General features: G+C 39.5%; 2 protein-coding genes, 1 long non-coding RNA gene and 1 pseudogene across 4 annotated transcripts in view; 1 reads left to right on the top strand and 3 right to left on the bottom strand.

The window, feature by feature from the left end:
- Positions 1–11,786: 11,786 nt before the first annotated feature.
- Positions 11,787–24,714, bottom strand: LOC116549103 (annotated as a pseudogene).
- A 1,931-nt stretch (positions 24,715–26,645) lies between these two features.
- LOC116549562 lies at positions 26,646–69,921 on the bottom strand. The gene is made up of 2 exons (XR_004267937.1): positions 69,752–69,921; positions 26,646–26,975 (listed from the first exon to the last, which is right to left on the bottom strand). It is a non-coding gene; the product is annotated as an uncharacterized LOC116549562 (long non-coding RNA).
- Positions 69,922–83,063: 13,142 nt separating this feature from the next.
- On the top strand, positions 83,064–87,462 carry POU3F2 (POU class 3 homeobox 2). Its single transcript, XM_032275213.1, has one exon. The coding sequence runs from the start codon at positions 83,366–83,368 to the stop codon at positions 84,695–84,697; it is 1,332 nt and encodes a 443-aa protein (XP_032131104.1). The 5' UTR covers positions 83,064–83,365; the 3' UTR covers positions 84,698–87,462.
- A 34,325-nt stretch (positions 87,463–121,787) lies between these two features.
- The window catches only part of FBXL4 (F-box and leucine rich repeat protein 4), a 66,625-nt gene continuing 55,054 nt past the window's right edge, over positions 121,788–133,358 (bottom strand). Inside the window, exons 8-10 of one of the 2 annotated variants that reach the window (XM_032275211.1) lie at positions 128,888–128,959; positions 123,901–124,213; positions 121,788–122,939 (exon numbers count right to left, since the gene is read on the bottom strand). In XM_032275211.1, coding sequence (XP_032131102.1) covers positions 122,776–122,939; positions 123,901–124,213; positions 128,888–128,959 — 549 coding nt within the window. In that variant the 3' untranslated portion in view covers positions 121,788–122,775. The remainder of the gene's footprint in view (positions 122,940–123,900; positions 124,214–128,887; positions 128,960–133,358) is intronic. The other variant, XM_032275212.1, reaches the window with a different exon arrangement.

The following is a 133,358-nucleotide window of genomic DNA, read 5'->3' as shown; positions in this document are numbered from 1 at the left end:
AAGTTCTGGGGTACATGTGCAGATCTTGCATGATTGTTACATAGGTATACACAGGTCATGGTGGTTTGCTGCCTCCATTCCCCCATCACCTACATTAGGTATTTCTCCCAATGTTATCCCTTCTCAGTCTCCCCACCCTCTGCTGTCCCTCCCCTAACCCTTCACCCACCAATAGAGCCCAGTGTGTGATGCTCCCCTCCCTGTGTCCATGTGTTCTCATTGTTCAAAACCCACCTATGGGTGAGAACATGTGGTGTTTGGTTTTCTGTTCTTGTGTCAGTTTGCTGAGAATTATGGTTTCCAGATTCAACATTGTCCCTGCAAAGGACATGAACTCATCCTGGTTTATGGCTGCATAATATTCCATGGTATATATATGCCACATTTTCTTTATCCAGTCTATCATTGATGGGCATTTGGGTTGGTTCCAAGTCTGTGCTATTGTAAACAGTGCCTCAATGAACATTCCTGTGCATATGTCTTTATAATTGAATGATTTATAATCCTTAGGGTATATACCCAGTAGTGGGATTGCTGGGTCAAATGATATTTCTATTTCTAGATCCTTGAGGAATTGCCACACTGTCTTCCACAATGGTTGAACTAATTTACACTCCCACCAACAGTGTAAAAGTGTTCCTATTTCTCCACATGCTTTCCAGCAACTGTTGTCTCCAGATTTTTTAATGATCGCCATTCTAATTGGAGTGAGATGGTATCTCAATGTGGTTTTGATTTGCATTTCTCTAATGACCAGTGATGATGAGCATTTTTTCATATGTTTCTTGGCCACATAAATGTCTTTTGAAAAGTATCTGTTCATGTCCTTTGCCCACTTTTTGATGGGTTTGTTTGTTGTAAATTTGTTTTAGTTCTTTGTAGATTCTGGATATCAACGCTTTGTCAGATAGGTAGCTTGCAAACATTTTTTCCCATTCTATTGGTTGCCAGTTCACTCTAATGATTGGTTCTTTTGTTGTGCAGAAGTTCTTAAGTTTAATTACATCCCACTTGTCTATTTTGGCTTTTCTTGCCATTGCTTTTGGTGTTTTAGTCATGAAGTCCTTGCCTATGCCTATTTCCCAAATGGTATTGCCTAGGTTTTCTTCTAGGGTTTTTATGGTGTTAAGTCTTATGTTTAAATCTTTAATCCCTCTGGAGTTAATTTTTGTATAAGGTATAAGGAAGGGGTCCAGTTTCAGCTTTCTGCACATGTCTAGCCAGTTTTCCCAACACCATTTATTAAACAGGGAATCTTTTCCCCTTTTGTTTGTTTTTGTCAGGTTTGTCAAAGATCAGATGGTTGTAGATGTGTGGCATTGCCCCCAAGGCCTCTGTTCTGTTCCATTGGTCTATATCTCTGTTTTGGCACCAGTACCATGCTGTTTTGATTACTGTAGACTTGTAGTATACTTTGAAGTCAGGTAGCATGATGCCTCCAGCTTTGTTCTTTTTGCTTAGGATTGTCTTGGCTATGCGGGCTCTCTTTTGGTTCCATATGAAGTTTAAGGTAGTTTTTTCCAGTTCTGTGAAGGTCAACGGCAGCTTGATGGGGATAGCATTCAATCTATAAATTACTTTAGGCAGTATGGCCATTTTCACAATATTGATTCTTCCTAACCATGAGCATGGAATGTTTTTCCATCTGTTTGTGTCCTCTCTTATTTCCTTGAGCAGTGGTTTGTAGTTTTCCTTGAAGAGGTCCTTCACATCCTTTGTTAGTTGTATTCCTAGGTATTTTATTCTCTTTGTGGCCATTGTGAATGGGAGTTCGCTCATGATTTGACTCTCTGTTTGTCTGTTATTGTTGTATAGGTATGCTTGTGATTTTTGCACATTGATTTTGTATCCTGAGATTTTGCTGAAGTTGCTTATCAGCTTAAGGAGATTTGGGGCTGAGACGATTTGGTCTTCTAAATATACAATCATGCCATCTGCAAATAGAGACAATTAGACTTTCTCTTTTCCTAATTGAATACTCTTTATTTCTTTTTCTTGCCTGATTGCTCTGGCTAAATCTTCCAATTCTATGTTCAATAGGAATGGCGAGAAAGGGTACTCTTTCTGATGCCAGTTTTTAAAGGGAATGCTTCCAGTTTTTGCCCATTCAATATGATATTGGCTGTGGGTTTGTCATAAAAGCTTTCATTATTTTGAGATATGTTCCATCGATACCTGGTTTATTGAGAGTTTTTAGCATAAACCGCTGTTGAATTTTGTCGAAGGCCTTTTCTGCATCTGTTGAGATAACCATTTGATTTTTGTCTTTGGTTCTGTTTATGTAATGGATTACATTTATAGATTTGCATATGTTGAACCAGCCTTGCATCCCCGGGATGAAGCCCACTTGATCATGATGGATAAGCTTTTTGATGTGCTGTTGCATTTGGTTTGCCAGAATTTTATTGAAGATTTTTGCATCAATATTTATCATGGATATTGGCCTGAAATGTCTTTTTAAGTAGTAACCCTACCAGGTTTTTGTATCAGAATGATGTTGGTCTCGTAAAATTAGTTAGGGAGGATTCCCTCTTTTTGTATTGTTTGGAATAGTTTCAAAATGATTGGTACCAGCTTCTCTTTGTACATCTGGTAGAATTCAGCTGACAGCCCATCTGGACCTAGACTATTTTTGGTTGGTAGCAATTAATCAATTTCTCCCTCAACTTCATATCTTGTTATTGGTTTATTCAGGGGTTCAACTTCTTCCTGGTTTAGTCTTGGGAGGGTGTAAGTGTCCAGGAGTTTATCCATTTCTTCCAGATTTACTGTTTCATGTGCATAGAGTTGCTTGTAGTAATCCCTGACAGTAGTTTGTATTTCTGTGGAATCAGTGGTGATATTCCCTTTATCATTTTTTTGTTGCATCTATTTGATTCTTCTCTCTTTTCTCTTTTATTAGTATGGCTAGCAATCTATCTATTTTGCTGATCTTTTCCAAAAACCAGCTCCTGGATTTATTCATTTTTTTAAGGATTTTTTGTGTGTCTTTATCTCCTTCGGTTCTGCTCTGATCTTAGTTATTTCTTGTCTTCTGCTAGCTTTTGAGTTTTTTGAGCTTGCTCCTCTAGTTTTTAATTGTGACAATAGGGTGTCGATTTTTAGATCTTATCACACTTCTGATGTGGGTATTTAGTGCTATAAATTTCCCTCTAGTCACTACTTTAAATGTGTCCCAGAGATTCTGGTACATTGCGTCTTTATTCTCATTGGTTTCAAAGAGCATCTTTATATCTGCCTTCATTTCATTATTTATCCAGTAGTCATTCAGGAGCAGGTTGTTCAGTTTCCATGTAGTTGTGCAGTTTTGACTGAGTTTCTTAATCCTGAGTTCTAATTTGATTGCACTGTGGTCTGAAAGACTGGTTGTTATGATTTCTGTTCTTTTGCATTTGCTGAGGAGTGATTTACCTTCAATTATGTGGTTAATTTTAGAGTAAGTGTGATGTGGTGCAGAGAAGAATGTAAATCCTGTGGATTTGGGGTGGAGAGTTCTCTAGATGTCTATTAGGTATGCTTGGTCCAGATCTGCGTCCAAGTCCTGGATATCCTTTTTAATTTTCTGTCTTTTTAATCTGTCCAATATTGACAGTAGAGTGTTACAGTCTCCCACTATCATTGTATGGGAGTCTAAGTCTCTTTGTAGGTTGTTAAGAACTTTATGTATCTGAGTGCTCCCATATTGGGTGCATGTATATTTAGGATGGTTAGCTCTTCTTGTTGCATTGTTCCTTTTACCATATGTAATGCCCTTCTTTGTCTCTTTTGATCTTTGTTGGTTTAAAGTCCATTTTGTCAGAGACTACAATTGCAACTCCTGCTTTTTTTTTTCTCTCCATTTGCTTTGTAAATCTTCTCCATCCCTTTATTTTGAGACTTTGTGTGTCCTTGCATGTCAGATGGGTCTCCTGAATACAGCACACCAATGGGTATTGACTCTTTATCCAGTTTGCCAGTCTGTGTCTTTTGATTGGGGCATTTAGCTCATTTACATTTAAGATTAATATTGTTATGTGTGAATTTGATTCTGCCATTTTGATACTAGCTGGTTGTTCTGCCTGTTAGTTGACACAGTTTCTTCATTGTGTCAATGGTCTTTACATTTGTTACGTTTTTGCAATATCTGGTACCGGTTGTTCCTTTCCATGTTTAGTGCTTCCTTCAGGAGCTCAAGGCAGGCCTGGTGGTGACGAAATCTCTCAGCAATTGCTTGTCCATAAAGGATTTTATTTCTCCTTCATCTGTGAAGCTTAGTTTGGCTGTATATGAAATTCTGGGTTGAAAATTCTTTTATTTAAGGGTGTTGAATATTGGCCCCCACTCTCTTCTGGCTTGTAGGATTTCTGCTAAGAGATCTGCTGTGAGTCTGGTGGGCTTCCCTTTGTGGGTAACCCGACCTTTCTCTCTGGCTGCCTTTAGTATTTTTTCCTTCATTTCAACCCTGGTGAATCTGATGATTATGTGCCTTGGGGTTGCTCTTCTTGAGGAATATCTTTGTGGTGTTCTCTGTATTTCCTGGACTTGATTGGTTGCCTGGCTTGCTAAGTTGAGGAAGTTCTCCTGGATAATATCCTGAAGAGTGTTTTCCAGCTTGGATTCATTCTCTCCATTACATTCAGGTACACTTATCAAACACAGATTGGGTCTTTTCACATAATCCTATATTTCTTGGAGGCTTTGTTCATTTCTTTTCACTTTTTTCTCTAAACTTGCCTTCTCATTTTATTTCATTGAGTTGACCTTCAATCTCTGATATCCTTTCTTCTTCTTGGTTAATTTGGCTATTGATACTTGTGTATGTTTCACCAAGTTCTCATGCTGTGTTTTTCAGCTCCATCAAGTCGTTTATATTCCTCTCTGTTTATTCTAGTTAGCATTTCATCTAACCTTTTTTCAAGGTTCTAAATTTCTTTGCATTGGGTTAGCACATGTTCTTTTACCTCAGAGAAGTTTGTTATTACTCACCTTTTGAAGTTTGCTTCTGCCAATTTATCAGATTCAGTCTCCATCCAGCTTTGTTTCCTAGCTGGTGAGGAGTTGTGATGCCTTGGAGGAACAGAGGAGTTCTGGTTTTGGGTGTTTTCATCCTTTTTGCACTGGTTTCTTCCCATCTTTGTGGCTTTAACTACCTGCGCGGTCTTTGTAGTTGGTGACTTTCAGATGGGGTCTCTGAGTGGACATCCTTTTTGTTGATGTTGAAGCTATTTCTTTCTGTTTCTTAGTTTTCCTTCTAACAGTCAGGCCCCTTTGCTGCAGGACTGCTGGAGACTTGTCTAGACCCTGCTTGCTTGGGGATCACCCACGGGGGCTGCAGAACAGTAAGGGTTTCTGCCAGTTTCTTCTTCTATTATCTTTGTCCCAGAAGTGTACCCGCCAGATGTCAGCTAGAGCTCTCCTGTATAAGGTGTCTTTTTGGATACAGGGGGATCAGGGAGCCACTTGAGGCAGTCTGTCCCTTATCAGAGCTCAAGTGCTGTGTTGGGAGCTCCGTTGCTCCCTTTAGGGCTGCTACCCAGGAATGTTTAAGTCTGCTGCAGCAGAACTCACAACCACCTCTTTTCCCAGGTGCTCTGTCCCAGGAAGGTGGGGTTTTATTTATAAGTCCTTGATGTGCTACTGCCTTTTTTCAGAGATGTCCTGCCCAGCAAGGAGGGAGTCTAGACACTGTCTGCCTGCAGAGGCACTGCTGAGATGTGGCAGGCTCCATTCAGCGGCTTGTAAACTTCCTCGCACAGGTAAGTTTGGAACTGCCTAGGCAATGGCAGACACCCTTCCCCCCACCGAGCTCAACCATCCCAGGTGGAGCTCAAACTGCTGTGCTGGCTGCAAAATTCTCAAGCTAGAGAGTTTCAGTTTGCTGGGCTTTGTGGGGGTAGAACCCACCAAGCCAGATCACTTGGCTCCCTACCTTCAGCTCCTCTTATTTCAGGGGAATGGGAGGCTCCCTCCTGTAGGCGTTCCAGGCGCCAGCCAAAACAGCCACCCAGATTTGTGCTGAAAACCTACAGCGCCGGCTCAAATGGCCACTCAGATCTGTGTTGGAAACCTGTGCACTTGCTGGTCTGGCAGAAATCTCCTGGTCTGTGGGTTGTAAAGACTGTGGGAGAAGCACATGATCTGAACCAGAGTGCTGAAGTGTCTGGAAAAGTCCCCAATGGCCTTGTTAGGTAGTAGGCGAGTCCTCTGGCCAGTCGCACTTTCCAGGTGAGGCAGCACCCCACCCTGCCTCGGTTTGCCCTCCTTGGACTACACCCACTGTCCAGCCAGTCCTATTGAGATAAACCTGGTACCTCCGTTTTAAATGCAGAGATCACTCATCTTCTGCAGCGCTTTCGCTGGGAACTGCGCTCCGGAGCTCTTCTTATTTGGCCATCTTGACGGACTCACCAATTGACTCCAATTTGGGAAAAATTATATTGTGGGCAAATGCTATCAAACAGCATTCCATGCTAAAGAGAAATCTTTCCTGAAAAGAAGAGTTCAACAATGCAGCCAACTTTATTGTTGTCATACTTTAAGAAATTGCCACCGCCACCTCAACCTTCAGGAAACACCACCTTGGTCAGTCAGCAGCCATCAACATCAATGCAAGACCCTCCACCAGCAAAAAGATTATGATTCACTGAACACTCAGATAACCATTAGCATTTTTAGCAATAAAGTGTTCTTTAAATTTTTTTAGGAGCAAGGTCTTGTTCTTTCACTCAGGCTGGAGTGCCATTGTGTGATCATCGCTCACTGCAGCCTTGAACTCTTGGGCTCAGGGGATCTTTCCTTCTTAACCTACTGAGTAGCTGAAACTACAGGTCCACGCTATTATAACTAGTTGTAATAAAACATTTTTAAATTAAGGTACATACATTTTCTTTTAGACACAATGCTATTGCACACCTAATACACTACAGTACAGTGTAAAAATAACTCTGTTTTTTGAGACAGGGTTTCACTCTGCCACCCAGGCTGGAGTGCAGTGGTGCAATTTTGGCCCACTGGACCCTTCACCTCCCAGGCTCAAGCAATCCCCCCACCTTAGCTTCTTGAATAGCTAAAACGACAGGCACATGCCACCAGACATAGCTAATTTTTTGTTATTTTTGGTAGGGATGGGGTCTTACTATGTGAGAACCCAAATTCTAGGTTCCAGCAATCCCCTCCAACCCCATACTTCATCTCAGCATTCCAAAGTGCTGGTATTACAGGCATGAGCCACCACACCTAGCCACATAAACATAACTTTTATATGTACCAGGAAACCAAAAACTTTTCATGATTCACTTTATTGTGATATTTACCTTATTGCAGTGGTCTGGAACTGAACCTGCAATATCTACTGGTTATGCCTATATTTTATTTTTTTATGTTTATTTTATTTTTTATTTTTATTTTACTTAAAGTTCTGGGATATATATGCAGAATATGCAGGTTTGTTACATAGGTATATATGTGCCATGGTGGTTTGCTATACCTATTGACCCGTCCTAAGTTCCTTCCCCTCACCCCTCACCTCCCGACAGGCCCTGGAATATATTGTTCCCCTCCTTGTATCTATGTGTTCTCATTGTGCAACTCTCACTATGAGTGAGAACATGTGGTGTTTGGCTTTCTAGTCCTGTGTTAGTTTTCTGAGGATGATGGCTTCCAACTTCATCCATGTCCCTGCAAAGGGTATGATCACATTCCTTGTTATAGCTGCATAGTATTCCATGGTCTATATGTACCACATTTGCTTTATCCAATCTATCATTGATGCACATTTGGGTTGGTTCCATGACTTTGCTATTGTAAATAGTGCAGCATAAGCATACATGTGTACGTGTCTTTATAGTAGAATGACTTATATTCCTTTGGGTATATACCCAGGAATGGAATTGCTGGGTCAAATCATATTTCTGGTTCTAGATCCTTGAGGAATTGCCATACTGTCTTCCACAATGGCTAAACTAATTTACATTCCCATCAACAGTATAAAAGCATTCCTATTTCTCCACAGCCTTGCCAGCATCTATTATTTCTTGACTTTTTAATAATCACCATTCTGATTGCCACCCTAACATCACAATTAAATGACCTAGAGAAGTAAGAGCAAGCTAATCCAAAAGCTAGCAAAAGGCAAGAAATAACCTAAGATCAGAGAAAAACTAAAGGAGATAGAGACACGAAACACCCTCCAAAAAAAATCAATGAATCCAGGAGCTTGTTTTTTTGAAAAAAAAAATTAACAAAGTAGTTCACTAACAAGACTAATAAAGAAGAAAAGAGAGAAGAATCAAATAGATACAATAAAAAATGATAAAGGGGATATCGCCACTGATCCCACAGAAACACAAACTACAACCAGAGAATACTATAAACATCTCTACGCAAATAAACTAGAAAATCTAGAAGAAATGAATGCATTCCTGGAAACGTACACCCTCCCAAGACTAAACTAGGAAGAAGTCAAATCCCCGAATAGACCAATAACAAGTTCTGATATTGGGGCAGTAATTAATAGCCTACTATTAATTACTAATAGTAATTAGTAGTAGACCAAAAAAAAACCCAGGACCAGACTGATTCACAGCCAAATTCTACCAGCGGTACAAAGAGGAGTTAGTATCATTCCTTCTGAAACTAGTTCAAACCATATTAAAGAGGGACTCCTCCCTAACTCATTTTATGACACCAGCATCATCCTGATACCAAAACCTGGCAGAAACACACACAAAAAACTTCAGGCCAAAACTTCAGGCCAATATCCCTGATGAACACTGATGTGAAAATCCTCAATAAAATACTGGCAAACCAAATCCATCAGCACATGAAAAACATATGCACTATGCCTGTATTTTAAAGGCATCACTCATCAGATTGATTCCAAATGAGATATGCCTATAGATGCTCTGTCTTTATCATCCAAAAATTTCCACTCTCTCCTTCCCCATCTCTCCCTTTCTCTTTCTCTCTCTCTTTTTGTCTCACTCATCAATTTCCTTGGGTCTAATCTCAGCATCTTTGGCATTTTGCTTGCTTCCCCTCTCTTTGGGAAAAAGAGATCACAGTTTTCAAAATTCAACCTTTATCTACTCTTGCAATCTCTATGGGAAAGAACTAACTAAGATTCTCAGTGACATGCCCTGTCACTAATGCCTTCTAATATCTGGGGGAAAATCCAGGAGACTTTTTAAATGCACTTTGTTTTGTTCTCCTTTTGCTTTCTCCATTAGCAGACTTTGCTGAAAATTTTCTTACATCTTTTAATCTTATTGTCTTATTTAATCTTATTTTTATAATGCATATAAGATTAATACACTATTTTTATGCCCTTTATCTTATTACAACTATAATTCTTAAATTACTAGTCACTTACATATTGTCATGACTTTTAGAGAAATTGTATTGAGTGTCTTATTTTTCCTCCATCAGGTCCTACCCTATTCCAAACAATTTCTGAATTCTATTAAAACCTTTCAAAGTTTACTTCTTTCTTCTCTATCTTGTTTCACTTTCATTTTCATCCTGATCCCAAGCACAATGAGATTGAGATCGCTATTTCCAAGATTCCTCTGAACCATTCTTTCTGCAATCAAACCCCATGCATTACACACAATACGCAGGCTGGTATTGTTTCTCCTCCTTATTGGCCATCGGATGCAGTGAATAAGAAAGCAATCCTGTATCAGAGCTACAAGCATGTAGCCTGCCTTATCTGGTTTGCCTCATAAAACACAGGCTATTCATAAGAAACTCAATTCTGTTGGCCACTACTGGCCCCTTGAATGTTTGCACACTTCTTTTTTTCCAATAAGGCAGTCATTTCTTTACTTGAGGGCTTTATCTAATTTTGTGATTTATAAAAAATTATAGTAAGCATTTTACAAAACTTTTCCAATGAAATTCTACAGTTTCAGGGTCAAAGAAAAATACTTCCTCTGTCAAATGAAATATCACATTAATCATTTTGCATTATTCATCTATCAATTGATAATATTAAAGACATTTTCAACAAATATCAGAAATATAAAATAGTTCATCTAGTCTTCTACCAGAAACAACATTTTTGAAGTCTCTAGGTTGCTGAAAAGAACCTTAAAATATTAATTTAGAAGAGAGAAGCAAAATGAATGCAGAGTATGGTTGAAAAGTTACCTTTAGTTCATGGATGTTGTCACTAACAGAATGAGTTAGGTATATCCGAATCAATTTGCAAAATATTTATAAGGTGTTTTTAGATGGGAAAAATAAGACATAACCAAAAATGTATTTGATCCTACTTTTTGTAAAACAATGGCAAAAATTATGTATATACATGTACATGTATTATATACATATACACATACATGAAATCTTATACATACATCTTGTTATACCTGTATCATGTATATATACAAATATGCATTTACATATTATATGTATAATTTTATACATGTACATGTATATATTTTATAAAATAAGCAATGACACATATATTACAACATTGCATACATATTTTTTTTCTTTTTTTCTTTTTTTTTGAGACGGAGTCTCCGCTCTGCAGCCCAGGCCAGAGTGCAGTGGTGCGATCTCGGCTTACTGCAACCTCCGCCTCCCAGGTTTAAGCGATTCTCTGCCTCAGCCTCCCGAGTAGCTGGGATTACAGGCACGTGCCATCACGCCCGGCTAATTTTTGTATTTTTAGTAGAGACAGGGGTTTCACCATCTTGACTAGGCCAGTCTTGAACTCCTGACCTCGTGATCTACCCACCTCGGCTTCCCAAAGTGTTATTTACAGGCGTGAGCCACCACGCCCGGCCATTTTTTTTTTTTTAACTCTTACCTGAGGTTGTATCATAAACTCACATGCTGGTTGTGAACACTTCCAACAATGCAGAAATGAGCAAGGGGAAAGTAGAACTTGGTGTAGACACGGCCACAGGATCACACTTTTGTTCCTGTGGGATGCTTGGGTCAGTTTCCTACTGGCTGAACCCGACTGTCTGGGCGCCCCACGCTGCCTGCTTCCTGGGCACTGGGGCGACATTGACGGATGCACGCTTGTCTAAGGTTCGGTGCGTGCAGTCAGGATTCTGCACCAGGAATGGTCCATCAACGAGGGAGAGTCCTCCCTGGGAGAGGCTTCGGACTGCAGGAAGTGCTGTCCTTGAGTCATTCTGTTTTGTCCCAAGGCTGCTGCAAGGAGGAGGACAGGTGATCCCATGTTGGAGGGTAGAGATATGCGGGACGGCGTCAGTCCAGGCACAGCCACAGGCCCCAGCTGTCCCGCTTTCCCTGGCCCAAGAAGAGCAGCCCCCAGCATGCTGGGGGCTCAGGCGCGGCCTACAGCGCACTGCAGGGCCCCAACACCCTGCTTTAATTTTCACCTTTGTTCTGTCCTGCCTTCCAGCTTTGGAGTCCTCCTTAAGAGGGACTCAAACCAAGGCTATAAACACAACACCTGCATTCCCTTCCAGTCATTCATGATTTTCTTTTTTACACACAAAGCTTACCATTTTTACTTTTTCCAACACTTTTTAAAAAACAAATTATCCTTTTATCATATGCTGAAGCCCTATCAATAACAAGTCCACTTCTGCGATTGACTCTGTTCAACGGACCTTCATTTACCTCCTAAAAAGACCCTTTTGGTAACTTTTAGTGAAGAGGTGGCTTTAATAAATATATTCTCCAGAAATCTCCAGAACCTTTGCGTGGGTCAGGGTGAGAGGTGCCACCACGACGTAAACAGAACAGCTGAGCCCTCCTGGTGGGTGCCAGGTGCAATCTGCACAGACCGCAGGTGTGGGAGGCATGGAGTCAGAGACGCCTCCTCAAAATGCATCACCTGTCTCCCGCAGAGCACACAGGCCTCAGGGCCCTGTGGACAGGGCTGGTCCCAGCTTATGCAGGCCACTTGCTGGGCTTGCGGGGTGATAGCCAAAGGCTGCCCGTAGCAAGAGGCCGGGCCTCTTGTTCCACTTGGCAGAGACCCCAGAAGAAGCCAGGGGGCAGCATCAGAGCCTGGGGCCTGGCCCAATAGCACAGCTGCTGCAGGCCATAAGAAAGGCCCGAAGACGATGAGTGGAAAGCCGGGGCGCGTGGAGAGACCCCGAGAAGGGGCTGTTCACCTGGGAGTCCTGCATTTGCTGTTTGCCTCATCCGGCGATTCTGAAACCAGGTTTTTATCTGGACCTCTGAGAGCTTCTTCTCCCTAGCCAGCCTCTTCCGCTACAGGCACTGGTGATGCCGGAAGACGCCCTCCAAGGCGCAGACCTGCTCCGTGGCGAAGGCTGTGTGGACACTGGGGGCCCGCCAGGGCTTGGCTCCTTAACCCAGCCCTCCAAGGCGCAGACCTGCTCCGTGGCGAAGGCTGTGTGGACACTGGGGGCCCGCCAGGGTTTGGCTCCTTAACCCAGCCAGGGTCCTCTCCGATGCAGGCAGATTTGAGGACCTAGCCTACTTGATGCTGACTGCCTGAGGGGGCTCCCAGGTGCCGGATATCTGGCCCGAGCCAGGGAGGCTTTCCCAGGAGACGTCGGCCCCGAGCAGCTGCTCTAGGAGAGCCAGCCCACGAGCCAAAGCTGGAGGCTGCTGTCGGCCACAAGGTGGGGAGGAGGAGAGACGCCTGGCGGCCAGGTGGGCCAGAGGGAAGGCCGGGCGGGGCTGGCCAGGCGCAGGATCCACAACATTGCATATATTTTAGATCATTACTGAATAAAGCACAGAAAAATATAACAGATTATTAATCGGGATTGCTACGGGTAAAAGCGGATGTTTCATAATGGGAGAGAAATATAAGAGGAGGAGCAAGAAGTAAAAAAATTAAAAATTATTTGTCCTATATTAAAAGACACCATGTGTAATATAATTCCGCTTGTATAAAATGATGTGTTTGTATGCATAAAGAGATGCATGAAAAGATGTTCACCGAAATATTAATGCTGCAAATTCAGAGAGGTGGGATTTAAGATTTATTTTCTTGCTTATGGTTTTCTGTTAATGTTTGAATTTTTTTCAGTGAGCATGTTTTCAGGTATATTATTGATGGGGACAGCACAATAAAGGTATTTACATTACAGATGAAAAAAAAAAAAAAGAAACAGGCCAGGCATGGTGGCTCTCGCCTGTAATCCCAGCACTTTTGGGAAGCCAGGATGGGCGGGATCATTTAAGCCCAGGAGTTGGAGACCAGCCTGGCCAACATGGTAAAACCCCGTCTTTACTAAAAATACAACAATTAGCTGGGCATGGTGGTGTGTGTCTGTGGTCCCACTACTTGGGGGACTGAGATGGAAGGATCGCTTTAGCCCAGGAGGCGGAAAGTTGCAGTGGGCCAAGATTGCACCACTGTACAGCAGCCTGTGCAACAGAGTGAAACCCTTTCTAAAAAAAAAAAGAAGAAAACAGCTGAAAATTAAAAAAAAAGAAAGGAAGAAAGAAAAGAAAAAGAAGAAACATATGGAGGAGTGTTCACCCTTCATGCCCTCGTGGAGATTCTGTTCTGGCTCCAATACACTCTTGTGCCTCTGCATTGAGAAACCCCAGAGAAGATGTACCCAGCCTGCAGAGGAACAGACTGAAGTGGAAGATTTTATTTCATGAGATTTTGAGTGAGGCTCTCATTGACGTTTGGCAGCCAAAGAGTTGCAAGAAATTTTGGCACAACCAGTCAATACTATCACATCCTCCAAAGGGAACACAGTAATGAAAAGAAACCGAATCAATCTTTCTCAAGTGCCGCAAAGGGAATTGTTTCCAACATGGCCAGCCACTGACTGCGGGGCCTGTACAAGCTAGTGTTGGGCTCCAGGGTCAGTTGCCTGGAATCAGACCCTGTTCCCACCTCTTAGGTTTTCAGTTCCTCCATACATAAAAATGGCATAATAATATAAACTAGTGGAGAGGGTAGTTATGAGAATTAAACATCAATGTGCTCTACTTAAAACCATTCCTGCCTCATTGTAGATGGTCAGTGTGTTAACACCTATGCATGTGTGCCTGTCATTTCAGAAAGAAAAATAAAAATATTAGGTTGAAACATTTCCTTTAGTTATTATTTATTTAATTAGTGATTTATATTCAGTTATTCATGGCTTACAAATCCACGTTTGAGGAGTATGCTACCTTGATGTCACATTAAATATTTAAATTTTGAGACAAAACTCCAGAATATATCATTTATGCAACAAATACTCAACCCAACAATGTCTGGGTGCTGCTACCTGTAGTATCGGGTTATCTAGATATGATAAAACTTGGTCTTTATTTGCATCTGCAACAAATGAGTTTCAGTTTCCAATCTACACTTAAAGCATATGCATTAGTTTACAATGTTAAAAGCATATTCTCCCCCTATCTCAAAGTACCATAGATTACCGAGAATAAATACCAAATGAAAAAATTAGTGTGAAAAAATGTTCCCCAAGTTGGTGCAAAGGTAGTTATTGATCACTATCCCCTGAGGTCTCTAGAGAAGGCTTTTGCATCATAGGTAACAGAATAATATGAAAGGAAAATTGCAATGCATTTGAGGGTATCTAAGTCATTCCTAGTCAAGAGGTAATTTTCAAGCAGAAAAGCTGTTTTCCTGGTCTACCATCTTGTGTGTACGATTTAAAAAAAAAAAAAAAAAAAAAACTTCTGTCGCCCAGGCTGGAATGCAGTAACGACATCGCAGCTCACTGCAGCCTTCGCCTCCCGGATTCAAGCAATTCTCCTGCCTCAGCCTCCTGAGTAGCTGGAATTACAGGCACCAGCCATCATGCCTGGCTAATTTTTTGTATTTTTGTAGAGACAGGGTTTTGCTATGTTGACCAAGCTGGTCTTGAACTCCTGACCTCAGGTGATCCACCCGCCTAGGCCTCCCAAAGTGCTGGGATTACAGGCGTGAGCCACCATGTCCAGATGTGCATGGTCCTTCTTAAACTTCTCTTTAACCTACACAAGTCTTCTATCCTGTAATACAATTCCCTGTCTCAAAATCCAGTTTGAGGTTCTTAGCTGCTACCTATTCCCCCATCCACAGAAAGGGCAAAGAACTTGTCACTACATTTGAAATTGAAAGAGTTTTTACCCTACTTTCCAGTGGCATCATTATTCACAAACAATGGAGCAATCATCTTAAGCATCTGGTACCTCAGTGTCATTAGGGTTACTCACAGAGTGGCATTGGGGTGGGTATCACTTCTGTGATGGAAAATACTCTAAACTAACACCTTCTGGCTTCACTTCTCTCCACATTTATTCCACATCAGGGAAGGATGCAAAACATCTGATTGGTTATTTAAGAAGTGTTCCTCAAACTTTTCACTCTCACTCTCGGAATTCCTGCACTCTGAAAATTCATTAATGACTACTAAAAGCTTTTAGTTGTAAGGGTTAACATTTATGGATGTTTTCTGTGTTAAAAATTAACACTGAGAACTACATTTAAGATATCAATAATAAGTATATGTTAATATACATAACATTTTGTGAAAGAATAACTATATTTTTTCAACAAAATATAGTAGGAAAAAATGGCATTGCTTTACACTTTTGCAAATCTCTTTAATGCCTGACTTAAGAAAAAGAAGATGAATTTAAGTATCAACTTCTATATTCAATCTTTTTGCAATATGACCTGCAATGCAGTTTCTGAAAAAGTCTATCATACAGTCTTGAGAGAGAGTAAAAATGCAAAAAGGTTTTACTATTATTATAAAAATCATCATGAACTCAGGGAACCTGGGACGATACATTGAGAACCACCAACTTAGGAGAAAGATGTAGGCATGGGTCATGGGTCTCTTGGCCACTTGGTCCCCTCCCTTGGGAGCCTACCTACTCCTAGAGAACACTATTTTCAGCTTCACTTCATCCTGCTTGCAGTTCTCCCATGCTGCCTGGGATAGGTAATTCTGTCCCATTCTGGGCTTGGCTTTTGAAAGTCCTTCATTGCCTATACCCCCTCGACTGTGTTATCCAACATCTCCATCCAACATCTATATTCCATCAAGAATAAAATTAGAGTTTTAGTCTTCATCTGCCTGACTCCTTTGTCTTTCTCTCAGTTACTGTTATAAACAGCACTGGTTTTCATTTTAAAGGTAGAGCGTGGCTTAACTTTGTTTTACCTGTCTGACCGGAACTAATGTTCTCATTCCTAGACTGTACCAATTACTTGATTACCTGGTATTCACACTTGTCAGATGTAAACCCAATGATCTTTCATGCTCTTAGATTCCAAAAGGTGGCTTCTTGAGGAAACTTGTACCAGGACCTGTATCTCCACAACCCCCACCTGGGGGAGCTCCAAGGACAAGGAGCTGAATATACATATATGTGCTCTGAAGAAAGGTATGTTTGCATGCATTGCTGGGCAGCATAATAGAAAAATCAATTTGATTCATCTTTTCCATTTCTGTTTTAAGCAGCAATCTTGGTCCAACTGTTAAGTACATCATGCTACCCCAAACATGTATGTACGTTGGGATAGTATTTACTATGTGCAGATGTTACTGGAAGCATTTTACTAATAACAGCTCATTTATTCCTCATAATAATCTAACGAGATAGGTACAGATATGATTCCCATTTTACAGACAACGAAACTAAGGAACAGAGATGCTAAATAACTGCCCAGTTGCTGTGCTGGGACTCAAATTCAGGCATCTGGCTCAGACTCTACATGCTTTGGGATCCAGCCCTACCCTTACCCTGGAGGTTCTTGCTCTGGAATATTTTGTATAAATCTCCTGAGTAACCACAATTGCACTGACTCTGTCCACCCTAGCCTTTTCTTTTGTAAACTAAACATTGCTCCCCATCATCATATATGTGGCTCTAAGTACCTCTTCCAGAACATCTGCTTATTCCCCCTTCAATGAATCCCTTCAGCTAAGATAAACACCAAAGGGCCGCCAGCATACAGGCCTTCCAAACCACCCAAGAACTGGTTATTTTGACATCTAAGCCTTCTACACATTTTTCGTTGGGTGATGTCAATTAAACTATTGTAATATTCAAAAGGACATCTATATACTGTGCAACTTGCATTTTCAATTTCAACGTCCTATTGAAGCACTTGATAGCCCTCCATGCAACAGAACCATAGATAATAAAACAGTGGCTACTATAATACTTCAAATGTTTATTTTCAGGCATAGTGAGTATCCTTTCCCTGGTCTGAAGTTTCTGATTCACCCTACTGGGGCCGAGCATTACTTTAGGATCCTAGACAATTCTTTTATCTGTCTTTTACGTTAGATCCTCAATCCAAGTGAACTTTGAAAATACATCAACAGCTGTTAAAAGAAACACCCACCTCCCCAGCTAGGTGCAGTGGCTCACGCCTATAATCCCAGCACTTTGGGAGGCTGAGACAGGAGGATCATTTGAGCCCAGGAGTTCAAGACCAGGCTGGGCAACATAAGGAGACCTTGTCTCTACAAAAAAAAATAAACTGGCTGGGTGTGGTGGCATGTGCCTATAGTTCCAGCTACTCAAGTGGCTGAAGGGGAGGATCACTTGAGCCCAGAAGGTTGAGGCTGCACTGAGCTGTGACCATACCACTGCACTCCACCCTGGGTGACAGAGCAAGACTCTGTCTCAGACAAAAAAAAATGAAAGAAAGAAAAATCCCCTATTATAAACAGATACTCGCATCCATATGTAGAAACACAATTCTGATCTCTTGAGAGAGACCAAGCCAGTTTGGGTTGACAATTTGCAAAGTGACCCATTGAGCCATTCTGCTCCAAGGACCAGCTCACCTTTCCACCCCTTCTGAAGCCTCCCAAGAGACACACTGCACATACTCCCACCACCCCACCACATGGGAAATCTGATTTAACAATCAAAGAATTTTGGAGACATCCTTATTAGTTATGCTAATTCAGGTTGGGGGAAAAAATAAATGTATTACAAGAAAGATTATTTAAAACCCAAATATATGTGGTTTAATTGGCCATTTATGATTCATCAATAGTTTGGTATTTCTGTAACATATGAGAGTTGCATGCATTTGGGGTGAGAAGTGTTAACAAGCTAACAAGCTCCTGAATGAGATTCTGATGAAATTTATACTTCTATAACTGAACCAAACCCTTTATTTAAAAAAAAAATAACCAATTTAGCTGTCAACATAAAATATTCATTTTGTCATTCATGTAAGTAATGATCCCCAGCAAATGAGATAGTTTAATTTTCAATGTGAATTTCATTAGTTACTTTTTCTTCCTCCCTAGTTCCAGGCAGGATTGTGACAGCTGTCCAGGGGCCCCAATTAAACATCGAAACTGGTTCATATTATGCCCACCAAAGCACTTTTAAATCATCACCTAAAAACAGCCTTCGCCAAACAGCTCATCAAAGCCTGCAGCTCCTGAACACATGCTGCAAAACCCATTTACGTGGGCCACCAAGTTAGGAACCTTTCACACTCGCAGGTGGGGAATAAAAGGCAAGCAGATCAAAGATATTTGGGCCACCCACTTCTTTAGTAAAGAAACAGCAGCTACAACTTTCAGATAAGCAAGCTCTCTGAGAAGACATTTCTTCTTGGGCCCAGCCTTTCTGTTGACTGGGCACAAGGGTGGTTCTCAAGAATCAGGCATGAGTCTTTCTCAGACCTCCCAACCTGCCCTCATCTGCCAATCAGGAAACAGCAGCAATTCGTCAGACTGTCAGACACACTTGAGAAATTCAGAGACATTGAGCAGTGAGTCTATTTGGGAGCTGACAGTGTCTTGCACATTCAATCTCTTCAGGATGGTACTTTGGCTGGCTATGGTGGTGCCAGCTTCTACATTTTGATAAACTTTTCCCAAAGTCGTAAGTTCATTCTACCTATAGAATTTTTAATACAAAAACTATCCAGGCATGGGGCCCATGCCTGTAATCCCAGCTACTGAGGAGGCTGAGGCAGGAGAATCGCTTGAACCCAGAAGGAGGAGATTGCAATGAGCTGAGATCACGCCACCGCACTCCAGCCTGGGTAACAGAGTAAGACAACATATCAAAAAAAAAAAAAAAAGTTACCTGCCAAATAGCAAAGGCCATTCCATCTCAAAACAAAATAATCCAACAAGGAGTATAAAATTTTATCGTTTTCCTTGTTACTTCCTGTAACCAAAACTGAGTCAATGGGACCTGATGCAGGAACTTTGTTGCAAAGAAAACTCAAAAAGAAAACATCAAAAAACAAGTTATTAGAAGCCAGACAAGGTATACATCCTATTACAATCACAATTAGGACCATTCTTCAAAATCTCATCACTCTTTTTCTGCAAAACAGGGGGAAAATTATTTCAATCTGTCCATATAAAACTGCCTCCATTTTCTGTAATGACAATATTGACTTGGGATGCCAGACAGATTTTGTTTAGTGAGTTGGCTGGGGTTTTCTCTTTGTAAAAAGCTTTTAGTACTCTAAGACCTTCTGTTTTGTGAGTTTTGGTAGGCATACTTTGCAGGAATGAGTTAGGGTTGCTCAATATTCTATGGGACTTGAGGCAAGATTTGTAAAGAGATATTGGTGGGTGAGGTAGGCAGGGTTGGTGAATGATTGTGTCCTTATAGGAGGTTGATTAGATTCTGGTGGGATATTGATCTGGATTATACTTGTTGAATGGGTTGTGATAAATGGATTATGCAAATTATGTCTTTGACAGTCCTCTAACCTTAGAGACTATTCCCAAATTTTAGCAAAATACCCTGCTTTCTACAGCTTCCTTCCTCCGCCCTCTCTCTCACCCTCTCCCTTTCTCTCTCTCTAATGCCCTTTCACTAAGTGATATCCAGAAAGTACATGGATATTTATGAGCCCTTTCTTAAGACAATTTTGCATTTATTTCAAAAATTTTACATACAAGGAAAGATGTTGATTTATTTAAATTAGTAAAAGAAAATTCTGCAGAGTATCCACTTCAACTACAATTCCAATTACTTTTTTCCTTCTGTCATCACAATCATCTGAAAATTATAGAAGTCTCAGCACCAAAGTTTGCAAACTCAAGAAATGGAGTATTTTCACTAATACATACTTTAAAAATAGAAACAAACATTACTTTAAGCCACCTCATTTTAAAGGTAATACAGATGGTCCAAATATATTATTCAGAATTACTATTTTATAATAATAAACATATTGTGCCACAGTGCTATTCCTAATAAGTCACTTTCTGATAATTAGATTTTTCAACATATGTTTCATTAGAGTTGGTTCTGCTGTACCTTTCAGTGGACACAAATTCTTCCCCTCAGACCTGAGTTTTTCAATATAATAACCACTAGCCATATGTGATTATTTTAATTTAATATAAATTAAATTAAGCATTTAATTTCTCAGTTGCACTAATCACATTTCAGAGGCTCAAAGGCTACATGTAGTTAGTGGCTACCTTATTGGATGGCACAGATTATCAAACATTTCCTTTATTGCAGAAACTTCTGCTAGACAATAGGATGCCTTAGCTAAAGTCATGAGTTCTTTCACATCAGAAATCATGGCTAGTTTTCAGTAGGAATACAGCAATTTTATAAGACTATAACATTTAGTCCTAAAGCATTCAAAGTCCAATTTTCTCATTCCATTTTACAGTTACAAATTTCTCTAGTTTTGATTTAAAAATTACCTGACCATATTTGCTATCTCCCCAACTAAGCTGGAATCCTTTTAAGTATGGGGCCACATATAAAAACCCATTGCCTCCCAGATTAGTAAGTACAAAACATTTTTTTAATGTCTTGAGTTGAATTAAAGTGTAACATAGCCTACCTACTTACTCCAATGCTATGCATTGTGGGTGCTCAATTTATTACAGCAACCCTTATTGAAAGGGCACTGATTGCTTAGTGAGGCAAAGGAGAGACAGTAGGTGCCATGTCTGTGTTCCAGGAATGTAAACTCCCCTTTGCTCCTCCTGGGAGCCAAGTCACAGGGAAGAAGCTCTGAAATTCCAATCTTATCTCACTATTCAAAAGCTGGGCACTTGTTTAATTTTCCAGCCCCCCCCCCAAAAAAAAAGTTCTCAGCTTCACCCAATAACCGCTTCTTTGACACTGAAATGTATTCATTCTAAAAATGGGTATTAAAAACTTCTTTTACGCCAATAATTGTGCTTGACAATGGAGACAGGAAGGAATAAGGGAGGAAGATAACAAACAAGCAGCATTTCACTTAAACCTGTGAAATGCTACAATAGAACAGAACTCAGTGGTCTGATAAAGGATTATAAGAGTGAGGGGGCAAACCTTAGATTCAGATAGCAGGATATGCATCTTAAAAAGTCGACATATAAATTGAGGCCAGTGGATGAGAAGAGCTAGCTACACGGAGCCAGGCGGAAGAAAAGACAAACACAAAGGCACTGCATTTTGGAAGATGGTTTGATCAAGGAATTAAGAGGTAACCAGTGTGGCTCAAGATAGTGCAGAGAAAAGTGAAGGAGGTGAGGAAGGCAGTGACCATATCATGCCATTTCATGGCCATACTGCACGTGGCCTTATTGACCATGACAATCAAGATTTTAAGTGCTTTGAAAAGCCCCTGAAATGTCTAGATCACTGTAATAATATAAAGACTGCATGAGTGAGTGGGTGTGTGAATGAATGAACGAACCTACTTAGTCCTGAGAAGCAAGAGTATTAAAAATGAAAAAAAAATCATATTCTACTGTGAGGCATTTGCTTTCCTTAAATAAATACTGCATTTCCTCTTTATTCAACTCTGCTTTTTCTTTTGGATTAGAGGGAAGATACATTTGATTGGGACTTTGGAAGTGACTTAAAGATATATCTACATTCACTTTTTAAAGAAAGCAACATTAACTGGAAGGCTTCCCTGACCCCTTCAGGCAGAATCAGGTCTTCCCTCCTCTGTGCTTCCTCTCTGCCTAGCACATTCCTCTACAGAACAGTTATCACTTTGAATTATAAGGAAGTATTTTAACAGGCTGTGAGCACAACGAGCACACCTCTGCCACCACACCTCCTAACTCAGCACCCAACACACAGTTGGTCCTCAATAGATGTTTTCAAAAGGAATAAAAATAAGAGAAGTAGATGGAGGTCTTCTTAAGTAAATGCAGACTCGAAACCCAGTTTCTATGCTAATTAGTACTAAAAGAAGATTAATTTACTGTCTCGGTAATCAGCTTCTCTGACCTGATTATATATTGAAGTCCTGAGCATCTCTGCTAATATTACTATTTATGCAGCATGTAAATTAAGACAACTCTTAGAAAACTGAGAGGTTTGAATTCCTGTTCTGTAATACAGGGCTTCTTAATTAATTCAAAGTACCCTTTTATAAATAATAACCTAAGAAGAACCAGTAGTTTTGTTGAGTAGTTCCTGTTCTGTGTCCAAAATGCAGTATTTGATCCTCCTGTCCACGGAAAGTAGTGAGGAAAAGCATTCTTATCCCTACCTCATAAATGAAAATATCACCCACCCAAAAGAAAATTTATTTAAAGTTACCCAGCTTGTATGTGGAGGAGCCAATGGTACAAGAACCCGTTTCCTAAGACTCTCTTCTTTCTTTACGCCACAATGACTGGATCAATAGTTTTCAAGGTATATCCTAGATCAGCAGCAGCCTCACCTGGGAAATTGTTAGCAATGCAAATTCTAGGCCCCAATTCCAAACTTAACTGAATTGAAAACTGTGGGTGGGGGCTGGAGGAGGAGGGAACGGAGAACCAGCAATGTCTAACAAGCCCTCCAGGTGATTCTAAAGCACACTGAAACTTGAGAAGCACTGCTCTAGATAATGTTTTTAAAAAGATTAATATTAAAAAAAGATTCAAGCTATATATGTAATTCGTTTCATTGTAATACAAAATTGCTTAAACCGAAGTTAAAATCCTGCCTGAAATTTTAGATATATTCATTATCAATTCATAATTTATTATTTTGCTAGATTGTCAAGTTAAACTGTTTGTGCAAGGACATAAAATTTTTGCCTTATGTAATACTATTAAGCATTTTGTCACAATTTTCCAATTATAGTTAAGGTTGAATAAAGTAATTGTGATAAATTCAAAATTGCACTTAAACTTAATCTGATCCCATCAACATTAATATCAACTTTAGTGCCTATAATTTGACCATCACACTTAAAAGGGAAAGAATATAGCAAAAATTATACCACAGGGTTCATTTGAGGAAGAGATGTTTATTGGTTAAATAGTGAAATAAATGGAAAAGATAATGCAATTTTCCATATGTATGCCAAATGAAATCTTTGCTTAAGAAATTCATCCAAAAATGAAACTTGGCAGTTTTCCCCTCGAGAAGTCAGCTCAATTTTTTGACGGTGACAGAGTCCCTGAATGATCCCTGACTTACTGCCTTCAAGCAACTGAGAGCTAATCAAAGGTCTACGAAAGGGTCTTAGAAAGATTCTACTTGCAGAGATAGAAGCAGCGTGTGCTATTAACATATAGAGCAGAACGAGCCATTGAAACTGTATAGGAAAAGGAGCAAATAGTCTTCCAGTAGATTTCAATTATGAAATATTCTTAATTTAGGGGAAAATTGCTTAAAGGTGGTATGCTAATAATCCTAATGCACTCCAGCATTGTTACACAGCAGTATTTGTGGTCTAAGTTGAGAATTTTAGGTCTTCATTTTGAACCTTTACTACATTTTTTAAAGAAATTCAGATGTGCTACTAAATGAGGAAAAGAGATCAGTGTCAAACCTTGAGCCGACTCACAATATTTTGGAGCTGATGATCCAGGCTAAACATTATGGGCTTTTTACATTTATGCCTTTAAACACTTTAGCAATGAAATGGCCTCCTTCTTCTGCTTGCCTCTTCTTTCCCCCACCTTTAAATATCAGGAATTTCAACAAGCTGTTAATACTCCTTGATTAACTTTGGCAGATTCTAGTCTGTAAATCATTTTCATGGTGGCACATTGCATTCTAGGACAGGTTATCAATATTGTGTCCCAATGACAGTCTTGTCCTTTTCCACATACATCCTTTTCTCTCTGCCCAAGGAGAATTGATCCTAACCATAAAGTGGAAAGCTATTTGAGGAAAGTGGCTAAAAGGTTTGGGTGCTGACAAGCACAAAAACCTGAGCTCAAATAAATACCTGTGATTACGAATAGACTCAGCTACAATACAATGTCTAGTATGAAGTTAGCCCTCAATTAAAATTGGAATAGGTGAAAAATAGTAGTAGTTATGTCTTTTATTGATGTTGTACTTCTGTGTACCATGCCCATTTCTAAGCAGTTGACCAACACTGTTTTATTTAACCTTCACAACACCACTTCATAGATAGGTGGCATCATTTCCATACTATAGCTGGAAATTGCGCACTAACAACAAAAGCAGGACCTTTGGGAAAAACTTCAAACCCAGGTGTTCCTGACTTCAGAGTCTATGCTCTTTTTACTATACCACAATGAATGAAGGAATCCAGTGATAGTTGACAGAACTCATTTCTAGAGCTCCTTTACTCATAACAGACTGATTTGGAGGAGGCTTATCATTAATAAAATGTCTCCTTCACTGCCCTGGTTAAGGTTATGACGTTGCCAGCACTGGAGTAAACTCCCGCTATGAGTCAAAGCCTCTTTTCTCCCAGATGCTACAGTGCAGACTGTTTACCTGAGATGGGACCAGAAGAGCCCAGTTACATCTTCGATTGAGTGCAGTAATCACTAAACTTCCATAAACAAGAGTGGGTGAGGAAAGGCATGGAGCAAGAAGTCCTGAGGAGGATGGCCAGCAGTTTGGGCTGGGGAAAGCAAAGGCCATTATGAATGCAGGGGATCCCAGAAGAAGCAGAGGTGGTGGAGTAGGGGCTCTTTACCTACTTGGACAGTTTGCTCTTGTTCAGCAGTACTAATGATATTTGCAAGGCCAGACTCAAAACTTCCCAGAATACCTAACTTTTTTTTCAAGTCACAAAATTATTAAATCTCCCTTTGTCCTCTTAAAGAAAAAAAAACTTTCATGGTACTGAGACTTAAGTCCAAGAAAAGAGAGTGCCTCGATTATTCCTTTAACAAATGTTTATTGAACATTTCTCATATGATAGGCACTGAAAGAAATTTAAAAATGAATAAGACCATCCACTTTGACAATCTATTTGAAGACACACCTACATGAACAACTGCAATATAATTCAACAGAGGTTGTACTAAAGCTTGTGCAAGGCCCTACTGGAACAAGAAGGGAGTTGCATACTTAGCCAATCTTGGAAAAATTTCACCAGAGAAAGGACGTTTAAGCTGATATCTACATGCAAATTTCCAGAGGTGAGACAATATGTGGCTTGTTTGGAGAATAGTGTGAAAGTCCATATGCACATAGAAAGAGTTTTTAATTTATTTAAAATTGTCTAACATTTACTCTTCAAAGCCCTTTACAAGCATTGGCTTACTTAATCTTCAAAATGTCCAAACCAAATTTTACAGATAAGAAAACTAAGGTTTAGATAAGCTAAATAACATGTTCAAGATCTCACTCGAACAAAACTAACACACAAACCCAGATAGCCAGGCTCTATTGCATAAGTTCTAACCACTACCTAGCACTGCCCATACTGCTAACACATGAGGATGGAAATGTAAGTTGTGAAAGACTTTATATATCCTGCAACAGAGTCTGAGCTTGATAGTGTGTGACCACCAAAGGTTTTGAGGCAGACAAATAACACAATCATATCGTGATTACAGAAATGTTACTCTGGGGTCAGCATAAAGAATGGATTGGAGACCAAGAAAACTGAAAGCTAGAAAACCTGTTAATATTTTGTTTCAAAAGCATAGGCAAGACAGGCTGAGGGTTTTAATCATGATGATGGGTCTGCATAAAAAGAAAGAGAATAAAAAGATATTCAGTGGTAGTACTAACAGGGTTTGGTAACCCTGGGAACACTAGGTGGAGGGTGAGGTGAAGATCAGAGTCCAGGTTGACACAATTTCTAGCCTGAGTAACCGGAGACATGATGAGAATCCCTTGGTCAAGCATTAACCAAGGCGGAAATGTGAGAAAGGGGAAAATTGGTTAAGGCAATTAGTAAGTTCACATTGGAGTACCTTGAGTTTGAGGTAATCCTAGAAATCCAGTACTTTAAGGAACGGTGATGCCTAGAGATATGAATGTGCTTGTCATTGTCTTGGATTTAGCTGAAGTCATGGAGGCAGGTGAACTTAGTGGTGATGATAAATTTCAAGCAAAGGTGGAAGAAGAGATCCCTTACAAGGTAATCTTTGGGCATGAGAGCTGAGGAGAGGAAAAGACTCAAAAACAAAGAAGGAAGAGAGGAAGGAAGGAAATGAGTAAGGGAGGAGGGAGAAAGGGAAGGAGAGAGAGAAGAAGGAAAAGAAGTGAGAGGGAAGGAGGAAAGCACAAAGGGAGGAAGGAAAGAAGAAAAAATTGGGGAATAAAGGAGAAAATTTTAAGCAAACTAAAGAATCTGATCATCTTAAATTTCTGAAATATATTCTCATTCCAGGTAGAGATTTGTCTTGTAATTTCCCCATATTTCATTTTCTCTTCCATTAATTTGAGTGGTACTTTAAAATATCATTATTTTAATAGCTAAATAATTTAAATTGTCTAGCATTTGCTATATTATTTTCAAGTAAGCAACAAAGACATCTTCTAATGTGCACATTCTCAGCCAAAGTCAATAATTCCAAAAGAGAATCTTTTTTAATGTTCTTTTTGTTGTCTTGTTGTTGTCGTCAGCTATTTAATTAGGTTTTTCTTAAGACATTTAGAACACAAATTTGTGAGGATAAATTCCATTCATCAGGGCAAACACGGATCACAAGTTGCCCTGGAGCTGAGGAATAGCTTTGATTTTTGGTAAAATTTGTGAGTCCACAGCTTTCTGTTCAATCTTGCGCTGCTCTGTAATCTGGTGTTTCTCTTTTTCTGTATCAAAGATCTCACCTTCCTGATGTCTGGGCTTCCTCAGCTTCTTCTTCTTGAAGTAAACACCAGTAAGATGTTTTGGGATTTTCATATCGCATATACCGAGGTTTGCCACAGACTTCAGGGAAAACCTGAAAGCATTACAAAAAAACAAAACAAAACAGGAAACACTTCCATGTTGAATGTGCTTAGGCATTTTCTACCTTTGTTTTTCAAAGAGAGCAAGTTCAGATCATTTAACAAATGGTATTGGTATGTATTTTTCAACAAAGTGAAAATTGCACCAATTAAGCGAGCACTGACACTTAACAATTCTCAGCTTGAGACTTGTCTCCACTAATTAAAAGAGATGAATATTTGTATTACTGATAAATCACTATCATTAAAAGTCATATTTTTCAAACACAAAAATGCTAGATTTTATTAGAAATACTTTTTCAACGATATAAACATGAATCTGTGTGTATGAGAAAAGTATACATACTTTAACACTATGGCAAGATAAACAAAACTTACACTTAGTATCCAAGTCTTTTCTTGTAGTGTACATGAGTCCAGAAGCAACCAGAGCAGGAATCATCTATGAGTGTCATAGCAAGCACCAGCTAATTTGGCCCCAAATGCATAGCAGTGGTTTAAAAGGCGGAACCACAGAAATGAGTGACAACTCCCTTGGTTATCTTCTTTCTTTGGCTATTTGCCATTCCACTAGTTGGATTTCAGTGAATAACAAAACTATTGGTAATACAAGTACTACAAGGAATATTATTTTGCACTTAAATTTTCAAATATTTTAAAATAAAATTTTAAATATTTGACATAGAGCACAGGTACAGACGTATTGGCAATGTCATCAACTTAAGTGGTCAGTAGCTTTGGCGGCTATAGCAGGTTGTAATCACTCATATAATATGATCTGATTTATGTGTTTAAAGGACCACAAGCTTCTGTGTGGAGAATGAAGTGAAGGCAAGTCAGAGAATCCAGTAGGAGGCTCTTCTTGTACTGGTACAGAAAAGATGATGGCCTAAACTAAGAGTGGAAGGTGGAAATAAAAAAAGGTAGACAGATAAAATAAAAAAGGTTTTTGTTTTGTTTTTTATTTGTTTGTTTGTTATTTGAGACAGAGTCTCACTCTGTTGCCTAGGCTGGAGTGCAGTGGCACGATCTCAGCTCACTGCAGCCTCTGCCTCCCAGGTTCAAACAATTCTCCTGCCTCAGCCTCCAAAGTAGCTGGAATTACAGGCATGCACCACCACGCCTGGCTAATTTTTGTATTTTTAGTAGAGACAGGGTTTTGCTAGGCTGGTCTTGAACACCTGACCTCAAGTAATCTGCCCGCCTTGCTCTCCCCAGCCCAAAGTGCTGGGATTACAGGTGTGAGCCGCTGCACCTGGCCCAGATTGGTGGTATTTTTTATAGTCAACTGTGCATATGTGTTAATTGACTGGATGTAAGAAAGCAAAGCACTGAATAGGGAATAGCTGGATAAATGGGATGCTGCTTTCTGAGATGATAAGAGTTGTATGAGCAGGTATGGGGAAAAACTTGTGTAAAGTTTGAGATGCTTACTAAACATTCAGGTGGATGTCAATTCTCTCCTACATTAGGTATTTATGATAATGTGTAATTTGGAAAATTGTTGTGGAGCATAGAAATAATGTATTTAACTCACCTAGCAGACGGGCTAGGTTATAACAGATGCTTAAAAGCAGTGACTGTGTTTGTTATCATTGGAAATGCACAGAAAGTGGGAAATGTTATTGGGACTAGTAGTTGAGAACAATCAGCAATATTGATTTAGATTTTTTTTAATCACCTGCATAGCATAAGTTCAAGTCAATAAAACTTTTGAACACCTACCATACCCCAGGTATTGTACTAAGTCTTAGGAATGACAAAGACAGAATCTCTCCTTTCACAAAACTTGGGGCAAATTACAGAAGAGAATGGAATGCTCAAAGGGTAGAAATTAGAGAAAAAAAAGAAAAGGCTGCAACTTGGTGGATACTTTGTCAAATATGCAAGAAGAAAGAAGAGCCAACAGAGGAAGCAAATACAAACAAGGAAAGAGACAACCAGTATCACAAAACCTAGACAAGCTTGGAGATGTTGCCGCAAGAGGAGGGGTGTGTTTTAACAATGGGGAGTTGATCAACAAAGTTACCTAGAAAGAAAGTGAAAGATGAATCAAAGCTAAGAAAATGTCAGAAGATTACAGGCAACTGTCACCATTTGTATGTACAGTGAAGAGATCAGAAACTAGATTGCCTAGGACAAATGACAAAGCAGTAAGTAGTGTCCTCTGGGACAAAGAATGTATCATAGCAAAAGTTTGGCAGGATAAGGAGAAAAAGAAATAAGTACAGCTCTCATATAGCAAAATCTAATACTTAAGACTCAAGAATATCAAGGACACAGATGAAAGATTTTCATCCTAACTCTGTACCTGAGAGAATCTAAAAATTGAGCCAAGATCGCTTTATTTATATAGGTGATATAATTTATCTATCTATACATACATATACACAATTAAGGACCTCTTTTAATCAATTTTCTTTACCTTATAGGGAAATTGGACCAGTGTAGCATAAATTCATGATTGTAATTTCAAAAAGAATATCAAATGTTATATTCTCCTACTTAGGCTTTTCCTTCCTAGTAATACATCAGAGTAATGTTTTATTGCAAATTTAAAAGAGCCATAGAATGCTGATTCTTTATTCCTGGTTTCAATATTAACTGATGCATGTCTCTGGACAAACAACAGAACCTTTACAAGCTTCTATTTTCTTACTTATAAAAGACGGTTGGAAATCTCCTTCATATTTAAGAAAAAAAAGGAGGGGTGAAACTGTCTCATCATGAGTTTACAGTATGTAGAAGAACCATTCCAAGCATTTAAAAATTAAGGAAAGTCCTAATTTGAAAATCAGTAAGCCTGATAATCCCAGGTTTTAGATGCTGGCATAAAGGTAGACACGGTCAGGTTGGTAGCCTGATTCACTGCTGGGTGAGGTCACTGTCAGAATAGACAGAAAAAATGGCACAACTCAATGTGCAGGAAAGTACATAGCCATGGTCTCCAAATCACCAACGGGAAAAATCTAGGTTGATGTTTTCACTATTAATTGAGTTATTAGTTTATATAACTAATTGGGTCACAGACTCGACTTAACATGCACAAATGGTTCATAAAGATATATAAAGATATGCTCATTTTCAGCTAAAGATAGACAGGCAGATTACTATTATTTTTAATGATTATATTAAATATTTTAACAAATAATATTAGCCAATTGGGTGTTTACTCTGTACCAGGCACTTCTAAACACTTTGCATGTGTTAATTCAATGCTCACAGCCATATGACGTAAGTCCTTTCATAAGCCCCATCTTTTGTTTTTCTTTTTTATGGAGACAGTCTTACTCGGCCGCTGAGGCTAGAGTGCAGTGGCGCTATCTCACTGCAACCTCCGCCTCCCAGGTTCAAGCAATTCTCCTGCCTCAGCCTTCTGAGCATATGGGACTGCAGATGGACATCACCACACTCAGCTAATTTTTTGTATTTTTAGTAAAGACGAGGTTTCACCATGTCTGCCAGATTGGTCTCGGACTCCTCACCTCAGGTAATCCACCCACCTCGGCCTCCCAAAGTGCTGGGATTACAGGCCTGAGCCACCATGCCTGGCTCACTCATCTTATAGGTAAGTAAGTTAGACATAGAGAAAGTTAAGTAATTTACTCAAGTTTATCCAGAAAGTGATTGGCAGTCCTAGAATTTGAACCCAGGTGGTTTGGCTCATGATATTTTACCTTAACCATCACTCCATACTCTCTGCTATAAATATGTATCTGCCCCCTACTATATTATTAGCATTGTACTGGGCACTGCGGCACAATAGTGAACAAGGTAGACTGGGTCCCTGCCTTCATGGACCTTCTAAAATAATAGAAGATATAGACAAATAAGCAGATGAAACATAGTATGCTAAATGTTGTAATAAAAGAGAGAGAGTGTCCCTTGGGAGCACTTAGCAAGATCACAAGTTAGATATTTTTGGTGGGAGAGGCTATATCAGGGAAGAGTTCTTTGATGCAATAAACAATGGAAAGATGAGTAAGTGGTCACCAGGAGAAAGGAAGTTGGAGATGAAAGGATGAAGAGGGGGAGTGAAAGAGTAAGAATGTCCAAGGAAAAGAGAGAGCATGGAGCCTGAATTCAAAAAGCTATTCATACTTATATATTTGGAGAAAAAAGAGAAGAGGTGGGAGGTGAAATTAGAGATATGGGCAGAAGCCATGTCTCATATGGATTTATACTATGTTTAAAAGTTTGGTTTCTGTCCTAAATCCAAAAACAATGACACCAAATGATGTTAGAAGAGCAAATGAAATGATGTACAAAGATCATTATGGCTGTTGTGTGGAGCCTGGATAGCAAGAGGACAAGAATAAAGGCAGCAGGGCCAGTTAGCAAGTGAGTACCACTGGGGAAGTAAAGGGTACTAATAGCGGCCTGATCTACAAGAGTGGCAATGTGGGAACATGAGAAGGACAAATTTAAGAGGTATTGAGGTAGGAAGCACAGGACCTAGGGACAGTTGTAAGGAGGAGACGTAGAGAAAGGACTGTCAGGATTCACTACATTAACAAATGTTAGGTGGTCTTTTGTTTTGTTTTGTTTTGTTTTGTTTTCTAGCAGGGCACAGCTTTCTGGTGTAGAAGTGGAGGATCCAAACAGCTGAATTTAAGCAGGGTTGGGATTCTGCAGGGGTGTGAAACGCTGAAGCACGTTGGGGGAAGTTGCTGGAAAGAGAACAATTAAAAGAATAGAGTATAAAATCTAATTTAAGTAGGGAAAAAGATAAGTTAAAAGGTAAGGGGTTCAAGGAATTGGAGGTCCATATTAGGCTGCAGAAGAGATGACAGTGAGTGAGAAAAGAAAAATATATGGATTGTGGTCAGCCAATTGAGATGTTGAAACATCAGAGTTGGAGCAGTTCAATAGTACACAAGATCTAAAGTGAGGCCGAAGTGATGACATGACCTATGATAACACCAGGGGTCTAAATAGTGAATAGTAACTAATGGAGAATGGAGAAAAACATCAAACACAGAAAGAGTATCACCATAAAGCCTGTGGGATGTCGGATCAGAGAAGAGGTATCCAGGTGAATGGGGAAGCGTATTGGAAAAAAAGATGTATATGTCTGCTCTTCCCTCCCTTCCTTTGCCCTCCTTTTCCCTCCAGTGGATGAAGTTTGGTGATTTGATTGCTCTCAGCAATAGCACAAAAAAATATTTTTACCTAGTGTCCAGGCACTGAGAATCAAAAAGCCCAAAACCCAGTGTTCATAGCCTGTTCTCATGAAACCTGAAGAACCCTCACCCGGGCTACCACTTAAGGCTGCAGACCTGTGAAACACTGTGGTTTCTGCATAAAGCATACAGTTGCATAAATGACAAAGGTCTTTATGCAATCGTTCATTCAAAAATTATTTATTGAGTGCCAACTATGTGCCAAGCATACAGTACAGAGCAGGAGAGATGTCATCCTATCTAGTAAGAAACTCAGACCTTGTCTCCAAGGATTTTTAAAACAACCATTCCAACCTGCAGGGTAAAGAATCATGCCTGTGTTAGTCGAAGAAAAGACACCACACTGGCAATGAAACTGGTGAATTAATAAATAAATCTAATCTGTGAGGATTTTTTGGGTAGAAATAAATTACCCACTTCTCACTATTCTTTTCTTGCACTAATACCTTGAAAAATATAAATTGGACAGTATAAACATGCAAAATTGTTGGCAGTAGGAGAGAATTTTTCTATTTTTCTTTTTTTTAATTTAATTTTTTTTTATTTTACTTTAGGTTCTGGGGTACATGTGCAGGTCACGCAGGGCTGTTGCATAGGTGCATACACAACAACATGGTTTGCTTCCTCTATTTCCCCTTCATCTATATCCAGCATTTCTCCCCATGTTATTCCTCCCCACACTCCCCCAGCCCTGCTGTCCCACCCCTAGCTCCCACCCCACCCCACTACCCCCAGTGTGTGATGCTCCTCTGCCTGAGTCCATGTGTTCTCGTTGTTCAGCACCTGCCTATGAGTGAGAACATGTGGTGTTTGGTTTTCTGCTCTTGTGTCAGTTTGCTGAGAATGGTGGTTTCCAGATTCATCCAAGTCCCTACAAAGGACACGAACTCATCATTTTTTTGTGGCTGCATAGTATTCCATGGTGTATATGCACCACATTTTCTTTGTCCAGCCTATCATTGTTGGGCATTTGGATTGGTTCCAGGTCTTTGCTGTTGTAAACAGTGCTGCAATGAACATATGTGTGCATGTGTCTTTATAATAGAACGATTTATAGTCCTTTGGCTATATACCCAGTAATGGGATTGCTGGGTCAAATTGAATTTCTATTTCTAGATCCTTGAGAAGTCGCCACACTGTCTTCCACAATGGTTGAACTAATTTACACTCCCAGCAACAGTGTAAGAGTGTTCCTATTTCCCCACATCCTCTCCAGCATCTGTTGTCTCCTGATTTTTTAATGATCACCAGTCCAACTGGTGTGAGATGGTATCTCAATGTGGTTTTGATTTCCATTTCTTTAATGACCAATGATGATGAACATTTTTTCATATGTTTGTTGGCTTCATATATGTCTTCTTTTGAAAAGTGCCTGTTCATATCCTTTGCCCACTTTTGAATGAGTTTGTTTGTTTTTTTCTTGTATATCTGTTTTAATTCTTTGTAGATTCTGGATATTAGCCCTTTGTCAGATGGGTAGATTGCAAAAATTTTTTCCCATTCTGTTGGTTGTCGGTTTGCTCTAATGATTGTTTCTTTTGCTGTAAAGAAGCTCTGGAGTTTAATTAGACCCCACTTGTCTACCTTGGCTTTTGTTGTCACTGCTTTTGGTGATTTAGTCATGAAGTCCTTGCCTATGCCTATGTCCTGGATGGTTTTACCTACATTTTCTTCTAGAGTTTTTGTGGTGTTAGGTTTTATGTTTAAATCTTTAATCCATCTGGGGTTAATTTTAGTGTATGGTGACAGGAAGGGGCCCAGTTTCTGCTTTCTGCACATTGCTAGCCAGTTTTCCTTTCCTAAAAACAAATATATTAAGCACAGGAGAAGAATCATAATACTGTATATGTAACCCAAATAAGTCAAAATTTTAAGTAAATAACTGGTCATATATATAATATAAAAACCCTAACAATTTAGCTATGAGACTATGTTTGTTTTAGCTCCTTCCCCAATAACAAGCAGAAGATATCCAACCCACAACAGTCATGGAAAAAGCTAGTCCTTTTTTTCATTTTCCAAAAAAATCACCCTGAAAATTGTTTACTAGTGTGTAGAATGATTCAAATTCCTCTTCTTCATTGATAGTGGATTTTATTTTAGCAAATTTATAAATATACAGCTTATTAAAATGTTTAGTCTCAGTAAAGCCTACAGAACATCAAAATAATTTTAATGCCAAATAGATCACAAAAGAAAGTAAAATGATTTTTAGTTATACCAACATAGCTACCATACTCAGCTTAAAGCTATAGGAAAAGATGTAATATGTTCTCTATTTGCCTGCTTATCATCTTATTTGCCAAAATCCAACTTGAACACATTATTTTACATCAGGCTAACATCATTTTAGCAGACTAAGACTTGGCCTACATGTTACTGAATAAAGTATATGGCATCTGTGGTCTTCATAGAAATAATAATGAGGAAGAATCTCACATATGTGTGTGTGCATTTAGGATTTACATATATACAGACTTATCACACACCCCAAATAGAACATAGATTTCTTTCAGCAACAGCAAGAACTCAATGACCTGCCCACTAGCATGGCTAAAATATTAAACCACTGGGTAGTTTTATGTGAACTTGAGCTTGATTGTTTCTTAGTTATGCTTCAGAACCTCATCATCATGTGCATGCAATTTCTACAGAAGCGGAAACGTGGATGCTGTGGGTCAGTGAGCATTCCTTTCCAGGGTGCTTCTGAGATGAAGCCCCACTATTAACACAGGGCCCTTAATGATGGGCGGGGTACCAAGCATTCCAAGATTGGCCTGGATTCCTGCCAGAAGGGAGAGAAAGGGGTCTTTGTATGTGGACATCTGAAGGGCGGGCATAAACATGTTAGTTGATACTTAACACCCAAAATCAGTGCCAAAACCGTTAGCTCCCCTCAATAGCCTACTCTGGTTTCAACTGTCTGTGACAATGGAGCAGCCACCTCAATATACAAAACTTGCTCTTTAAACATCCTCTGAGGAATTCCCAAAATAGCAGCTGTTAGAAGCAAATAGACTCTAATTCATTGACATATGCAGACCATTTAATGTTTTTCTGGTGACGTTTCCATTTTTTTTTGTACGTACGCCATCTATGCATTTTTAATAATTACCTTGTAGATTACGTATGCAGTCCTTCCAGGCATTTGAAGAAGGAGCCCCGGGATTCATTGTCAGATGAAATTGTTAGTTTTTACGGCAAGAGGCCCAGCTAATTTATGCGAGGAATTTTTCATACGTTTTTCCTCTGCTCTCCCTTCCCTGCTGTCCTCGCGCCTTTCTTCCTCAGTGCATTAAGAGATTCTGATGTGCCTGCAGCAACATCCACCGGTGGTGGCTGACGGTAGAGATGCCAGTCAGACTTCCCCGCAGAGGAGCCAGGCCATGTGGGCCACCTCAGCAGAGCGTGCTCCTTCGGAATCCCCTCTGGGATCCCCCTTCCACCAGAGCTGAATCTAATCTCATACCTTCAATAACTTTTGTGGGCTCAGTTTAGTTTCTGGCAGACAGTTATCTGTGTTACATAAATTCCGATGAAAAGTAAGCAACCTTCTATCTCTAGAGAACCATTGGCCAGGCAAGTTACTGCTGCAGAGGCAGCTCCGGAAACTTCGGCTTATAAGTGGCCATGTGCAGCCAGATAAGAGAATAAAATGGTGTATTTGGGGTGCAAAGGGCTTTGATTCCCCTCTCCCCAGGTTTATTCATGCAAAATATTAATAGTAACTCTACATTAAGAGGCCATTGGGAGATATATATATGTGTGGGTGTGTATATATATATATATATATATCAGATATATATATATATATATATCAGATATATATATATATATGACAATCTGATAGATGACAGATGGTTAATACATTTTTTAGTGAACCAGGATATAACTCTGAAATGTCAGTTTTCAACGAGCAGCTTGAATGTGTCTGGTATAGGACATTAGCATCAATGTGAATGCTTATTTAGGAAGGCAAAATCCTTGCAAGCATCAGCAGCTCTAAATAGATAATTATTCCTAATGAGGAAATCATTTGATGGGTACAACTACAAAACAATATTAAACGTGAAACTGTTTTATCTATTTATAAAACTAAGTCTCTCCAAGAATACATATAATAGTGTTCAAATTTCAATATGATAATACATAACTTGGATATTACTAAGATGCAAAACTTTATTACTCTTAACTACCTTTAATAATTTTTTAATCATCAAACACCATAATTGTTTTATGGAGTGATATTGTTTGGGAGAATTTTTGTTTAATAAGCTCCTTTCTTTATTTGTAGTAGAATAATAGTGATACAGTGAGGAATGACAAACTTTTGGTATAACTTAGAATCTGGTAAAGGTGAAAGCAGACATTACAAACTTAACAAGTCTTTTGTGTGACCTAATTGCATTAGAATATATTAGCAAGGTTGCATAGTGTAGGTTTTATGTTCCATTAGAAAGGTCATCACCGATTTGGGTTGAATCATTAAAGATAGGAGACCACATTAGCAGAGTGCTTTTCCAGGGGCTGAAGGATGAATATACTTTGCTTCATTAGAATTATCTCATTGTAATGCAATATTCTAATTTTACAGTAGGAAGAGACAATAGGAAAGCTCTGAAGCCCCAGATTCCATATTTCTCTTATGATAAACCTATGGGTAATTGCACCATGCCATTGTTTCTCTATAACGTAAACCTAATATGGTAAAAGAAGCCAACCTATCTGTTTTTCTGATTATAATCAAAGATATCAGCTCCATGACATACTAAATCATAGACCTTATCCTATTTTTTTTAGCATTTTAATTGCTGTGTTAAAAGGTCTTATGCTATTTTAAAACAGCACAATTTTAAATTCCAGAGTTATTGAATCAAATACATTAAAAGATGTCTATGTATAAATCTTAAATGTTTTTATGGATTTTACAAAAACATAGGTCTTAATACTCTTCAATTGGTGTTACTTATAATTACTCCAGAAAGAAATTTTAGTTGCTATATTTCTATCACTAATGGCAAAGAGACATAAATGTACCTGGTGATTCATCCAAGTAAGAATTTTGTTAGTATCCTTAATATCTACAAAAAGAATAACAAACTATCCTGTCATTTAACCTTCAGATTACATGGGCAGACCCTTGTGTTTGACTCTTTTCTGTTACAAAGAAGAAAAATATGCAGATTATCTTATATAATGAGCTTCACTGTAAGGTTGCCAAGAGAGTAAGGAAGCACAGAAAACTTGTAAAGAAGCTGAACATCACTTATGATGCCACTACAGTGTCGAAAGCTCCACAGCATCTCCAAGGATCTGCCATTTGTATGCCTCAGTTCCCTTCTCCTCTGTTTCATGACTTCTACTTACCTGCTTTCAGGGCATCTCCACACTTCAGAGCAACTCTTTTGGTCTCCACCTCTTTTTGCATATTTTCAAGTCAACCACCCTAAGAGCAAAGATGGCCTTTGGCGTAATTAATCCTCATCCAGGTTAGAACAACCACAAAAGAAGGTATTCTTCTCAGGCTTTCTCAAATACTGACCTAGAATATGGCCTTTAACTCAGTTACTGACCCCAGGCCCAACTCTGGCTGTGGCCATAGTAGCAAGGTCACATGACAAAGCAGTAAATGTTTATACAAGGAACTACCTGCTTATAAAGGGACTATGGATGTGAGGTGAAGCATAGCGAGCATTTGTAACCTCAATACACAACACAAAATACCTCACCAGAGAATACGGCCTCAAATTGCCTACCATCCACAGGAGAAGAACTGAAAGGACTTGCTAGCTGTCCATTCCTCTAGATCAGTAGTCCCCAACCTTTTTGGCAAGGAGGGAGCAAAGGGAAGAGGGGGTCCTAGCGGATGTTTTTGGGATGAAATTGTTCCACCTCAGATCATCAAGGCATTAGATTCTCAAAAAGAGCATGCACCTAGATCCCTCCATGTGCAGTTTACAATAAGGTCCCTACTCCTATGGGAATCTAATGCCACCGATGCTCTGCCAGGAGATAATGCTCAGGTAGTAATGCTGGCTCGCCCACTGCTCATCTCCGTCTGTGCACCAGGTTTCAAATGGGCCATGAACTGGTACTGATCGGCAACTAGGGGGTTGGGGATCCCTGCTCTAGAGGGACCTAGGTGCATATCAAAAACTCGCGTTAGTGCCATATTGTCTTTATGGAATTGCTTATACTGGACTACTTTTTTTGTAGTCTACCCTTAGCTTTCATATTAACTGAGAGAAAAAAAAAAAAAAGCCTTGTTTTTGGAAATCTTTTATTTCACTGGCTATGAGAATATTATTGAGAGTACCATTCAAGCCCTTCTTATATGAAGCTGTATGAAAGAAATTTCTTTTAGGGCTATGCACTATGAATAGTTTTATGTGCCCTAGAGAAAGTATTTGTTTGCTCATCTTGATTACCCAATTACCCAATTCTGCCTTTTCACTTAGGCCACTAGGAAGCTTTAAACCTTAATATATAGAGCACAACTATAATTGTGCCCTATCTTGTTTTTGATCTTGACTCTTTTTCTAATTCCTATTTTCCTTAAGCCTATTTTTAATATTTTGTATTTTACCATTCTTCATGTAAATCAAATCCCTTGAGAAAATAAAGCATAATAAATAATATTTTTGAAAGACACATATGGCAAATATAACCTAAAACATAATAAAACAACATGATATTTTATCCTATCATACTAAATTTCTGAGACAGTGGCAAAGATCCCATGATATCTGTCTGAACTAAGAATTTAGTTTAAAACCACTGCAGAGGAAGATCTGATTATAAATAGCCATTGTAAATATCAGAAGCAATTTTATATACACAAAAAAATGTCACAAGTATTCAAACTCTGTATACTTTGAAAGATCAATTTAAATAATCATAATTAGTACCTAATCCTATAAAATGTATAGTCAACACCATTTCTAATGGCAATCTTGCTGAGGAAAATATTTTACAGAAATAAAAAAAAACAGATTAAAACTGACCACATAGTATTGATATAAATAGGAAGATATACATTGCCCATCTTTTGCTAATAAAAGGGAAGGGGAAATAATCAGCATTACTAGGAGCCTTTCCTGTTTAAAAAAGGAAAGAAAGCTTAAAATGCTTCAAAATCCTACTTCTAGTGTTGTTTCTATAGATTAAAGCTAGAGTGAATAAATACTTTTTATTTTTAATATAAGAAGGATATGCTGTAGGAAAATATGTTTATTATAGTCTCTGCATCTCCAGTGTCCTGAATAATGGTTTGCCTGCTACTACCTAATGTTCCATTTTTTTAATTTAATTTAATTTAATTATTCTTTATTCACTGTCACCCAGGCTGGAGTGCAGTGGAGCCATCTCAGCTCACTGCAACATCCAGCCCCCGGGTCTAAGCAATTCCCCTGCCTCAGCCTCCCAAGTAGCTGGGATTACAGGCACCTGCCACCATGTCCAACTAATTTTTTAGTAGAGACAGGGTTTCACCAACATGGCCAGGCTGTTCTTGAACTCCTGACCTTAGGTGATCCACCCACCTTGGCCTCCCAAAGTTAATGTTCTATTTAACCCAAACCACCGTTGATCTCCACAAAGAGGTCCCAGTCAAATGTGTCCAGAATTATACCAGCTGCAGGTCTAACAACAAAAACTTTCTCAAATTGAACTAAACAGTCATTTTTGTGTTACCTTTTCAAACATGGTCTGTTTATATCTTACACACACACACACACACACACACACACACACTCACTCTCCCTGGTGTTCTTCTTCCAGACAAACTAAGATAATGTGCTACATCCGTAGATCCAGGTGACATGCTGCCTCACAACATCGAACAAGAATAATAAAAGTAAAAAGAGATTTCCATTCAAGGCAGAAGAATTTTTAAAGTGATAAAAGAGACTCCCAAGTTTTATATATCTCTCTAGTGAAGATGAAAATCATGTTAAACACCAAATACACTTCTCTAATTACATCAGAAAATACTGTTCTGTATTTGCTAATGAAATGTGATGCTACAGTATTCACTGAGAGCCAAAACAAAGTGAAGATATAACATTCTAATTACAAAAAGGCACTTGGTAAGATGGTTGTATGCTTTGAACTGTAGTAAAAATTAATAAAATTATGTAAATACAAACAGTTACTGAAAATGTGGCACTCTAATTTTAGAAAAGCCACAGAACATAATGACTTAAGAAACTTCAAACCGTTTATAACCTCATTCGGTTCACAGAGAAGACTAATGAGAAAATGTTTGTCTAAAAGGCTAATATTTGTTTTAATATATTTACTTCATTGCTCTAAGTATGAAAGCCACCCCATATTCTTTCGGCAGTAAGGGTAAAATCCTAAATAAATGAATATGTAAGCACAAATTTCCCATCCCCAAGCATTTTGCAATCTTCCAGCTAAGTTACCACTGGTGCATTCATAAATGTCTTAATGGCCTTCCTATGTAGAATTCTGTTATAATGCAGGAGCCAGAGGACACACACAACTCTCTTACTGTATGTTTTCCAAGTTAGAGGAAAAGAAATGCACCACACATCACTATGTACACAGAGAACATGATTTGACCTCCATGATCAAATCCATGCTATAACCAGCTGCCTTGTAATAGGTTATTATCATAGCTGGTACTTACTGATTCTCCACAGTAGGCTTTGTTCTGTACTAATTTTTCATCCTGAAATCTCTATATAGCATTCATGTTGCCTCAAGAAATGCAGTGTCTTTAAAATTAACCTTAGGAATATATGTTCTATTACATTTTTCTATAATTTAAACATGAAACTCATTATTAAAATTCATATAACCTATCTCTACATTTTAATTCTTTAAAATTAATATTTTCATTAACTGTGACAAAGACCAGTGAAGTGATAAGCTTTCTAACTTTTATCACTTAACAGTATCTTGTTTAAGAAGTGAATATGGCTCTAAACCAAATAAGCAATTTTAAAACTCTTCAAATGTTGTGTCTCTCAACCGTCTGAATAAATACCATATTCTTTACTAACAATCTTCCATGATAAATGTACTTATTCACAATACACTTATTCAAGGAGTTATAAAGGGAGCAGAGATAATTTAAAAGGTCCCTACTTGCTTTAGTATGCAGGAAAAAAAATACTACTTCAAGTCTGAAAATATATAATGGAGAGTATATCTTCCATTTGGTTCTGATTACTTTTTGTAATGTACTGGGAGTTAATATAAGAGCACATATCATCTGTACTTCTATAGAAGAAGTCTCCCCAAAGGTAGGTATAAGAATTATATCATCTGCAGAGGATGCGAATTTACTCTGGTAAAATTGCTACAAATATACAGCCAAAATTATCAGTATAATTTTGTGAATGAAAATTAGAAAGATTTTATTTTCAGTCACTTTTAGGATGTGAGTATGTCAACAATGAAGGACCTATTTAATCCATGAAAATATATCATTTATTTTGCTTTTAACATGGATCTTTAAAAAGAACACTTCAAATAGTTAATATACTGTAACAAAATGGGAATAGTATTTAAAACAGCAAGATTAAACATCTAAATAATAAATATTGCATGGCACTGCACATCTGTTCTTTGTAGTGTTTTCTAGTAATGTAGCATAGTGCAGCATTTCAGCAAACCAATTCAAACATGAGGATTGCTACAGAGCAAAAGCTCTTGTCACTGTTTGTGATTGTCTAATGGTATATGGTCCAATCATAAAGGGCAGCTGACAGGCTGGTATAAAAAATGAATTTTCTTCTTCCTCCTGACACATCAGGGTAAGGCCCCCTGCTGCAATGCAGAAAATCTTTTATGCAAAAAGAATACACCATCTTTCAACACATGATTACTATTCAGAAGATTCTGACTAGGTTTGTTTTTTTTTTTTTTTTTGGTGCATTTTTAAAAATACTCGTACAAAATTGCACAAAGAGCAAACTGGATCTGGGCTTATGCCTTATCTCCCCTACTTAGTCATTCTGTGACCTGGTGCAAATTACCTTTTTTCTCAATACCTTCATTTCCCCATCTTTGAAATGGGGATGATGATAATAATAAAATATGGTGCCTTTCCTAGAATAAAATGAGAATTTATTAGTATTTTAGTGTTGTGCAAACAACGTTATCTTTTCAAACACTTAAAGAAATAACAATTGTACCAAAAGTCCTAATCTAAAATAAATTGAACATATTGCACAATATAACATTTTAAATATTTTATATATATTGCCTCTAATGTAAATATTTTCACTCTCCTTGTCACAAAGAGCTCAAAAAACAAGCCTAGTGGATAAGTCCATGGAAGAACACAGTGCCTGTAAATGAAAACTAATATTTATCATCTGTAAACTATGTGTTAAGCACTTTGGTAAATACTTTACATTTATTTTCTCATTTAATCCTCACAACTTCTCTATGAAGTAAGCACTACTATTAATTTCATTTTCTAAATGAGAAAACTGAAGCCTAGAGAATTTTTAAAAATTGTCTCCTAATTAAAATATAGTCATGGACAGGAATGTCTTGAACTTTTTAAGAATTCCAGTAGTCAAGCCAGAGCCCACCCCAGACTGCACTGTCAACCACTGTGCTATGTGATATTTATTCACTTGATGAGATAGACAATATTTATGAGAAAGATGAGAGGGTGAAAAAAATGAGGAGATTTTTGAGCTGGAGAAGAGGTAAGAGATTGATGCTCACCCAGGACAGACAACCCCATCCTCTCAATAAAGCACAATTGGAGAGTGACTCCAAGAGGAGAGAGACATTTAGGTGTGCGGAGGGGCAGATGGGGAGGGTTTGTCAGAGCAGGCAGCAGCCTTCGTGGGCCTCAACTAAATTGGTCTGAGGCTCATGGAGAAATGGGGAAAGGGATTGGGCAGGTGGGGTTACCCTGGGAGAGTCAAGTACGATTATGCCAATAATAGAGGCAAGGCAGAGGTTGGGAGGCAGGCTGGAGGCACGCTAGTCACCTGGGAAAGGAACCTCTGAAGGAAAGAGGTACTAATGAATGTGATTTATGTGAGTTCATGTTCATAAGGCTGTATAAATGCAAGTTGTTATTGCTTGAGGAGTCTTAAATTCACCAGAAGGAAAGTGTTACAGAAGAGAGACATAGGAATAAGATATTCTGTGCAAATTAACTGAGGCTGCCACTCTGTGGCTAAGAGCATCCTACCTCCAGCTGAGTATCCCATTACCTAGTCTGAGATGGTTGGGGAATAGATTAGTGGTACTTTCAAGAGGTGGGGAGAGAAATCTCCAAAGCACACTCTGTCAGAGACAGAGGTGCTGCTGGAGTTTTTAAGAAACAAGAAATAGCCCTCTCCTTTGAGAAAGGAGTGGGCTAACTAACAGAAATACTTGAAAGGAGTCTAAGAGTGAAGGGGACATCCCAGGAGTGCTCCCTGGATGGAGGGAGCATCCACTGAAGATGCTCACAGCACAGGCTTAAATGTGAGTTTGAGGACCTCTAACTTGACTAAAATGTCAACTTTTATCCTCATATCCCAGTGTTTCTTAGAAATTGAGGTCTGTGGGAATATTCTGAAAAAAAAAAACTGAGTTTTTAAGTTCAAAAAATGCTGTCAAGTGTACACTACTTGGGTGACAGATGCACTAAAATCCCAGAAATCACTACTAAAGAACTTATCCACGTAACCAAAATCCACCTGTACCCCCCAAAACTATTGATATATTTTTTTAAAAAACACCAAAATCCTTCTGAGATTACCTATTTTTTTGTGCATCTGGGAGCCTTTTATGAAATAGAATAAAATGCTATGAACAAAAATTATATACCAAAGTGAGTATGTAAGGAGCTTTGAAGGTTAAGTGCAGCCTTTGGTCAGGTGGCGACCGAAAGCAGAGCAGGCAGTGTCAGGCCTGATCCACTCCACCTTGTGGAGAGTTGGTATGAGAAATCGTTGAATGGTGAAAGGTTCTGGTGTCTTTGGTGAATAGCAATAAGGAGAACTTTGGATATCAGCCTGGAAAGAATACCATAATACCATAACATGGAAGCCCTGAAGAAACCCTGGTATTAGTTAAAAACCAAAGATTTTTCTAATTGTCCCTGGAAACTCGAAAAAGCATCAAGGGACACTGCAGCAGGAATTATATTCACGAAAAATAATCTGCCTAGAAAGGCAGTAATGATTTTCCAATTCAACTTTGCTACTTCCTTATTGAGTGATTTTGTCCTTTTATCTCTCACTGTCAATAATCAAAAGTCAATAAATATATCTTTGAATCACAATGTATTAATAACTACCAGTAGATTGTTCTCTATTTTGAACACAATACTTTCTCATAAATAAATGCTTAATTTATTACACCTTACATTTGATCTAGCAATCACACTACTGGGTGTCTACCTAGAGGAAAAGAGGTCCTTATTCAAAAAAGATACTTGCACATGCATGTTTATAACAACACAATTCACAATAGCAAAATCGTGGAAACCCAAATGTCCATCAATCAACAAGTGGATAAAGAAGCTGTGGTACATATATATAATAGAATACTACTCAACCATAAAAAGGAATGAATTGACAGTATTTGCAGTGACCTGGATGAGATTAGAGACTATAATTCTAAGTGAAGTAACTCAGGAATAGAAAAGCAAACATCATGTGTTCTCAATGATGTGTGGGAGCAAAGCTATGAGGACGCAAAGACATGAGAATGATATAATAGACTTTGGGGACTTGGGGGGAAGAGTGGGAGGGGGAAGAGGGATAAAAGACAGCAAATATGGTGCAGTGTATACTGCTCAGGTGATGGGCGTACCAGGATCTCACAAATCTCCACTAAAGAACTTACGTAACCAAATACCACCTGTACCCCAATAACTTAAGGAAAAATTAGATTTAGAAAACATAAATTAATTAATTAATGAGATTAATTCACCATATTGAAAACTGTTAGGATTCTGACTGAATTCCAAGTAACTTCACTAAAACTGGAATGATATCCCTTAGGAAGAACTCATTATTGAGTTAGTTTAATGACTAGTTTGTTTGAGGTGATTTTTTTTAATATGTTCAGAGGAAAGACATGTTGAATCTTTTAGGAACTCTCATAAAAGCTACTGCAAAGGATTCTGAAGACAAATGCTATAAAGTGTAAATTAAACTCAAAAGAAAAGATGTTATAATAGAAAAGAAACTAGGGACAAATCCCAGTTTCATGGAACCTTGGACATTTACAAGTTGAGATCCTCTTTAAGGAAAAATTATTAAATTATGAATAAAATATATATACAAAAGCAAATATTTTCAAATGAAGCTGGTAAGGCCCTGGCAAATAAGAGGTCTTGAAGGTTAAGCATCATTAGCTTCACAGTAAATTCACCTCCTGGAAGGAGCTAGAAATTATCATACTCCTTCATCTTCTGAGTCACACAACACAGGACCTGAGATCCTTTCACTAGAATAAATTAAAGGTTGTATTTCCTCATAATTAGGGCAGAAATAAAGAGAGGTTAGTTGACATTAAAATTAACATGTCAAAATGATTCCTATAAGCAGCCAGGAATCAGGAATGCAGCAATGAGGCAGGCCTTAGGGGTAACTCTTGAGTAATTCTATAATTTAAAAAAATGTAATCAAATCATTTATTAGAAAATAACATAAAGTTAAACATTCAGTTGTTCTTTTCCCATGTGTGTGTGTACTATACAATTCTACTCCTAAGTATGTATATGTGTATGAATATTGGAACAACTTTGCACTTGTCTACCAGGAGACATGTACAAGAACATTTAGAGTAATGTTGTATGTAATAGCACATAATGATAATTTTTAAAACCTACATAACCACTACCAGAGTAGAAAAAAATGATTTTTTTCACTTGGAGGAATATTAGACAGCATTGAAGAGAGATTGTTTATGGGTACAAATGTACAATTTGATAGAAAAAATAAGACCTACTGTTTGATATATCAATAGGGTGACTATAGTTTACAATAATCGATTGTGTATTTCAAATACCTGGATGAGAATAACTCAAATGTTTCTAGCATAAGGAAAAAACAAATATTTAAGATGATGACTATCTCAATCACACTGATTTTGTCTTTACAAATTATATGAATGTATTATCATATGTACTCTGAAATTATGTACATCTATCATGTATCAACAAAAAACACCATTTTAAAAAAGAAAATGTGCAATCATAGAGATCAATCTTAGACACCACAATACTGAAGAAGAAAAAAGGGTAATTCACAGAGGACTGCATAAAATACTATATGTTCTCACTGCTCAGTGGAAGCTAAACATTAAGTACATAAGGACACAAAGAAGGGAACAACAAACACTGGAGCCTACGAAGGGTGGAGGGTGGGAGAGGATGAGGATAGGAAAACTACCTATTGGATATTATGCTTATTGTCTGACTGACAAAATAATTTGTATACCAAACCCCTAAAGCACAAAATTTACCTATATAGTAAGCCTGTACGTGTACACCAGAACATAAAATAAAAGTTTAAAAAGACTACATGAAGTATGTCATCTTAATAAAGTTTAAATACAAGAAATATAAAACAATATATTCTTTAGAGACACATATGTGGTAAAACCAATTTTGTAAGCAAGAAAAAGATTAATCCAAAATTCAGTTCAATAGTGAGCTTTCAGAAAAGTAGATTTGGGCATTAAATATACAGATAGACACAAGAATATGGATAATGTTCTACATTACAGTAAGATGGTTGATTCAAGACTGTCTTCTTCATTAGTAAGCTCGACACCTTAGTTCAATTACACATATGGTTTGTACTTATCCAATAGTATATGTAAGCATTTTAACCAATGAAAGTAAGGTTTAAACAGAGTATTTGAAGTGTGTCTCATTATATTTTTGGTCGCCTACCCTACTTCATCTATAAAACCTTGTTTGGGGGAAAATAAAACCAACATTCTGTTCAAACTATAATGCAATGGCTTTCTAATGATTTGACCACCAATCAAGAGGTGTGACATTATGCAATATATAGTACATTTTGGCATATTTCAATTATTTAAAATTGTCTTTAATGTCCACCTGTAGCAAAGGTTCTTCACATCATCACCAACATAATTCTTGTAACACAAAAAAACAGATGTCAACATAATTCAGTTTAAACCTGTGCCAGGGCTCTTCACTGTCATGAAACAGATTCCCACCTTGAACACTGCACAGAGAGTCATCCGTGACCAGGTCCTTCCTGTCTATCCCATCCCTTTTCTGATGTTTAGTTTAACCTAGACAGAGGTCCTTGTAGCTGAGGCACTCTCTGGCTCTAGCTAATGAGATATGTCTTTTTTTCTCCTTTTTGGCAAAGAACAAAGAAAGTATGTATGAGTGTGTGTGTGTGTGAGAGTGTGTGTGTGTGTGTGTGTGTGTGTGTGTGTGTGTGTATTCTCCAGTTACCCTAGCCTTTAAGGACTAGCTTAATTCTCACTAATCTTTTCCAGGCACTTCAAGTCGTTTGTTCTTTTTCATCCTTCAAGTATCAACTTAAATAGACCTTCCCAGACTAACTGGACCAAATTAAATGGTCCTCATTTATTCTTCATCAGAGCACCCTATTTATTGCCTTTGTTGCATTCTGTAATTATTTTTCTTTCTGTGTGTATGTGATGGTTGCTTGTTTCAGGTATGGGTGTGTAAATTCCATATTGGCAGGGGCCTTGTCTACCTTCTCCAATGATATAAATTAGCATGCAGCATCTACATGGGACATGGTAAGTTTTTAATAAATATTGTATGAATCCCTGGATGTGCCCCCTTTCTTTCCCCTTCCCATACTCTAATCTTGAGTCATTCTGAATCATTTGGCAAAACCCCCCAAACACCTGGCTTTTGTTTCAAGCCTTGATGCTGGCTCTACCTTCTGCCTGGTGAACGCCTTAATAAATGTTTTGATATCTTTCAAGGTTCATTTCCAGCACCACCCCTGTTGTGAGGTAAGAATTACTGATTCTCCCCAAGGTAGGACCTGAGAGTCTCCTCCAGGGCCCTCATGATTACCATCATACATTTCAATCAGCTGACCTGCCTATTAACAGCTTATTTCAATTTCAGTTTTTGTTTAAGTGCTATGCCCTTTATTTAGATTTTTTTCTCTACCCTTCTCAACTCTTCTCTGTGATGATGCAGCTGGGACTGAGGCAACTACATTTCCCAGATTCCTTTGTCACTGCCACCCTGTTAGATTCTGTCAATAAAGGGACTAGGAGACACGAAGGCAGGGGAGAGAGATGCCACTTGATATTTTGCATTCTCGCTGTTCCTTCTTAGAGCAGCAGCTGATTCCATCTTGGTGGACTGCAGCGTCTTTGTGACCTTCATAGGTATGAACATCAGTTTTACAGGGCTCTTCTTTGAACTTCTGGGGTCTGGTAACCCTAATCTCCCCCCTTGCGTTCACTCACCTTATAGGTGATAGGTGTTTTCTACAGTTATTAATACTTTCTCTCTGGGATACCTCAGTCTCTCCTCTGTGCTTTTCCAGCCCTCTAACACCTTTGCAGCCAGTTCCTGATATCAGATTCTCTTTAAGATGACCAGAGTAACCAGCCCAAAACCTCTACCAGAAAAGAAAAAAAAAAGAAAAAGATATCCAGTATAATATCTGATTTCCTACTGGACCTCAACTGATAGATATATCTACTTCCTCTTCATAAGGATAAGAGTGCTCCTTGAAGATAAAATATGTTTCTGATTTATTTTTGTGTCTTCAAGTCCTGGGGACAGAACGTAGACCAAAGTAAATATTCTATAAGTGTTGAATAAATGAGTTAAAGATTGATCCAGGTAGTAGACTCTGAGGAATTCTGCCAGAGCAATGACAATGAAGATTGGAGGGAAATTATGTCTATAAAGTTAATGAGAAGCCAATTATCACTTCAAATCAAAAACACAGAGTGGGAAATTGGGACTGGTCTGGTTTTTATTCCAAAAAAATGCTACTTTCTCATTACTATTTTCAAATAACGTGGCAGTGAAAATCTGTCACAAAATGTTCATTCTCCAAGCTTCAACAATGATGTAATACAACTAAATTTCAGTAAAAAGACTCTGACTGTGTCCTGGAGTTTGTGGGGATAAAATTTGAACTATAACAGTGGAAAGAAAAGAAAACAATCTCTAGAGAAAGGAACCAATAGAAAATTGGTAAATTTTGCTTCGACATTTATTCCGATAGAGGAAAAGACATGCAAAAAATACAAATTATTAAAGGTTGCAAAATCATTTTCACAATTCATTGAACTACTGATTCACAGTTGATTATCAAAAGTTTTTTGGGAAGGCTTAGCATCTATCCCTCATCTTTTAGTTACTCTAGCCAAAGAGCTCCCTATGAAATTCTGTCAGCAGACCTCACAGCTTATTGCTCTGTTTCTCAGGCCACAGACTGAATCTATTTTCTATCTGGGGATTAGTTGGTAGTGACATTCTACACTCCTGTTCTTGTCACCCCCATTTCTGTCCCTGTTAATTCTCTGTGTTGAATGTGGCAAGTAAAAGTAAGTGTGTCTCCTCCAGATAAATTGTCATGAGGTCTGAGGAAACAATGGAAAATAAAAGACAGCATAACAACATATTTTTACAAGTTTGTAAAGCATCTAGTGTATTTCCTGTTACACAGCAGATGATTAACAAATGGCAGTTGATGTGGTTGGTGCTGCTACTGTGTTTGATGCTGCTACAGCCTCGGTCATTTTCAAGTAACACTCTTGTAATGGGAGACTGAAAGAAATAGAGCATATGGCTCCAGTCCTCAAGGAGCTCAAAGGATAATACAGCCACCATGTCAAACAGGGAGAGGCAATTACAATAAACAGGAAGACAATACAATTATAACTCTTGGTTACTTCAAACATAGCACTTTACACAAATTACAAGGTAAATGCATAGTAAAGTCAAACTGCAAATGTCAACCAGAGCTAAGGAAAGTATTGGAAAAACTCTCTCCTTTAAACAAAACTCAAAGCCTAAAAGAGCATGGTCATCTCCTACCATGGCTGACTTTCATCTCAGGTTTACTTGTCCTGCCATCCTATTCTACAACTGTCCTGATGGAGAGTATGATAGTGGGAGTGATAGATCTTTTCATGCCAGGGTGCGTGTGTGTGCACATATGTGTATGTGTCCAGTGAAACCACTGTCAGGTACATAAGAGCTTCAGCAGCTTATTTTCTTGTTCAAAATCTCTCTTCATGTGAACGATACCATTTTTAAACTCACTACAAAGGAATTACCAGTTACATACCTTCAGACTTTCTGCTAAAGGCTAAGAGTGATTCTCAAGAACTCAAAAACCCAGAGAAACTTTTTGTTTTAAGAGATATAATCCCTTCCCTCATGACTGACAATTGATTATAACTAGGCAGATAAAACTTCATCCCCTTAGACCAAACAAGCTAGTAATGTATTAGTCACTTAACTGAGCTGCACAAGAATTACACTCAAATAGAAACAATAGAAGCCTTCTACCACAGACAAATTACAAAAATAAAACAGTTTCAGATATAGCCAAAACCTTCGGTCACTCTCTCATCTGCCAAAGTGCCATTTTTAGATATTTGCCAACCAATCATATAAATTAAGATTTCTGTGGCACTGTGGTAGACAGTTTGATAGAAAAGATGCAATGTGCTGAGTTTTTTCTGACAATGTCCTTTATTCTTTCCTGAGAATGGCCATTCAATCGTTAATAAATATTGAGCTTACTCTGCACTAGGCACTGTTCTAGGGCCTTGGGCAACATAGCAAGACTCTGTCTCTAAAATGTTTTCTTAAATAAATGGAAGACATGACATATAATCTTTCCATATCTTTTAGGGTGATGCCATTTAAAGAAAATTTTAATGCAAAAGTGACAGAAAACTTTACACAATGGCGAATAACAAGAATTCTAGAACCCAGCTAAATATACTGGCACATTTTTGATGCAGTGATTTAAAGTTTGCTTGACTATTGAACTATTTTCTCATAAATAAACATTTTTCTTTAACTAGGAAGTTACAGTTTTTCCAAAATCTTCTAAATTTATTCCCGGTAAAACAAAAAGTGATCTATACCCAGACTAAAACTAGGAATATAAGGTAGTATGAATCTGTTAACTTCATGAAAAATATCAGCAAATAATCATATTTCTTAATGAATAATAAAACAATACTATATACTCTTATTGAGAAGAAGAATCCTAGCTATTAAATGTCTTTTAAATCCTTTTTCCCAAGAAATGTGAGCTTTAATAAAAGTGCTTTCAGATGTGGCCAAAAACAAATGATTCTGATTGAGAAGTACAAAACTAAATTTATGAAATAACCTTGACAGCAAATAATGTTTCCTCAGCAGAGATTCATCCTACATCTCTGTTATACAAAAAGGACATCAACTTCATCTCACAAAGTCTATCAATCAGCTTTGAAATGCAAATTTTGAGAGATAGCAGAGAGACCACATCACCTGTGGAAAATATCTGATCAATGCTATAAAATTTTTAATAAAAGGAGTTTTTAATCTATAAACATTCTTAAAGAATATATCTTTAATTAATATATATACACATATATTAAATTCAAAGAAAGCAGAATTGCTAGGGATAATGGAGGACGCGATCCAATAATCTTACTAACCATTGTATTTCAAAATTCTTGTTAGTAAATTTTAGTCTCTTTCCTTAAGATACTTTCTGCATAGCAAATGTGGAAGGGGCATAAAGGATGTTCATTGATGTAAAATTAAGCTAAAAGATACTTTGGCCTCAATTATCTAGATATTTTGAGCAAATGCCAGATGGTTTCCTCATTTTTCACTTCCTTTGCAAGAAACAAACAGCCTATGTCTTCTTTCGGGAAAAACTTTGCTCCCATTATATCACTGACAAATTTCAAAAGTATAAAATGACTTAGAGATGAATCATCTCTAAGAGACCAGAGATTTGAATAGTTTCCCTTAAAGATGGGCATCTTAGTGATTCCCTCCCCACAAAAGAAAAATGTTCTGGCACTTTGAAATCCAGGCTAGCAGTTTGTGACCCTTCCCAAGTGGAACTTTTGTGCCTGTACTAGTCTACCTCTCTGACATTTCGGTAGGTTCCTCAGTACTGTGTATCCCCCACATTGTCATCTAGCATAGCCCTAAGATTTAGCTCCTTCCTTCCAACTTCTTAGAAATGTCTAGGCCGCCATAGGCAGGCTAGCCTGACTCACTTTGGCTGCACATTTTCCACCCGTTCTCATAGCAGGGTTTCTATGATAATAGCAGAAAATAAGGAAGAAAAAAAGAGCATCCAAGGCACATGCTCTGGCTGGGTTTACCTGTCACTAAGATCATTCACTGAAATGTGAAATAAGTAGTCAGTATATATTTATTTAGATTACATATAACATAAAACATTTATTTTCACTATATCTTAATTCTGCATTTGCTAAGTTGAATAAACTAAACAATCATATGACTATTTTTTCCCAAGACAAATGATCATAATAGCCACTTACTTTCAGGAATTAAAAAAAACTAAAAAAAATTTTTTCCTAAAAATGACAGCTCCAGGCTGATAGCCTCCAAGTTTTAAGAGATTCTTAATAGATAATTCCCAACATTTTATCTTAGATTTTTTAATAATTTTTACTGTTTAACATTATATTAAGATATCAGTTATCTTGATTACTGAGTTTCTTGGTTCTGCTCTTAAATTTTGCACCCAAGGCAATTGCCTTACTCTCTTTTTCTTGAATCTGAATTTGGTTTCCAGGGCACCATTTCTCCTTTCTTCTCCAATCTTGCTGTTTACTCCTTCTCAGTCTCCTTTGCTGGTTCCTCACCTCCTCCAGCCTTGAAATGTTCAGATCTCAGCTTTGGGGCATCTTCTCCATCTATACTCATCCTCTAGATGATCTCATCCAGGCCATGGTTTTAAATATCACATATGCCCTGACAACTCCCAAGTTTTTATCTCTAGCCCAAACCACTCCCCTGAACTGCCTGCTTGGCATAGCCATTTTAAAATTTAACATGACCAAAGTGCATTCCTGATTTTAGTCCTTAAACTGTCTTCCGCTACAGTTTTCCACATCTCAATAAAATGCAATTCCATCCCTCCGTTCCTCAGGCTAAAAACTCTGGAGTTACACTTATATCCCTTCTAACTCTCATTTTACATATGATCCATCAGCAATTCCCATTGACTCCCTCTTCAAAATACATGCAGAATTCAGCCACTGGTCACCACCATTCTAGCCCAAGCCACCATCACTTGTTGCTCAGACTATTACAGTAATCTGTAACTGATTTATTTGCTTCTTTCTTTTGTTTCTCTATAGTTTATTTTCAACAAAGCAGCCAGAGTGATCATTTTTAAATGAAAATCTTATTATGGGTTGTTATTTGCCTAAAACCCTCCAATACGACCCCATTCCACTCAGAATAAAATTCAAAATATTTATAATAGCGTACAACACTGGTTCTCAAACTTTCTAGATGCCTAATAAAACACAGATTGCCAGACTCCACCCAGATCCTCTGATTCAAGAAAGCCTGGATGGGGCCCAGTATTTTTATTTCTAACAAGTTTCCAGATAATGTTGATGCTGTGGGTCTGGGGACCACACTTTGAGAACCACTGGCCTACAATGCCCTGTATCATCTGGCCCCTGTTCCTTCTTTGAACTCGTCCCCTGTTATTTTCCTTTTTCCTCTCTGTTCCAATCACACTATCCTTCTTAGCCTCCAAGCAACCTCCTACTTCAGGATCTTTATATCTTTCCCTCTATCCGGAGCATTCCATCCTTAGATATTCTCATGACCATCACCTTCCTCAGGTCTCCAGTTAAATACTCTTTTAATAAGGCCTTCCCTGAGCACATTATATAAAATACCAAACTTACTTAACCTCTACTTTACACTGCTTTATTTTTCTTCATAGAACTTATTACCATCTGTTCTTTATAAATTTATTTGGTTGTTTATTTATTGTCTATTTCCACTGAATTTAAGTTCCATGTAGACAAAGACTGTCTATACTTAATTCAGGGTTAACTCTAGGGCTTAAAATGATGCCTGGCACAGCACATAGGTGTTCAATAAGTATTCGTGAAGGAATGAATGGATGGATGAATGGATGAATGGATGGCTGATGAGGAAAATTAGGCATTCACTCCAGACCATTCCCCTTTCTGTTTCCAGGCTCTTTGGGGAAAGGGAATGATCCAATTTATCACGCTAACCTAAGCAAGTTACTTAAATACTGCACCCACAGTGTGTAAGCTTTTATTGTAAAAAGCATCTTAATTTGTTTTTCAAAAAAACAAAATTGACAATAACTTAATGACTGGTACAAGAAGGCTTCCAAAGGCCCTTTATGTTTTACCCACAGTACTGACCTGATGTGCATAGAGGCCCACTTAGGGTGGCTAAAAATAAAGTCCATCTCCTCTGTTGCCACCTGCTTCCTATAGCTGTAAGTCCCATCTGTTCCCATAGAGAATCATCTCTGAGCCTGATTTTTGTGAACTATTTTTTTCTCTCTCCATCACTTTCTTTATTCTTTACAGAGAGTCATTTGTTTTTGTCCAAGAAGCAACCACCATTCCTCCTTACCAGGAGTGGTCCCAATTTAACTCAACTGTCCATCTTCCCTATATGACTCAAGGTAAATCCTAATCAAGAATCCAATTAGGATGATCCTGTTTTCTTTGCTAACAAATTGTTTAGGCATGAACATATCACTCAGTTACAATCTATAGACATAGTCTGCTGGAGACTTCAGAAAAAGTTAACCTCCAAATAAAGAGACACATGGAATGATTGATCTTCTCCTACTATTGGACATTATAGTATCCACATGTTATGCCTGGAACCCAGCAGCCATTTTTGTAACCTCAGGAAAGCTAGCCAAAGACAAAACAAGAGATAGCTGAGAAAAAAAAACAATGGAACGAACCTGAGTCCTTAATGAGTCAATAAGCCAACAAATTAACAATGCTGGATCTACCCTATCTCAGGATTTCTTGGTACATAGGTAACAGGACATTTTTATTGTTAAGACAATAGGTTTGGAGTGAGGAATAATTACTTGAATCTTTTCTGCTACAGAGAGCCATACACAATAGTAACATGACAGTACAACAGCCCAATACAAACACATAATTTGCATATAAGACAAGTTCCATATCACATATATAACCTTATATTCTGGAATAGCCCTTTCCAACCTCCATAAATTGCTTCCTCAGAATCAAATGCCCAGAGTGGGGTATTTCACGCTGAGTTACCCATGTTAAATTTTATGCAGGGCCCAGTCTCTTTGAGATACCAAAAAAAGAAAGACACCTGCTTCTTTGGTGTGGCCCAGAAAGAAGCTGGTTTACATATATAAGTCCATGGATAGAAATAACTAAAGTTCATATTACACATAATGACCAAAAGCAGTAACTATTTCTTATTACTATTATAAAATGAGATCTAAGAAAGAAAATTTGTCTTGAACTTTATAGGACCTTTTCATACAATTAGCTCAATAGAACCTCAATAGAATTTCATGGATAAAAATGAAACAGCTACAAGATATTAAAAGAACCCCTACAGATATGCATAATGTGAATCATTGTGGTATTTTTAAGTTTCAGACATTCTAAAATCTCTGAATCAAAAGCATCCTAATATATTGTAACTATTAAATATCTCAATGGCACTTGTGTTTATTCTCCCATGAAGTATTTACATCACTGAGGGGTTTTTTTCCCTTTTTAAAATTCACTTTTAGAAGTTGAATCCCACCTACAATTTCTTGTTTTAACTAGATTGCTACTGAAATCTAGTTAAAGTAATAAAATGCTGCTTTATTTCAAACTTCTTTCCGTCAGCTGCAGCTCCAGCCTTGTTTTGGCAAGTGCTAGGGTTTCTTCTAGAGTCTGGCTAATAATCCTTACTCAGGAAACCTCCAGATGGACATCGCAGAGATGCTGCTTCAGTTTTTTCTTTTCAATTTGGACATGCCATGCACAACCTCACTGATGTATAAAACATCAGTACAAAATGTAGAAAAGTTCTTCTGCTTTTTGCCTGTGTATACCCTTTTTATGATGTGCTGAGATGTTTTTCCACAGTCAAAAGTTTTCCTAAAGAAAAACTATAAAAAATAAAAACTAAAATAGAATAATTTAGAGAGAAACTTTGCATTCAGATATTTACAGTTTCCTGAATAAAAATTAAGAGGATGCTGTGAAGCCTCTGAAAGAGCAAAAATGCCTAAAATGGCAGTTTTGAAATGGCCTGAGAGGTGTCCAAATTACATGGTGGTATATATTTCAAGGCTTAATCATTGTGGGTCAGATTATCAAAGAAGCCTCTACCCTAAATTCCCAAATTGTATTTACTATTATCATATTTTCATGAGAATGATAATAAACATTGCCCAATTGTGTTAGATGGACATTCTGACAGACACGGGAATCATGATATAAAAATAAATCCTCTGCAGAATTTCATTATGTGAGAAATGTCTAGTTCAGTAAATATTTTGAGAACATGGAATCATAAAAGTATTTTTGTTTTTTATTTATTGCTGTTATAGTTCTTCACATGCAAATATTTAGAAATTAATGTGAGTAGTTTATATTTGAAGACATGAGAATACTGAATTCTTTTATAAAATAATTAAAATAAATGGTCTTGGTTTTTATTTTTTATTTTTTGTTCTATCGGGAGACATAGTGCAGTGGTTTAGATAAGTAAAATCTAATTTACCTAGGTTTATGTCATGGCTCCATCACCTACTCAATCTATGCTGTTGGGAAAATCTGTTGAAATTTGAGATCCTCAGGTTCTTCATCTATAAAATGGAAAGAAGAACCATAGCTCCCCATACTCTCCTCTATCGTAAGGCTTTTCACACTGGATTATAAAATCACCTGGCTGCTTGTCTATTCCTCCTATGAGATTATGAGTTTCCTGGAGAAAGAAAGAATGTTGATCTCTTTAAATTGGTTCTCAACCTTGGCTGCACATTAGAATCACCTTGTGAGAGTTTCAAACTCCCAGTACCTAAGTTGCTCTCAAACCATTTAAATGATTATCTTTGAGACTGGGAAGCTTAAAAGCTTCCCAGGTAATTTCAGTGTAAGCAAGGTCTAGGAGAACTCCCGCTTTAGAGGCTTAGCACTGTATCTAGCACATGGGAAGCATTTTAAATAAAATGAATGGGTAAACAGTGATTGAATGAAAGATGTCACACAGAACATTGTAATACTTACCTATCCATCTTCCCCAAGTAGTTGGAAACTTATAGAGAATCAGAACCATAGGGTCATATTTGTTTTCTAGCCCCATCTCCTCTCACAGTGTCTTATTCACTTTTGCATTGTTTGGTATACATTAAGAGATCAATATTTTGTTGAAATAAAATAACATGAAGAAAGGAAAAAATAATTTTCTTGGTTAACTAAATTTTAAATGTTCTTTATGTAGATGGACATATTTTAAAAAATAGATTTTGCTTGTATGTTTCCAGTGGAAAGATAAAGATCTCTGCTTTCGTATGTAGTGTGGTAATTCCACAACTATAGAACCATAGAACCATATACTCCATAGCTGATGTACAACAGACAATTTAGCCTTTACTGAATACTCAGAGAAACTCATAAAGCAAGTGAGAAAACTTTTTTGGCTTTCATTTGGACTTCCTTGGACTCTCCTGGAATTGTTGAGCATATCACCTAAGAAGGTACTCTCATGGCTCAGAGACACTAATATCAGCAATGCATTATTTACTGGATGGCCATGTCTTACAAACAGTTTTAAGTAGCTAGTAATGTCTGTTTTCAGTTTCAGTGTATGCTTGTTCTTATATTTCCCCTGCAGAGTGAATTAGATAAGATTTCCTTGCTCCTCTGCTCTAAATAATGCTGCAGTGTTCCTGAACTCAACAAGACAAATCCAGAGACTCCAATTGTGGAGATGTTTTCTGAATTTATTCAGCAAAATTATTTCTTTAGCATAGCAAATAGCTTAAAATGTGTATATATATATATATATTTTTTTCTTATTATTTATTTATGGATATTGGTAAATTCATACTCATTAAATGTTTTGATGAAATTATTATGACATTTAAAAGGAAGTATTCACAAGAAGTTCTGTATGTGAGCCAGTACCAATTGGTATGAAAGCAAAATAAAAATAACTATATAAAATAAAGGTGAAAACAGAAAAACTGCCAAGTTGTTGAATGATGATGATTTTACAGGTAGCTATATCTATACAATTCATTGGTGTATTTTTCTTAGAGAGTCACGGGTTTCACCTACTGGAATTTTGACATCCCATTATGCCATAATGCCAGTATGTGGATGCCTAGGATGGGAAGACTGATGGCTCAGTTGAACTTAGCAAGGTTACTAGATGAGCAGATCTTATTGAGTCAGCTATAACAACAGATTCAAAGTTATTCCGATATGTATCTACTGGAAACTGGATATATGCCTTGTGCAGGGTCTACTCTTAAAAATCATAAAACATACACACACATGTAGTACAAACAGTAGTGAGAGAATGTAAAAATGACAAAGCTGAAACCATGCAAAGTGACTTTAATTACTAATGAGAAAAACTCACTGGTGAATTGCATCAAATATTTAAAGAAAAATTAACATAAATCCTTCTGAAATTCTTCCAAAAGATAGAAGAATGGGAAATACTTTTTAACTCATCTGATGAAGTCACTATTATCCTGATACCAAAGCCAGACAAAGACATCACAAGAAAGGAAACTACAGACCAATATCTCTTATCAATGTAAATGTAAAAATCCTGAATACTGGCAATCCAAATTCAGCAGCATATAAAAAGGATTATATACCATTACCAACTTGGATTTACCCCAAGAATGCAAGGTTGATTCAACATATGAAAATCAACTGATGCACCACAATAATAGAATAAAGGAAAAAGCATTACATGATTACTTCAATCAACATTTAAAAAATAATTTGGAAGAAAATACGGTGATCCAGGATCCAAGATGGCCATTTACGAACAGCTAAGGATTGCAGCTCCCAGTGAAAGCGCAGAGGCTGCTGCAGGTGATCCCCAGGCAAGCAGGGCCTGGAGTGGACCTCAGCAGACCTACAGCAGAGGGGCCAGACTGTCAGAAGGAAAACAAAGAAACAGAAATAACCTCATCATCAACAAACAGAACGTCCACTCAGAGACCCAATCTGAAAGCCAGCAACTACAAAGACGACAGGTGGATAAATCCATAAAGATGGGAAGAAACCAGCGCAAAAACGATGAAAGCACCCGAAACCAGAACACCTCTCCAACTACAAGGGATCACAACTCCTCACCAGCAAGAGAACAAGGTTGGATGGAGAACGAGTGTGATGAAATGACAGAATCAGACTTCAGAAGGTGGGTAGTAAGAAACTTCTGTGAACTAAAAGAACATGTTCTAACCCAATGCAAAGAAGCTAAGAACCTTGAAAAAAAATTTGACGAAATGCTAAAGAGAATGGACAAAATAGGAATATAAGTGAATTGAAGGAGCTGAAAAACACAACACGACAACTTTGCGAAGCATGCACAAGTATCAATAGCCGAATTGACCAAGAAGAAGAAAGGATATCAGAGGTCGAAGATCAACTCAATGAAATAAAATGGGAAGGCAAAACGGGAGAAAAAAGGGTAAAAAGGAATGAACAAAGTCTCCAAGAAATGTGGGACTATGTGAAAAGACCTAATCTACGTTTGACAGGTGTACCTGAATGCAACGAAGAGAATGAATCCAAGCTGGAAAATACTCTTCAGGATATTATCCAGGAAAACTTCCCCAACCTAGCAAGGCAGGTAAATATTCAAGTCCAGGAAATACAGAGAACACCACAAAGATATTCGTCAAGAACAGCAACCCCAAGGCACATAATCGTCAGATTCACCAGGGTTGAAATGAAGGAGAAAATACTAAGGGCAGCCAGAGAGAAAGGTCAGGTTACCCACAAAGGGAAGCCCATCAGACTCACAGCAGATCTCTCAGCAGAAACCCTACAAGCCAGAAGAGAGTGGGGGCCAATATTCAACATCCTTAAAGAAAAGAACTTTCAACCCAGAATCTCCTATCTAGCCAAACTAAGCTTCATAAGTGAAGGAAAAATAAAATCCTTTGTGAACATGCAAGTACTCAGAGATTTCATGACCACCAGGCCAGCTTTACAAGAGCTCCTGAAAGAGGCTCTACACATATAAAGGAATAACCAGTACCAGCCACTCCAAAAACATGCCAAATGGTAAACAGAATCAACACAATGAAGAATCTGCATCAACTAATGGGCAAAACAGCCAGCTAGCACCAAAATGGCAGTATCAAATTCACACATAACAATATTAACCCTAAATGTAAATGGATTAAATGCCCCAATCAAAAGACACAGACTGGCAAATTGGATAAAAAGCCAAAACCCATCGGTGTGCTGTATCCAGGAAACCCATCTCACATGCAAGGATACACAAAGGCTCAAAATAAAGGGATGAAGGAAGATTTACCAAGCAAATGGAGAGCAAAAAAAAGCAGGAGTTGCAATTCTCATCTCTGATAAATTAGGCTTTAAAGCAACAAAGATCATAAGAGACAAAGAAGGACATTACATAATGGTAAAAGGATCAATGCAACAAGAAGAGCTAACGATCCTAAATATATACGCACCCAATACAGGAGCACCCAGATACATAAGGCAAGTTCTTAATGACTTACAAAGAGACTTAGACTCCCACACAATAATAGTGGGAGACTTTAACACCCCATTGTCAACATTAGACAGATCAACCAGACAGAAAATTAACAAGGATATCCAGGACTTGAACTCAGACCTGGACGAAGCAAACCTAATAGACATCTACAGAACTCTCCACCCCAAATCCACAGAATATACATTCTTCTCAGCACCACATCATACCTACTCTAAAATTGACCACATAATTGGAAGTAAACCACTCCTCAGCAAATGCAAAAGAACGGAAATCATAACAAACAGTCTCTCAGACCACGGTGCAATCAAGTTAGAACTCAGAATTCAAAAACTAACCCAGAACGGCACAGCTTCATGGAAACTGAACAACTTGCTCTTGAATGCTGACTGGATAAACAATGAAATGAAGGCAGAAATAAAGATATTCTTCTAAACCAACGAGAATGAAGACACAACATACCAGAATCTCTGGGACACATTTAAAGCAGCCTCTAGAGGAAAATATATAGCAATAAGTGCCCACATGAGAAGCAAGGAGAGGTCAAAAATTGACACCCTATCGTCAAAATTGAAAGAGCTAGAGGAGCAAGATCAAAAAACCTCAAAGTCTAGCAGAATACAAGAAATAGCTAAGATCAGAGCAGAACTGAAGGAGATAAGAGACACAAAAAACCCTTCAAAAAATCAATAAATCCAGGAGCTGGTTTTTTGAAAAGATCAACAAAATAGACAGACCACTAGCCAGATTAATAAAAAGGAAAAGAGAGAATAACCAAATTGATGCAATAAAAAATGACAAAGGGGATATCACCACAGATTCCACAGAAATTCAAACCATCATCAGAGATTATTACAAACAACTCTATGCACATAAACTACTAAACCTGGAAGAAATGGATAAATTCCTGGACACTTGCCTCCTCCCAAGCCTAAACCAGGAAGAAGCCAAAACCCTGAAAAGACCCATAACAGGGTCTGAAGTTGAGGCAGCAATTAAGAGCTTACCACCCAAAAAAAGCCCAGATCCAGACGGGTTCACAGCCGAATTCTACCAGACATACAAAGAGGAGCTGGTACCATTCCTTCTGAAACTATTCCAAACAATACAAAAAGGGGGAATTCTTCCCAAATCATTTTATGAGACCAACATCATCCTGATTCCAAAACCTGGCAGAGACTCAACAAGAAAAGAAAAGATCAGGCCAATATCCATAATGAACATAGATGCAAAAATCTTCAATAAAATACCGACAAGCCGATTGCAACAGCACATCAAAAAGCTTATCCACCATGATCAAGTAGGCTTCATCCCGGGGATGCAAGGCTGGTTCAACATATGCAAGTCTATAAACGTAATTCACCACATAAACAGAACCAAAGACAAAAACCACATGATTATCTCAATTGATGCAGAGAAGGCCTTTGACAAAATTCAACAGCCCTTTATGCTAAAAGCCCTCAATAAGCTAGGTATTGATGGAACGTATCTCAAAATAACAAAAGCTATTTACGACAAACCAATAGCCAATATCATACTGAATGGGCAAAAACTGGAAGCATTCCCCTTGAAATGTGGCACTAGACAAGAATGCCCTCTCTCACCACTCCTATTCAATATAGTACCAGAAGTTTTAGCCAGAGCAATCAGGCAAGAAAAAGAAATAATGGGTATTCAAATAGGAAAGGAGGAAGTCAAATTGTCTCTATTTGCAGACGACCTGATTGTATATCTAGAAGACCCCATCGTCTCAGCCCAAAAGCTCCTGAAACTGATAAGCAACTTCAGCAAAGTCTCAGGATACAAAATCAATGTGCAAAAATCACATGCATTCCTATACACCAATAACAGACTTAAAGAGAGCCAAATCAAGAACAAACTTCCATTCACAATTGCCACAAAGAGAATAAAATACCTAGGAATACAACTAACAAGGAACGTAAAGGACCTCTTCAAGGAGAACTACAAGCCACTGCTCAACGAAATAAGAGAGGACACAAACAGATGGAGAAACATTCCATGTTCATGGTTAGGAAGAATCAATATCGTGAAAATGGCCATACTGCCCAAAGTAATTTACAGATTCAATGCTATCCCCATCAAGCTACCAATGACCTTCTCCACAGAACTGGAAAAAACCACGTTAAACTCCATATGAAACCAAAAGAGAGCCCGCATAGCCAAGTCAATTCTAAGCAAAAAGAACAAAGTTGAAGGCATCGCACTACCGGACTTTAAACTATACTACAAGGCTACAGTAATCAAAACAGCATGGTACTGGTACCAAAACAGAGGTATAGACCAATGGAACAGAACAGAGGTCTCGGAGGCAACACAACATATCTACAACCATCTGATCTTTGACAAACCAGACAAAAACAAGCAATGGGGAAAGTATTCCTTGTTTAATAAATGGTGTTGGGAAAACTGGCTAGCCATGTGCAGAAAGCAGAAACTGGACCCCATCCTGACATCTTACACTAAAATTAACTCCAGATGGATTAAAGACTTAAACATAAGACCTAACACCATAAAAAACCCTAGAAGAAAAACCATTTGGGACATAGGTGTAAGCAAGGACTTCATGACCAAAACACCAAAAGCATTGACAACAAAAGCCAAAATAGACAAATGGGACCTAATCAAACTCAACAGCTTCTGCACAGCAAAAGAAATAGTCATTAGAGTGAATCGGCAACCAACAGAATGGGAAAAAATTTTTGCAGTTTACTCATCTGACAAAGGGATGATATCCAGAATTTACAAAGAACTAAAACAGATTTACAAGAAAACAACAAACAAGCCCATTCAAAAGTGGGCAAATGATATGAACAGATACTTTACAAAAGAAGACATACATGAGGCCAACAAACATATGAAAAAATGCTCATCCTCACTGGTCATCAGAGAAATGCAAATCAAAATCACATTGAGATACCATCTCACGCCATTTAGAATGGCGATCATTAAAAAATCTGGAGACAACAGATGCTGGAGAGGATGTGGAGAAATAGGAACACTTTTACACTGTTGGTGGGAGTGTAAATTAGTTCAACCATTGTGGAAGACAGTGTGGTGATTCCTCAAGGACCTAGAAATAGAAATCCTATTTGACCCAGCAATCCCATTACTGGGTATATATCCAAAGGATTATAAATCATTCTATTATAAGGACACGTGCACACAAATGTTCATTGCAGCACTGTTTACAATAGCACAGACTTGGAACCAACCCAAATGCCCATCGATGATAGACTGGACAGGGAAAATATGGCACATATACACCATGGAATATTATGCAGCCATCAAAAACGACGAGTTTGGGTCCTTTGAAGGGACATGGATGAACCTGGAAACCATCATTCTCAGCAAGATGACAGAAGAGCAGAAGATCAAACACCACATGTTCTCACTCATAGGTGGGTGTTGAACAATGAGAACACATGGACACAGGGAGGGGAGAACTACACACTAGGGTCAGTTGGGGGGAGATAGGGGAGGGACGGTGGTGGGTGGGGAGTTGGGGAGAGATAGCAAGGGGAGAAATGCCAGATGTACGTGATGGGGAGGAAGGCAGCAAATCACACTGCCACATCTGTACCTATGCAACAATCTTTCATGTTCTTCACATGTACCCCCAAATCTAAAATACAATAAAATAAATAAATGGAAAAAAATAATAATAATTTGACAATATCCAACACCCTTTTAGATAAAGACATTGAACAGATAAAAATAGAAGGGAATTATCTCAATCCAATAAAGAACATCTATTAAAAACACACATCTAACATCATATTTAGTGATGAAAGACTGAAATCTGTCCCCAAAAATCAAGAATGAGGCAAGGATATTTACTCTCACCACTTCTTTTCAACATTGTACTGGAAGTACTATTCACAGCAACTAGGCAAAAGAAAGAAAAAAAACTATCCATATTAGAATGGAATAAAATTATCTCTTTTCACAGATGACATGATCTTATATGTAGAAACCATAATAGAGCTAATAAATGAGTTTAGCAAAGCTGCAGGATACAAGATCACAAAACATAATTACAGTATGGTTACTTAATGATATGGATACACCCTGAGAAATGCATTATTAGGTGGTTTCTCATTGTGTGAACATCACAGAGGGTACTTATACAAACCTAGATGATAGAGCTTACTACACATCTAATCTAGATGGTATAGCTTATTGCTCCTAGTCTACAAACCTGTACAGCATGTTACTCTATTGAATAGTGTAGGCAAATGTAACACAATTGTAAGTATCTGTGTATCATAGCTAAACAGAAAAGGTAATGGATTGAACTATGACATTATGATGGTTATGGCATTGCCAGGCAATAGAAATTTTTCAGCTCTATTATAATCTTCTGGGACCATCATTGCATACACAGTCCAACATTGACCTAAACATTATTATGTGGTACATAATTGCATAGAAAAATCAGTTGTGTTTCTATATATCATCTGAAAATAAAATTAAGAAAACAATTTAATTTATAATAGCACCAAAAACAGAAAAATATTTAGAAATAATTTAACTAAAGTGCAAGTTTTGTCCACTGAAAACTATAAAACATGTTGAAAGAAATTAAAGAACACCTAAATAAATGAAGAGATATCCCATTTTCATGGACAGGGAGACAATATTGTGAAGATGGCAATACTTCCCAAATTGATCTGTAGATTCAATGCAATTTCTATCAAAATTTTGACTGTATTATTTTTAGAAATGGTCAAACTGATTCTAAAATGCATTTGGAATTGCAAGAAACAAAGAATACCCAAAACAATCTTGAAAAGAACAATGTTGGGGAATTCACACTTCCCAATTTTAAAACTTACAGTACAAAGCTACAGTAATCAAGATAGTATGGTACTGGCATAAGGATCAACGTATAGACTAATAGAATAGAATTGGGCATCCAGCTGAGACAATTTGTGTCTGAGAATTAAAGTCTGTCTGCAAACATCACATTCAGTAGCCAAGGTAACAAATCTCTCTTTGAAGAGGGATTAGAACCATACATCACTGTATCTGCCACACTGATGCATGTGATTATATTAAGATTAAAGACTTCTGTTCAATAAGAGACATCTTGGATAATGTTAACCAAAATAGAAAGGGTGATTTTATCACCAATGTTTACAACTGATAATTAATAACTTCTAGAATATAAAAAAGATCTTTAGCAATCTCAACCAAAGAAAAATGGACAATAAATATCAGCAGGTAATTTAAAGAAAACAAACCCTCAAAGCCTAGAAAGCATACAAAAGTATTCTCAAACATAACAAGAGAAAAACAAAATAAAATAACATGGAGATAAAACTTCATATCTATTTGCCTAACAGAAATTAGAAAAATGGACAGCAACAAGTTGCCAAGGATATAGGGATAGAGCAAGGTAGCCATACATTCCAGTTTGTCTGAGACAGTCCTAGTATACACTAGTTGTTCAGTATAATTATTAGTACCTGCTTTTATTGTCAAAAGTGCCCCCAGTTGAACAATAAATCACATTGTCTCCCTGGGATAGATAGATCATTATACACTCCTGGTGTAAATGTAGGCTGGTGTGGCCATTTGGGAAAACAATTTGGCACACTATTCAGTCAAATTAACTATTTGAACACATTGCAATGCAAAGAGATTTTTCCCTACACATCTGAATATATATATATATATATATATATATATATATATATAAAGAAAACTATTACATATGTTCAGAAAGGAACATACAATAATCTGTTTATTGTAGAATTATTTGTAGTAGCAACAAGTTATTAATAGAAGATGAGTGTTCATAACTGAGAGAAGAAAAGTAAACCATGCTGGATGTATGCAATGAGGAACCATTCAGCAGTTAGATTCAGCACAATAGATATAAATAATAAAAAGAATAGATTGATATTAAAGACATACTTTTTAGTGCAAATATTATTAAAAATAGGATGATAATATGATAGGGTAACCCCCACTGATCCACATTATTGTATAATAGCCTCCCTTTCACTGTGGAGGGAACCTCTGAATGTGATGGGATATCAGTTCCATGATTACATTATAAAGCAAAGGTAAATAGGTTTTGCTGATATACTTAAGGTTTTTAATCAGTTGACTTCTATTTAAATACAGGGAAATCCTGAATGGCATGGATATATTAGAAGTAGACACCTGCAACATTACAGCCCTAATCAGGAGTGTTCCTGAAAGACAGTGGGGAAGGGAAATCTTTCTAGAAGAAAGAAATTAGAAGAGTACATTTGGTTCCCCCGTGTTAGTCTGTTCTGCATTGCTGTAAAGGAATGCCTGAGGCTGGGTAATGTATAAAGAAAAGAGGTTTACTTGGCTTATGATTCTGTAGCCTGTGCAATCATGGCACTAATATCTGCTCAGCTTCTGGTGAAGCCTCAGGAAGCTTACAATCATGGTGGAAAGCAAAGGGAGGGCAAGTATGTCACATAGTGACAGAAAGGGCAAGACAGGGAGAGGAAGCAAGAGAGTGGGGTGGGGGGGGTGCCAGACTTTTTAACAATCAGATCTCGTAGTAACTAATAAAATGAGAACTCACTCATTAGCACTGGAAGGGCAACAAGTCATTCATGAGGGATCCACCCCCATGACCCAAACACCTCTCATTAGGTGACATTTGGAGGGGACAAACATCCAAAGTGTATCACCTCCTTTCTCATGACTGGTGATAGCCAGAGATATAGATCTACACTGATTTATAGGCAGTGGCTAATAACCATTGGTTAGGTTTGATGATTCAGAACAAGATCAGAATACAAATGGCAAGAAACGCTGAGGAAGATATTTGTGAATAGATTCCACGTGGACTGCAAAGACATATGTTCACCAAAATACATCCACTGCAGATAAGGCTCTCAATAATCAAGACTGAGCTTTTAAAAAATGAGACGTTTTGTGAATGCCAGGTGGCCTCTTCTGTAGCCATTCGGGGACTTGCTGAATGAATGTTCAATATAGTCATGATAACAGGAGTGGAAGCTATACATTAGTTCAACAGCATGGGCTTCTCTTCATCAAGGCTGATCTTTGGCTGCCATTGCAGAATGCATAGACTACAGAGACCAGTGCTAAGCCCCCAAATGACACCACTCCCTGGGGATAGCAGCCAGCTACTTTGTGGTATATTGATTACACTGGATTCATTCCCTCAGGTATACAACAACAATTAGTTCTAACTGTAATGTACATATATTCTAGAAATGGGTTTTCGTTCTCTTTTCTCACTTCTTCCAAAAGCACCACCATCATGGACTTATAGAAAGTCTAAGTAACTATATTCTGCACAACATTGTTTAATTCCACACAATATTAACTCTGACCAAAAACCTTAACACAGCAACAAAAGAAGTACAATAATGAGTTTATGTCCATGGAATTCACTGGTCATATCACAATATCCCATCTCTTATGTACTGAACTGACAAAATGATCTATGAAGGATCATTACCGTTCCAGTTAAGAATATGCTAAAAGTTTGGGGCTATGTCTTATAAAATGCCATCATATGCTTTGAATCAGTGGCCAACATATGGTGCTGTTTCTCCCATGGCCAGAATATAGGAGTCTAGTAATCAGTGTCACTGTTCCATCTGGTAACCCACTAGCAGAAGTTTTGCTTTCCATTCCCCACAAGTTGGTGCTCTTCTGATTTAGAGGTTCTAATTCCCACAGAAGGAAAACTTCTACAAGCAGATGTAACAATTGTTCCATTGAACTGAAAGTTGAGACTGTCACCTGTCTATTTTAGGCTCCTTATGCCACTGAGCCAATAGGCAAAGAAGGGAATTACTCTAATGACTGTGGTGGTTGATCCTGACTAACAAGGAGAACTTGGCTACAGCTATACAATACAGGTAGAGGAAAAACCAGAGGACTCACTGGGATGCCTCTCAGAACTTTCATTTCTAAGACTAAAAGTTAAAAGAATACTAAAGTAATCAAAAAGATAGAATCACTGACGATTAAAATCTTTCATAATGGAAGTATGGGGCCTTTGCCAGGTAACAAACTGGCTGAAATGATGCCTGAAAGCCAAAGAAATATAGAACAGTTCGTGGAAAAAGAAGGTTACAAAAATTAACTATAGTCTTGTGACCAATTCTAGAAACATGGACAGTAGCAACCACACATATTTGCTTCCTTGCTTGTCACGTATATTTCTATTTCTTTTTTTCTCTCTATTGCATTGCATAAGGAGTACTGGTGGTGGTAACATTGACAATTCGTTATTTAGGTGATTAATTGACCATTTATGAAAACACCACCTATGGAAAAGTTGAGTCTTCTTTTGAGGAGGGAGGCTAGACAGCGAGACAATCTTCTGAAGGATAGTTGCATTTTAGTAAACAGAAGCACAAAGTTGCTATTAGACAAAAGGTTCCGATATGTGTGAAGTATATTATTAAGCTATTGTCTTCCAACTCTAAATTTCCTCCTTCTAGATCATGCCTTGTGAAACTAGGCCTGGAATTCTTCAGATTCCTTTGTTACCTGAACCCCTGTTAAATTCTGTCAAAAAGAGTTTGTAGAGAGAGACTGGAAGACAGGGAGAGGACAGAGGGAAACTTCTTCCCTTGTTCTTTTTTTATTTGCTTGCTCTTCCTGTCAGTGTCACCAGAGCAATGATACTTAACCATGGCAGCAGCAATGTCTTTCCAACTCCAACTCTATTTGGCTCTCCCAGAAGCAGCCCCATCATACTCTGCCCCCTCAGAAACACCAGCAACAGCTGCCAATGCCTCCTGAGATTTCAACCTCAACTCTTCAAGACCATTTTTCTTACCTGAAGTTACTAGCACTCGCTGAGTAGTACTCCCTCTTCAGAGGTGAAGGCTAGCGCCTTGGGGCTCCTCCTCCAAACTTTAAAGTATTAATAACTCTGATCCATGCTGGCGCAGTGGCTCTTGCTTGTAATCCCAGCACTTTGGGAGCTAAGGTAGGTGGATCACTTGAGCTCAGTAGTTTGATACCAGCCTAGGCAACAGGGTGAAACTCTGTATCTACAAAAAAAAAAAAAATACGAAAAATAACAATAATCACTAGGCATGGTGGCACATGCCTGTAGTCCCAGCTATTCAGGAGGCTGATGTGGGAGGATCGCATGAGCTCAGGAGGAGGAGGTTGCAGTGAGCCGAGATCATACCACTGTGCTCCAGCCTGGGCAACAGAGCTAGACTCTGTCTTTTAAAAATAATAATTAATTAATTAATTAATTAATTAAAAGTCCAAGAATACACTTTAAGCACAGATGAATCCAGTGGTTCAATTATATCGTATCTTTCTCTGTCTTTTGATTTTCTCTGTATTGGTTTTCCTCAAGCACATTGTCTTTGCAAGAGGGGCTCCTGGAAGATTAAGGCTTATACTTTATATACCTTAGTATAATAAGGTAATCAGAGTGTTAACTAGTTTTCTGCTTCCCTCATTATTCTTGCCAAAATTATGAGGCTAATGTTCAGTTACTTTGATTGGTCTGCTTAGGTCATGTGCCCTTCCTAAACCAATCACTGCAATGTGCAATACTTTCGTTGGCCAGTCATGAATCATTCTCCCCAGAATGGTATCAGTTAAACCTATTACTAGAAGAAGTAAATTCTTCAGTACAACACCAATACCATTAAAACTTTTCCAACACTGCACAATTACTAATAAAAATTAAGTGACACTGTTTTTACAGTAGAAATTTCATATCTGACTAGCTCACAGAGGTAGAGTTGGTCTTTAAGACAGGACAAAGAAGGTGACTCATGGCCATGTGGCTGTATTTTAGGAATGCTGCAAATTCCTCCTGCCTAAAATATCTTTTCCATCTGCCAACTACAGTCTTAAATTCCAGTTACACTACTGAGATTCATTGTTCAGGGCCTATAGCATGGACCCTCCAAGCTTTTCTTGGAAAAACGCAAATGCCTCTTAGCACATATCATCTTTTAACGCCTCATATTGGTTACCTTATTACCTTATCTGATTGATGATAACAGGCGAGGCAATAGTAAGGAGTCCCTCAGAGGAAAAAGTCTTCATGGGTTAAAAGTCCCAAAGGGCAGATCTGGAATCTGTGTGACCAGGTTGATAGGAAGAGTGAGGAAAGTGGAAGGTGATGGAAGGTGATGGTGCACTCCAGACACAACCTGTCTAATCTGCAATTTCTCTTGATAACAACACTACTCATAACCCCACTTAATTATATCTTAGAACAGGCAACCTATGAGAGGATGTTTGGGAATCTAGTCCATTTTCTCAACAAAAGAGGTTCCTTGTTGGAGACATGGCTGAAGAATGGCATCAGTCCTCAGTCTGCAAGGGGATGGTTGTCACCAGGAAGAACCTTAGACCCTAAGAATTCTCTTGAAGTGCTTCTAGCTTCATAATGGTCTAACAGTTAAGCAAAGAAGTCTGCAGGGCCCTTGTTGATCTTTTCTAATGATATTTAAGTGCCAATGTCTAAGTGACTTATTTTTCAGCTAATGCAGTAACAGAAATAGAACAATGTCTGAAAACTAGTGTCCCATGTGATATGGGGCAAGATATTGGCCTTCCTTAAATTATCCCAATTTTGAACTCCTTATAACTAAGTTTCCTATCTCTCCAGGACCCTTTCCTATTACATATATATCTTCCCCAAAGTTATATTGTTATGTATGTATAACAATAAAAATCCTCCCAAAAGTTTAGTAAGACTATGGAAAGAATGAATGAATGAATGAACAAAAGAAGGAAGAGAGATAGATATCCATTTAAACTAATAAAAGTGGTTAGATATAGGAAGGGGAATGGTATGAGAGTAAAAGTGGCAAAAAAATTTTAAAGGAAACTTTATATATCTATTTTTTTATTATTGCTTGGCTTTGGCTTACAATGAGCATTATTTAGGAATCCTTTTAGTAATTATAGTAAAAGTTGTACTTAACTGATTCTACTAACGAAAAGACATTTTTTTGTCACATTTGGGATTTAACTTGAGGAAGGGAGACAGAGCCATCTCCATGGTCTAGATAAGTGCTGACCACACAGATAAAAAAGCACATCCTATAAATGTCCCCACTGACTGATTAAGCTTAAGAATAATACTCAAATGATACAAAACCAAGCTGAATAAAAATGCAAGTACTCCAGTTCTTTGTTACATCTACTTTTTTTCCCCTCAGAAAGAATGAACTACTGCTGTTTTTGAAAGTGTCATGAAGATATAGGTCGATTATGCTGCTCCCCTGGACGGGTTTCCATTGGTAATAAATGGTTTTCTGAGAGGTTTGAGTTAAAGCTCTTATGTAAATAGAGAGAGGCTTACATAATGCTCTTTAAACTAGAACTTTGAAGACAATCTGCAGTAGGCATATGAAATCTGTTTGTGCTGCAAATGGCATCTGAAAACTGACAGGAAACGGTCCAAGAAGCGGTTTAAGAAAACAGGAAGAATAAACACCCACGGTGCAAACTTCTGATCAATCATTTAACCAAACTTCGAGACCAGAGAATACGTAAGAAGTGTGTCCTAGGGCTTATAACAATGCCACTAGCCACAGTATGTTTTCAGGAGCGCCCAAGAACATTATTCATCGTAAATTTCTATGTAAATTATCCAAGGGCAGGGGCATTGCTTTGGTCCGCGCAGGAGTCAGATGGCACGGGTTCCCTCCCTGTGAGTTTTGACAGTGCATCATCTCACGGAAGAGGCTAAACTAGTATTGATTTTCCAACTTCTAAAAGGAGTAACCATTTGGAGCAAAGGCACGTTCTCAGGGACGCGGGAGTTAGTAGGGGCAGGTCTGCGTAAAGAAGAAACACTATTCAAACCGACAGCGCTGCGGAGACGGGGAGATGTAGCTGTGGGGAGCGAGCGGAAGCTTCTCTCTGTTCAAGTAGCGAGGCTGCAAAGTTCCTGCCACAACAGCTGCGACGTTCTGATTCTGTGGACCTGCCAGGAGAGGCGTTTCCCTGGCCAAAATAGAGCCTTCTTAGGAGAGGTTTATGTTTTGTTCGGGAAGGCAGGACTGACTATCTTCTAGTGGTTTTCACTCTCCTCCACCTTTATTACCCTGAATCCTCCTTAGCCCCCCTCCCCCACTAGCTCCTTCCGAGTAAAGTAGAGAGGGAGCGTGGGAGGTAGAAAGCGCACGCTAAGTTTCAAATGTCGCCAGGCTTTCCAGAATCCCCTAGCCCTGGGTGCAGGCGCCTCTCCTGGCCTCGGAGCCCCGCCCCGCTTCCCCTTCCCCGCAATCCCAGAGCTCGAGGCTCCGCGGGGAACTGAGACGGAAATATTCCAGCCTTAGATACGGGCAGACTAACTTTCAGGTCCACTCCAACCCTGAGGTCGAATTCCACTTGATCTTGGAGTTCGCGAAGTGACTGCCAAGTCAGAGATTGCGTTCCGTAGAGCGCGATGACGGGGCAGCACAGGCTCTTGCTGTGGGGCAAGCAGCTGAGGACCAGGGGCGAGCCCGCAGTGGAAGGAGCCGCCCCGCCAGGAGCCTCGGAGACCATCCCCCCACCCAGTCCTGAACCCCTTCTCGCCACCCCCTGCACTCCCCGTGGGTCTATCCTCCCTTCACCCGCGGACTGCCCCAAGGAATGGGGAACCCGCAGGCAGAGGCCACCCCTCCCCCCGCCCACCCCGCCTCTGCCGTTTCTGTTAACTTTCTAACACTACCCTTCTTCCCCCCTACGTAAGTCACTACGACCGCGTTGACTCGCGCTCACGCACCCCTGCCCTTTTCTCCAGACGCCTAAAGGTGGCTGAATTGAAACACTGACACGTGAAAACTCTATTCTGACGTCGAATCGCCCGCCTTGAGGTTTTAATCTTGGTCGCTCGTCCCGCCCAACGTTCAGGGCAGCTATCCAAAAGGTCCCCGCATTCCTTGCTGTCCCTAGGAAAGGTGAGGATAGGAGGAAGGGGGAGGCAGCGTGGGGGATGTGAGAGAACTGGGGCCACACTGTGTATCTAGGAGGAAACTGAATCCTCATCTCAGGAATGTTAAGTCTTTGCGCGGTTTCTAAGTAGAATCCATTTTTGCAGCTTTCTTAGGATCCCGGGTACCCCAAGTGCCAACTTAGGAACTGGGAGAAGGAACGTGCCACCGCCGACCACCTGGTGGGAGGAAGTAATGCTCCCTCTACTCCTCCCTTCTCCCTGCTTCCTCTCCACCAGCAACAGGTTTTCAAGTTGAGGAGACATCCCCCCTCCAACATCTCTCACTCCCTACTTGTGGCCAAGGCCTGCCCGGTGTTCAACCCAGACAGAGTCAGGCAGACGCTCAGCTGGACGCGCCGGAATGGGCGCCGGTGGCCAGCGTATTGTGAGATTTCCTAATGTCAGGGCACTGTTGAGGAAACGGCTGATAAACCTCTAGTAAATCTCTTCACGAAAGAAATTAGTGTTGTTGTCTTGCCTTTTAGTTGTGTGTCCCTCATGCCCCCCAAGAAAACAATTTTTATCTTCCAAACACGCTTGGGATCAAGTTTCATCCTTGCACTTGTAGCTTAGACGTTTCTACTATAAAAGACTGTTTGGTGCGTTTTGGTTGGGCGTTACTTGCAGGTGTCTCGCCGATTAGTTGTCCTGGACTGAGACACTGACTGGGGACCTAGGCTTGTCGGGGGCAGTTGCAAAAGGTCCCTCTAACGCTCCTGGTCTACCTAGAGACCGCCCACCAACTCCCTTCTCTCCAATTATCATTGTTAGTGCATGGTGGAGAACAAGCTTAATTCTCTAATAATATGACCTCTTATTTTGATGCGGTCCAAGAAAGAAAGAAAGGAAAACAGTGGAGATGGTGGTTAGACACCCCTAAACTCTGAATTCAGAGAAGGAAAGCTCTCAACTACTGCCTCTCAGCACTTTGCATTGTATTCCTGAAACCTGGAAATGAAAATAGAAATTGTTTGATGTATGAGGAGACGTTATCTAATTAGGGCGTAAGAAATTTAATCTTTCCAGCATGCAGGTCATATAATTAATGTTAATTTAACGCTCAAATTCTCAGTCATTAATTTTTATTTTCTTAAATGTAGTTTGGCAGGGCCCCCTGATCCATGGCAATGGATTTTACTGGATGTGAGAGCACTCTTGGTCTTAGGAGTATCTCACCACAAACCTACCCATCCCAATAACAAGATCACATCATGTATGCATTATTAAGCCACATAATTGAACGGTCCATAGTTTGCATATCAGACTATTAAAATAATATATTTTGCTTTTCTCTGAACACGTATTGTTCAAGCCTCTGCGAATATGTAGTGATTCTGATAATTACCTCCAAATTACTGCAAATGTTCTCTTCATTAACATGATTTCTTTCAAGCATTTTTTAAAATGTGGATATCGTTATGAATTAAGACACTTCTTACAAAGTTATGTGAACTTTTTTTAAAAAAAGGAATTTGTCATTGGAAAGGAAAGGACATATTTTAAATGGAGGATGTAGAAAAATGCTTTAACTATGCCTTTCAAATGGCTTCCTAAGGTCAAATAAAAGTTTTTCTGTCTAGTTTTTCATGCTGTTTCTAGGCAAAAGGCAGACAGAAAGAAACAAAGAGAGATTGGTGGTAGGGCTGACTTTCAAAGTCACAGGAGAGTAAGAGAGAATCAATTTTTCAAGTTCCAACTATCCACCTCCTTCTGGTATAGATAACTTGTCCCTGCAAATAAAATCTTAACTCATTACCTGAGATATAGCAGACTATATCCCCTTTTAAAAGAACAAGCTCAAAATTTTCTGAAGCAAACAGCTTATTAATTAAATATTACTGCTTCTCCCCTTACTCTTCTTAGCTACACTATTGGAGAAATTACAAGTGGTAAAAAAGCCTTCATTGTAACCTTCCCTTCACACACTGTTTTCTAAGTTGAATGGCAAGACATTAAAAAAGAAAAAAACCTACTGCAAAATAAAAGTCTGTTTTAACTGTGAGAAATTTGCATCTACACTTCTTTCTAGTAAGGTTTCCTTTGAGTGATTTTAGAACTCTCCTAACAGGCCATTCTGCCGCTGGTACTGTCGCTCCTCTGTACACTGTCGGCGCCGCGCGCGGGTCCCTCTCCTCAGACCGCGCCTTCAACGCGGAATCGCTGCCATCAGCCCAGGCGGAGAAGGAGTTTCAACCGCTGGGAAGGCATGAGTTGAAGAAAGTTATAGGATTTTTTCCTAAACAAAATAGGGGCAAGAAAACAGTTGGGCCCGGGACGAAAGGGGGAGGGTTGCTGGGGCTCTCCGCCCTTCAAGCAGTAAGCTGCCTGGCCGTTCCCTGCGGGGCGGATCCCCCCTTTCCTTGCCCAGTGCCCGGGTCCTCTGGGCCCTTCTCCTCGAGACCGCAGTCGGCTCTCAGGGAAAGGGTGCCAGGCCCCAGGCGGCACTTTTATTTTGGTTGAGAGGAGGGAGGGCTGCTCCCAGGCCCGAGGGAGACGAACTGAGCCTTTCTGTTTGGATTTCCCTCCTCGCTATAGCAACCAGCAGCATCCGGACAAAAATGCGCCCTCCCTGGACAATGGCCCGGCCTCCTGCTTCTCGCCCTCGTCTTCCTCCCCCGGATCGCAGCCAGGACCTGCCTGGGCGCTCTTCGGCCATGGAACATCCCTCCCCGCCACCCCCACCTCCATCCTTTCCATAGCAGTCCCTCCGGAGGTCAGGCCAGGGCGCTGGGAAGCCTCAGCTCTTGCTCTCTACCCCCACTGATTCCCCTACGCCGGCCAAGGCTAGGACACAGGACCTCACTACCGAGTTCGGGGGCTCCCACAGAGGAGTTCCCTGCTGGGATTGTGTGTGTGATTGGATGGCCCACAGGAGTACAAACTCCAGCTTTTTCCAGGGTTAAAAAAATTAGAAAAATGCATAGAGCAGACTACACCTCTCCTCCGCCCAACACACACACACACACACACACACACACACACACACACACACACTCACTCACACTTATTAATATAAGCACCCCGGACCGAAGTACGAGACATGATCTCTGACTTTCTTTCACTCTCCCAAGGTTAATTAAGTTCCCTTCCACGAACTGAGCTCCGCGCCTATTCATTATTCTCTCCGTCTGACCTAGGGCGTTAATATGATCAGGCCTATGACTCGGCCGTGTTCTGTTTTCCTATTTTGCATTTAATGCTGGGACCTAGCTGCCCTAGATTACCATGGAAAACTCTCAGAAAAGACAAGAGGAGCCAGGGGGTCTCCCTGCTCCAATCTGCCTAAGGCTTCCTCTTCCTGCCTCCTCTTCCGGCTAATGTCTGCCTCTATGTTCCCAGGACCCAAATTCTGGAAACCTGTCTTTAAAAATACAGTTATCCCTAACTTTATGAGGTTCAAGTCTGTCTAGAATGATAGATTCGAAACTCTTGAGAACTAGCAGAAGATCCTGGCCCACAGTTATTACCTCTGTGGTTAACTGCTCTCCAGAAAAGCATCTCTCCCGCCCGTGCTTTCCCACCGATCTCCCCCGCCCCACTCGCCCCCGCCGTCCTCCTGGACACTAAGGACACAATTGATAAGTGCACTCGTACACTTCAGAAGGATTTGCATTAGTGCTGCGTGCAGGCAGAATAAGAAAACTGAAGTCAAACTTCAACCAAATACAGTTAGGGACGGAGCAACAGCCCTTGGAAATGGCTTCAGTGAAATAACTGAGTACACCCTCCTCCCACTTCCCCAGTCCGCGCCTGTGCACAGGTGTATGTAAGTGCAGTCGTCCCTTGCCCGCCTTCCTCTTCACAAATTGCTCCAAAGGATGAGAAGCCAGGAGCTCCAGCAAGAGCTCCATGTCAGTACATTTCCAAATGCTTTAGAGCTAAGGAGGTTTGTGTTGAAATCACTTTAATTTATCAAAGAGTTGTCATCCCCTGCTGGTGGCCAGCCATCCACCTGCTTTAAGGCTAGTGGGAGAAAATGCGAGCAAGCCTGCCTGTGTGTGTGTGTGCGCGCACACACACACACACAGACACCTTTAGGCTTCATTGTTAAGAGGTCATTTAACTGTTAGTCCTTTGAAAATGAAAATGCAGAAAACGAACTAGAAGCCAATTGTCTCCTGTTCTTTTTCTGAGACTTTGGTTCTGTTTCTGAGATTTTGTATAAACAAGCATATTAACTCCTCCAAACAGAATTTATCTTACACTGTGATGGAATGCTGCCTTTATGTTTTCTCCCTCCTAAGGCCTCATATTCACCGCTCAGGATTTAGCAGGCTTCCTTTGATAAATTACTCAAAGTAATCCTTGAAACAGCTAGACTATCTGGGTGATGTGGTGTTAGTTGTCTTCAAGCCATCCCTGTCTATAATATATTCACTTGCAGACTACAAAGGGGGGACTGTTTTTAATGATAAAATTCATAACGAAGAAAAAGGGAAAGAGATTAGTATCTATAAATACAGATAATTTTATATCTAATACTGAATTAAGAATATTACATTTCACTGGTTTACACACTAGTGAAAGTAAAATATAATTGTTTGTTTGTGAGGTATGGACAGAGTTGCCAAGCATAGGACGTAGAGGGGTTTCAACTTTCAGAAACTTTAATTCTTCAAGACCGTTCATGACATGGGGACAGATGCACATTTAGGAATTTGCAAAATGTAGGTATAGCTAGTAACATACAAATTTATATGGAAGCTTTATTTCTTTAGGAGAAAATGTGCTGCTGCATAATTAAAGATATTAAGTTCTGTCTTTTTTTTTTTTTTTTTTTGGTAAATGTTTATTATGTTTCTACAAGAACCAGCAACTTGGAAATGCATTTTCCATGTTCCTTATAAATGCATCCCCCAAGGATGAAGTTCTTGAAGCTTTAAGGCAGTTTTCATTAAAGCTGCCAACTGCCTTTTTATGTGGATTGGCTGTTCAAAGCTCTAGCTCTGAAGCTGGAGCCTCAGTTTTGACATTCTGCAGGCCCTTAGCAAAGAAGTTCCACTCAGGGTTGGAGGGGGATCTTACCAAATCAAACAGCTTTTGGGGGCTAGCAGAAGAGCAGAAAGCACAGGAGTAAATGACTGAGACAAGGCTTTTTAAAAAGAAGAGGGAGGGGACATTCAAACATGTGCCTCCAAGGTGGATATGTGAAAAAAGAAACAGCAGTTTATTTTTCGAGTTTTACCTAGGTTTAAACCAGCTGCTACCTCCACTGCCCCAATGGCCATCTCCTAAGAAAATTCTTTCTGTTTTCTTTTGTTTCCTCATTTCTATTATCCTGGGACTACATAAATAAGAAAAAATTAAGATCAAATGAATACGATTTCACCTCTATTTTAGTAACTGCATGCCTCCAGCTCAATGTATGGGAGTGGTCATGCTGGGTTTTCCGCCAACTTCTGGTATATAGAAATAAAAAAAATACTATTTTACATACGGTGTGAGTGTTTACTAGATGAGGGAGTTAATAAATTAGAATTCAAGTTACAGTGCGTGGACTGATCGATAACTGTTACTCAGGTGGAAATTTGGAGGGGTTGTGTCAAGGTGCTGGGTGCTGATGAGACCCAGGCCCGGCTCACTGTCTCGAGGAGGGTGAAAGTGTGAGAGATAATATGTGTATCTTTTTGGTGTAGTTCTGTTATTCTAGGGTGTTTCTCCTCCAACCAGCGCACCCGGGCAAGAAGGAGTCAGCTCCGTTTCTTCAGACAAGTCCAGCTCAGGGTACGGACTGAGTAGAGGTTCCTCCGGACCTGGGAGAAGAAACTGGGCTGGCGCCAGCATCTCCTCACAGGTGCCTTCATCCTGTCCTTGCGGAAGGAGCTTAGGACACGCGGCAGTCAGCGCCCCAAGGCTGCGAGGCCCGCAGGAACTGCCTGCTCAGTCATTGTCCTAGAGAGTGATCTCGAGGAGCTGTGCTGGAGTGAGGGAGATATCAAGACACCTTGTCAGTTCAAAGCATTTTGGCGTTGTTTGAAATCCTCTCCACGTCAACGTAAGCAGCCTCTGTATTTGAACAGCTGCTTTGAACAGTGAAAGGGAATGAGCTGAATTAAAACCTGAAGGTGTCTGCCCGAGACACCTTCAGCGTGCTTTTATGCGGGAGAAGAGTGGCAGGCAGACGAGCGGACTCTGTCCTGACAGAGTCAGCCCAAAGAATGGGCCCCTGGAGCGCGGGACAGGGGAGGAACCGGTGGAGAGGCCCCCATCTGGACCTAAAGCCTGCGAGAGCCCGAAAGAAGTGCCGCTTCGGGAGGCAGAAAAGGAAGCCCAGGCTGCTCAGAACCCGGCGGCGTTCGCGCCAACCGGGCCCCAGGCGTCTGGAAGGGAGGTGGCGGTAGCTCGGTGGGGAAGTGGTGCTCAGAGCCGCGGTGCGCGCCCAGCCCCACCCGCCCGGCGATTGGCCGAGCTTGGGGTGGGGGTGGGGTGCAGAGACTGAGGCCCCGGGTAGGCTATCGCTTTGTGTACTCCCGGGGATTTATTGGGCATATTAAACCCTGTTGGGAACATTTTGGCTCCGCTACCACCGGCGAAATGAGATGGGGGTGGAGGGTGGAGAGTGGAGACCTGAGACGTCAACATGGGAAGGATCTCAGCATTAATCGCCAGTGATGTCCCACCGCAGACAGGAAGTTTTGATGTACACGTGCAGCCTATTCTTGTCCCCTCACACTAGCGCCCTTTGCCTGGAGGAGGGCGGGGGGTGGATTGGGGTGTGAAGAGAAAGGTAAGAGGAGGAGGAAGTTTTAAATTGATTCAGAGCCAGGCCCCCTCAGTTCCCTAGGAGATGTGTTTAGAAACTTTATTTTTCCCTCCAGTGTATCATCCTATGGGCTGCAGAAGGCCTTGTCCCTAGAGAAATGTGAAATTAAATCCAGAGAAAAGCAGACACCTGCCCCAGAAAGGTGTGGGAGAAGTACGAGCTGCTTAGCATTCAGACGCGGCCCTTCCCCAGGACTGAATTCTTCTGTCCGTGGGAGCTCTGAGCTCCCAGGTCCGGGAAAAGATAGGCGCGCAGGGTCAGGAGAAGATGCAACTGGCTGGCTGCCTGTGCGCTCCCCGAGGCCCAGGGAAAGCCACGCACCTCACCCAGGGGATGCAGGGCCGAAGTTGGGAGAAGGCGGTTCTGCCCTCCACCCAGCCCCTTCGCTCCGCTGTTGAGAAGCCGCGGGCACCAGCTGCCGAGTCTGCGCGCTGAGGCTCGGACTTTTTCATTTTTTCCTAGCTAAGCAAAGTTATGGGATTCCTAGCAGCCCCCAGGCGCGGGGCCAGAGTGGCCCCGCGCTTGCGCTGGGACGGAGCGACACGCTGTGTGTGTCCTCGCCTCGCCGCGCTGGTGCGCGCGTGAAGGGGGGTGCAGGTCCGTCCTGCTGGCGGACTGTGGGCTGGCCCCTCCCCTATCCATTTCTCTCCCACACACACGCTCATAAACACAGGACACGTGGAAATTCTCAGCCAAAGCGTCTTGCCCGGGCGGTTGCTCAGCATGGTGATTTATAAACAGCCACTCTCCAAAGAGCATGGCTCCTTGTTAGTCATGATGAATTTTCTGGCCCGCTCCAGTTCGCTGTCTAGACTGAGATGCTCAGAGGCCCCAAAATGCTCCCTCTAAGCGTTGATTTGGCTGCCCCTCTCTTGCCCACGACCGCCGGCAGAACCAGTGATAGAGCCAGGGGTGAGAGGTGGGGAGAGGATCTATGTTCCCTGAGGTCTGTCATTCCCTTCCTGGCAGTAACTTTTGATTCGCTTTACAGCGCTCAAGTATACACGTCGCCCTGGGTAGCAGTCACACCGCTCCAGCCTGGGTCCCCGCCTGGGTTCTAGCTACGGAGCTTGCAGGCTCTGAAACTGACAGGAGGCACCTGCTCCGGGTGGCTAAGGAACTGATGGCGCGAGGCGCCCGCGCTCCGTAGAGCGGCGCTGCTGGTGCATGGTCCCGTAATCTTGCTCAGGAGTTCACCGCTGAAAGCTGAACTAGGAGCTTGGCCAGGGAGCGCCAAAGACAGACTAACCCCATCCGCTGGCGCCCACAGAAGTTACTGATTAGGAAGATTCCCCTGGCATCAGCCCATTTGTTTCACACACTCTTCCTCCTTTCCGAAGCGGCTAACTGAAAAGTTGCACGGATCAGCGGTAGAAACGCGGGGAATCGCGCACGCAGCCTTTCGGCGCGGCTTCCCGGAGCGGCCTTTGGTAACTGCGCCGCCCCACGAGACCGAACACCCCTCGCCAGCACTCCTGCAGCCTCGCACAAGGCGGAGCCCACGCAGGCTTCTACTTTTCTAAACCAAAAACTGTGCGCGTGTGAATCTGACGGAGAGACTTTAGAGTTTTGTTTTGTTTTCAATTCAGACCGCTGCGCTGTCAGAACAAGCAACTCCGAGCCTTGACTGGAGTGACTTACAAGCCGCGGCGCCGGCTGAGCCTGCCTCTCTGGGAGTTCTTTCGCAAAGGGACTGGGAGACCATTGGGCTTGGAATCTAAAAGGAAGAGAGCCTGTGCTAGGCACGGGGTAGAGGGGAAGAAGGGCTTTATTGGGGCAGAAGTGTCCTCACACCCTGGAGCAAGAGACACTTGAGCACTGAAATGCTAACGGTGGGATGCAAGGAGACTTGAATATCGGAACAAGTCTGGCTCTTGACTCTAGGTTTAGGAGAAACTGTGTGTGTCCCTAGGTGAATAAAAATCCGACTCCTGCTGGCTCGGTGTAACCCAGCTTTTCTCTTAGCCCCTCCGTTCCCCTCCTCTCAAAGCCCTATTGGGAAGAGAAAGTGGACACCACCTTCCCCCAGACCCCCGCCCCAATCCAAGTCTTCCAAGTGTCTGAGGTCGATAAGAGCACCGGGACCGCCCCCTTGCCCGGCTTTTCTGCCTGGGAGACAGATGGGGGGCGGGGCCCATCCCAGAGAGGGCGGAGGAGGCCCTGGGTGAGGAAGAAGGGGGGTGAGAACTGAGAGAATCTGAATCGGAAGGCGAAGGGGACTGGGAGGAGGTCTAGGAGGACTCGAAGCCCGGGGGAGGAGGAGGGAGTAGCCCTGCGCCAATCAGTGGTGCCGGCCTGGGAGGTTGCTAGCGGTATCCACGTAAATCAAAGGGCGCGGAGCCAATGGGAGGGGGCGGAGGGGGCGGGGCCCAGGCGCGTGCCGCTGCGAGCCGGCGCTGCCAAGAGAGCGGGAGAGAGCTGGAGAGAGCAGGGAGAGGGGGGAGCGCCGAGCTAGTCAGAGAGTGAGCGAGAGCGAGAAGGAGGGAGAGGAGGAGAAAGAGAGCGAGGGCGCGCGGGCGGGCGGGAGGCGGCGGCGGCGGCGGCAGCAGCAGTAATAGCAGGAGCAGCAACAGAAGGCGTCGGAGCGGGCGTCGGAGCTGCCCGCTGGGGGAGAGAGAGGAGAGAGAAAGAGCGAGCGACGAGAGGGAGCCCGAGGCGAAAAAGTAACTGTCAAATGCGCGGCTCCTTTAACCGGAGCGCTCAGTCCGGCTCCGAGAGTCATGGCGACCGCAGCGTCTAACCACTACAGCCTGCTCACCTCCAGCGCCTCCATCGTTCACGCCGAGCCGCCCGGCGGCATGCAGCAGGGCGCGGGGGGCTACCGCGAAGCGCAGAGCCTGGTGCAGGGCGACTACGGCGCGCTGCAGAGCAACGGACACCCGCTTAGCCACGCTCACCAGTGGATCACAGCGCTGTCCCACGGCGGCGGCGGCGGGGGCGGCGGCGGCGGCGGGGGGGGCGGGGGCGGCGGCGGGGGCGGTGGCGACGGCTCCCCGTGGTCCACCAGCCCCCTGGGCCAGCCGGACATCAAGCCCTCGGTGGTGGTGCAGCAGGGCGGCCGCGGCGACGAGCTGCACGGGCCGGGCGCCCTGCAGCAGCAGCACCAGCAGCAGCAGCAGCAACAGCAGCAGCAACAGCAGCAACAGCAGCAGCAGCAGCAGCAGCAGCGGCCGCCGCATCTGGTGCACCACGCCGCTAACCACCACCCGGGGCCCGGGGCATGGAGGAGCGCGGCGGCTGCAGCGCACCTCCCACCCTCCATGGGAGCGTCCAACGGCGGCTTGCTCTACTCGCAGCCCAGCTTCACCGTGAACGGCATGCTGGGCGCCGGCGGGCAGCCAGCCGGGCTGCACCACCACGGCCTGCGGGACGCGCACGACGAGCCGCACCATGCAGACCACCACCCGCACCCGCACTCGCACCCGCACCAGCAGCCGCCGCCCCCGCCGCCCCCACAGGGTCCGCCTGGCCACCCAGGCGCGCACCACGACCCGCACTCGGACGAGGACACGCCGACCTCGGACGACCTGGAGCAGTTCGCCAAGCAGTTCAAGCAGCGGCGGATCAAACTGGGATTTACCCAAGCGGACGTGGGGCTGGCGCTGGGTACCCTGTATGGCAACGTGTTCTCGCAGACCACCATCTGCAGGTTTGAGGCCCTGCAGCTGAGCTTCAAGAACATGTGCAAGCTGAAGCCTTTGTTGAACAAGTGGTTGGAGGAGGCGGACTCTTCCTCGGGCAGCCCCACGAGCATAGACAAGATCGCAGCGCAAGGGCGCAAGCGGAAAAAGCGGACCTCCATCGAGGTGAGCGTCAAGGGGGCTCTGGAGAGCCATTTCCTCAAATGCCCCAAGCCCTCGGCCCAGGAGATCACCTCCCTCGCGGACAGCTTACAGCTGGAGAAGGAGGTGGTGAGAGTTTGGTTTTGTAACAGGAGACAGAAAGAGAAAAGGATGACCCCTCCCGGAGGGACTCTGCCGGGCGCCGAGGATGTGTACGGGGGGAGTAGGGACACGCCACCACACCACGGGGTGCAGACGCCCGTCCAGTGAACTCGAGCTGGGGGGAGGGGCAGAGCGCGGGGCTCCCCCTCCCTTTGGGTCCTTGGCCCTTTCCCGGCCCTCTTGTTCCCTCTCTAACTTCTGATTGTTCTTTTATTTTTAATTATTATTTCCCCATCCCTTAAAAAGAAAAAAAAATTAAGGAAAAAGGAAAGCAACTAAGACACTGGACTATCCTTTAAAGGTAGCAGGTGTAATGATGTGTTTTGACCTTTGCAGGCGAGTAACCAGGCAATGGAGGGGAGTGTCTCCTGGAGAGAATGAGGAGAGTGTGTGATAGATAGAAAGAGAAAGAGATAGAGAGATGGCAAGCACTGAGATAAATACCTGGCAAAACTAAATAGATTACCAAAAAGGAAAAAAATGTCCACCAAACCATGATAAACACAAAACGCAGCTTCCTGATGCTTGGAGTTGGCACATGCTGCTGTGTTTATTTGATGTGGATTCCCATCAGGAAAGAGGAAAAAATACACACTTTCTCTGATATAGGTAAAATTTAAACACATAAATTTGCACTGCAAGAAAATCGAAGTTTACATGAACAAATTCGTGAACATATTTTCTCTTTCTCCCGACCGTTAATTTGGGAATTGCCGTTTTGGGGGATTTTGTTTTGTTTTGCTTTATTCATCTGAGAGAGTTGAAGCCAGCTCTTGGCCACTCTCCATTTCTAATGTTCTTGTGTTGCCCCTTGTTCTTACTGTTTGTGAACTTTGGTTACCTTCAGATTCCCCTTATGTGGGTGTAACATCTATTTGTTCCTCTTACCAAAGCAAAACGATTGGCTTCATACAAAATACATAATTCTCTGCTTTCAGGAAATGTGCATGGTCTACCTGCTTTGTCCAAGGCAAGAATCCAGTTTGGAATATAAAAATAAGAGTCAAGCATTGGTTGTTGTTACCAGCCACAAAGTAAACTTCATTTTCAGGCAGTGTTTCTGGGGGAGGTTATGGAGGGAAGAAAAAAGAAAAATCGATAGTGAGTGACTGATTGCTTCATTTTATCAGGCGGGCCCATTGTGAAAGAGCTCAGAGGAAATGTGGAGGTTAAATATATTCCCAGAGTTGTCCAGCAGAAAGAAAGTGGCACTTTGAAGAGAACTAGGGAAATACATAGCTTCAGATATCCCTATATAGTTCTCTACCTTCAGTTTTAATACTATTATGAAGAATTATTTGTGCTGACAGCAGCAGTAAACTTTGTTTCTCTAATTTTTTTTACATTAAAAAAATGATCCAGGAACTTAATAGTGTATGCATAAAACTGTGTTTTTTAACACACAAATACCCACAGCATACACAGATGATCTCCACAAAGTAGACAGGTTTTGTCTTCACTAGCTCATTTGTTTATCAAGTCATATTTAGGGTCCCACACCCTCTTTTCCTGTAATTTATTGCAGAATATACCACTTTGACTTGGACAGCTTTCTCCCCCTCTTTCACTAAGGAAAGCAAATGAAGTGGGGGGAAAATGCCATTTTCAATCCTTCCTTTCTCCCCTTTGTTAATAGTTTTAAGTGCATTTTTGATCTTATCTTGATGGAAAATGGTTAACTCAAATACAAAAGACTCTACTGGAAAGTGTAGGTGAAAAAACTTGTAACTGTATTGAAAATAAATACCATTAAACTGTGATCAGTTAAAATTTAAAAGAGAAATCAGCACAAAAGGGCGCTAAAAGGGAAAACACTTTTTATTAATCTTAAAAGTTTGGGGTTTTTTTTTCCAGTTAGGTATTAGATAAATTTTTATTTTAAAAAATGAAATTCTCACTACCATAAAATTATGGTTCAGCATCAGATTAGCATTGCACTCAGTAGTCTTTAAGGTTTTAGGAAATATGCTTTATATTGTCTTTTCAAACACCTGTGATTGTTTCATTTTCAATGTTTTTGCAAGATAAATGGTGACTTATAATGGGCATATTTATTTGCCTGTATTTCATTTCCCCCAATGAATGTCGCAAGGAGATGGGCACGGAGCTGCTTCTGGTGCATCACGCTGCTCGTTCCTGAGGTATGGGGACTGGCCTTTAGTGAAGCAATCCAGAGCAGGGCAAATAGCCACTGGTAAAGGGAGGAAATGAATTTTCAGATACTTATTACCAAGTAGGTAAGGTCAGAAGCTGGAGTTTAGAGGATGTGTCTACAGCTTCTCTGACTCTTATAGGTTTACTAAGATGAAAGTTACCACTGAACCTTACCACTATGTATATATGTTTAATATCTGTCTTTTGAAATGCAGAAATAGTTTAAATGTTTCTTTGTCTATTTTTCTTTTTTTTTAATGCTACCCAGGGAAATATTTTCATATCATTTTTAAGTGGCCTGCCTCAATGTATATTTATTTCTTTTGAAGCAAAAAGGTTCTGGAAACTGTTTTTCTGTAGCTTTAAATGAATAGGTGAGCAAAATCTATATGGGATGTAATTTTTTTGTTCAGTCTCTTAAAAAATACTTTGTTTTGGTACATTTGGTTGTGCTTGTGGGGAAAAATAAAAACGCAGAGATCCTTATATATTTATGTTAAAGTAATATTTTATTATCTACATAAAACAGAAATGCACAATACCTTCATAGTTTGTTCTAATTATTGAAATATCTTTATTTTATTTTTAAAGATAATGCCAAGTTTTAAGGGGGGAAAACCCTAGACTTTAAATTGACTGAGTTGAGTTGTGTGTAAAACACTTCCCTTCCTTTATACTTCATAAAGTTTTGGAATAAATTTTATGCATATACCGCCAGATTTCATGTTCATAACTTTCAGAGGCTTTTTTTTTTTTTTTTTTTTTTTTTTTACGGAGACTACTGGTTTAAATCACTTTTTTTTGCAAAAACTATCAGTCCCAAATCTTTCAGCCACTATGCCCGTAGCATTAAATTGAAATGGTCATTGGGTTTGAGCTTCAATTTGTTTGCCATTTCATGGTCCTACAAAGAGATGTTTGCCCCCTTTAAATATATGCAGATATGCCTGCGTCTTCTTTTCAGGTTATCTGTACCTTATTCAATTGTGCTGTTTTGGAGATCATCAGTGGAACTAGGTGGATTTTAATCTCTACCCACAGGTCCTCACATAATTTGGTATCTACAGAACAGCAGGATTTAGGAGATTATAATTTATAATAATTTACAAATATCTCTCAACAAAGAATAACCCTGATAGTATGCTATTGCATGTTTACCAAATGATTAGAGGTAGATCCTATATATTATTCCTGTTTAGTTTGCATAAAAATATGAATTTTACAATGGTTTATACAATTGTGTCTCTTTTTCATTAGGCATACAAACAGACTTTAATGCAAGTAAAAAATTTAAAAAAAGAACATATGGGAGAGATTCAAGCCGTGATGCTAATAACAGATTGTTTCAGACAATCTTAGATGAAACAGTACACTTACCAAAATTCGTTTTAAGGTTAGTGAGAATTTCAAGCAATGTTGAATCAGTTTACAAGTTTGCTGATGTATTTAAAGCCCTTCTTGGAACATTGGTTTAAGTATAAATGTCCATTTTGAAAGGTAGTTTCTGGGCTTATTACATCTGATCATCTTTTCTAACTCCTAGTCAATATTACATGGGTCTCAAACAGATTCAGCCAAATGATCTTATCAATAGTCTGAACGAGAAGTGACAGAAAGAAGAAGTGTTTTGTGACCGCAGACATGCTGATGGGTAAAATGTTTAAGCTGGGTATAGATTTGAGTTCTGGGTCAATATTCTTCCCCATTGCAGGCAGAAAACAAGCAGCATCTGCCCTCTGCAGGGCATTTTAGTGGACCTTGAGAAGGCATTTTTGTTCTTAGCCACAGGGGCAGCTGACTGGAAACCATCACATGTTAAATGTGCGCACCATGGTTTTGACCCATGCTTGCTGTTCAGATCCTAAGGCTATTCGGGTAGTTTCCACACTGGTTTGGGAATATATTACACATTAAGGTGGAAAACCCCCATCACTGCCACTGGGAGAAATTTGTGGGACAGTTGCTCCTAAGATGTTGGCTAGCTACAACAACAAACCTTTCTTTCTCCTAAGACAATGCAGAATACAGCTATTCCAAAGACCTCTCGTGTTTCCTCAAAATATGTTACTTTTAATATTTATGTAATAATATGGGGGAGAAACAATCATGTGAAAACGAGTTATGTGAAGGTCAGATGGAGGGAATAGCCACAAATAATATTATGCTTGGCAGTCCTAAACATTCTAGGTTCCCACGAAGTAACTGCCTTTATATTTCAGATGGTAGCAACAAAAGCATTCTTCTCTTCCCCTTTCCCTCCTGCTCCTACCAGTGGAGGCCACACAGTGGTTGGCAAAATTTTCTAGTGAAATGGCTTTGGTAAAGACACTCATCTACCTTCTTATTTTTTCAAAAGCAACTAATAAAGAGATGCAACAGCAACAGTGGGGGAGGTGGGTGGCATTTGGGTGCAATAGTACCTGCACATATGTCTATATGCTGCATTAATTGCCTTTCACTTGCCTTACTTTGGAGGCAGCTTGGGTAGTGCTGGAAAGTGGGTTAAATTATCTTTTTATCACTAGTCTCTGTGATTTGTCTTTGTTGATTTTTCAATCAGTTTATAGAACTCTGTTCTAGATTCTACTGAATTTCTACACAAGTTTAAAAATGAGGTAAAGAATGGAACTTGTACAGGAAAAGAAAGAAGCCTGATGAAGTGAGGGTAAAAGGTAAAAGTGATTCTTTGGGTCTGCTTGTATATTTCAGTGAGTAAGGCAAAGGACAGTGTTTATTTAAAATGAAAGAAAAAGATGCATCTTGAAGTACTACGAATCTTGATATTATAACTAAATGGAATGTACAACTAAGTTTTATATAAACATTTTCCCTGTTTAGGAAAGTTTACTTTTCAATGATGCATAGTCTTTTAACAGGGGGCAGATGGCAGTAAGAGAGAATCTGGGCTTCTGATACCTATTCCCACCATTCGATTCAGGATGGGAAACAAGGCAAAAGTGGCAAGGGGTCTGCCACCAGCTAACCAATCATGGAATTAACTGGCTCAGGTTTTCAGAAGGTGGGCCATATTATTTTAACGCCTCCTTATCAGGCAGGTATGAGGGTACCAGAAAATGGCTTTTTTAGTTATTCCTAAGGCCTTGCTTGGCTGATAATGAGATAAGGAAACAACGAATATTTTCACTTTTTTTTTTTTTTTTTTTTTTTTGGTGTTTGGTGGGAAACTAGGAAATTTGTTCCCTCCTTTAAAAGAAGAAAAGTTAACAAACTTCATCATATAGTACCTTCCTTTATCTTAATGACACCTCTGCTTGACTTAGAGGTTTTAGAAATGATTTCATATCCCATAAAAACAATCCTGGCCTCTTTTATTGTTCCTAGAATTCTGATTGTTGGTAACATTAAGTTGTATTTCTTCTTTCTTAAGTCTAAAATGTTATTTAATATGCCAGTAAAAGTGCATCTATATCCTAAAGTTTATTCCTTCCACGTCTTTCTGAGTTTTTATAGCTCTTTGTCTGAGAGTTGGGGAGGGCGACTTCCATATGCGGTTTGTGCCTGAAGAGCCTAGGCTCCAGTGTTCTCTAGTTGGCGGCAAACAGCTCTCTGCTCTCAGAACGGGGAGCTGTCATCTAGAAAAAAGAAGGAAATAAATCCCCCACAAAGATGTAGTTGTCACCAATTTTAGGAAGACGGGAGCCCTAGAACTCCATCTGAGGGATATAGAAAGGATTTTGATTGTTATGAAATGTATACGATTAACTTTGCGTGTGAAGCAACGGCAGTAGGAAACTCCACTGTGGAGTAAATTTGAATTTGCGTCCTTTTTTTTTATTTGGGTCATATATTTTTCCTCCCACCAGTGTTTCCTCTGGGTTTGTTGTTTAAAAAGAAAAAAAAAGCCACGCACCAAAAAATATGGTCACAGAGAGTCTGGCAGGAGGATGGGAAAAAGAAAGTTTCTTGTGGGTTTGTAACACAAATTAGCCATTGTAAATCACTGGGCTTCAAGGTTCAGGCACATCTATGTGGAAAGTGTTGGGAGTTCTTTTCCTCCTCCTGTTAAGAAATCTCATTCTGTCAGAGGAATTTTCGTGTTCCACAGCACGTGATTCTGGAGACAATTATTTGACATTAATAACTTTTTGTTGATGTTGTTCCCCTAACAAATATTCCTTCAAAGTGGGTGCCGCGCCTGGACGAGTCGGGTGAGTGTGCTGCCGGCCAGCATCTGCTCCCTGACCAGTCGCAAAAGAGGTGCCTTGGCCTCCCCGCGCACCCCCCACCTCAGGGACCCAGGCCGCTGTCTGGAGGTCCTTACAGCCGGCTCCGTCTCACAGGGAGGAAAGAGAGGGAGAGAAGCCGGGCACTCCCTAGACTTCCACCCCAGGCCTTCACTCGGAAAGGAACGCTGCCAGCAGCCCCTGAGTGCCTGCCTGGAAAGCTGGAATTCTCTGCTGCTCCGGGGCTCCGAAGCCCGGACCCCCAGGGGAAGTGTCAACAGCTCGGAGGTCTAGCTGTTCCACTCTCTCGCTTCCCAGGGAAGCGGCGTGGGGTAAGGGGGACAGTTGGTGGGTTTACCCGCCCCAGCAGAGGCTAGAGGTGGCGGTTAGGAGGAGTCCAGATGTCTTGGGTATGGCTGTCGCCCCGGGAAAGTGGGATCTAGACGCAGGAGTTGGCAGGGCCTCTCTGGGGGCGCGTGTGGCTGGGGCAGAGGTTCGGGGCTCTAGGGGTGACAAGGGGTCGAGGCCCAGAGGAGAGTCTCCTAGCTTTCTGCCTGCCCGGCTTTTCCACTTGACTCTGCAAAGTCGGGCCCAGGACATTGCACCTGCATAGGAGAGGCAATTGTGGAAGACAGTGCCCCTAGAGAAAGAGGGAGATGAGAGGAGTGCAGGAATACTGGAGAGGAAAGCGTGAGCGCTGCCCAGGGAAGCACAGTAATCTGGGCTTTTCCTGCTTTTGTTCGGGGGCGGCGGTATTGACGAAAATGGTGGGGGACAGCTGAGAGCTTAGGAGCAAAGTTCTGAGGCAGGTTCCCTTCAGCTCCCACCCAGCAAACTTCTGGGTGTTTCTGACCTCAGCTCCCTGCCTCCAGTGATCAGGAACCTACTCTCCAGCCGCTGAAGCACGGAGGAAACCGAATTCTTAGACCCCCTGGAAAGCACTTCCCTGCTGGGTTTGAAGTCAGTTCCCAGCAGAGGAAAGTCCGTTCCCTAGAGAAGGGGGCCCGGGAGCCCCTCTGGGCTCCTCGGCATCTCAAGCCAGAGCTCAGGGCCGCAAAAGTGAGGGGCCGCTCCTCAGTACTGGAGGCCTAGCGTCCATCTTCGGAACTGAGGGCTCTCAGGGCCCGCGTAAGTCCCCCTTAGTCCTCTGAGGCCCGAGGGAGGAGTCGCCCTGTAAGAGGAAATCACTCAGCTCTGAAAAACGTCGCAAACAGGCGGTGGGAGAGTTCTAAAGCGGCCTTTCGCCTGTCGGAGGAGGTGAGGCCAAGCGGGGGTCATGTGGGTTTGGGACCCAGCACTGCACCACAGGGCCGCAGAGGCGGGAAGCTGGCGGGAGAGGAGTGGGAAGGCGACCAAGGCCAGCAGCAGGGGCTCCCGCGGGGCGCAGGTCTGTGCTGGCGCCCGGCCTGGCCTCCGCCTGCGCGGCGGAGCCTCCCGGTGGCTCCCGCCGCACCCGCCCGCGGCCACTCACCCGGCCCCGCGGCCAGCCCGGGCGGGGTCGTAGAAGCAAACAAGGATGCTTCTATTTACTCGCCTCTGCCTGTGGATTTCTAAGACATTCAGCAGGCACAATCATTAAACTAATTTGTATTTGATTGTTTGGGCGGACGGAGGGTAGTTTTATTGCGCTAAGCATTCAAGCAGGCACGCATCGCTGATTACCAGTATACATTAAATAAAGTTGTTTGTACACATTGTCTTACCACATATAGGCAGAGGCTTATTATTCTAATTACTCTAATTAGTGCATTGAAATGTTTTCTACTTGATTTGAGGAGACAGTGATTAGTTCTATTACTTCTTTTAACTCGTATTTTATGGAAAACTGTTGGTGCATGTTCAAATTACTTTATTTGCCCCTGGAATATAACGCTGACCCAAACGCAGTGAACTACACGGCCCTTGTGGGGCCACACCTTTGATGTGGGCCTCGGCTTGGAAGAGGCGTCTGTTATTTCCCTCCCACCCGCGTAGTCTGGTCTCCCAGCTCCAGGCCCGCCGCCCCCACCCCATCCTGCGCCCCAGATGCGCGCCCCGCTCTGGACCAGTCGGAGCAGGGGAGATCCGAAACCTGCTCGGACGCAGCATCGCTGGCTGCCTGCCCCACTAGTTCCCCGAGTGCGATTACTTTTAAAAGGCTCCTTTAAGCATATTTCGGTGAATCTGTTTCTTGTGCTTTAATGTTACTATTAATTGATAAGATCAGCTCATCAAACATACTATTTCGATAGGGAATTGTAATTAAAACCTTAATCCTGTTTGAGACTTTCTTCTCCCTTTAAATTCCTTTTTCTTATGGAAAGGGTGCAAAGTTCACTATAAAAAGTATTATAACAGGGAGATTAATTCGTTATCTAAATAACAATCTTTGCTATTGATCCAACGTACTTTCTGCCACCTTTTGTGTCGGTCCGGGAGGCCCTTAAAAAGGAGACTATGACAAAGCAGAAGATCTGGACCGAGCCCCCGCAGACTTCCGATCTACTTGAGAGAGCGAGGGGGTCCCCGGTCCGCCCCCTTAACCACAGTCTGAGGAAGCTTCAGAGGTGGGTCCTGGCCGTCCCGGGCGGTGTCACTGGGGAAGCGCAGCGCTAGAGCCGCTGGCCTCGGAGCCGGGCTCCTCCACAGTCCTCTCCCCTCGCGAAGGGAGATCTGCTCAGTCTCTAGGTAAATATTCGACCGATTCTGCTTTTACTTTTAATATTTAAACTCGGATTATCCTGTCTCTAAATGCGCGTTCCTAACCTTTGCCAGTGGCTGGGATGTAATAAATCCTGGCGGGGCCTGGGCGCTCAGCCTCCCCAGGTCGCGGCCGCCGCCTCCCGCCCCCGTCCTGCCCCGCCCCGCGGGCCCGGGCCCCTCCGCCCCTCGCCGCCCGCAGCGAAAGCTGCGTCGGAAAGAAATAAGCGCCTCCTGGCAGCTGACGGCTGAGCATCCCGGGCGCTGGCAGGCTGGGGAGGCAGCCCTTTATCCCGGCTGAGGAGTCCTCGGGGGCTGCAGATGGAGCCTCGGCGCCCGGGAGGAGAAAGAGCCCGGCTTCCTGGAGGCAGCAGCCTCCAGGCAAGGGAGGGGGGTAGGGAGTGGGGCGAAGGGCCCGGAGGTTGGGCGGGGTCTCTGGTTTGTGTCTGTTGGGTGGGGGGTTGGGAACGGACCCTTTCCAAACCTATCCCCCCCCTCCTCGCTAGCTCCCTTTAAAAAAGGTCGTGGCCCCAGTTTAAGAATAAGCCCCAACATCTCTGAAAGCTACGAGGACCGTTTGTGCTCCCAAGTCAACTCAGTATTCCGAGATTTTCTTTTCTAAGAGCTTCACCCCCTCCCCACACCCTCCTTCTTTCCCTCTAACAAAGTCTTCTTTCCCCCACGCACAGACTTGTTATGTAACAAAGTCTCCCAGGCGAGTTTAACTGAAGAATAAAGGACACCCTAGCCCCACCCCTCCTTTCCTTCCCCTTCCCTCCTTCCCCCCTCCCCGCTCTCTTCCCCCAGTGCATCTGTTCTCCAGGACTTCTGTCCTCGCACCCAAGAAGGCGGCGGGCCTTAGCCGAGTAGAACTTTGGCGCCCCACAGTGGCATCGGCTCGGAACTACCCTTGATTTTACAGCCTCCCAGTCAGCACACGTTTTCAGATCCAGTTCTCCTTCCCCCTTACTCCTCCTCTACTTCCTCACTCTGCATTCTTTCCCTCAACCCCTCCTAGGCAAACACTTATAAAGGTGACTACGCATATGACCCCAACAAGGGTTTCTAAACATCTAATTCTACATAATTCCTGAGATTTGAAAAGTTTTGCCAGAAAAGACACTACGTTCTATACCAGAAAAGTTCCCAAAGATAGGAAGAAAGAATCGCTTCCCCAATTCCTTCGTTCCTACACGTTGAGGCTGTAGTAGATAAGTCTTCAGTCTCTCGGAGAAGCCTCAGCTTTTGGCAGGCATTAAGACCAGAATACCAGGTTAGACACTATGGTTAATAACAAGTAGAATGCTTCAATCAGCAAAAATGGAGTCCAGCCAATGCTATTTTAACCCAGCCCAGGTTTCACCCCACACTTCTTGCTCTATAGTAGGTTTGTTCAGTTTTACCACTCAAAACTGAATTTTTTAAAAAGTGGATCACTTGAACAGAAACCGATCCATGTAAGAATTTTCCAGACTAGGGAAAACATTCCCCCAGAAACTCCCACCAAAGGTATCAGTTCAGCTGAACTTTGCTTTCCTCAGAGCCCAGTGCATTTGTCCTCCTACCATACTATGGGCCATTTGCACCAGGAATGCTGTTTTCTCCCTCCACCTTTATCCCAAGTAACAGGACGAGGAGGAGAAGAGAGGACATGGACTTCAGGCAGCTCCCAACAGTATTAATGGAGCTGGGCAGTGGACTTGCTGTCAGAGCTCACGTGCTTGTCTACCCTTCTATGCTTCCTAACCAGCAACTGGGGAAAGCCAGTTGACATCTTCAGATCTCAGTTTTCTCATGTGCAGAATATGTATAACAATCCTTTTTAAACTTTGCAACAGGGATGAAGTAAGGCTCAGATGAAATAATGTACATGAAAGCATTGTATAAAGTGCAAATCCAACCTAAAGCACTACTGTTGCTTACTCCAACGGAGGTCTCTGTTATGACTAATAAGAAATGTTTGTTGTTTTGTTTTGTTTTGTTTTGTTTTTTTGAGACAGGGTATCTCTCCATCTCCCAGATGGGATTGCAGTGGTGCAATCATAGCTAACTGCAGCCTCGAACTCCTGAGCTCAAGGGATCTTCCCATCTCAGCCTCCCCAGTAGCTGGGACTATAGGCATAGGCCACCATGTCTCACTTTGTTGCAAAGTCTGGTCTGGAACTCCTAAGATCAAGCAATTCTCCCACTTCAGTCTCCCAAAGTGCTGGGATTATAGGCGTGAGCCACTGTGCCCAGCCTAAGAAATGTTTTCTAACTTAAAAATAACCGTATAGCTTTATGTCTATTTGTGTGGGGAAAGAGAAATGCAGAAACAGTCATCTCAATTGCATTATCCAGGAAAGGCACCACCGATTCTGGTTAGCTTTAAACTGGGACTGCCACTCAGAAGACTTTTTGTGTTTAGCATATTCAGGTTCTGACTTGTAGCTGAAACGATCATTCTCGCCACCGGCGCCACACACCAGTGATCGTAGCGACTCTAGCAGCTCCTGTGATGCAATGACTAGCCCCGTACTCTCGCAAAACACTCCGTTTTCTTCAACATCTTCCAAACTTTTGACGTTTATAGTGTCTATCTGTGGTGTCATTTATAGCAGACTGAATTAGGAGGAGAATGTCAGGTTCACGCAGTTAAAACCAAGCACACACCAAGCAGCAGCAGCACTAATCACCCGCAGCTTATCATGAATCCACGCAGCCCTCCCGTCTGAAGATCTCCAGAGGCCCAGGGCCACATCCAGTCCCTGGACTTGGAAATCAGGACGCTATGGATCCCGCAGGCGCCCTGCGACACCCTGGAGTTCCCGGGAGTGGCGCTGCGGAGAAACCCGGTGCCTGGAGTGGGCTTAGGGGTCCCATTCCACCCGGAAAGTCCTCTCCCCTCCCCAAGGGCCCTTCCGCCGGCGCAAGGTGGGGGTCCCTCCGCCACTCGAGCAGAGGAGAGGACCACGCTAGGCACCCCTTTGGGTGCGCGAGCAGGACCCCTGGCGCGCCCAGCCCGGCCTGGCGTCGGGGCAGCAGGGGCTCCTGTCCGTGTTGGGCGGGCTCCGGTGGCCCGAGCAGGAGCGGAAGAGCGGCTTCGCGGCGGGAGGCTCGACGGCTGCGCCTAGGCCCGCCCGGCCTCCCTCTTGCAGCGTGGGCAGCGCAGCGGGGCCGCCCGGGCTGTGCTGGGGTCAAGAGTTAAGAACACTTCGTGTCCTCAGGAACTCACCGTGGTGGCGAGAGGCGGTCTGGGTCTGAAGCCGAGACACAGGGCAGCAGCTGGGAGCAGTGGAGCCTCGGGAGCAGCGGGGCCTGGGGAGCAGCTGGGCCTCGGGGAGCAGCGGGGCCTCCACTTGCCCCACGCCGCCCCACCACATTTCATGACCCGGGCCAAGCTGTCTCACGAAGACCGGGAAGCGGCCCCTGCGGGGAAGCCACCTGCAGCCTACGGTCTCGTCCCCAGGCAGCCCCTCCCGGGGTCAGGCCGCTGCCTCCTAGATAGTAACCTTCCGAGCACCTGGAGGCCCCTGCCGCTTCCCGTGTTCCACCGCAATAGGGGCGGGGGCTGAGGGGCAGCTGTGGCTGCCTGAGACCTCGAAGGCAGCGCACAATTCGCAAGGGAAAGGGAGGTCGAGACAGGAACCAGGACATCCAGGGAGAATGCAGATCCGACATGAGCCAAGGACTTAGCAGTAGAGGCACTTTCACCAGGTTGTGGAAAAGACCAAGCCACTAGCCTCAAAGACGGCAGGACTCCCCGCCAAGCGCCAGAGCGTCTGAACCAGGACGTGTGGGCACTGTTCCCTGTAAGGTGTCGATAATGCAGGTACGTGAAGACACACGCATTACCAAAAGAACAGACCTACGTGCAGAACTTTTTGGTCCTTAATCAAAGCTAGGAGGTGATTTCGCAATCTCAAAAACAAAAAAGGAAGAATGCTTTGGTAGCAAGAAGAGAGAAGTGGAGTGGGCACTCTAGGTAGGAGGCAACTGGCACAATGTGAGGCAGGAAGCAGGAAAAGGCAGAGGGCGAGCAGTTTTGCTGGCTGGGCCGGCGAGCAGGAGCTGGCACCTGGCATAAGAGGGCTGCTAAGAGAAACAGTGCATGGAGTTAATTTGTAGAGGGTCTGGAAGAAGTTTTAATTAGACTCAAAAGGCAATTAAGAGCCATCGTAGAGGGGAGATCCGATGGAAATAATGCTCCTGGAAGGGAGAGCTGACACAGCGCATCGGATAGGCTGGAAAGTGATAAGGATGAAAGCAGGGAGGTTAACTAGGTAGGAGGTTGCTGCTGTAGATCTGACTCAAAGTGGTCAGGGAAGTTTGGAAAGGACAGTCAGATGATTGGTGCTTGAATGGCTGTAGGAGAGAGAGAGAGAGAAAGAGAGAGAGAGAGAGAGAGAGAGAGAGAGAGAGAGAGGAGAATAGTGAGACCATGTTTGGGGAGAAGCAAATGGACAAGGATAGAGAGGTGAGAACAAAGAGAATTGTAGAAATTGTGTTCAGTTTTAGACATGCTAGTTTTACTAGTTTATTTCTCTTTCCTTCTTCCATCTCTTCCATCCTCTCCCAGGAATATCATGAAGCCATCAGGATAGCAGATTTTTCAGCAACATTTAACTATTTACTGAAACTACCTCTAATGCTGATGCTACTAAAAACAACTAAATTTCAATTCAGAAAGTTTCATTAATAACCTAATACATACTAGGTTCTGCCCTAAATGGTACCTACCTCTGTAAATGAGTGAATGTAAAGGAAGAAAAAATGTACATGACTCAGATGTCTCACGTTTTTTATTTGTAGTAGGTGCTATCCATGGTGTAGAGAAATTTTTATGGAAGGACAGCAACCAGGCTTCAGAAGAAGGAAACCTGCTTGAGACCTATCACTTCCTTTTTCACATATCTTCTGCCACATATTTTCATCCAAATGTATATTTGTTTCTAAGACAGCTAAAGAAAGGAGTCTATTTTAAAGACATTTAGACATACATTAAACTTTCCTTGTTTAACACATTCAGTCAACTAAAACTATGAGAGGTCATATTTGGGGAGAAGACATTTGTTTATATTTCATGTCACTTCCTAAAGCACAAAAACCCCTTTCAAAGGTTTCCTAGACTTCAAAAGATAGGAGTGGTGTACTGTATTGCTTTGAGTTAGGAAAAAGGAAGGCAATTTGAATAGAGGCCAGTGGAATACAAATATGTCAATATTCCTTGAATATAGTGTAAAGTAACTGATACTACCTGGTTTTAAATACAGAGCATACAAAAAGTGAAAAGCTTTTTCCTCTTAGATCAAGAACAAGATTAAGGTGCTCACTCTCACCACTTTCATTCAATATAGTACTATAAGTTTTAGCCAGAGCCATTAAGCAAGAAAAAGAAGTAAAAGTCATTCGAATTAGAAAGGAAGAAATAAAATTGTCTCTGTTTGCATGTAACATGATCTTACATATAGAAAACCCCAAAGACTACATCAAAAAACTATTAGAACTAATACATGAATTCAATAAAGTTATAAAATAGAAAACCAACATACAAAAATCAGTAGCATTTCTATACACCAGCAAAAAAAATCTGAGAAAGAAATGAAGACAATAATCCCATTTATAATAGCAACCAAAATATAAAATATTTAGGAATAAATTTAACCAAGGAGGTGAAAGATGTACAGTGAAAACTACAAAACATTGATGAAAAAAATTGAAGAAGACACAAATAAATGGTAATATGCCCTGTGTTCATGGATTGGAAGAATTGATATTGTTAAGATGTTCATATGACCCAAAATGATTGACAGATTCAATGCAATCCCTATCAAAATTCAAATATTTTTCAAAGAAATAGAAAAAATCAATTCTAAAATTTGTATGGAATCACAAAAAAGCCTGAATAGCTAAAGTAATCTTGAGCAAAAACAACAAAGCTAGAGTTATCACACTACCTGATTTCAAAGTATGTTGCAAAGCTTAAGTAATCAAAACAGTATAGTGGCATAAAAACAGACACATAGAGCCCAGATATAAATCCACGCATTTACAGTTAATTGATCTTTGACTAAGGTGCCAAGAACACACAGTAGGAAAAGGATAGACTTCAATAAATGATGTTGGGACAACTGTCTATCCACACATAGAAAAATGAAATTGGATCTGTATCTCACACTATATACAAAAATCAACTCAAAATAGATTAAATAATTAATTGTAAGGCCTGAAACTGTAAAACTACTAGAAGAACACATAGGGTAAAAACTCCTTGAGATTGTTCTGGGAATGATTTTTTTTTATTTGACCATAAAACACAGACAGAAGAGCAAAAAATAGACAAATGGGATTGCATCAAATTTAAAAACCTTTTCACAGCAAAGCAACCAATCAACAGAGTGAACAGACAATATTGGCAAACCATACATCTGATAAAGGGTTAACATTGAAATTATAGAAGAAATGCAATTCGGTAGCAAGAAAATAGCCTATTGTTTTTAATGGTCAGAGGACCTGAATAGACATTTCTCAAAAGAAGACATACAAATGGTCAACAGGTGTATGAAAAAAGATCACTAATCATCAGAGAAATGCAAACTAAAACTACAATGAGATATCACCTCACACCTGTTAGAATGGTTATTACAAAAAAGAGAAAAAATAAGTGTTGTGGGGAAAAGAGAACCCTTGTCCATTATTGGTGGGAAATTAAATTAGTACAGCTTTATAGGAAACAATATGGAGTCTCTTCAAAAAATTAAAGAAATAGAACTACCCTGTGATCCATCAATTCCACTTCTAATAGGTATATATTCAAAGGAAATAAAATCTAGGTATACATTCAAAGGAAATAAAATCAGTATGTCAAAGAGATAACTGCACTCCTATGTTCATTGCTGCATTACTTACAATAGCCAAGACATGGAATCAATCTAAGTGTCCATCAATGGATGGATGAATGGATAAAAGAATTACACACACACACACACACACACACACACACACACACACACACAGAGAGAGAGAGAGAGAGAGAGAGGGAGAAAGGAATACTATGAAGCCTTAAAAAAGAGGAAAATCCTGTCATTTGTGACAACATGGATGAACCTAGAGAACATTACATTAAGTGAAATAAGTAAAGCACCGAAAGACAATACTGCATGATCTCACATTCATGGGGTATATAAAAAAAGCTGAACACATAGAACAGAGAGTAAAATGGTAGTTGCCAGGGGCCGGAGGTGGGAGATGTTGGTTAAAGGGTACAGAGTTTCAGTTGGACAGGGCAGGGCGACTAAGTTTTGGAGATCTATTGTTTATCATGACGAATATAGTTAATCACAATGTATTGTATTCTTGAAAATTTCTAAGGGATTAGATCTTCAATATTCTCACCACAAAAAAAAAGTAAATGAAGTGATGGGTGATATATCAATTAGCTTGATGTAATCATTTCATAATATATACATATATCAAAATATGTTATATACCATAAATATACACAGTTTTTATTTGTTAATTATACCTTAATAAAGCTAGGGAAAAATAAAAACAGAGCATGAACTGACTTCCACATAATTTCTTTTCTTCTTCTCTATGCCATAGATAGTCAACCTAAGTTAGTTCTATTTTCCACTTATATAAAATAAAGCTAACCAGAGGTCATTAATTTCTTTTTCTTGGAAGCTCCCCAAATAGTATTCAGATATTTTTTTTAAAAACATTTCATTATAAATTAAAATTTTTAGGCTACTCAGAAAAAATGAGAAATTATTTTCTGTAACATTTGTCAGAATAAGATTTCGCTTTAATAAAGGGAATCAAAGTTTTCAGAGTTATTTTGCTAGCATTTTCCCAGATGTAGACATACTACTCCCACATATACCTCTTGTATATTTCACAAAATGTATTATAACCTCTCAGATGCAACTAAGTGGACTAGAGAGGCTATTGGCCTTGAATTAGGTGTATGTAAGCAGTAGAAAAAGTTGCAGGATGCCCTGCTTCTCTGCTGTTATTAGGCATAGTCTCTAAAATTGGAAAGAAAAGAAAAATCTATTATGAAATGGTATTGCATGGGGGGGTTGAATTTTCAAAATTATCTCTATAGTGAGGCAACATTTTAGAAACCAATAAAAGTTTATTTCTGAAAGATCTTCATGTAGCATAAATCTGAATGGCATCTTAACTAAATGATAAATATAAAATATGAAATCTCTTTATAATTTTGCAGTAATTTCCATAGAAAGATATAAAGAAAAAGATAACAATTACCTGCACACCTACCACACAGTTAAGAAATAAAGCATTGCCAACATGTTATTTCCCCTTAGTTACAGCTGGCTCGATCGCCTTTTCCTCTCTTCCTCACCCAAGGTATCCACCACGCGGAATTTGGTATTTACCATTTCTATGAATTTCTTTATATTTTTACACACATATTTGTATTCTTGAGCATTGTCATGTTTTAAAGCTATATAAATTATATAAAACTTTTGAATAAATCACACTTCATAGAACATTTAAAAATATCTCAAATGCAAAAGACAAGCATTTTGCACATACTGCTGCGCTTTTCAGACTTATGTAATGCAATATTTTGGTTCAAAGGCCTGTATGGCTTTTCCAAACCTTATATTTTATCAAAAAATTGAAACACTACAGAGAAAAGTAAAAGGCAGAATGGATAATGATAACAATATTTATGTTTGGCCTTTTTAAATAAGAGCAAAGCCTACATATTTTACATATTATCAGCTCAGTTGCATGTGTAAGCCAAAGACAACATCCAAGCATAAGTGTGACTTCTACATAACTGCATGTTCTAATAGTTTCCACTTCAGAGATACTTACTTCTGAATAAAATCATTATTTTTCATTTTGAGTACTTTTATGAGTATCAATTTGGGAAGAATTCTCCTGTATGCATCAAGAAGATTCAGAAATAAAAAAGGTATAATAGTTTTTTTTCCAGTTATAAATAAAAACAAAAGCGTGGTAGATTGTTTCCAATGGTGGTCACAATAGCCCCCATCCTACACACTTTCTACAATGAGATTTTTCCACATCTCTCATCAAGTGGTAAAGTTATTCCCACCATCACCAACCGTACCTAAGCTGGGCTGGTTTTTGTTTTGATCAATAAAATGCAGTTTTAGAAATGACCCTAGATGGCTTGCAAAGCTAAGCTTTAAGAGGCATTGTAACTTCTGTTTTTGCAGTCTTGGAAGCGCTGAGAGAAGAGAGAAACGAAGTGCTCAGCAAACAACCCAGCTGAACCCAAACCCAGCCAATCAGCTAGCTGAACGAAGTCACAAGTGAGCTCAGATACAAACACAACACAAACACATACCCGCTTCCAGGGAACAGAAGAATTGCCCAAACAATCCACAGAATCATGAGAAATAATTAATCATTATTATTTTAAGTCATACATTTTGAAGGGTTGCAATGCAGCAATAAATAACTGAAAGAGTGATATATGAATGGGTTTGTGTTGCAAGTTTAGCATATTTGCACTGTGAGATCAAGTTATAGGAAAATTTCCACAAAGAAAAAAAATTCTACCTGTTCTGCGTCATAGAAAAACTCAACATTTAAAGGTTCTTGAGGTGCCATTCCTGCACAATTTACGATCCTCTGAGGTATGTCAACTGTGAGTGAAGGACTTTACACTAGATACGATTTTCAACTAACCAGTCCAAATGATACTGCTTGACACTTACTGCTAAGTGCATGGGAAACCCTGAACTACTCAAATACCAATATTACTTGTAATTGCCACGAGGAATTTATAATCCAAGACCATAAATTCACACCAACCTCTAGAACAGAGGCACGTGAATATTAGGTGCAAGCTGACTCAATTTAAATTCTTAGTTGGAAAAGAATTCAAACCTAGGAGGGGTAATATAAGAAAATGGTTTTGCAGTGTTTATTAATATGAGAAAGTGATATTTAGCAGGAAGAAGTATGACGAGTCTTTCCATGGGGAACAACTGGAAATGACAAAGGGATACTTGTCCTTTATAAGAAATGGGTAGGAGAAATAGTTGCTTATATGCAGCCATAAAAAAGGATGAGTTCATGTCCTTTGCAGGGACATGGATTAACTGGAAATCGTCATTCTCAGCAAACTGACACAAGAACAGAAAACCAAACACCACATGTTCTCACTCATAAGTGGGTGTCGAAAAATGAGAACACATGGACACAGAGAGGGAAACATTACACACTGGGGTCAATTGGGAGATGGGGGGCTAGGGGAGGGATAGCAGGGAGTGGGGAGGTTGGGGAGGGATAACATTAGGAGAAATAACCTAATGTAGGTGATGGGGTGGCAGGGAGGGAGGCAGAAAACAACCAAGGCATGTGTATACCTATGTAACAATACTGCAAGATCTACACATATACCCTAGGACTTAAAGTATAATAACAATAATAAAAGAATATTTTTAAAAATAGTAGTGTATGGTTATTAGTACTCTTTCATTTGCAAGCAACTGAAGCTAAATTAAATAGGCTTAACAAACAAAAAACTCAAACAAACAGAGATTTATTGGATCAAGCAAACTTCTGCAGTGGCTCTATCCATGAGGACAAATTAGATTATCAGGACTGAGTCTGGCTCTCTTCCTTTCCTGGCATGTGAACTCATTCTGGTGTCTAGAAAGCTTGGTGGTGCGTTACGCATCTATTCGGTACTAAGAGGAGTCCCAGATCTAAGAGCTCACCCGAGGTCCAGAAATAACTTTATTGACTCTGTGTGTGTGTGTGTGTGTGTGTGTGCACATGCAAGCACGTGGGCGTGGAGTGTGGAAGTGGGGAGGTGCTTTGATTGGCTGGTTTTCATGACACATGTCAATCTCTAAAACCAAGGAAACAGCCCCACTCAAACCACATGTCCAGAGAGTCTGAGAATGATGTTTTTCCAAAGAAAGGACAGTGGTTCAAGAAAGGTTAAAAGGTGGCTGAATAGAAAAAAAAAAGGAATTAAAAATCATGTCCATGATAATTAATGTACTTCTAATATGATAATGTTTATATTTTAAACATCTCTAGGCTAAGACGTAAAAGTAAAGGAACTTTTTCCTTTCTATCTTGACTTAGCAACTTGTTGGTTGTACCAATATGTAGGTGTTACAAAAGTGAAGATTTTTAGTAGTCTCTTAACCTACAGTTTTCCTATTTTTTTCTATATAGGTAATAGATCTTTTGAGAAAACTGCTTTTAATAGATTAAAAGATTTAATCTTAAAAATGTTATTTGAAATCCCACAACATTCTTAATGAAAAAAAATATTATCTGCATAATTACATTAAATGGTTTCTGGAGTACATTACCACTAATGATGCTAATAGTTAGTCCAGATACAAACTATGAAAACATCCATTATCTTTCATCCTTGAAGGAACTTCAAAAATTGCTTTTTCTTCTTGTAAGAAGCCTACAAATGCTATAGATAATTTCTTGCATTTTGTTTTGTAAACTTCTATAGAGCCTCAATATCTCACAAAAGTTTGAGATTATTTTCAAAATATATTTCATAATTTTGTACTTTTTTTCTGTAGCCCAGTTTCGTATGTAATTGATTTAATGAATGTAATAGCAAGATATTTAATCTGATTTTTATTTTGCTTCCTAGCTTGTATTCGGCTTACATATATTAGGTAGCGCTGGATGCATCAAAAGCTTTTTTTTAAAAAAAGAAATTAAATTGCCATTATTGGTAATAAATGAAAGTGGAAAGTAGATTTCATTTTGTATCAGTGTTATGTTAGCTTATACATTTTTTAAAATGCTGTGATAAAGTATTTAACTTAAATATTCTTAAAGTCCTACAAAAATGGCGTTTATTAAAAGAATTAAGTAGATGTTTATAAGGTAGGCAAGAGCATGGTAATAGAAAAGTCTACACACTTAACATCCAAAGAACGACTAGATCTCTCAGATAAAGTGTATATAATGCAAACTTTTGTTAGCTATTAAGTAATTGTCTGTCATGAACTTTAGTACCTATAAAATATTTTGAATCCAGTTAATATCTCCATTTCCCTGTATATAATTTGTAGGTTACTAGCATTTTTGGCTTTGTTGGGAAGAATATTAGGTAATCAGAACTGATAGAATGTGTATATACAAAGAAAGAGATTTATTATAGGAATTGGCTCCTGTGATTATGAAGGCTGCCAAGTACAAAATCTTCAGGGAAGGCTGATGGGCTGGAGACCCAGGAAAGCTAATGCTCTGAAGTTCCAGTCAGACTGGAGAGCCAGTATTCCAATTTGAGTGTGAAGGCAGTCTGTGACAGAACCAGGAAGAGTCAAGGTTGCAGTGAAGTCCAAAAGCAGGATGATGGAGAAATTCTGGCTTGCATTAGGAGTCCAGTCTTTTTGTTCTTTATAGGCCTTCAAATGATTAAATGAGGCCCACCCACATTATGGAGGGCAATCTGCTTTACTCAAAGTCCACCAATTTAAATGTTACTCTCCTCCAAAATATCCTCACAGAAACACCCAGAATAATGTTTGACTAAATATCTGGGCATCCTATGGCCCCGCCAAGTTGACAGATGAAATTAACCATCACAAGTCCACTCCTTGCCAAGTTGAAACCCGTATGTATCTCCTTAAACCATACTTAATCATCATATAAAGACAATAATAAAGTCATATGTATTATGTGTATCTTGTGTTGCTATAAAGAAATACCGGAGACTGGGTAACTTATAAAGAAAAGAAGTTTAATTGGCTCACAGTTCTGCAGGCTGTGCAAGCATGGCGCTAACATCACTCAGATTCTAGGGAGGCCTCAGGGAGCTTTTATTCATAACAGAAGGCAAAGCAGGAGTAGGCATTTCACATGGCAAAAGCAGGAGAGAGAGAGACTTGGGGTGGGAGAGATGCCACATACTTTTAAATGACCAGATCTCATGAGAACTCACTCACTATCTCAAAGACAGTACCAAGCCATGAGGGATCTGTCTCCATGACCGAAACAGCTCCCACCAAGCCCCATCTCCAGCACTGAGGATTACAATTCACCATGAGATTTAGGTGGAGACAGACATCCAAACTATATCATCACACTTCCACCTAAAATGATACAACTATTCTATGTACAACCAAAAATACAGCCTTTCCTCAGAAGAGGATGCAAAGTCCTTGGATGATGTTTTCTCTTCTCCTCTATATCCCATAACTTAAATGCTATAATGTAAAGTTAACACTACTTAAATACTATGATACAAAGTCAATACATCTTATATTACATGATAAGGAGATAACAGGGGAAAGAAAACACAGATGTTTTCTACACATACACATGCTCAAAACAACATAAGGAGGAAATATGCATGACAGTTACAGTCCTCATTTCTGTAACTGGTCATGTGGTCATAGCTAATATTCATAACTACCTTATTCCACTACCCATTCTATATTCCCATTGTCTTCAGCAAGCATCTCAGCTGGTTATAGTTCTTTACCTGCTTGGGTGGCCCAAATCTTTATTCCTGAAGAGTCTGGGATATTAGTAGTACTGACAGATTGGGTTGTTTTGTATTTCCATTGACCATAATCACAGAGCATGGTAATACTAAGAGCCAACCCTAAGGGATCCTCCGTATTCCAGACATATGCTTCCTTACCTCCATTAGTAGTCTATTTGCCCCTTGGTAATCAGGATCAATCACCCCAGCCAACATTATAACTTCCTTTTTTATCTGTTGACTCAAAGGCATGAGGACCCTCAAGGGGCCAGGTGGCAGTTTTGATTTCCAGTTCAGTGGAATCACTGTTGTTTCTCCTGGGGGAAGCCTTCCTGCTTTTAAAAATAAGACCACCAGGCCGGCAGAGTATAAGGTCATAGGAATAGAAAGCAAAAATTTTGCTCATGGGTCACTAGGGGTAAAAGTGAGCAGTGCTTCTTCCATTTCCATCCCCTGGTTCCTGGACCTGTGTATCCCGGCTATGGGAGAAACAGGATCATATATTGACGCTGATTCAGAGCACACACAGACTCCCAGAGAACTCTGCCACAGTCCTGCAAAGTATTGCCACCTAGCTGGCACTGCAGCTGACCTTCAAAAGACCATTCCACCACTCTGTCAAGCCAGCTACTTCAGAATAGTATGGAACATGTTAAGACCAGTGTATTTCATGAGCCTTGTTTGATTAGAAGTAATGCTTTATGGAATACTATGATGGCAGATAGGGCATTTCATAAGTCCACAGATGCTAGTTTTGGCAGAAGCATTGTGTGCAGGGAAGGCAAATCCCTATCCAGTGTGTTTATTCTAGAAAAAACAAAATGCTACCCCATCTATGATGGAAGTTGTCCAATGTAATGAACCTGCCACTAGATATGACTATATAAAAGCTGTAATCTTAGATGATAATTTAGGGTATGTCTACTGGTAATAAAACGACACCCAATCATATTTTGAGGGAATTTACTTTTCTGTGTGCTAAGCATAGGAGATTCCATAGCTGGGCCTCATTTGACTCTAAAACTGTACATAATTTGGAGAAACTTCTGCGCCCACTACTCAACTGTTTGGCGTTGAGCTTAAGTTCCTAAGACAGGTGTTACTTGAGCATTAGTCCAAGCAGAACCATAGGCCATTTGACAGTGTATAGCCACACGGGGCATTTCCAGGTACTAAAGCAGGTGTAAATGTCCTTAAAAGTGGACAGTTTTAATGTGGTTCAATCTTATTTTACTAAAAATATTTTATACAACTACTTTTTTTCTGCCTTCAATTTTCAAAGGGCTTTGAATCTTTTGTCTAAATAACATCGGTTTTATTACAGACAGGAATATGTTGATGGCATAGTAACCTCTACCAGTACATATGTTGGTGTCAGAGTGCATGTATCAGAGGATGCTGAGGCATCCTTCCAACTTCCATCAAACTTCCATCACAGATGGGGTAGCATTTTGAGAAACAAATTATTTTTTGTTTTGTTTGTTTTGAGACAGGGTTTCACTCTGTCACCCAGGCTGGAGTGCAGTGGTGTGATCTCACTGCAACCTTCGCCTCCCAGCTCAAGCCATCCTGCCACCTTAGCCTCCTGAATAGCTGGGATCACAGGTGTGTGCCACCACACCCAGCTAATTTTTGTAGTTTTTGTAGAGACAGGGTTTCACCATGTTGCCCAGCCTGGTCTCGAACTCCTGGGCTCAAGCGATCTGCCCCCCTCAGCCTCCCAAAGGGCTGGGATTACAGTCATGAGCCACTGCACCTGGCCAAATTATTCTTTTAGTCAGTTTTTCAATCAAGAAGATTTCTAGTTTTCAGAGGAAATCCTGAATGTTATTAGCCATTCATATACTTTTCTCATATAAGTATCCCATGAAAGTCAACTGCTCAGTTTTATGGGAATGTAAATCTGGTGCCTTTCACCAACATTGAATTCATAGTTGGAGTTTCATATATCAATTAAGTAATTAAAACCTGTTGAAATTAAATATCAACTTTCAATTGCCATAATTCAAAATAAATTATCTCATATATCTGAAAAATAGACAAGAAAAAGACGGAAAGAATAGAGTTTGCAAAAGGATGATAAATCTGAAAGCAATAAATTAAAATGACTTTCAAAATAGATGGGAAATTAAGAAAAAATAAAATTGCCTTTAAAAACATTGCCTACTTTATAAAACTTGGATTTTAATAGTCTTGCCTTATACTGGAGACAGGCCAAGCTGTGGATAATCACCAGCATTTGTGAAACAAATATTTATTGAGTACCTACTATGTGCCAGATACTATTCTAAGTCCTTGCAATATAGCAATGCCAAAACAAAATCCTTGTGCTTGAAGAGCTTAAAATTATAGAGGAGTGGATACAAATGAATACATGTCAAATAGTCATAAGTGCTGTAAATAAAATTATAACAACTTATAAGGGCTAGTGATTGATGAGGAGTGGGGAATATGCTGTTTTATTTTGGATAGTGAATAAAAACCTTTGTGCATGGGCAATGTTTGAGCAAAGAACTGAAGAAAGTGAGACCTGGAGTGGTGAGGATATATGGGGAGGAGCACTTTAAGCAGAGCATTTCAGTAAGGAGCATGGTGCAGAGAGCTGGGGTTGGGATGTGGATAGGGGAAGGAGCTGAGGAGATAAGGTTTTACAGGTAGCAAAGATAAGGACTTTGGTTTTTATTCTGAAGGGTTTTAGGCACAGAAATGACATAATCTGACTACGTTTTAAAAGGAGCATTATAACTATAGAGATTAGACTGTAGGAAACAAGGAAGAAGCAAAGAGATTGGATATAATAATTCAACGGTAGTTCTCATTTCATGATATTTCACTCTGAGATTGATCTACCCTATATGTATCTGGGGAATGCTAATACTAATTTCTTTTCATGTCAAATAAATACTAAGGTATTTTGGTTTCTATATTTCTAAAATTTATATATAAACATAATGCCATCACTTATAGTGATAATTTATAGCATTAGACCAGTGTATAGTTCAATGCACTAAATGTAGTGACAAAAATTAATTCATGAAGATAAAATACAAACACCAAATAAAGAATGAGACACATGGTATTAACAACTAACTTTAAATTAATATCCTAAGTATGTAGTATCCCAGCATATGAAAGTTTTTTTTCTCCATTATTACCAACATAATTTATAGTTTGCACTACTTAGGTTACTTTGGAAACCTGAGGTAATTGTTAAAAATGTAGTTTTCTGGGTTATTTGTAGTATTAGACTCTCTAGGGGTTTGTGGATTGGAAATTTACATTTGAAACAAGCTTCCAGATGATTCTTACACATACATGTTTAAATTAGTGACTCTTATAGTAAAGAAAGAGTATTTTAGTGACTTGACTATTTTAAAGCTAGGTTGCCTTCAGATGGGGTTTCTGTGTGGACGTCCTTTTTGTTGATGTTGAAGGCTGGTTCAACACACGCAAATCAGTAAACGTAATCCATCACATAAACAGAACCAATGACAAAAACCACATGATTATCTCAATAGATGCAGAAAAGGCCTTCGATAAAATTCAACACCCTTCATGCTAAAAACTCTCAATAAACTAGGTACTGATGGAATGTGTCTCAAAATAATAAGAGCTATTTATGACAAACTCACAGCCAATATCACACTGGCCAAAAGCTGGAAGCATTCCCTTTGAAAACTAGCACAAGACAAGGATGCCCTCTCTCACCACTCCTATTCAACATGGCATTAGAAGTTCTGGCCAGGGCAATCAGGCAAGAGAAAGAAATAAAGGTTATTCAAATAGGAAGAGAGGAAGTCAAATTCTCTATATGCAGATTACATGATTGTATATTTAGAAGACCCCATCGTCTCTGCCCAAAATCACCTTAAGCTGATAAGCAACTTCAGCAAAGTGTCAGGATACAAAATCAATGTGCAAAAATCACAGGCATTCCTATACACCAATAACTGACAAACAGGAGCCAAATCATGAGTGAACTCCTATTCACAACTGCTACAAAGAGAATAAAATACTTATGAACACAACTTACAAGGGATGTGAAGGATCTCTTCAAGGAGAACTACAAACTGCTCAAGGAAATAAGAGAGGACACAAAAAAATAGAAAAACATTCCATGCTCATGGATAGGAAGAATCAATATCATGAAAATGACCATACTGCCCAAGTAATTTATAGATTCAATGCTATTCCCATCAAGTTACCATAGACTTTCTTCACAGAATTGGAAAAAACTACTTTAAATTTCATATGGAACCAAAAAAGAGCCCACATAGCCAAGGCAATCCTAAGCAAATAGAACAAAGCTGGAGGCAACATGCTACCTGACTTCAAATTACACTATGAGGCTACAGTAACCAAAACAGCATGGTACTGATACCAAAACAGAGATATAGACCAATGGAACAGAACAACACCACACACCTCAGAAATAACACCACACATCTACAATCATCTGATCTTTGACAAGCCTGACAAAAACAAGCAATAGGAAAAGGATTCCCTACTTAATAAATGGTATTGGGAAAACTGGCTAGCCATATTCAGAAAACTGAAACTGGACCCCTTCCTTATACCTTATACAAAAGTTAAAAATGGGTTAAAGACTTAAATGTAAAACCTAAAACCATAAAAAACCCTAGAAGAAAACCTAGGCAATACCATTCAGGACATAGGCATGGGCAAAGACTTCATGACTAAAACACCAAATGCAATGGCAACAAAAGCCAAAATTGACAAATAGGATCTAATTAAACTAAAGAGCTTCTGCACAGCAAAAGAAGCTATCATCGGAGTGAACAGGCAACCTACAGAATGAGAGAAAAATTTTGCAATCTATCTCCCTGCTAAAGGGTTAATATCCAGAACCTACAAAGAGCTTCAACAAATTTACAAGAAAAAAACAACCCCATGAAAAAGTGGGCAAAGGATATGAACAGGCACTTCTCAAAAGAAGACACTTATGCAGCCAACAAACCTATGAAAAAATGCTCATCACTCTTCATTAGAGAAATGTAAATCAAAACCACATTGAGATGTCACCTCATACCAGTTAGAATGGTGGTCATTAAAAAGTGAGGAAACAACAGATGCTGGAGAGGATGTGGAGAAATAGGAACACTTTTACACTGTTGGTGGGAGTATAAATTAGTTCAACCACTGTGAAAGAGAGTGTGGCGACTCCTCAAGGATGTAGAACCAGAAATACCAGTAATAGGATTTGACCCAGCAATCCCATTACTGGGTATATACCCAAAGGATTATAAATCATTCTACTATAAAGACACATGCACATATATGTTTATTGCAGCACCATTCACAATAGCAAAGACTTGGAACCAACCTAAATGCCCATCAAGGATAGGCTGGATAAAAAAAAGTGGCACATATACAGCATGGAATACTATGCAGCCATAAAAATGGATGAGTTTATGTCCTTTGCAGGTACATGGATGAAGCTAGAAGCCATCATTCTCGGCAAACTAACACAAGAACAGAAAACCAAACACTGCATGTTCTCACTCATAAGTGGGAGTTGAACAATGAGAACACATAGACACAGAGAGGGTAACATCACACACTGGGGCCTGTCACTGGGTGGAGGGCTAGGGGATGAATAACATTAAAAGAAATACCTCATGTTGATGATGGGTTGATGGGTGCAGCAAATCACCATGGCACGTGTATACCTATGTAACAAACCTGCACCTTCTGCACATGTATCCCAGAACTAAAAGTGTAACAACAAGCCAAGAGAAAAATATGGTTGGTTCTTAAATTTAAAAAAAAAAAAAAAAAGCTAGGGTGTACCACTTGAATACTAAGTAAAAACAAGGAAGATCTTTTCCTACTAGTTTACCTCAAATCCATTTTTTAATAAAGAAGGATATGAATAAAAGGAAATTAAAGTTTTAGTGCTCTGTCATAATTCTAAGAAAAACTGAGTTAAACTATAATAGAAATTGCAGAAGGATATGCTTTGTTAATTAGCTGACAATTAAAAAATAAAAAACATTAGAATGAGACCTTTATACTGAGAATGACTTTAGAAAGCTTTTGGAACAACTTTCTTAGTTTACAGATGTGGAAGTTGAGACCCAAAGTTAAACAGTCAATAGGTAGCACAGTTGATTATGAATTCTTTATGACTCTTGTTTCAGAAACATTTCTATTAGTTTATCCTATTTTTTAATTTCCCATGGAATTAGGCAATTATTTGGGAAAATCTTACAAAGAGTGAGGGTCTTTTAAAAAATTCTGTACCTAAACCAATGTATTCAATATTATGCCTCTTTTTAAAAATTAAGATGTTATTTCCTTTTATATTATTTTGAGATATTTTGGCTACTTATGGAAAGCTGAAATATTTGTAGTACATTATGATACCTCAGGTATTATTATTCAGAATTATTTGTTCCCAAAACTTTTGGATGTGACTTACAATGTCTCCCTAAGAAGAATAGCTTTGCTGACCAATGACTGGGTTTAGCCACATGACTTGCTTGGTCAACACAATGCAAACAGACTTGATGAGCTTTTCCATGCATTTCACAATGCTGCCAGTTCTCTTACTTCAGTACCCTCTGCCACTAGAAGGGCATATCCCAGGTAGGGCCTTGTCTTTCAGTGTTGGGCCTGAATAGAATAAACCTGAACCTGAATCTCATCATGACGTGCAGCCACAGCAATTAACAGTAGCCACAGTAGCCAGCAAGCCACACAAGTGAAAAATATTTGTTGTTGAAAACTACTGAAATGGTTGATGTGGTTCGTTACCCATCGGACTCTAGCAAAAGCTAATATAATATATACATGCTCCCAAATCTGGATCAAAAATCTGGCACCTGAAGCAGAAAGATATCACAAGTAAAAATTCTGAGGTTTTCAGACCAAGAAGCTTTGTTATAAAAATGGTTAAGTATCTTATTGCTGTGCCTACAAATATATTAGTGATAGAATGTTTTCATATAGTTTAGAGCTTGGTATATGATATGTACATATTTGAATTATGGTCATTTGTGTTTGGAAAACAAGTGTAATGAATCTACATGACAATTTTATAATGTAAAATTGCACCAACATGCAGAAAGGAAATGCCACAATTTATCTGGGGATATAATTTTCAAAGTCATGGAAATACAGGGGAACTCTAAAAAAAATTAGAATCCCATAAACACACAATGCTCGTATCAATTTATATGATTTATGTCAGATTTACATCAGCAAAATAATTTGCTTCTTATAAAGTTTTTCAAAGCTTTTCATCTTAATATACTTAATTTTCCTACATGATTATTGAAATGTTTGTTTAGAATAAGTTTTTAATTTTATTCTTGTAATGTATTCGATGGCAAATAGGAATTTCATAGATTTTGAAGGACCATTTAACTACACATAATACCACCTCTGGGGGAAAGCTAGCTATAGTTTATTATGCCTATTTTTCAGAAATTATGGGATCAATGTTTAATAACTTTATCTGGCAGCGGGACCTGGAGTCAGTTCATATCATCTCAAAAGAGCAAAATATGTGCGTCTCATTCCAACTCAGCATTAAGTGGCTTCATGTTGATAGCTTGAAATCAGCCAGATGGGAGTATTACATGATAAAAATTGGGAACCACTACAAATTGGGGCTTTGTTTTTCCTCCCTAGAGTCAGTCACTAACCACTTATCAGCATACCATTAGGCTTAAGAAATTCACCTTCTTTATTAATGTTTAAAATATTTTTTAAAATAGCCCAGATGGTTTATGAGGGGAGATTTAAGGCTACAGAGAACTGAAGCTAGTGGCTTGCTGCACAGGTTCAGGAGGGCTGAAGGCACTGAGGAATGTGGACTTATGATGCTCCAGGAGCACTTTCCATTCATACTCCAGGCCCTGGTAAAATAGATGGATCTAGGGCAGGAAATGACTACAACTCTTGATTTTGCAAGGAGTGTATACAGATGATAAAGCAGAAGGCATTTTGAAAGACAGAGGCAAAACAGTCCTCAATCTAAGTGTTTCTCTTTTCTGTGCACATGTCCAGACATATCCTGCTGACAGCGAGGATAACATATGCTAGGGACACATATTGTAAATTCTTTCAATTTGACAAATATTTCCAATTATTAGGACCTGAGAACCGTTATTTTAGGTTTTAATGAATGGGGTTATTTTTGGGACTTTCCAACGAAGTTACTAGGACTTTAACAATATTGATTCTTTATTTGGTGTATCTGTCAGCAAAAACATATCAAGTAAGAACAATGGTGTGTCAGAACTGGAGTTAGTATTAACAATTCTATTGCCTTGGTTGGTGTAATCTTAGCAGTAATTTATAAATATTCTATAGAAAGCGTTGCAGAAATATAAATTCCCACTAAAAAAAGTTTAACAAAATTAACACATATTTACTGGAGAAGCTGAAATAAGTATATGCATGTATGTATATATATGTATGACTATACATATAATAGGGTTTAAATTTATTTATTTGTAAAGAAATGATTCTCTCAGACTTTACCAAAACAGATGCTAGTAGTGAATTTTTACTATACTTTTTTTTAAAAGGTTACATATTAAACATTTTTTAAATAGTCACTTATCAGAAGTTAATCTAAAATTTCTACTTTTTTCTATTACTATACACTGGATGGTTAAAATAGTTTATGGACTAGCGCAACATATATTAAAGCAACAACTTGACAGTGAAATCCTAGATACAAACGTTAATATTAAAGTCATCAGATGGAACAGCAGTCCTTTAAGGTATTCCCAGTTACAACTATGATTTGTATATCACAGAATTTTAGGATACTAAATGAATATTCTAAAAATTTAAAACATTAATTAAAAACTGGACTTAGAAATTACAGGTCAAAATAAAAAGTAATCATGCTCAAAAATATTTTAAAATCACATCACCAAAGTATTAGTAACTTCCAAAGATTCTTCTTTATAAATAAAAAATACTTTTAAAAGAAACAAAATTACAATGTATAACCTAATCTTTGGCAAGTAGGTTAAAAGTTACCTTAGTTAATATTTTTCATAACACATCCTATAATGCTGTCAGTGGCATTCTCCAAACTGTGTTCTGAAAAACTAGTTTTTAAGTAAGTTGACAGGTATTCACAGAAGTCTGGGAAACAGTACAAATCTTAACCCACCTTCACATTGTCCATTAACATTTTAAAGTCCCTGAAGTTCAGCAGTAAAGAAACCTTTTTGTCTTGATACATAACCATTTTGGGAAATTGTTCTGAGGTTGTTTATATGCCTCTTCTATATCCAGCACCCTTACCTCAATCTGTGCCTAGCACAACGCTATCAATGTATTTTTGTTGTCAATATATATTGACTAAACAGATGGATCAATGTTTTACCGCACATCATTCATTCCGTCCTAGCTCACCCAAAGTAGTTTGGGCCTAAGAACCGTGAAACAACTGAAGAAGTATAGTAATGAAGGGATTGGTTTCTACAAAAGGCAAACACATGATACTACATAAGTAAAAGGAGGAAAACACTGTATCAAATTTTGGTTTAAGTAGTAGTTCAAACTTGTAAGTAAATCTTAATTTGGAGGAATGATTGAGAACGTAGAAATAAATAACAGTGTGAACTCAGTTTGGAGTTTAGCTGCAAACTCCTATAATCTGAGGGTTTAAAATGCACCCAAGTTGATGTCATTTCATAGCACGTGGATGGATTGTTAACTGGCTCCTCACCTAGGCTGATAATTTCATAGGGGCTGTGACACAAACCTATTTACCCAGACCTTTCATTATATTCAGTGGTGACCTGAAATGATAAGTTTTGAAAGTGAACTAATGAGATACTAAAACTTATTTTTATTACTCTAAAGTACAGAATACAAACAGCAGAAATCATTAGACATTGAACAGCATTTTTATGTAAATAAAATTAAAATATCTCAGTTGTCTGTACAGACTTCATTTGCAACAGAGACTTGTTTTATCTTTGGTGTATTCTATTTATCTGATCATATGACCGTTTTGCTTTTAAATTTTTTCCTTAAAATTTTTATAATACACTGTTACTTTACAAAATACATAGATTAAAATATCCCTAAATGTCAATTTTGACAAGACTTCCTTTTCCCTTTCAAAATGTAGTCAAATATACCTTTAACACTATTTATATGTATAAAATTTAAGCCAAATATTCAAGCTTACAGGCAAAGATCTTGAGTACACTTACTACTGTGCCAAAGGAATAATCTTGGCCCCATCCCTACTTATAAAAAAAATGATAAATCAGATCTCTGATTAAAGCAAATGACTCTTAACAGAATGTGAGCTATTGCCAAAAAATGATTCAGACAGCTATGGATTTATACTCACAGCCTCGGTTTCTAGTAATATGTTTTCAATAAGCAAATGAGGTGATTGGCAGTTAATGGTCATCGACAAGATTTCAAGGGTAGTTAAAAAGTTTCCCTGAAGTATCAATATCAAATGTGCTAAAGGGAGAAAAGCAGATGCAACACTGATAAATGTGTCATAAATGACTTTAAAAATGAAAATTACTATGTCTGTAATAGGTATCCTTTAATAGCTGAAAGTAACAGATGAAAATCCAAACATTCACTATTAACATACATGGGCCAGACATAGTGGCTTACACCCGTAATCCCACACTTCAGAAGGCCAAGGTGGGAGGATCAATTGAGCCCAGGAGTTCAAGACCAACATAGGCAACATGGCAAAACTGTGTCTCCATGAAAAATTAAAAATTAGCCAGGTGTGGTGGTACCTGTAGTCCCAGGTACTTGGGAGACTGAGGTGGGAGGATCTCTTGAGCCTGGAAGATTGAGGCTGCAATAAGCTGAGAGCATGCCACTGTACTCCAGCCTGGGGCAACAGTGAGACCCTGTCTCAAGTAAGTGATACACACACACACATAGTAGGCAAATGTAATTTTTACTGACTCTTTGGTTAGTGTCATTACACATGCACATATGAGTTTTTAGTCTGCAGTTAATTCCTGGGAAATGCCAAAAAATAAAAATACTGACACAGAGAAATTAGTTTTTCTTTGCTACGTATTGGTTCAAAACTAAGCATCTGAATATTAATTGTCTGCATTTCATATTTTGAAGATCTTATTTCAAACCAATTTACACTGAGAGGATCATTTAACTCTGCTCTCAAACAGGATCAGGGATGTCTTTATTTCTAGACTCTGGGAAGATAATTTACCTGAGCAAAATGCGAAGATAAATAATTACACAAAAATTTAAGTCAGTTGTCAAAGCTAACTGCGTCATCTGCCTTCAAAATTTAATGAACAGAGAGTCTACATAAATATCTTTCTTGTCTACATATCTATCTTGTGATAGTAAACACTTTGTTTTTTCTAACAAAACACTGTTCTTCATTTTTAAATCTAAATGGCAAAATGAGAAAGATAACAGCTGAGAACAGGTTTGAATGTGGCATATAAAATTAAGAACGGGCACACATGGACTAACTGACTCGAGAATACTCTGGAGTAGGGGTCACAAATTTGGTCCACAAGCTAAATCCAGCCAGCTCCTAAGTATAGTTTTATGTTTTCTAATTGCTGAAAAAGTCTAATGGCTAACAGAGTAGTATTTTGTAACACATGAAAATTATGTGAAATTCAACTTTCAGTGCTCATAAATAAAATTTTACTGGAACATGGCCACACTCATTCGTTTAGGTATTGTCTATGATTGCTTTCACATTACAATGGCAGAGCTGAATACTTGCAACAGAGACTTATGTGGTGCTGTCGTCATTTTGCACTGCTGCTTGGCACACTACAAATTGCAGTAATACAGTTACCAGCATTTTGAGTGCCACACATATTGTCATACCACAATATTTTTAAACTTTTTATTACTAGCATTTATCCATAACATCAAAACAAGAGAAAAAAAGAAAAGTAGACTTGAAGTGACATTTTAAAGGCACAGTAGTATGTGGATTTTTAAAAAATCAAATTAGATGTCAGAGTATGATGTTTAATATGCAATGTCATTATAGCTGTTCTTAAAGAATACTACAGGGTGCCCAGCTGCAGTGGCTCATGCCTGTAACCCTAGCACTTTGGGAGGCCGTGGTGGGTAGATCACTTCAGGTCAGGAGTTCAATACCGGCCTGAACAACACGGTGAAACCCCGTCTCTACTAAAAACACAAAAATTAGTCAGTGATTGATGCATGTGCCTGTAATCTCAGCTACTTGGGAGGCTGAGGTGGGAGAATCACTTGAACCTGGAGCACGGAGGATGCTGTGTGCCGAGATCATGCCACTGCACTCCAGCCTGAGCAACAGAATCAGACTCTGTCTCAAAAAAAAAAAAAATACTATATATGCTGGAATTACCAGACTAAACACTCATCAATGTAATTGTTAGAAAAACTAGAACATTTAAAATAAGATCTTATTACAAAATTTATAAAAATCAAAAATGAAAATAAAGCTGTAGCCAAAGTGACTTAGTTATTAACCAAGCAAGGAAAACATTCAACCAATAATGACTAAATTGTGTTTGATTGCATCAGCTGAAGAAATGTGTCCAAAGGAAACTTGATGAAGACTACTAAATTAGCCTTTTGGCAAGAATGGTTGCTTAAATTGAGAACACTGGGAGCAACATCACCAGTCAATAAAAAACAAGGCAAATGACCCTGAGTGGTTTTCCTTGGCTCTTGATGAGTAAACAGATATTACTGATACTGCCTGTACTGATTATTTGATAAGTCTATGCCAATGTTGAAGTGACTGAAATTAATGTCTATAAATTATCTGTGTGGAACAATTACAAGCATAAATATTTTCTAAGAAGAAAACACAAATTTCATGCAACTTGAAGGAGAATCTGCTAAGATGTGTTACAACTGGTGGTGTTAAAAATGTGTGAAGCAAAAAGATTAAGTTTGTCAAATTTATAAAGCCTGTGAAAAGATAAGAATATTATTTACTATATTATTCATCAGAAGCTACTTTGTGGGATACAGTTGACTCCATTTTGTATTACTGAACTAGTGGCATCAGTGGTGAACTTCATTTGCTCCCGTAGTTTCTGACAGATTAAACATCAATGGTTCAGTTATCTTTTGTCAGATACAGAAGATGAAAATTCTGATTTGCCCAACCACATTGGCATAATAGTGTTAGTTCTATTGTGAGCTTTTGAGTTCAAGGCTAATACTGATATTTTTCTGAAAAAGAAGACATGTCCTCAACCACTGTTAGGGAACACTGAATGCCTTTGGAATTTTAGCTTTTGCTCAAGACATAATAGCATTTTGAAATGAATTCATGCAAAATTACAAGGCAAAACAAGTGTTTACATGTGAAACATATTTAAGTCATTTTGATGACAACATTGTTTGAATTACAACTAACTACAAGCTGCTTTACACATTTCTTGTGCTATCAAAAGGTAAGACAAAGAAGCAGGATCTCCATTCTCACACAAATTTGTAGCTCACACTATAGTTCCCACACTGTTTTTTGGAGTTTGCAAGTGCAAAGGAAATTTCCATTTTTTAAAAATTGATCTAACAGTACAATTGAGGAGCTTCCACCTAATCTTTGGAAGTGATTAAGCTGAAATGTAATAACATGCTAAAAGGAAAATATCAAGAAGTAACCTTCCAAGTGATGAATATGCTCAACAAAAATCATATTCTCACGGATTAATACAAGTATTTGACAACATCTATCTGTAAGAAATTTTCAAAAGTAAAATACATAAAATCTTATTAAAGATCAGCATTAACAAATGAGTACTTACAATCAACTTTGATGACAGGAAACATTAATTCTGAGCCTCGGTTAAGTGAAACATCATCCTCCCTCCTCCAAATATTTAATATTTTCATTAGTAAACCCGCATCACAAAAAAAAATTGTCTTCAATTATTGTTTTGAATTTTGTCAATAAAATTTTTGGGCAAATTTTATTTCTCTCTAGTTATTTAAGTACCTACATAACAATCTCAGTTTTACCTCTTAGCACACAAAGCCTAAAATATTTACTGTCTGTCCCTTTATAGAAAAAGTTTCCTGACCTCTACCCTAGATAGAGCCAGGAGTTACCCTGGACACTTAAAAGCACAGGTTGAATGCACTGCTTCAGAAGCCAGATGGCCTGGATTTATATATTGGCTCTGCCACTAGTAGTTACATGATCATGAGTAAATTCTTCAAATTCTTCTATCTTTGCCTCAGTTTCCTCATCTGTAATTGGGGGTAAGTAATGACATTTATCTCACAGGGTTGGTGTGAGAACTGAATTAGTAAATGCAAAGCACAAGAAACAGTGCCAGCCACAAAGGAAGCATTAGCCTCATGTGAGTACTCAACACTCGACATGTAGCTAGTGCAACTAAAAAAGTAAATTTTTACTTGAATTCAGTTAAAATTAATAAAATAGTCACATAAGATTAGTGGTTACTGTACTGGCACAGTTCTACAGGATCACTCTAGGGTGTGTGGATGTTGGAATATAACCATTTTGCACTGAGTAGGACAATGAATTTTGTTATACTACACAGTTAATATTAGTTTTCTGTTCAAAACAGCTGTGTCTTTTCATGCCAAAAAGTAATATCTGCCTTTCTCAGTAGCAGAATTCATTTTTTAACAAAACAATGTATGTTTTTAACTTTTTGTCCCCCTGCTTCCCCCACACAGAGTTGATTTCTAATATTTAAGGTGACAGAGCACAGGAAAAATCATTTTATGTGTATAATTTATATGCATACATGTATCTTCCCACATTTATGATTTTTTAATATATAAGGAAAATCCACATATAATTCAGAAACCTCAAAACTTTACCTCTGACAAAATATTAAGGTATCTGCTTCTAAAAGTTGGAAAGCTTTTTTACTTAGTAGTTTACCTCTTATTCTTGATTATATCCATATTTTTATATTGGCATTATCCAGTAGTGAAATAGACAAATATATCAGAAGAAAAGTGGAAACACTACAATTTGATCTTTTTAATAGAAAGGGACCTGCTACATTGCCCAGGCTGAAGTACAGTGGCTGTTCACAGGTGCAATCATAAGTACACTAGCTTCTCAAAATCCCATTTCAAGTGATCCTCCTCCCTCTGCCTCCTGTGCAGCTAGGACTACAGGTGTGTGCCATCACACCTGGCTAGAAAACCTACACATTTTCCAGTTGAACAGTTAATCCAGAAAAATAACCAAACAGCTAGAAAAGCGTGTCTCTTTCTCCAACTAGCTCTGACCATTTCGTACATACCAAACAAAAACACTTGCCAGGTCACAGGTTTAATAAGACATCTTTACATGGAGGTGTAAAAAATTAACTTTTTTTTGTTTTGCGTAAGTACCATGATACTTTATTGCTCAGTGTTCCTTCAAAAATAAGTTAGCATGTCTCCGTGTTATTCTTTTATCAATGACATTAATTACTGACTAAAGCATAATATCACTGATTAACATAAGGTAAAAATAATATCATCCACTCACATATTCTTGAAGAAAAGTGCTTGCAATATTATATGAAAACATTTGTGCATATTTTTACTTGATTTAATGAACAATTTCATATTTTTCTTTAAAAATCTACAAATGTCTTAATTCTTACCATTAAAACAACTAAAAACAAAACCCAAAACCAATACCAAAATAAAACCCCACCAAAGCACATTAATTTTATTACAGAACGTACATTAAGTCACTGAGTAAAGCTCTTTTTTATGAACACTTTTGGAAAGCTTGCATTCAGTTCTAGCACAGCTCTATTATCAATCTGTGAACAGAAGGACACATCAAGTAAGGAAAGATTTTTACAAGATTCCAGAAGTTTTCTTAAGGATGCCGGACTTACCATTCTTGTTCCTATTTAAGGGGGAAAAAAAAAAACTTAAGTATAACATTTATATAATGTGCTAACAATGAATCCATGCATGATTTATTATTTGCAATGAACTTCAAATAAATAATCCCTTACAAATTAAAATCAATTGTTTTTCAAACAAGACTTCATATTGAAATCATCCTGTTAAAAAAGTAAAAACTGAATTTTCCCAGACAATTTAGCATCTAGGACCTGGATCTTGCCAATATCCTACCCACTATCTTCATTCCTACCTCCTACCCCTTCAAATCAGCTCCTCCAGACTTTCCTATTTCTGTCACCCAGTTCAAAATTATTTTCACCATGCATTTGATGTAAAATGTGCAAGTGCAATGTGAGCTCACAAAGTACCAATTGTGTGGACAAAGACAACTACTGTGACACTGCTAGCACCCCTGGCTAAAAGTAAGAAGTAACATAATTACATACAGTTCCTCTCCGATGAAGGCAGTAAGGATGTAAGAAATACCAGAGTTGCAAAAGATTTTACATAGATCTGCCTGAGGTAGAACTATTCCTAAATGCTAGAATTATCAGGGATAAAGGTTTCATATTTCTTAATCAATAATTAAGAAACTTAAAAAAAAAACTAGCTAGCATTCATTATCAAATGTTATTTCTTTTCTCTCTCCTTAATAAAAACAGAGAGCACAGCTCATGTAAATTTTCACTCTTCCAACTAGACCAAGAATTAATAGTTATTTAGAGTTTTTGATAGGTTCAACTATAAAATTCTGTTATTCTCCTATTTTATTAAAGTACATGTATAATTATTCCCTATATTTACAGAACTATCTTGCATTTTCTATCAAACCAAGCAGTCTTATCAGGACAAAATTTTTATTGTATCCAAAAATTTTCTTTCTCCTTACAAAAAGTCTAGATCAGCTTTTATGTCAAAGAAACAGGCATTTAAAACAAATTTATATATTGTATCCTTACCTAATATGTCCAGCTGCTGTAACTTGGTACAATTACATGCCAATTCTTCAATGTCTGTGTCACACACAGATCTGTTAGCTGTAAGAAAGAGTTTTTGCAAGTTTGGGAGCTGGCGTGCCAGTCTGGTGAAGCACCCAGTGCTGCTCTGCAGAGTTGGGCACCAGCCGAGGTCAAGTTCCTCCAGAAGTGGACACCCAGAAGCCAGTTCTGCTATTCCATTCTCAGTAATATTCTTACATCTCCATAGATCCAGGGTCCGGAGTTTTTTACACTTGGCTCCTATCATGCTAGCTATCACATCATAGTCTTCAATCTGGAAATCAAACAATTCCAATATGTGTTATGCTCAGATATGCAAACTATTTAGAATAAGTCAGATTCTTAATTATCTCCTATTGTTTTGCTTCCATGTCAACAAATACACCTCTTTGTCAATACAGATCTGCCCACTCATTTCACAGATCTACCACTGTTTCATAAAACAGCCAAGAGTAATCATTTATTTAAAAATCTGTTTAAGAGAACTCCAGACAGACGATGTTAATGAATTAAATCCCAAAGCAGTTTGACGTTTTCAGTCTCTCATGAAAAATTAAAGGATTATGTGTTATTCTTTTATGCCCACCATTTCAACCTTGCTGCTGCTACTCGTGACAGGACTTACTTTCTTCCATTTTATATATGGCTAATATACTTTGGCAGGTATATAAGATCTCCCTGATGTGGCATCTGGTAAGCTCTAAAACACTATGTGGAAATGCTGATAGTACTAATAAGGATACTAGTTTTGGTAAATGAGGTGTTTGGGGACTGCATATACAACATGAAAATAATTTAGACTACAATATTTTAATGAACTGTCAGTTATTGGAGGTATCCAGTGCTTACCTCATGATTCCAGGGTAAGACTCTACTAATCAATGATTAAACATTTCAGTTCTTGGGCTTTATATGCTTTAATAATGTTTCTTTAAATAGGTTCTTTTAAGAGGTTCATTTGATTTTGTCAAAATCAGATATTAAAATCATCATAAGAAATCAAAAGGAAACAAAAATAGTGAACAATTATAATGATTATCTCCTTTTGTTCTTTTGTTTAATTGTATTTTCAGCAAATATTTATGCACCACTCCATATGCTAGGACCAGCAGTAAACTGCAAAAAGCAGACATTGTGCACATTTTTGGGAAAGACAAACAGACTAATAAATAAGGAAAATAAATTCAAAGAGTAACATATGGTGGGAAAAGAGTAAGACAGAGTGATGTGACAGTGATCAGAGTGTCAGGAGTTGAGAGAAGGGGTGGTAATTGCTGAAATCTCCAGGAATGAGTTTGTCGCGTTCGAGAAACAAAAATGAGATCCATATGGTGCCAGGGTGGTGAGGGAAGAAACAGGCTCTGCAGAGTAGAGTCACACAGTGGCCAGGCCATGTAGGCCAGGAAGGAATTTGATTTTTCTTTCAAGTACTAAGGAAGTCAATGGAGGGTTCTAAGCAAAGGAGTGACATATTATTATTTACATTAAAACCAAAGCAAAACTACCTCAAGCTTCTGTCTGGAGGATGGGCCTATGGTGGGAAAAAACAGAGGAGGCAGCTCATTGAAGAAGCCTGCAACAGTGTAAAGGACAGATGACAGGGGCTTGGATTAAGGTGGCAATGATGGAATTGGGGAAATCTGATAGATGTGGGGCTGTATTTTTGAGTTGGAACCAAAGGCTGACAGATTACATATAGGGGTAATGATTTCTAAGGTTCTGGATGTCAGTCCATGTATGGTGGAATCATGCAGAAGTCTATGAGAAACAGGTTTGGGGGAACAAAACTATCTCCTTAAGCGAGTATACCTGAACAACACAAAACTGTAGATTGGATAAGTAGGGCAACCAATTATTTAGAAAGAAACAATTAAAAATTTTTCCGAAGCCCATGATTCTGACTATGCTCAATTTGTGCCTGGGCAATCTCAGTGGCATTTGGACGAACTCTCTACCAGCATAGAATACACAGAAATTCCTTCAAGAGTTTTTTGTTGTTGTGAAATTTTCACAGCACTATTCAACATGCCAAATTCAGGGCTGGGAAAGTAAGAATGAAACTTAATACGTTTTACTGGAACAAAGGTAACCTATCTCTCCTTTATTAACTAAAATCCCTTCTAAATTTTAGTTATTACACAGGACTCTCTTTTCCCCCAAAAGATTAGACATATTTATTTTCTTATTCATTATCTAATTTTAAAAATAGGACATACGTTACAGAGGAACTATCAGCAAGAATTTAAGTGACCTGACCAGGATCACACAATTAGTAGGAAACTTAAGAAAATGCCAGGTAGGTCCTGTGATTCTTTAATTTAGGCAATTTTAAATTACTTCAAGCAGTACTATGCAATAGTGGAATTTAAACTTTTTTTAGTCGTTTTTATTTTTATTTTTTGAGATGGAGTCTTGCTCTGTCACCAGGGTGGAGTGCAGTGGCACAATCTCGGCTCACTGCAACCTCCGACTCCCTGGTTCAAGCAATTCTCCTGCCTCAGCCTCCTGAGTATCTGGGATTACAGGCATGTGCCACCAAGCCCAGCTAATTTTTGTATTTTTAGTACAGACAGGGTTTCACCATGTTGGCCAGGATGGTATCGATCTCTTGACCTCGTGATCCACCCACCTAGGCCTCCCAAAGTGCTGGGATTACAGACGAGCAGCCACTGCGCCCGGCCCATTTTCAAAAGTAAAAAGAAATAGATAAAATTTGTTTATTTCCCAATCAAGAGGGAAAATAAGTGTCTCTAAGGAGTCCTACAAGAATATTTATGGCACTGACTAGACTATTCAGGTTTATTACAGGTGAGGCACTACTCCTCAGAAGTTCTTGTCACTGCAAATCTAACTGGCAATTGTAGCACAAAGTTTAGTTTCAGAAAAAAAGTGGCACAACTAATTTAGTACCTACATTAAACTCACTACAGAGAAAGTATGCCATGAGGAGAATACTCAGCGAAGGTATATAGTAGATCACAATAACCATGGCAAAGTCAACACAGTGACCTATGTATGTATACTGTGAACGACTGCTTCATAAATACCACAAATCTAAAAACTGCCATTATATTGACAGTCAACAACAAAATATAATATAGAAAAATGAGTTCAGTAGTCAGGCAAGGTTGGAAAACACTGGTTTTAGCAAAGGTAAACAGTTTCTTTGCTGTAGAACACACCATTGTAAAACTCTAAGACCAGGCTGCAGTGCAGCAGTGTAACCATATCTCACTGCAGCCCCGAACTCCTGGGCACAAGAAGTCCTCCTACATCAGCCTCCAGAGTATTTGGAACTATAGGTGTGAGCAACCATACCTGGGTTCCTAATTTCACTAGAAATTTCCACTCTACCCCCAAATACACAGCCTTCAAAATTGATTATCCTTTAGGACTAATTTTCCATGGGTCAACTCTGGAAAATGCTAATTTAATATAATTCCAACTGTAAGCATATATATAATTCCAATAGTAAAGTGTCTATGGTCAGAGGCTTGATTTTCTAAGGAATGTTGCTTCGATTTAAGGGAAGGTAAGTAACAAGCAGAATAAGGTACATCTAAGCAAAGTTAAACAGGGTCCTTACCAATCCAAAGAGGGCAGGCTAGCAATAAGGAAAATCCAAGTGGCAGTAGCTGGCTAGTGTGTTGTGACAGAAACTGCCATCAAATGTCATTGGGCCCATCTAGAAGAGTCACTAGAGAGACCCACAGAAGCTTATCAAATGGCTTACTATGGTAAGAACTTGACTGGAAGTGAGGAAAATCTAGTGGGCTCCCAAGACTGTTTCTAGAGACTGGGATGGCCTGATCCCATATTTAGGGTTTAATAAAACCTAACCACAAGACTTCAAAGACCATGGGGACATGGAGATAAACATGTCATCATAAAAGGTCTACTTAGTCTACATTGCCAAATCTTGGGACATTCCTGAAGCCATGCTGAGCTCTAAGAGATGTTCAAATGGGACTTATTTTAGGTCCAGGACCCTGTCTATTGATTCTAAATCTAGCATACCAGAACTTTTCTAGAATCTTGCAATCATTTTGCTCATTCAAGTCTTCCTACTAAGTGAATGCAAGGCAAAACTGGAATGCTCTGGGGATCTCCTAAACCTACATTGTTCTAGAGAGCAGGGGAGGAAGTGAGGAGGAATGAATTCTTCCAGTCAGTTATACTAGAAGATTCACTTACAGTATGTGTGCACACAAACACACACACACACACACATGCACACCTTCTCCACACAAGATTTCTATTGTCCTTCACATCTCGGTATTATTTAAAAGCTATGTAATTATGTGGTTTAGATTAAAAGATTTAACTCCTCCCATGGGCTCTTTCAAGGGCACATAAAATCATATTTCAAATCTGGAAGGACTTTAAAGCTTATCTAGTCCAAGAGTCCCTAGGCTTTTAGATTTCACAGACCAGTCAAATTTCCACACACACAAAAAGAGTTCCAAAAAAGAGTGCTAATCTTTCTCTTTTGACCAGTAAGGGCAGTAAAACAAACACAAACAGATTAAATAAACCTATCTATTATCATTAAAATTTGAAGAAAATTATCTCAGAATTTAAAAGATAAATTAGGTCAGTGAAAAACTTACTAAACTATTGGCATTGGGGTACGACTGACATCTTAGTTTGTGAAGAAACCTAGAGAGATGAATAGTTTGTTGGAGACAACATCTGGTTTGGTGCAGAACTATACTATATTCCACCATACTATACTTCTTTCCTTGCTCTCCTGGATAAATAATGTCAGTGTTTCAAAGACATACTTTCCAATTTAAGAAACATGTTTGAAAGCAAGGACAAAGAAGAGAACCATAAATATGAAAAACTGTGGGTGTATGTGGGGTAGGGTGAGTCAGGATAAATTTCACCCACAGGAAGAAAAAGAGAGTAAGTAATTGACTAGTATAAAGAATTCTCAAATGCTTACCAAGACACAACTGCCCAAACTGAGGTGCTGAAGCTCTGAACAGAAGTTCAAAATGCTGAGCAGTGCTGTTTGCTGCCATTAGGGACCACATCAGAGGCAAATATGGAAAGTGAATGAAAGTGAAACAAAGAGAAGAGGTCAATTAGACATTAAAGGCTGTCACAGCTTTTCCTGAAATGCAGCTCAAAAGCTAGGTTACAGAGTCCACAAACGCCATTTAATGAGTCCCCAGAGGCTCCACCATTGATTGGCTTGGAGTCAAGGTAATCATTACCAGTCTCCATGTAAGTCTTCACTTTGTATATGGTTTTGCATGCCCTAAAAATACCTATATTCCCTATGACCTCTTGGTTCATTTCCCAAAGGTAAGCAGTTTGAAAGTCTGGCTAAGGCTGAACAAGATGAGCTAAACCACTCCTCCCTCCAAAAACAAAAACAACAAAAAAGCAAAAAGACAAAAAATCCACAGCGGGCTGGTGACACTCCTGAAGAACAGCTGCAGCTCTGACATTCACTCATCAGCTGCAGCCTGATGGAACTGCCAATAGAGTCACCACAAATCAGGAAGGAGCTGGTGACTTTAATGTCAAAGGATTCTCTTTGCTGACAAGGATACCAACAACCATTGAGCACCTGTCAGTAGCAACATGCTGACTGAAACATACATAACATGCACTTTCTAGTCATGTTCGTGCCATTTAAGCCCATCTGTCCTGTGCAATGAAAGCGGTCTCACCACTAAAGAAACCCAAAGACTGATGCATAATCATGGATCGTGGCATCCTAAAATATTTTTTTAAAGTTCTAATTTCATGACATGTCTGCCATGAAAAATTGTGAAAAAACAAAATAATGCAAAATATTCAAATTTCTAATTTTTCTTTTATAAATTAAGGAGAAAACTACTCAAACTTATATGGAAAATATATATTTTTTAATATATTTAAAAATTAAGATATTATACAACTTCTGTAAAAATCTGTTCCATGTGTTCAGAAACTAAAAAATATCAGTTGACGGAGAGGTGAAGAATGTGTCAATGAAAATGCAAAACATTTGGCCAAATCCCAGATAAAATTCTCACTGAGAAAGTAAAGTAATAAAATATTTCACATGAAATAAGGTTACTTAAAGCAAAAATAATAATAGTTATAATAGGCCATAGAGGGCTATTATACTTAAGTCTAATTATTTCATTGTTGAGCATTTCTTTGAATTTAAACAAAAAAAGTTTATATTGATTTTATACTTAAGTTTCAACATAACATTTATAAGACAATCCCAAGTAGCTCTCAGAATGTTAACAGTAGAAGGGTGGATAAAAATAAATTAATTTTCAGGTTATTCACAATACTTAGCCATTTTAACTTATTAAAGGAACATGACATTTGGTTTTTTTGTTTGTTTGTTTTTTGCAGGACCATATCCATATTAAAAGGTTGTTTTATAAGATTTTTCCATAAGTAAGATCCACAGAATATTAGAACTTTTAGAAACAATCTCTTTCTTATTGTAGGAAAATTTAAATTAGAAAAACATACATGTACATACAGATAAATACACATACATATATATAATTCACAGAAATTGTTTGGCAATTTATTTTTAAATTACTTACTATGAAGAATCGCAAATACACAAACAAGTATAGGTTCTAATATAACATGCAAGTAGTCACCAGTCAGTTTTATCAATTCTTAATCTTTTGACCTTCTTTGCTTAGTTGGCTACATTCTTGTATGCCTCCATCCATTCACATACTTCCTCAGAGGTAACATTTATCATGACTTGGTGTTTAAAACATGCTTGGAAATATATAATTTTACAATATATTATGTATCCGTAAGTAGCACATAATATTGTTCTACATGGCTTTTATATAAACGTTTTTACAATGTGCATATACTTCTGCATCTTCTTCTGTGTGAAGGATCTGTCCACATTGATACATATAGTTCTAGTCCACTAATTTTTAATGGAACTTGTTTGGTAATTTATTTTTAAATTATTTACTATGAATAATTTCAAATATACAAACAAGTATAGGGTTCCAAAATAACACCCATAATCATGTAGCCACCACTCAATTTATCAACTCTTGTGTCTTCTTTGCTTATCTCACTACATTTATGTATCCACAGCATTTTATCAATTTCTGTGTCATAATTGTTTTTTATATCTGATACTTCCTTAAAGAATTTTTCCTTTTGTTGAGAAATATTTTTAATCGTTCTTTTAGTGAGTGTCTGTGGGTGATACAATCTTAACAACAAACATTTATTGAGTACTTATTAACATGTCAGGCATTGCTATAAAGTCTTTATATATATAAATCCTCACAACAATCCCATTCACTCGTCCATTCATTTAATGAACAGTTATTGCATGCCTGCTCTGTGTTAGGCACTGTTTAGGCACTTGGGATATAACAGTGAATGGAACAGTTAACAACCTGTAAGGTAAATATCATTATTCACCTATCCTATCATCATAAATGGGGAATCTGAGTGACAGTAAGTTAAATAACTTAGTTTAATATTTACCTTCAATCTTTTTAAAAAATAAATTTTATTGTACATATTTGAGATCTGCCCTCAATCTTGAGTGAAACTTTAGCTATACTTAGAATCTTAAGATCACAGTTACCTTCTTTCAACACTTTGAAAACACTACCCCATTGCTTATCAGTCTCTTACTTGATAAGAAGTCTATTGTCAATCTAATTGTATTCCTCTGCAGGTATGTATCTTTTCTCTCTAATAGCTCTTGTCCCTTTATTTTTTATATCCTGCAATTTCATTGCAATCTGTCTAAAAAATTATTTTCATTTATTTTGTTTAAAACCCCAAGCGCCCATTTTGATTTGAACTCCTATCTCTCCTCATGAAAGATGAAGATTCATAACAATTCTCTCTTCAAATATTACTTTTCTACCATTCCTTCCGCTTTTTTCTTCAGTAACTTCTATTCAGTGAACACTGGAGTCTCCTAAGTACCAGTGCTTACAGTAGTTTGAAAAATATGTCCACATGGTATTCTATATGCTTTCCTTCCAGAGATGGAGCTTAATTCCTCTCCCTTTGAGAGAGTGGGCTTAACTTAGCAACTCACTTTAAAATTGCAGAGGTGATGCCAGGTCACTTTCAATATTACATTTATGATGGTTAATTTTATGTGTCAACCTTACTAGGCCCCATAATGGGGTGCCCAGATATTTAGTTAAACATAATTCTGGGTGTTTCTGTGAGGTTGTTTTTGGGAGATTAACACTTAAATCAGTAGACTGAATAAAGCACATTGCCCTACCTAATGTGGGTGGGCCTCATCCAATCAGTTAAACGCCTGAATAGAACAAACAGGCTGACCCTCCCTCAAATAAGAATTCTTCCAAATTCAGGAAGAAACCAATGTCTGATGGCCTTCAAACTGGGACATTGGTTTCTTCCTGAATTTGGATGTAAACTGAAACATCAGCTCTTCCTGAGTCTTAAGCCAGCTACCTGTCAGGCTAGAACTACACTATCAGCTCTCCTGTGTCTCCAGTTTGCCAATTTGTCCTGCAGATTTTGAGACTCACCAGCCTTATCACCATGTCAGTCAATTCCTTATAATAAATATCTTTATCTCCTATGGGTTCTGTTTTAGAACTCTCCTGAATAATACAGTTATAAAAAGACTGTGGCTCCTGACTTGGCTTCCTCCCTCCCAACTTGTTCCCTTGGGAGAAGCCAGCTGCCATGTCATGAGGACACTCAGCCTATGGAGAGACCTGTGTGGAGAGAACAGAGTCCTCTTGCCACAAGCTAAAGAGGAACAGTAGCAACGTCTGCATGAGTTTGGAGGCTGATCCACCAGCCACAGTCAAGCCTTGAGATGACTGGAGCACCAGATAACAAACTGGCTGTAACCTCCTTAGAGACCCTGAGGCAAAACTACCCAGCTAAACCACTCCCAGATTCCTGAGTCACAGAAAATGCACGAGATAATACACGTAGGTTGTTTTAAACCACTAATTTTGGAGCAATTGATACACAGCAACAGATAAATAACAGAGTCACTGGCATATAGTAGGCACAATATATATTTATTAAATGAGTAGGATTGCCTTGGTAGTGAGAGAGAGAGAGAGAGAATGTGTGGGTGTATATAAAACTCACAGCAGTTCCTGACTTACCTCTTTTCCAAATTTGAATACAATCCTCAGCCTTCTCGTCTAATTTAGCAATTCTTTCTGTGTCCAATTTAGAATTTATCCCATCTATTTATTTTTTCCCAATGACTATACTTTATTTGCCAGATTTCTAATTAGTCTTTTTTTTCCACAACCATGTGTTCTTGTTTTAGTCTGTTTCAAAATTTCTAGTTCTTTTCCACAAGATGCTTTCAGTTACTTCTTTGAACGGCCATCTCCTGATCCCATCTTTTTCTATGCCTCCTTTTCTAGTCTTGCACATTGCCCCCTTCTGGAACC

The sequence above is a fragment of the Sapajus apella genome, unplaced genomic scaffold, assembly GCF_009761245.1.
Source record: "Sapajus apella isolate SASKATOON/1434 unplaced genomic scaffold, GSC_monkey_1.0 scaffold6, whole genome shotgun sequence".
Taxonomy (NCBI): domain Eukaryota; kingdom Metazoa; phylum Chordata; class Mammalia; order Primates; family Cebidae; genus Sapajus; species Sapajus apella.
The sequence above is the reverse complement of the archived record's forward strand: the minus strand, read 5'-3'. Positions and strand labels throughout refer to the sequence as shown.

Bases quoted from the DNA above. Each gene is read 5' to 3' on its own strand.
- POU3F2 (XM_032275213.1), top strand. From the start codon at position 83,366: ATGGCGACCGCAGCGTCTAACCACTACAGCCTGCTCACCTCCAGCGCC.